This window comes from Microtus pennsylvanicus, chromosome 10 (genome assembly GCF_037038515.1).
Source record: "Microtus pennsylvanicus isolate mMicPen1 chromosome 10, mMicPen1.hap1, whole genome shotgun sequence".
Taxonomy (NCBI): Eukaryota; Metazoa; Chordata; class Mammalia; order Rodentia; family Cricetidae; genus Microtus; species Microtus pennsylvanicus.
Window position 1 is genome coordinate 23360319 of NC_134588.1, and position 133970 is coordinate 23494288.

The 133970-nt window shown below is 45.8% G+C and overlaps 2 protein-coding genes across 2 annotated transcripts; both read right to left on the reverse strand.

Moving 5' to 3' along the window:
- Window positions 1-14668: 14668 nt before the first annotated feature.
- LOC142858502 (lactase/phlorizin hydrolase-like) lies at window positions 14669-55077 on the reverse strand. Its single transcript, XM_075987811.1, has 17 exons — window positions 54429-55077; window positions 50635-50714; window positions 45842-45925; window positions 43786-43888; window positions 42559-42637; window positions 39205-39925; window positions 37217-37862; window positions 33092-34648; window positions 31563-31831; window positions 28840-29130; window positions 27948-28146; window positions 24759-24961; window positions 22727-22836; window positions 19935-20069; window positions 19189-19412; window positions 16375-16608; window positions 14669-15545 (listed from the first exon to the last, which is right to left on the reverse strand). Exons 1-17 carry the CDS (start codon window positions 55075-55077, stop codon window positions 15328-15330), a joined length of 5802 nt encoding a protein of 1933 aa, XP_075843926.1. The 3' UTR covers window positions 14669-15327.
- Window positions 55078-66114: 11037 nt separating this feature from the next.
- LOC142859212 (lactase/phlorizin hydrolase-like) lies at window positions 66115-116501 on the reverse strand. Its single transcript, XM_075989556.1, has 17 exons — window positions 115853-116501; window positions 112356-112435; window positions 101276-101359; window positions 100744-100846; window positions 99530-99608; window positions 96622-97342; window positions 94642-95287; window positions 91178-92734; window positions 89213-89481; window positions 86469-86759; window positions 85562-85760; window positions 83119-83321; window positions 81008-81117; window positions 76859-76993; window positions 76103-76326; window positions 74884-75117; window positions 66115-66386 (listed from the first exon to the last, which is right to left on the reverse strand). The coding sequence occupies exons 1-17, from the start codon at window positions 116499-116501 to the stop codon at window positions 66115-66117; spliced, it is 5856 nt and encodes a 1951-aa protein (XP_075845671.1).
- Window positions 116502-133970: the final 17469 nt, after the last annotated feature.

Consider the following 133970-nt stretch of genomic DNA (forward strand, 5'->3'; position numbering starts at 1 on the left):
CAAACATTTTCTCCTTCCATCATGTAGGTCCATAGAGTAAACTCTGGCAGCAGGCACTTGTACTCACTGACCCGTATCAGCAGCAGACAATTTTATGACGTTCTGGTCTTTTAACTGCACTCTATAATCAGCTTTCCTTACATCAGAATATTGTCTGGGACAGAAGATTGGATTGTGGTTTGGGTTCATCACACTTTTCTTTGATTCAGAGAGAGATTAAGAAGGAAATTGAAAGGAGAAAAACTGGAAAGGAAATGTTGGATTTTAAGAGGAAACAAGAAGAGGAATTATCAAAACGAAAAAAGAAGAAAGAAGCAGAGAAAAGGCAGAAGACAGAGCCGCTCGAGAGCGCATCAAGCAGCAGATAGCACTGGCGAGCTTTGCTGTGTGCTCGTTCATTCATGTTGAGACTGCGCCTTTCTGTGCAGCCGGTAGAATCCCTGAACTCTCTGAACTGAACCAGCTAAGTGCTGGGACCAGAGAAGTGAGCCACTGGTGTCTACCTTTATCTGAAATGCTTGACCTTCTGACGTTTGTAATATTGTTTCTCTATGCTGACTTTTCAGTCCCTACCACACAGTGCACACAATACCACATTTAGTAATGGAAAGAATATCAATATGGGCAGCCTATAGAATGGGAAAATATCTTCACCAACCCCGCATCAGACAGAGGTCTAATCTCCAAAATATACAAAGAACTCAAAACATTGGTCATCAATAGAATAAATAACCCAACCTTCCCCTCCCCCCAAAATGGAGTACAGACCTAAACAGAGAACTCTCAACAGAGGAATCTAAAATGGCTGAAAGACACTTAAGGAAATGCTCAACATTTTTAGTCATCAAAGAAATGCAAATCAAAACAACTCTGAGATTCCATCTTACACCTGTAAGAATGGCCAAGATCGAAAACACTGATGACAACTTATGCTGGAGAGGATGTGGGGGAAAGGGAACACTTCTGCATTGCTGGTGGGAATGCAAGCTGGTACAACCCCTTTGAAAGTCAGTTTGTCAATTTCTCAGAAAATTATAAAACAACCTTCCTCAAAACCCAGCAATACCACTTTTGGGTATATATCCAAAGGATGCTCAATCGTGCCACAAGGACATGTGCTCAACTATGTTCATAGCAGTATTGTTTGTCATAGCCAGAACCTGGAAACAACCTAAATGCCCCTTGACTGAAGAATGGATAAGGAAAATGGATGGATCTAGAAAACATCATATTGAGTGAGGTAACCCAGACCCAGAAAGACAATTATCATATTACTCACTCATAAGTGGTTTTTAAACATTAAGCAAAGAAAACCAGCCCACAAATCACAATCCCAGAGAACCTAGACAACAATGAGGACCCTAAGAGAGACATACATGGATCTAATCTACATGGAAAGAAGAAAAAGACAAGATCTCCTGAGTAAATTGGGAGCATGGGGACTATGGGAGAGGGTAAAAAGAGTGGGGAGCCAAGAAAAATGTATAGTTCAATAAAATAAATTTTAAAAAGTAAAAAAAATATCAATTTGGTCTTTTCTTTTTAAAGGAATTTTTCATTGAACTGAAATAATTAAGAAAAATTAATACTTAATTAGTTTAATTTTTAATATTTTTTTCTCCCCCCCCACATGTCTAGTCCTCAAAAATTTTTTAAAATCAGTTATTTTCCATGTATGAGTGTTATGCCTGCATGAATGTATGTCTAATGCCCTCAGGAACCAAAAGAGGATCCTCTGGGATGGTTGCCAAGTCCCCATATTGGTGCTGGGAATTGAACCTGTACAAGAGTCCTATACAAGACTGACAAGTGCTCTCAATCGCTGAGTCAGCTCTGCCCCCAACCCCATCATTAGCGTGCCTGTGTGTCATGACATATTTGGATGTCAGAGGACAACGATGTGGAGTCAATTCTCACCTTCAACCTTTTCATGGGTTGTGGGGCTCAATTTCAGGTCATCAGGCTCACACTTTTACCCTGAATCCATTGTAGGCCATGATAGGGATGTTTTTTGTGGGGAGGTTTGCTGTTCTTTGTTTATTTGTTTGTTTCTGATGTGTTTGTGTTTCATTATATGTAGGTGTGTGTATGTGATGTGGACATGTACATGAGAGTGTAGATATTCTCAGAGACCAGAGGTGTCAAATCCCCTGGACCTGGAGCTACAGATGGTTGTGAGCTCCCTTACATGAGTGTTAGGAGCTGAACTCGGGCCCTTTGGAAGAGCAGCAAGTGCTCTTAATGACTGAGCCATCTCTCTGGCCACTCAAAAACCATTTTAAAGTTATTTTCTTCATGTTACTTTATTCTTTGAGACAGAATCTCACATTATAACCCTGGCTGCCCTGGAACATGATGTGTAGACCAGGCTGGCCTCAAACTCACAGAGATCTGCCAAGTGCGGAGGTTAAAGGCATGTGCCACCTCCCATAGTTATTTAGGGTTTTTTTTTTTTAAAGAAAACACAGCTTTAGGGGGCTGGAAAGATGGCTCAGTAGTTAAGAGTACTGACTGCTCTTCCAGAGAACCTGGGTTCAATTCCCAGCACCCACATGGCAGCTAACAACTCTAACTGCAAGATCTAACACCTTCACACAGACTGATACACATAAAATAAAATAAAAAAATTAAAAAAAAAGAAAATACAGCTTTTAAAGATTCTCTAGCTGGGCATGGTGATGCAAGCCTTTAACCCAGGCACACAGGAGACATGGAGATGGAGCTCTGTGAATGCAAGGCCAGCCTGGTCTATGAAGAGAGTCACAGGCCAGTCATGGCCAAACACTGAAACCCTGTCCAAAAAATATCCCAAGGAAACAGAATTTGTTACATTGTTATTTGTATAAGGGATCAATTTTGAGAGAGAGACTCTCAAAAGATTTAGGTACAACTCATGGTCACCCAGACCCGAATAATCACACAGAAAGTATATTAATCACAACAGTGTTTCGTCAATAGCTTAGGTGTATTCATAGATAGCTCTTTTATCTTTAATCAATTCATTTCTATTAATCAGTGCATCACCACAAGGCTGTGGCCTACAGGTAAAGTTCTGGAGCCCTTCTTTGGCAGCACATGGAATCTTCCTGACTCCGCCTACTTTCTCTATATGTCTCTGTTCAGATTTCCTACTTAGCTTTACTCTTTTTAAAAAAGGAAATGAAAAAAATCAATCTGGGCTTCTATTTTACAGGAATTCTGTATTGAATTGAAATAGTTAAGAAAAATTAAGGCAGATGCGTGGCTGAGACCCGGTGGTGTGCACAGATGCGTGGTGGAGACGCGAAGGTCCAAGCATGAAACAGTGAAGCCCACTCTGGGAGTAGATCTTCACACTACAATTAAATCAAGTAGGGTCTTTGGTGGCTGGCCTGCAGAGTGGTAGGCCTTTTGTTGGCGAGGTCCCTGGCGAACGGGGTGCCTGGTCCTGTCCCTGAAGACCTGCCTGAGTGGTGAGAGTGTTCTTGGCCCACAGCAGGAGCCAGGAAACGAAGCGGGGGCATTCCATGACCCCCTTGTCTCCCTGGTCATTCTGTGGGGGCTGCCCCCCTTTGCTGGGGCTGCTCCTCCTCTACTGCGACTGCTCTTTCTCTGGCCTGTCCCAGCTTGTGCCCAGGGGCTTCCTTCCTTCTCCCTCCCTTCTGCGGGGCCACGTGATCACCCAGTTCAGCCTGTTTGGGTGCTGGGTTGGGAACTCGGGCCGAGGGCAGTGGGAGTTTCTCTGTTTTGGTGGCAGGCCTGCAGAGTGGTAGGCCTATTGTTGGTGAGGTCCCTGGCAAACGGGGAGCCTGGTCCTGTTCCTGAAGACCCTTTTGAGTGGTGAGAGGGATCTTGGCCCACAGCGTGAGCCAGGAAATGGAGCGGGGGCATTTTGTAAGCAGGGCCCCTGGCCAGCAGGGAAACCTGATCCTGTTTTAGAAGACTCATTAGATAGCATCGGTAGGAAGAGATGGGCAGGCACCAAGGCAAGAATTCACCCAACAATCTGAAAAACAACATGAAAACACCAGAGCCCAATGATCTTACAACAGAAGGACTTGAACACCCTAACACAGAAGAAAGGGAAAAATTGACTTTATGAAACCAATAGAGTCCCTTAAACATCATGTAAAAAGTGCCTTTATAGAAATGGATGAGAAGTATAACAAAAAGTTTGAAGAAATGAGTAAATACGTAAACGTTATCCTGGGAAACCAAGAAAAAAAAATGATCAAACAGGTAATGGAAACAGTTCAAGAATTAAAAACTGAAATGGAAGCAAGGAAGAAAACACAAACTGAGGACCAGCTGGATGTGGAAAATCTAGGTCAATGAGCAGAGACTACAGAAACAAGCATAATCAATAGAATACAAGAGATAGAAGAAAGAATCTCAGATTCTGAGGACACCATAGAGAAAATAAATGCACTGATCAAAGAAAACAGCAAAGCCAACAAATTCTCATCACAAAACATTCAGGGAATATGGGACACAATAAAAAGACCAAAACTAAGATTAATAGGGATAGAAGAAGGAGAAGAGTTACAGCTCAAAGGCCAAAAAATATTTTCAACAAAATTATGGAAGAAAACTTTCCCAGCATAAAGAAAGATATTCCTTTGAATATTCAAGAAGCATACAGAACACCAAATAGGCTGGATCAAAGAAAAACATCACCTCACCATATAATAATCAAAACACAAAACATACAGATTAAAGAAAGAATATTAAGAGCTGCAAAGGAAAAAGGTCAAGTAACTTATAAAAGTAAACCGATCAGCCTTACACCTGACTTCTCTATGGAAACCATGAAAGCCAGAAGGTCCTGGATAGAGGTACTGCAGAAACTTAGAGACCATGGATGCAAGCCCAAACTACTATACCCAGCCAAGCTATCATTCACTATCAATGGAGAAAACAAAACATTCCAGGATAAGAACACATTTAAACAATACGTAGCCACAAATCCAGCCTTACAGAAAGTAACAGAAGGAAAATCACAACCCAAGGAATCCAACATTGCCAACACTGCCCACAGTAACTCAGGCATCTAGCGACCCTTCACCAGCACAACTCAAAGAAGGGAGACACACAAACTCTACTACCAAAATCAATAAGAATAACCGGAGTAAACAACTACTGGTCATTAATATCACTTGATATTAATGGACTCAATTCACCTATAAAAAGGCACAGGCTAAGTATGAGATTGGATACGAAAACAGGATCCAACATTCTGCTGCTTACAAGAAACACATCTCAACCACAAAGACAAGCATCTGCTCAGAGTAAAGGGTTGGGAAAAGGTTTTTCATGCAAATGGGCCTAAGAAACAAGCAGGCGTGGCCATACTAATTTCTAACAAAACTGACTTCAAACTAAATTCAATCAGAAGAGATCGAGAAGGAAATTTTATACTCATAACAGGAACAATTCATCAGGATGAAGTCTCAATCCTGAATATCTATGCCCTAATGTAAAAGCACCCACTTATGTAAAAGAAATATTACTAAAACTCAAGGCAGACATCAAACCACACATACTAGTAGTAGGAGACTTCAACACACCTCTCTCACCAACGGACAGGTCAATCAGACAGAAACCTAATAGAGAACTAAGAGAATTATTGGAGGTAATGAAGCAAATGGACTTAACAGATATCTATAGAACATTCCACCCAAATAGGAAAGAATATACCTTCTTCTCTGCAGCTCATGGAACCTTCTCGAAAATTGACCACATACTCGGTAACAGAGGAAACCTCTACAGATGTGAAAAAATATCAGTGTCCACCTGTGTCTTATCAGATCACCACGGATTAAAATTAGAAGGCAACAACAACGCTACCCCCAGAGAGCCGACAAACTCATGGAAACTGAACAGTCAACTACTGAACCACACCTGGGTCAAGGAAGAAATTAAGAAAGAAATTAAAGTCTTCCTTGAATTTAATGAAAATAAAGAGACATCATACTCAAACCTATGGGATGCAATGAAAGCAGTGCTAAGAGGAAAGTTCGTAGCACTAAGTGCCCACTTAAAGAAAATGGAGAAAGCATACATTGGAGACTTAACAGCACACCTGAAAGCTCTAGAAAAAAAGAAGCAGACACGCCCAGGAGGAGCAGAAGACTGGAAATAATCAAACTCAGGGATGAAATCAACAAAATAGAAACACAGAAAACAATCCAAAGAATCAATGAAGCAAAAAGTTGGTTCTTGGAGAAAATCAACAAGACCGACAAACCCCTATCCAAACTAATTAAACGACAGAGAGAGAACACGCAAATAAATAAGATCAGAAATAAAAAGGGGGACATAACCACAGACACAGAGGAAATTCAGAGAATCATTAGATCTTACTACAAAAGCCTGTATGCCACAAAACTGGAAAATGCAAAAGAAATGGACATTTTTTTAAGATAAGTACCATATACCAAAGTTAAAGCAAGACCAGGTGAACAATCTAAATAGACCTGTTAGTCACGAAGAATTAGAAGAGGTTATCAAAAACCTCCCTACCAAAAAAAGCCCAGGACCAGATGGTTTCAATGCAGAATTCTACGAGAACTTCCAAGAAGAGATAATACCTATACTCCTTAATGTATTTCACAATATAGAAACAGAAGAGTCATTGCCAAATTCCTTTTATGAAGCTACAGTCACCCTGATACCACAACCTCATAAAGACTTAACCAAGAAAGAGAATTACAGGCCAATCTCACTCATGAACATCGATGCAAAAATTCTCAATAAAATACTGGCAAACCGAATACAAGAACACATTAGAAAAATTATCCATTATGATCAAGTAGGCTTCATCCCAGAGATGCAGGGCTGGTTCAACATATGCAAATCTATCAATGTAATCCAACATATAAATAAACTGAAAGAAAAAAGCCATATGATCATTTCATTAGATGCTGAAAAAGCATTTGACAAAATTCAACACCCCTTTATAATAAAGGTCTTGGAGAGACTAGGGACACAAAGGTCATACCTAAATATAATAAAAGCTATTTACATCAAGCTGACAGCCAACATTAAATTAAATGGAGAAAAACTCAAAGCCATCCCACTAAAATCAGGAACACGACAAGGATGTCCATTCTCTCCATATCTCTTCAAAATAGTGCTTGAAGTTCTAGCAATAGCAATAAGACAGCATAAGGGGATCAAGGGAATTCATATTGGAAAGGAAGAAGTGAAACTTTTGTTATTTGCAGATGATATGATAGTATACATAAACGACCCCAAAAACTCTACCAAAGAACTCCTACAGCTGATAAACACCTTTAGTAATGTGGCAGGATACAAGATCAACTCCAAGAAATCAGTTGCCTTCCTAAACACTAAGGATAAGGAAGCAGAGAGGGAAATCAGAGAAGCTTACCTTTCACGATAGCCACGAATAGCATAAAATATCTTGGGGTAACTCTGACCAAGGAAGTGAAAGATCTTTTTGACAAGAACTTTAAGTCTTTGAAGAAAGAAATTGAAGAGGACACCAGAAAATGGGAGGATCTCCCTTGCTCTTGGATTGGGAGGATCAACATAGTAAAAATGGCAATTCTACCAAAAGCAATCTATAGATTCAGTGCAATCTCCATCAAAATCCCATCAAAATTCTTCACAGACCTGGAGAAGACAATAATCAACTTTATATGGAAAAACAAAAAACCCAGGATAGCCAAAACAATCTTATACAATAAAGAATAGTCTGGAGGCATTACTATCCCTGACTTCAAACTCTATTACAGAGCTACAGTATTGAAAACAGCTTGGTATTGGCATAAAAACAGAGAAGTTGACAAATGGAATCGAATAGAAGACCCCGACTTTAACCCACAAACCTATGAACACCTGATTTTAGATAAAGGAGCTAAAAAAAAGTATACAATGGAAAAAAGAGAGCATCAACAAATTGTGCTGGCAAAACTGGATGTCAATCTGTAGAAGAATGAAAAAAGATCCATATATATCACCATGCACAAAACTCAAGTCCAAATGGATTAAAGACCTCAATATCAGTCCGAACACACTGAACCTGATAGAAGAGAAAGTGGGGAGTACTCTACAACACATGGGTACAGGAGACCACTTCCTACGTATAACCCCAGCAGCACATACATTAAGGGCATTATAGAATAAATAGGACTTCCTGAGACTGAGAAGCTTCTGTAAAGCAAAGGACACTGTCACTAAGACAAAAAGGCAACCCACTGACTGGGAGAAGATCTTCACCAACCCCGCAACTGACAAAGGTCTGATCTCCAAAATATATAAAGAACTCAAGAAACTAAACTGTAAAAGGCTAATCAAACCAATTATAAAATGGGGCACTGAGCTGAACAGAGAATTCTCAACAGAAGAACTTCAAATGGCCAAAAGACACTTAAGGTCATGCTCAACTTCCTTAGCAATCAGGGAAATGAAAATCAAAACAACTTTGAGATATCATCTTACACCTGTCAGAATGGCTAAAGTCAAAAACACCAAGGATAGCCTTTGCTGGAGAGGTTGTGGAGAAAGGGGTACACTCATCCATTGCTGGTGGGAATGCAAACTTATGCAACCACTTTGGAAAGCAGTGTGGCGGTTTCTCAGAAAATTCGGGATCAACCTACCCCTGGACCCAGCCATACCACTCTTGGGAATATACTCAAGAGATGCCCTATCATACAACAAAAGTATATGCTCAACTATGTTCATAGCAGCATTGTTTGTAATAGCCAGAACCTGGAAACAACCTAGATGCCCTTCAATGGAAGAATGGATGAAGAAAGTATGGAATATATACATATTAGAGTACTACTCAGCAATAAAAAACAAGGACTTCTTGAATTTTGCATGCAGATGGACGGAAATAGAAAACACTATCCTGAGTGAGGTAAGCCAGACCCAAAAAGAGGAACATGGGATGTCCTCACTCATATTTGGTTTCTAGTCATAAATAAAGGACATTGAGCCTATAATTTGTGATCCTAGAGAAGCTAAATAAGAAGGTGAACCCAAAGAAAAACATATAGGCATCCTCCTGGATATTAACCTTCATCAGGCGATGAAGGGAAACAGAGACCAGAGACCCACATTGGAGCACCGGACTGAAATCCCAAGGTCCAAATGAGGAACACAAGGAGAGAGAGCACGAGCAAGGAACTCAGGACCGCGAGGGGTGCACCCACACACTGAGACAATGGGGATGTTCTATCGGGAACCCACCAAGGCCAGCTGGCCTGGGTCTGAAAAGCATGGGATAAAACCGGACTTGCTGAACATAGCAGACAATGAGGACTGCTGAGAAGTCAAGATCAATGGCAATGGGTTTTGATCCTACTGCACGGACTGGCTTTGTGGGAGCCTAGGCAGTTTGGATGTTCACCTTACTAGACCTGGAAGGAGTTGGGAGGTCTTTGGACTCCCCACAGGGCAGGGAACCCGGTCTGTTCTTCGGGCTGATGAGAGAGGGGGAGTTGATTGGGGGAGAGGGAGGGAAAGGGGAGGCAGTGGCGGGGAAGAGACAGAAATCTTTAATAAATAATAATAATAAAGTAAAAAATAAAATTAAATTAAAAAAGAAAAATTAATATAGAGTTAGTTTAATTTTCAATATTCTTTAGCTGGTATTTATTTATTTATTTTGTTTTTGCTAAGAATGGTTAACAATTACTGCCTGCCACAGTACACTATTTTTTTTATATTTATTGAGCTCTGCATTTTTCTCTTCTCCCTTGTATCCCTGCTATCTCCATGACCTTTATCATGAACGGATGTTGTATTTTGTCAAAAGCTTTTTTGGCATCTAATGAGATGATCATGTAGTTTTTATTTTTCAGCTTGTTTATATGGTGAATTAAGTTGACAGATTTTCATATGTTGAACCATCCCTGTATCTCTGGGATGAAGCCAACTTGATCATGGTGGATGATGATTCTGACATGTTCTTAGATTCAATTTGTCAATATTTTATTTAGTATTTATTATTTAGTATATTTAGTATGTTCATAGTAAGATTGGTCTGTAATTCTCTTTCTTAGTATTGTCTTTCTGTGGTTAGGGTATCAGGGTAATTGTATTCTCATAAAAAGAGTTTGGCAATGCTCCTTTTGTTTCTATTGTGTAAAATAATTTGAGGAGCATTGGTATTAGTTTTTCTTTGAAAGTCTTGTAGAATTCTGAGCTGAAACCATCTGGTCCTGGGCTTTTTTGTTGTTGCTGTTGTTGGGAGACTTTTGATGACTGTTTCTATTTCTTCAGCATTATAAGTCTGTTTAATTTGCTTATCTGGTCTTGATTTAATTTTGGTAAATGATATTTATCCAGAAAGTTGTCCATTTCCTTTTAGGTTTCCAATTTTGTGGAGTACAGGTTTTCAAAATATGACCTCATGATCCTCTGTATTTCCTTCATGTCTGTTGTTATGTTCCCCTTTTCATTTCTGATTTTGTTAATTTGGATATTCTCTATCTTTTGGTTAGTTTGGATAAAGGTTTGTCTATTTTGTTGATTTTCTTAAAGAAACAACTCTTTGTCTCATTGATTCTTTGTATTGTTTTCTTTGTTTCTATTTTGCTGATTTCAGCTCTCCATTTGATTATTTTCTGCCATCTAGTTCTCTTAGGTGAGTTTGCTTCTTTTTGTTCTAAAGTTTTCAAATGTTCAATTCACTAGTGTGGGATTTTCCCAGCTTCTTTATGTAGGTGTTTAGTGCTATGAACTTTCTTCTTAAGACTGCTTTCATTGTGTCCCATCAATTTGGGTATGTTGTGTGGTTATTTTCATTGAATTATAGGAAGTCTTTAATTTATCCCTTTATTTCTTCCTTGACCCATTGATGATTGAGGTGAGCATTGTTTAATTTCCATGTGTTTGTGGGTTTTCTGGAACTAGTATTGCTGTTGACTTCTAGTTTTAAACCATGGTGATCTGATAAGGTACATTGGGTTATTTCAATTTTTTTTGTATGTGTTAAGGTTTGTTTTGTTACCGAGTATGTGATCAATTTTTGAGAAGGTTCCATGAGGTGCTGAGAAGAAAGTATATTCTTTTCTGTTTGGATGGACTATTCTATAGATGTCTGTTAAGTCCATTTGAGTCATAACATCTGTTAGTTCTCTTATTTCTCTGTTCAATTTCTGTCTGACTGACCCGTCCAGTGGTGAGAGGGGAGTATTGAAGTCTCCCACTATTAGTGTGTGGGTTTTAATATATGATTTAAGCTTTAGAAGTGTTTCTTTGACATATGAGGGTGCCCTTGTATTTGGGGCATAGATGTTCAGTATTGAGATTTCCTCTTGATGGATTTTTCCTATGACTTATATGAAATGACCTTCTTTGTCTCTTTTGACTGATTTTAGCTTGAAGTCTATTTTGTTAGATATTAGGATAGCTACACCTGCTTGTTTCTTAGGTCCATTTGATTGGTATATTTTTTCTCAACCTTTTACTCTGAGATGATGTCTGTGTTTGAGGTTGAGATGCATTTCTTGTATGCAGAAGAAGGATGGATTCTGTTTTTGTATCCAATCTGTTAGTCTGTACTTTTTTATAGATGAGTTGTGCCCATTTACATTAAGGGATATTAATGACCAGTGGTTGCTATCTCCTGTTAATTTAGTTTTCATCATTGGTGATGTTAATTTGTGCATTTTTTTTCTTCTTCGGAATTTGCTGTAATGAGATCATCAATTGTCTGTGTTTTTGTTGGTGTAGCCATCTTCCTTGGGTTGGAGTTTTCTTTCTAGTATTTTGTGTAGAGCTGGGTTGTGGCTAGGTATTGGTGAAATCTAGATTTGCATGGGATATCTTGTTTTGTCCTTCAATGGTGATTGACAGTTTTGCTGGGTATAGTAGTCTGGGCTGGCATTCGTGGTCTCTTAATGTCTGAATAATGTTTGACCATGATCTTCTGGCTTTCATTGTCTCGAATGAGAAGTCAGGTATAATTCTGATAGGTCTACATTTATGTGTTACTTGGCCTTTTTCCTTTGCAGCTCTTAATATTCTTTCTTTGCTCTGTATGTTTAGTGTTTTGATTATTATGTGGCTGGAGGAGGTTTTTTTTTTATCCAATCTATTTGGTGTTCTGTAAGCTTCTTGTATCTTCACAGGCATATCTTTCTTTAGGTAGGGAAAGTTTTCTTCTATGACTTTGTTAAATATATTTTCTGTGCCTTTGAGTTGAACTTCTTCTTTTTTTACCTATTATTCTAAGATTTGGCCTTTTTATGGTGTCCCATATTTCATTAATATTTTGTGTTAAGCTTTTGATAGATTTAATGTTTTCTTTAACTGATGAGTCTATTTCCTCTATTGTATCTTCAATGCTTGAGATTCTCTCTTCCATTTCTTGTATTCTGTTGTTCATGCTTGCATTTGTGGTTCCTGATCTTTCTCTCACGATTTCTGTTTCTATAATTCCTTTGGCTTGTGTTTTGTTTATTGTTTCTATTTCAGATTTCAAGTCCTGGATAGTTTCTTTTATAAGTTTGATTTCTTTTTCTTGGTTTTCTTTAAGTGATTTGCTGATGTCTTCTAATTTTTTGTTTGTCTTTTCCTCCATTTCTTTAAGGGAATTTCTCATTCCATCTTTAAGAATTCCAAACATTCTCTTGAAGTTATTTTTTAGATCATTTTCTGCTGGTTCATCCATATTTGGTTGTTCAAGTCTTGCAGTTGTAGGGTCTTTAGGGTTTACTGGTATTGTGTTGCTCTTTGTGGTGTAGCATGTGATCTTACCTTTTGTATTCATCTTTTCCTCTAATAGGTGTGGTTGGGGCTGTCTGAGATTCTGTTGAATAGTCTTCTAGATGCCAGTGAATCCATAGCTCAGATGGCTGTTCCTCGTGGTACAGTCAGTGTCACAGTTCTAGTTACTCCATTGGTTATCCCTGTTCCTGGAGGTAGCTCAGTGCTCCTGTGCTTTGGTCTGTTCCCTTGGAGTTTGTTGTCTCAGGCTTACTTTGGTCTAGGCTATTGGCTTTGATCTGTTTCTGTAAATTGTGGTCTGGATCTCCTCCTGCAGAAGTCCCTAGCTTGGAGTTGGGCCTGTTCTGGTGGAGATCACTGACTCTGGATCTGGTTGCTGGTTCAGTCTGGATTGGCTGGAACTGGGTTGGCTCCCAGGACTGGATTTACTCCTGTTTTCTGTTCCAGGTGGAGCTTGTTTCCTCAGGCCCTCTCTATCAAAGGTGTCTCAGTCAGTCCCACTCCTGTGGAATTTGTTGCTCAAGGTGGAGTTCCCTGCCTCAGGGAAACTTTGGCCTAGGTTACTGGCTTTGACCTGTATCTGTAAATCCTGGTCTGGATTCTCCCCTGCAGAAGTCCCTAGGTTGGAGTTGGACCTGGAAAGGTTTCTGGTTTCGGTCTACTGCCTCAGAGGTCCCAGGCTTGGGTACACCTGAACCTGAAGAGGACCTGCTTACTTCCTCAGAGATCCCAGGATGGCACTCAGACCTGCAGGGGTTCCAGGTTCCTGCCTATTCCCTTTGATGTCCCCGACCAATGCCCAAACCTGACTTGGTTTAGGCCTACTCTCTCTGAAGTCCCAGACTTGTGCCTGGGCATGCCGAGATATCTGGTTCCTGCCTTTCCCTCGGAGGACCCAGATTCACTCAGGCCAAGGCTGACAGAGGTCCTGGCTCAGGCCTAGTTCCTGGGAAGTCCTAGACTCTCACCCAGACCCACCGGGTCTACTCCCTTGAAGGTCTCTGATTCACGTCTCTAGCTCTGGCTCACTTGCTCAGCCGTTACTCCCTGTACCTGTTCCGAGATTGTTGACTCTGGATCTGGTCGCTGGCTCAATACTGATCTGCCCATATCCTAGGACTGGGTTTGCTCCTGGCTTTTCTCCTGGTGGAGTCTGTTCTCTCTGTGTCCTAGGTAACTGGTTCAGTCCCACTCAGGATGTGGTGGAGATCACAGACTCTGAGTCAGGTCATTGGCTCAATCCTGGTCTGCCAGTGTCCCAGGACTGGGTTGGCTCCCAGGGACGGATTTGCTCCTGGCTTCTGCTCCCGGTGGAGCTTGTTTCCTCTGGCCCTCTCTGTCCTAGGAGTCTCAGAACTGTGTTTTAAAGTAACATGAAGTATCTTTTCAATGAGGGTAAAATGACACTAGACTTTTTTGTTTGTTTGTTTTCCTAAACAGGGTTTCTCTGTGGCTTTGGAGCCTGTCCTGGAACTAGCTCTTGTAGACCAGGCTGGCCGGTCTTTTCATACTAACAGAAAAAGAATGCATTCACCAAAGAATTCCTGACTGCCAAGCTAGTCATGGAACCTTTGAATAGGATTTTTAAGATAATAATATATGTGGATAATGCTTTCCTGAATGTATGTTTGTGTACCATATGCATGCAGTAACCACAGAAACCGAAAGAGATTATTGAATCTGCAGGACTCGAGTTCAGACAGTTGTCAGCTGCTGTATGGATGCTGAGACTCAACACCCATGTCCTCTGGAAGAGCAGGCAGAGCTCTTAACTCCTGAGCCATGTCTTCAACTCTCTGGATAGAAATACACTTTATATCTATGGACATACTTTAGGTTACGAATGCTTGTAAGAAACACAACTACAGAGATAATTACTCTTACTTTTAAATTTTTATTGTTTTATGTGTACTCTGCCAGCATGTATAACTGTGCATCACATGAGTGCCTGGTTTCCAGGAAGACCAGAAGAGGGCATTGGATCCCCCAGACCTAGAGTTTCCAACAGTTATGAGCTACCATGTGGACATTTGGAATCAAACTCAGGTCCTCTAAAATAACAGTCGGTGCTCTCTCTAACCATATAACAATCTTTTAAAGTTAGTCCAACACTGGTGGTGAGAGGCTAGGCCAGATCTATTTGATAGGCAAGTATTTTTCCATCATACCATCTGTGTCCCTGACCTCTACTGCCCCCTGTCCCTGCTCCCTCTCACTCCAAATCAGGATTTCACTATGTGATTGTGGCTGGCCTCAAACTGGAGCACCTCCTGCCTCTGCCTCCTGAGTGCTAGGATTATAGGCAGACATGTAGTATTGCGGCTAGACCTGCTTTTCACTTGTACTTATCTAGTTTGGAGTCTGCCATCAGACACCGAAATGAACACATAGAACCGCTACACAGTTAAGTCTCTGCATTTCCACAGGGTACCTGGCAAAGCTTCTTGGAGTCCCCAGGAAAATTGCAAGTACTGAAGAAGATGCTTTTTCATTTCAACTGAGAATTTAGAAAGCTTCAAGATAGAAACCATCTTCCACAGTGCAGGAAGCCTTGATGAAGAGATCTTTTGTGGTCAGGAGTCTGTGCTAGCAGGCACAGGGCACAGGGCTTCTCTGCACAACAGAGGAGCTGGCGACTCCTCAGAAGGAAGACACTGGACTCAGCTCACTTTGGCTTGGCTGTGTTTCCCGTTGCTTGGAGCGCTTGCAGTATTTGTACAATAGAAACACCAAGCTACAGACTCCAAGAAGCAGAAGAGCGAAGAGCACATACAACGCCGTCTGTGCTTCTGTGATGCCCAGCATCAGCCCCAGGAAGGGCACTTCTGCCTTCACAGGGCTGGCAGTGGGTTCAGCATCTAGGAAAGGACAATGGGGACTCAGGCTCTGGCATTCTGGAAAGGTCCCGCTGATCCTGGAGTCAAGAGACTGCTTAGTACCCTCCTCCCAAACATACACAACAAAAGAAAGCTCACCGCTGTGGTGTCGGCATGGATCACCTTCATGGTGGTGTTTTTGTATGTGCATCCCATGATGCTCACGTATGGACAGAGCATAATTTTCAGGAGGTCTCTATTTTCACTTTGGGCTCCTAGTATTAAACTCACGCCATAACGCTTTTCCCTACAAAACCATGAGCCATCTCAGTATGCCACCCCACGGCCACATCCTTTATTTACCTGAGACTGGTCTCATGTAGCCCAGAGAGACCTCAGTTATGCCAGGTAGTCATGGATGACCTTGAACTTCAAATTCTACTGCCTCTACTTGCTAGGTACTCAGATGCAGGGCTGGGCAACTGTATCCTCTTTGTGTAGCACTGAGTATTGTCATAACCATTTCTGTTTTATACTCACACAATAAGTACTAGCTTTAGTATTTATACAATCCTTAAACTTGACCTAGAAACTGCCTAGAAGTGTCTGTCCTTTTCAAGGAAGGTGCTGCAGTGAGTGAGAGGTAGGACTGGAGGAATCTACCTCTGCTCATTCCCACAGCAGGGCCCAGACTCTAGGGTAAGACAGGCTGGAGAGACCTGCAGCAGCCAAAAGGTGCCTGGAGCGCATGCTAATGAATGGAGGGGACAGAAGGGCAGGAGAAGGCCAGGAACTAGAGGAAGGCAGGTGCAAAGAGCAGCTCTCCCTCACCCTTGACCACACAGTGTTGGTCCCTCCCAGTGCCACCTACCCTCTGGTTGCTGGAGACAAGGGTGAGGTCCTTGTGCAGGGTCAGGAAAGCCATTGCAGCGCACTATAGAGGCATAGATCTTGGCCGACGCCTTTGGGATCCTTGGCAGAGAAGGGTCTGAGCGGTTCACAAAGTGCACACCAAACATCTCTGTAAAGCCTGTGGCCCATTCAAAGTTGTCCATCACACTCCATACCGTGTATCCTCGAAGGTCCACCTTATCCTGCACAGCGGCTAAAAAAGATGCCGAGTGTGAACACTCACGTGAAGACCCTATGTGCCAGTCCTCCTGAAGCCGGCCTCATAGTTGTCCCCACTCTTGTGCTTTGTAGGGTGTGAGTTCCAACTCTGAACCCTTCCTGTGTGCTAGCAGGTTCTCTACAGTGGACATGCGGGACCACTGGTATCTTTCTACAAAGGCTCAGTTCTGAATGGAACTAGGATAGCCTGAGCTAACCCCACAGCTTTCTTCAGTAGCTGGGGGGATTGGTCTGAGTCAGAACCTTGAAATACCCATGGAGAGTTTTGTGAACTAGCTGCTCTCGCTCCCCCTGACTGACAGGGGAACTTCTTTGTGGCCTGTAATTGACAAGAAAGTTTGTGTTCTTTCTGGCCGGTGGTTTTCCACAGAAGCAGTAGAGGTATAAAAGGTTTCTGGGCAAAATAAAGATTGCTGTTCTTCCACCTAAAAGGAAGCCTCTGTGTCTCAATCCCGGCACCCCCTGCCAGTTTCGGCAAGTCCAGGCCGTGCAGGCATGGCAAAGTGGAGGTCCCACTGATATCTGGAAGGTGGGGATTCATAAACGGGGTCAATCTGTCTGAGGAACGTATTGGGAAAGGTGATATGGTTTTATTTTTCTTCCCCAGAGATACTCTGAGGGATACCCTCCAAAAGATTAGTATAAAGAAGAGGCAGGAGGGTAAATTGAAAGGCCTCAAAAAGTAACTGAAACTCTTAAAGCAACAAGGCACAGAAGTAACAAGGAAGACAGCCGAAGATTTTGTATACAAGGGGGTTTAAATGTTCCAGACTGGGAACAAGCCAAGTCAGATTAAAAGGAGTATGTGTGTCTTCATCCCCAGAGATTCTCTGAGAGATGCCCTCTAGAAGACTGGCCAGTAGGGAAGTAATAAATAAAAGGCAGGAGTGTAACGGTGTAAATGAATGTAGACAGATTGTAAAAATATATACAGCTTTAATGGGGAAATAGACTTACAGAACCACTGTTCCTGCTGAGACAAGGAAAGCAGAAGGGGCGGCTGCACACGCCCGGCAGATTTATAGGTAACATTAGCCCGAGGTGGACACGCCCCCTGAGGCTGGGGTCTCCAAAAGATAGAATGTGTACAGATGTATGTTATTGTGTTGTCTTTTGTGTTCTGGACTGGAGAAAGACATTTGATTCTGGGAACTGCTTTGAAAGGTATTTGACTTTAAAATATGGGCCTAAGGATTTGATGCTTTGGAAAAGAGGTTCTGCTTTTGTCTCTACAGAGGATGAGAACCTGTGGATTCATTGCAAATTATGTGGTTTGAATCACCGAGAACCCCTGAAATGTTGATGTAAAATACCCCCAAGAATGCAGCACCCCAAGGAAGATAGGATTACAGCTTTGTCTGACAGATTGAGATGGCATGGTGTATTCTTGGTTATCAACATACTCATGTAGTGTGGGGTTTTAGATGGTGAATAATCACAATGTGGGGGCAAGCATGGTGCATACTGTGTAACCTCAGTTACCTGATGTGTGTACACTTGCAGCACCCAGAGGGGCACAGCAAGCTGAGCTGCATGTGACTGGGTGACTGTTCTTGGCTTCTTGTGTTTTGTTTCCTGTAATGCACATGCTACAAAATAAATAAAAGCTTCTTTTTAAAGTTAAAAAAAAAAGAATGCAGCACCCCTGCCAGTCTTGGCTATTCAGGCCGTGCAGGCATGGCGGAGAGGCAGGAGCGATTAGAAGCAAAATATCTGAGCCGTAGTTAAGACGTCCCTTCTGTTTGCTTGGATGTAGAGGAGGCCGGGGTTTACATACATATCTCACAAATAGTTTGTAGCTATGTGTCCATATAAGTGCTATGTGTGGGTGCATGTAGAGGAGCCTGGGGTTTACACACACACACATTAATATTTGAACATATAGCTATAAACTATTTGTTATATATATGTACATATATGCACATATATATATATATATATATATATATATATATATATATATATATATATGCTCATGTGAGTGCTACGTTTGGGTGCATGTAGGGCCAGAAGTGGGCCTCAGGTTCTGTCCACCTTGTTCTTCTAGAGAAGTAGTATAGGCTGCCAGCCAAGGAGCCCCAAGGATCCTTATTTTCTCCCTCCCCAGTGCCGGGATTACAAGCACCTACCACATGCCCAGCTTTCCTCACAGTATCTGGGATCGAACCCAGGGCTCAGGGTTGTACAGTGAACACTTTTCCACCTGAGCTACCACCCCAGTCCTTCTACCTTGCAATCAAAAGGCCCTAGAGCCACCAGACAACTCTTGCCTGCTCACAGAGGAAAGCAATGTGCAGAGATGCCAAACAGCAAGAAAGACTAAGGGTTGCAGAGGACTCAGGTCAGGAACTAACTCAGGCCAGTTCAGGAAACTGGGTTTACTTGCTGTGTGTAGGTGAGTCTAGGAAGGAAAAGACCTCTGATTCTAGCCTCAACAAATGCTCAATCTCCTCTGAGCAATGGGCCTTGTCATTAGTGTCCCCATCCTGCAGACACCTATGCTCTAGCAAAGAAGGGGCTCACTGGGGCCAGGCAGTGAGGCAGAAGCTCTTACCTTTGAGGGCTTCATTGATGTAGCTGCGGAGGTAGTAGATCCTGTCGGTATCATTGAGTTCTGGGTCCCCTCGTCTGGACACCCCATTCTCTGTGACATAAATTGGAGGGTTGTTGTATTCTTCCTTCAGCCAGTTCAAGATCCTCCGGAAGCCAAAAGGGGTCATCTTCAGCCAGGAGGAGCCAGAGACTGGCCAAGAGCTGTCTACAGTGGTGGCCACGCCCCTGCAAGTTCACAAGGTAAAGACGATATCTTGTTTATAAACCCAGAGGAGGCCTCAGTGGTGACATCTAACCTTCTGTCACATAGGGCACCTCACAGTAACATGAACAGCTCCACATGTCACCTGCTGAAAGTAAATGCTACCGTCAGAGAGTAGGTCCGCATGTAGTTGCTGTGATCTGAACCCAGGACCTCTGGAAGAGTAGCCAGTGTTCTTAAGCACGAAACCCTCTCCCAGTCTCACGCAAGGATATCTTATTCTGGTTTCTCAGTGTTTCCTCCATGCATTTTTACTATTTATATAGCACAGATATACTAGTTTGACCTTTGTATTGAAAAAGAAGCCAAGGACATGTGTTATGGAAAGCAGCTGGGAGATGCAATGTCACATGGCTGCCACGTGCTGTAGCCATCAAGCAAACCCTGGTATCCAGACAACCAGGTATGTTCTTAGGACAGACAGACCTGAGTCCACACGGGGCAGAGGGCACTTCCTGCCTCGGTTATCCTGTTGTTTGTCTTACCTGTCTGCGTAAAAGGAAGAGATGTCAGCAGGATAGTTGAGGTTGTAGGCCAGGACAGTGGTGTAGTGGTTGAACCCGAAAAAGTCAAAGGTGCCGTTGATCCTCTTCTTCTCACTCTCTGTAAATTCAGGGAGCCTGGGAAGAGGGAACCATTAGGGGAAGAATCAGGAGGAATCACACTTTGAGGAGAGACTGTGGGTAGGGGCACTCAGAACTCCAGACACGTGGTCATGACTAGAGCAGCTCCACAAAGGGAAGCTCTTCAGGTGATGCTCCTGCCTACTGCTCCATCCCTTCTCCTCCCCAAAGAGCCACCTGCACACTGGTCTCACTGTCCTGGGTACACTCCCTGCGGGCTGTCCCCCACCCCTGCCCCATTACCTTCAGACATTCTGAGTTTTATTATGTAAGATAGGTTTGACAACCAAGCCTGCATCTGAGGTAATTTCTTTTAACTATTCCTTTATGTGTTTAATTTAGTCTTTGCCATTCGTGTCCTCCCAGCTCACACTTTGCTCCTCTCTTTTCCTGGGCTTGCTTCATTCAGGTGTCCTCTGCTGTCTGTCCTTACTAACGGGGAAGCTCTGAGAACTGAATGGTGGATTGTGGACTTTCGTGTCTGATTATTTCAATGACCTGTGTTCTCAACCCTTGCTTCTCTCTCTGGAGTCTGTAATGGCTCTTCAGCTGTGACCTCAAGGCCATGTCCCTGTCCAGCTTCCATGTGGCCCTGCCCTGCAGCAGGCTCCTTTCAACTCTGCTGTATGTATTCTGCTTAGTCTTCCTCCGTCTGTCTCATAGCCCTGAGACAACTTCTTGTTCTGAGGCCCAGCCCTCCAATACCCCTGCCTTGGCTCTGATATCCCCAGGTCAACCAACCTCCTGGTCTTTGGACTTTTCTTTGTACTGAGGAAACTGAGGACTAGAATCCCATGCCAGTTCATCTTCCCTGCTGGCCACCACCATCTGGAGGAGCCAGACTCTGCCTATGGACCCTACTACTTAGTTCTGACCCAGGTGTGCAGTAGCTGCTGACACAGCTGTGTGTAGGGTCCAGAATGCCCACTAGCAGACTGCTACATCAGACACAGTGGCACAGCCTTGCACATCAGGACCGCCCTACATAGGCCAGGTGCGTGCTACAAGGTAAGAACTACAATTTTGTGATAGAAGGAAGATTTGGGAGACAGACTCAAAGGCTATTAGGAATGGATGTCTGCTGAATTCCTATCATCCTCTGCCAGACACTTGAGCTAGAGTTGGGCTTTTGAGTCTCTCCCTGAAAGGCCAGGAGCCATCTTTTTGAGCCTTTTGTGGAAAGGTTTTGTGGATGTTGGTTTTGAATATAGGCAGCCTTGTTCTGAACATCACTTTGGTGGTGGAGCACTCTGGCCCTGACCTTTATTACTCTCAAAACCATAACTTCCAGATGCTGCTCCCAGGAAGACAGCAGAACAGGTAAACATGGATGCCCTGTTGTAAACCACTGCCATCTGCTGGCCAAATTGTAGAAGTAGGCGTGACGGGCCACTTCCTGCCACCCGGCTAGCTTTACCCAGAATAATTACACGGAAACTGTATTCTTTTAAACACTGCCTGCGCCATTAGTTCTAGCCTCTTATTGGCTAATTCTCACATCTTGATTAACCCATTTCTAATAATGTGTGTAGCACCACGAGGTGGTAGCTTACTGGGAAAGATCTTAACCTGCGTCCATCTTGGAGAGGAGAGCTATATCGTCTGCCTCACTGCCTTCTTCCTCCCAGCATTCTGTTCTGTCTTCCCCGCCTACCTATGTTCTGACCTATCAGGCCAAGCAGTTTTCTTTATTAATTAACCAATGAAACAACAGATAGACAGATGACCCTCCACCATCACCAAAAGACAAAAAGCTTGTGCCAGACAGTCCCCAAGCAATAGCTTTCTCTCAAGGTGATAAACAGAGCAAGTAAGCAAACTGGGGAACTAGTTCTTGAGCAAGGCAGTGGAGTTGCTTAGGACCGGGTACTCTTGGACAGTTTCTGCGGCTATCCTGGAGAACAATAACAATAGCGACTGTCTCACCAGGCATATTCCCGTGCCAGGATTGAGCTCAGTTTTCTTTTGTTTTAATTAAAAACTTCTTTCTTGGGCTGGAGAGAAGGGTTAGAGGTCAAGACCACTGTCTTCTCTTCCTAAGGTCCAGAGTTCAATTCTGACAAACCACCTGGTGGCTCACAACCATCTAGAATGAGCTCTGATACCCTCTTCTAGTGTGTAGGCATGCACGCAAACAGAACACTGAATATATAATAAATAAATTTTTTTATAAAAAGAAAATATTTTTGTCCTACAAAATGTTTTGAATATGTTTTCCCCTCCTCCAGCTCTACCCTCCCAACCTCTCTTGCTCACCCAATTTTGTTTCTTCTATTTCAAAAACAAAAATCAAAACAAAAAGCCCCATCCATATATCAGTGGCTCACTCAGTCTCATCAGAAAACACTCTTCCTGCACTAGATGGGAATTAACAGAGAGCCACAACTGGACAAGGTGCAGAGTGGGGGACTTTGGAGCACTCTCATAATTGGGTGTCTTCCTAGAACCCGCCCTACCCTTGAGAACTATGTGCAGAAGAGGAGATGCAGAAGATTGTAAGAGTCAGAGGCAATGGGTGACCCTAAGTGTCTTCCTGAGTTTTACAGAAGCTATCACATGCCATCTTCATAGCAAGGACTCCAGTTCTAGGCACGGTGCCCTTCCTGGCACTGACACTCACACCGCTCACTCACCGCTGAGGATACAGCACTGACCTCGACTTGGTGAGGTTCTCCGCCAGGCTCCTTTCAAGGATCCATGTCTTCATCACCTCCGGGTAATCTCCGTTTTTGAAGATGGGGTGTGCAAACCAGCCTGCCATGAACTGTGTGGGGGTAAATCACTGTTGAAACTGATACCTCCCAGATACCAACAGGCTATGGGAGGTTGTACCATGGGGGTCACTCTCTCCCTCCTGTCATGGGTCTTCACTGAACATGACTGTTTCCTGCTGGCATCTGCTTACTTGAGTATAGACTTCCAGAGGCTGTATAAGCACACCCTTCTTCTGAGTATTAGAAAATAGGGGCTCTAGAGTTACTAAGAAATTAAGGAACTCTTGGCACCCAGAGGTCATGGCTACAGCTACTGTAGGCAAAGCAGGAGGTTTAGTGGAGGAAATTAGCATCAAGTCAGTGCTGCATCCAGTGAGGACCACATATGACAAGGTTGCACTGTAGCACAAGCATGCCTCAAACTTGCTATGTAGCCAAGGATGCCCGTGAACTCCCAATCCTCCTGCTTCAGTCTCCAAAGTGCTAGGCTCACAGGCAAGCATCACCACAACCAGGCTCATGCAGAGCTGAGAACAGAACCTCAGGCTCCATGCATGCTAACCAATCATTCAACTAATGAGTTTCCTTGTTAAATTATCATCATCATTAGTGGTGGAGGTGGAGGTGGTAGCAGCAGCTGTGGTGTGCGCATCTCTGTGTATGAGGTAGAGTGAAGGTGGGTGCCATGGTGGAGGTCAGAAGACAACTCTGTAAAGTCTCTTCTCTCCAGCCTTCCTTATTTTTAAGTTCATTTATTTGTATTTTATGTACATTGGTGTTACCTGCATGTACACCTCTGTGAGTTACAGACCCTGTGAGCTGCCTTGTGAGTGCTGAGATTGATCCCAGATCCTCTGGAAGAGCAGACAATGTTCTTAACTGAGGAGCCATCTCTTCAGTCCTAGAGAACTGATTTCTTTCCCGTATTTGTTAAAATGTGTATGAGTGCTCTATCTGGTGTATTCCTTTCTGTGAGAAGAGGGCATCAGGTCACACTACAGAAGCTGGAGAACCACCACGTGACTCTTGGGAATTGAACTTACAGCCTCTAAAAAAGCAGCCTAGTGCTCCTACCTGATGAGCCCTTTCTACAGCTGCCTCTCCTCCCTTATTTTTTCAGCCCAAGAAAGGGATTCTCTGTAGCTTTGGTGACTTTTCAAGACCCAGCTAGCAGCAAACTCACAGAGATCTGTCTGCCTCTGCTTCTTAGGTGCTGGGTTGAAGGCGTGTGCCACCACTGCCAGGCCTCTTTCCTTCTTTACATGGGTTCTGAGAATAGAATTTAAGTCACCAAACTTGGATTGGCAAGCACCTTTACCCAGTGAACTATCTTGCCAACCCACAGACAATTTTTTTTTAAGGCTAAAAACACAGTCGCTGGCTGGAGAGAAGGTTCAATAGTCAAGGAAACTTGCCGCTCTCCAGAGGACCTGAGTTTGGTGCCCCATAGCCTGGCTCACAGATTCCTGGAAATCTGATGCCATTTTCTGACCTCCACAGGCTCCTGCACTCACAGGCACACATGCATACACAGAATTAAAAATAAAATAAATCAGCAGGTGGTGGAACACACCTTTAATTCCAGCACTCTGGGGGAAGAGGCAGGAAGATCTCTGTGAATTCCAGGATGTCCTGGTCTACAAGGGAGTTCCAGGATAGCCCGGACTATACACAGAAACCCTGAATCCAAAAACCAAATTAATAATAAAAAAATCTTTAAAAAAAACCCTCAGTCACATAATTCAAATTATTCATCCCCTCTGTAACAACAACCTCTGAGTAAGAAATATCTAGTTCACAGTTGAAAAACCTGAAGAACAGAACAGTTGATCAATTCCCCTCAGGATCACAAAATCAAATAAGAACAAAACTGTCTTAGATCTAAACCTTTAATTCCTGGTCTCCATCTATTTCTTTCAGAGCACAGTGGGAGAGAAGATGGCCAAGAAGAGATGGTACCCAGAGGACACACCTGGACGTTCCTCCTGGCAGCCTCCACGTCCTCCTGCTTGGAGGGATCCCTGGGCTCAGACCAGTCACTGTTGATGGTGATGGAAATCACGCCTCCCTGGCTGGCACGGTACTTGTCATTGTAGAGATGCCAAGCCTCAGCGTGAGCCTTTATTAGGTTGTGGCCAACAGTGTATGGAGCCGTGCCAGGCCTGGAGGAGATTCCTGGAAACACACACAGGATGTCAGCAGAAAACACCATCCTCCCTGTGTATGGCAGGAGGGATTTGACACCTGGGAGACAGGCACTCTAATCCCACATCTCCTTCCTACTGGATGGCAGACAGTAGCCTCATAGTGCCTTTCCCAGGAGAACAGGCAGCAAAGAGTGCTTGTAAGAAGGGAATGGATTGTGGGCAGCATCCAGCAGCACTCTGGCTGAGAGAAGACATTGATCTATGGTGGCTTATGTCCCCACTTCTGGTGGGACTTCTACTGTGACGTAGGCTCAGTTGACATCCTAGAGGTCTAGGGGACCACTGTGAGGTCAGGACTGGAGGACACACACAATGGTGACAATAACCACATCATGAGAACAAGTGCTCAAATCAAAGTGCCAACTAAGAGCCACAAAAGATGCATCTATCTGTGATTTGAGAAATATCTCCCCATCCATTTCAAATTAGTGTTTATGTGTATGTGTGTGTATGTCTGTGTGTCTGTGTATGCAGGAGAATGTTGTGCAGGAGAATGTTGTGCAGGACCATGTGTGTATGCAGGAGCATGTGTGTGCAGGAGCATGTGTGTGCAGGAGCATGTGTGTGCAGGAGCACGTGTGTGTGCAGGAGCACGTGTGTGTGCAGGAGCACGTGTGTGTGCAGGAGCACGTGTGTGCAGGAGCATGTGTGTGCAGGAGCATGTGTGTGCAGGAGCATGTGTGTATGCAGGAGCATGTATGTGCAGGAGCATGTGTGTGTGCAGGAGCATGTGTGTGCAGGAGCATGTGTGTTTAGGAGCATGTGTGTGTACAGGAGCATGTGTGTGCAGGAGCATGTGTGTGTGCAGGAACATGTGTGTGCAGGAGCATGTGTGTGCAGGAGCATCTGTGTGCAGGAGCATGTGTGTGCAGGAGCATGTGTGTGTAGGAGCATGTGTGTGTACAGGAGCATCTTGTGCAGGAGCATGTGTGTGCAGGAGCATGTGTGTGTAGGAGCATGTGTGTGCAGGAGCATGTGTGTGTAGGAGCATGTGTGTGCAGGAGCATGTGTGTCTGCAGGAGCATTGTGTGCAGGAGCATGTGAGTGCAGGAGCATGTGTGTATGCAGGAGCATGTATGTGCAGGAGCATGTGTGTGCCAGAGCATGTGTGTGCAGGAGCGTGTGAGTGCAGGAGCATGTGTGTGTACAGGAGCATGTGTGTGCAGGAGCATGTGTGTGTGCAGGAACATGTGTGTGCAGGAGCATGTGTGTGCAGGAGCATGTGTGTGCAGGAGCATGTGTGTGTGCAGGAGCATGTGTGTGCAGGAGCATGTGTGTGTGCAGGAACATGTGTGTGCAGGAGCATGTGTGTGCAGGAGCATCTGTGTGCAGGAGCATGTGTGTGCAGGAGCATGTGTGTGTAGGAGCATGTGTGTGCAGGAGCATGTGTGTGTAGGAGCATGTGTGTGCAGGAGCATGTGTGTCTGCAGGAGCATTGTGTGCAGGAGCATGTGAGTGCAGGAGCATGTGTGTATGCAGGAGCATGTATGTGCAGGAGCACGTGTGTATGCAGGAGCATGTGTGTGCAGGAGCATGTGTGTGTAGGAGCATGTGTGTGTGCAGGAGCATGTGTGTGCAGGAGCATGTGTGTGCAGGAGCATGTGTGTGTAGGAGCATGTGTGTGTGCAGGAGCATGTGTGTGCAGGAGCATGTGTGTGCAGGAGGATGTGAGTGCAGGAGCATGTGTGTGCAGGAGCATGTGTGTGCAGGAGCATGTGTGTGTGCAGGAGTGTGTATGTGTGTGTAGGAGCATGTGTGTATGCAGGAGCACGTATGTATGCAGGAGCGTGTGTGTGCAGGAGCATGTGTGTGTGCAGGAGCGTGTGTGTGCAGGAGCATGTGTGTGTGCAGGAGCGTGTGTGTGTAGGAGCATGTGTGTATGCAGGAGCACGTATGTATGCAGGAGCGTGTGTGTGCAGGAGCATGTGTGTGTGCAGGAGTGTGTATGTGTGTGTAGGAGCATGTGTGTGTGCAGGAGCATGTGTGTGCAGGAGTGTGTGTGTGTGCAGGAGTGTGTATGTGTGTGTAGGAGCATGTGTGTGTGCAGGAGCATGTGTGTGTGCAGGAGCATGTGTGTGCAGGAGCATGTGTGTGCAGGAGCATGTGTGTGTGCAGGAGTGTGTATGTGTGTGTAGGAGCATGTGTGTGTGAAGGAGCATGTGTGTGTGCAGGAGCATGTGTGTGCAGGAGTGTGTATGTGTGTGTAGGAGCATGTGTGTGTGCAGGAGCATGTGTGTGCAGGAGCGTGTGTGTGCAGGAGCGTGTGTGTGCAGGAGCGTGTGTGTGCAGGAGCATGTGTGTGCAGGAGCATGTGTGTGCAGGAGCATGTGTGTGTGTGCAGGAGCGTGTGTGTGCAGGATGATGTGTGTGTGCAGGAGCATGTGTGTGTGCAGGAGCATGTGTGTGCAGGAGCATGTGTGTGCAGGAGCATGTGTGTGTGTGCAGGAGCGTGTGTGTGCAGGATGATGTGTGTGTGCAGGAGCATGTGTGTGTGCAGGAGCATGTGTGTGCAGGAGCATGTGCTGACTTGTGTGACTGTAGGTGGAGGCTAGAGGACAGCCTTAGATATAATTCACAGAGAGACCACCTACTTCTCTGTGACAGGTTCACTTGTGGACCTAAACTAGGGTAGACTGAGGGACATGGGAGCCCCAGAGGGTCACCTGACTCTGCCTTTCCAGGGCTAGGGTTACAATGTGTCACTTTACCAGGTGTTTGTATGTTTGTTTGTTTGTTTACTTGTTTTGGGTTTTCATGGGTCCTGGGGAGAGAACCCAGACCCCTAGACCTGCACCGTAAGCACTTTAGAGCTGAGCCGTCTCCCCAGACCTGTGGAGGTAGGGACTGAAATGCACTGCCTGTCAGTGACTTCTTATGAAACTGGATCCCAGGGCTTCACTGTCCTGAGAATGTCATTATCCAAACAGATAACAAGTTGGATCTAGGATATTTACCTGGAGCGTGCTCCCCATTGCCATAGCCTTGGGTAGCAACGACGAAGGGCTCATTCAGTGTGATCCAAAACTTCACCTTGTCCCCCAGCCTCTGGAAGAGCACATCTGCATACTCCTTAAACAGCTGCACAATTGTCTCATTCTCCCAGCCCCCAATGTCTTGCAGTGCCTGGGGCAGGTCCCAGTGGTACATGGTCACCTGCGGGGAAGCCAGAACAATGTTCTATCCACCATCTCTCAGGAAGCCAACAACATGAGACATTCTAGGACAATGACATGGAAAGGTTCAGGGAGTTCTGAACTTTCTCCATGACAGGAAAGAAAACATTTCATTCTCTAACACTGCACCATGTGAATCTATGGACAATTCAAAACTCAAGTTACAAAACCATTTTGTTGCTAAGGTGATGGCCCACAAAGTAAAGGTGCCTGTCACCAAACCTAATGATGTAGGTTCAAACTCCAGAATACACATGGGGGAAGGAAAGTGGTCACTCCTATAAAGATTTTCTCTGACACACACACACACACACACAAATTCTGGAGTTGGCAATAGAGTCTTGCCTAGCATGCAGCAAGCCCTGGGTTCCATCCGTACAGCACGGTGGTGCACACCTGTAAGTCTAGCACTAGGAGGTGTGGGATACAGGACAGAAGTTCAAGAACATCTTCAGATACATAAAGAGTAAGAGCTCTGCTGAGATAATGGAGATTTTTCTCAAATGTAGATAAATAGATAAATATGTAAGACCGTATCTGATAGATAAATAAATAGATATGAGAAGCAGGCAGCACACCTTAAAAATATATAGAGTAAATGAATAAATCCCACCACTTGTTTGTATATTGAATGGAGTCCTCCTGACCCACTACCTCCAGAGACCACCCTCACCTGTGGTGTGATGCCAGCAGCCAGCAGTGCATCTATTAATCGAACATAGTAGTTGAGGCCTGCTTCATTGATGAACCTGGTGGTTCCGTCTGGGAGGACTCGAGGCCAGGAGATGGAGAACCGGTAGTGGGACACACCCAGGTTCTGAAGGGCCACCACGTCCTCATCAATCTTGTGGTAACTGTCGCAGGCCACATCTCCATTGTCGTCATTCTCAATCTTCAAGGGTGTGTGGGAAAATGTGTCCCAAATACTGAGTCCTTTGCCATCAGCTCTCCAGGCACCTTCGATCTTAGATGACAAGAGGTAGTCTAAGCCACTGACCAAATACATTCCCTTCTGCAGCTCCCTGGGGAGCCTTCTCTGCACATCCTGCACCAAATTACTAAAGTTGCCCTGCACACATGGCGGCATCACTCTGCACTCTGCTACCATGCTGGTTTCCCATATCACCATGCAGTGATAGGCATGTGTGTGTGTGTGTGTGTGTGTGTGTGTGTGTGTGTGTGTGTGTGTGAGCATACGTGCCCATACACATGAGAAACAGAGAGCCTAACGTAGCCTAGGCTGACTTTGAACAATCATGTAACAAAGGAACCAAGTACCCTACTGAGTCACATCCCTAGTTCCAAGAATGGGTATCACATTTTCATTTCCCATTTAATGTTGGCAGTGGGGTCTGGCATATGGTGGGTACTCACCAAAGGTGCTGAGTGAACAATTTCACATCTGCTACTACCTTAACTACAGGCAAACCTACTGCAAGGATACTGGTATGGAGAAAGTATTTGTAGTCCAGATGTACATGGCTGTTTCTATGCCTTCCTCCTCCTCTCTAACTCCCTTCCAATAAGACTTTGAAGAATGCCCGTCTGTGGTGGTCAGTGGGTAGATAAGTACCACATCTGTAATTCACTTTCGAACATTTCAACACATATGGTGGGACAGCAAATATGACGTCACAGCTGAGATGGTGTTGGAATTCTAGCTAATAATGCACATCTAGTGCTGGCTGGGAGAGGGCGGAGTGGAGCCAGCAGGAAACCGCCATAGGAACCACGTGTGTGGAGGTGGAAGAGGCCAGGACCAAAGGGACTAGCCTGGAGAAAGGAGATGCAAATATGGAAAATGAAAGGGCTAGCATTTCCCTATAGATTTGAATTGGAAACATGGATATGAACTCACGGCTTTAAATATACAAACTGTAGAGCTGGGGGATATGGCTAAGTTAGATGAGGCATTGATTGCCATGCATGAGGCCCTGGGCTCCATCCCCAGCACTGCATATGCTGAGAGTATTTAGGCACGCTGGTAAGCCTGGGATTACCAGTAGAGGCAGGAGGATCAGAAGTTCAATGTCATCCTTGGATACAGACTGAGTTGGTTTACACAAGACTCCGTCTCCTGTATACTGAATTAAGAAATGCCAAGTGGGGAGGCTGAAGGGTAAAATGACAGAAATGTATGTGTGGGAACATCCACGTGCTGTGCAGTTCCGACTACTGAGAGGACCTACAAGTTGTGACACTCCAGGGGCAGTCAGGACACCAGAGGACAATTGTTGGCTGCTGTGTAAAACAGCTGGGTCTCACCAGAGAAATGGCCTCTAACAGCTGGGGAGGAAGAGTAACAGAGTAGCCCACTGTGCACGAAGGGATAGAAAGTCAGACTGGGGTGAGACTCAACTGGTTGAGGCTTGTCTAGGATGCGTGGACCCCAGGCTATCCCATGCCAGCACTGAGAAACCAGGCCTGGCGCTGCACACCTGTAACCCCAGCATTCGAGGAAATGGAGGCAGAATGGTCAAGAATCCAAGAATATGGGCTGCTCAGCAAATTCAAGGCCAGCCTGAACTGTATGAGACCCTGTCACGAAAAAATATTTGAAATAGTGGAGGAGGAAGAGAAGAAGATGAAGAAGAAGAAAGGCCCATGCCCGCTGAAGAGTGACCATACCTGCACTGTCCTTGCCCTCTCTCATCTTTCCTCTTCCTGAGGAAAGGGAATCACAGACCATATGTTCTGTGTTCACCTCCTTGTAGTGACTTCAGTAGCAGACCCGGGTCAGAGAATCAGAAAATGCCCGGATTGACTTCTGGGCCAGTTAGGTCATCTGCCTGCACAGATGGAGCCTCCAGGGAGATTACGTGTTTGCATGTTCTTCCTGAACCTTCTGTCATGGCTCTACCTGATCCATCTGCTCCTGCAAATGTCCATCTCAGTCCTTGACAAGATCTACAGACACCTAGAAAACAAATGTCTGACCAATCTATAAAGAAGCTTCTAGACTGAATTAACTAAGGAAAGAAAAATCACCATTAATGTGGGCAATTACCGTTCAGTGGCTGGAGTCTACCAAATAAAACCGAGAAAGTGAACTGAGCACCTGAATCCACGTCTCTCTACTTCCTGACTGAAGATGTTATGTGACCAGCTGTCTCACCTGGCTACTGTCAGGAATTTTGCTCAGCCTTAAACTGTGAACCTAAATTAACCCTTCCCTCCATAAGTGGCCTGTGTCAGGTACCTCACCACAGCTACTAGACAAGGAACAAGACAACCTTACCCACAGGGATCTCACTGACTTTGGGGTCTGAGCACCTGGATCCTCACTGGTCTGCGCAGGTTCACTAGCGGCTCTGGCTTGTGTGCCTCCAGTCCTGTGCACACACTTGGCGCCCAGCAGCCAGTAGGAAAGTGAGCTCATGGCTCCACACTCCTCACCTGATAGGCAGCAGAAGCCGCACTCCAGCTGAAGCCCTTGGGGAACTCTCCATACAAAAACTCGTCCTCCTTGGCCAGGGGCATGCCATTGTTGGTAATGACCTCTGTGTAGTAGCTGGCCGAGGCTCTTGCTGTTCGAGGCCTGGTCACATTGTCAAAGTCAACATGATACAGTCCAAACTTGACCGAGTAGCCTGACAGCCACTCGAAGTTGTCCATCAGCGACCAGGCAATATACCCTCGAAGGTCCACACCATCCAGCCTGTAGGCTAGGAAATGCCAAAGAGAGCAGAAGAAAGCTTTAGCCAGTAGGCAGGGCTCTGGAGAAGCCAATCCTTTGCTGGTACTGGACTCCAGGCTATGTCCTATGCTAAACCACACAAGTGTGCAGTCACATGCTTCCTGAGAGAAGGACATGTGACCTCATCATTCATACTTTCTGCTTTTTGTTGATTTGCTTTTGTCTTTATGGTTTTTTTTTTCTTTTTTGAGACAGTGTTTATCTGTGTCACCCTGGCTGTCCTGAACACACTATGCAGACTAGACTGGCCTCGTACTCAGAGTTCAGCCTACCTCTTCATCCCTAGCCACGTGATTAAATACTGCAGCAGCACCACCACCACTTTTCACTCTTACTCTTCCTGGCCTCAGTGACCTTACAGCAAGTGTTGTTTGTTAAGGTAAAGGGATAAGCCTCAAATTCAAGAGCCTCAGCCCACGTAGCTAGTAAGCACACAAGTGTGAATTTCTTGATATCATTTGAAACATTGTGAGACAGGATCCCAGGTAGCACAGGCTGGTCTTGCACTACCAAGAATAAACTTGGATTTTTTTATGCTCCTCCTGCCCCTAGTGTTCCAGTGTGGGATTGCAGGTGTGCACCTTGTCCACTCTAGGGCTGGGAGTGGAGACTGGGGCTGTGTATTCTGGGCAAGCAGTTTACTAACTGAGCCTCATCCCCTGCTCTAGAAGTGGAAACTTTACCTTTTTTTATTTTTTATTTTTTTTTATTGAAAAAAAAATTTCCGCCTCCTCCCAGCCTCCCGCTCCTCTTCTCCTCCCCCCACTCCTCTGGCCCATCCACCACTCCAGGGCAGGAAACTTTACCTTTTTATGTAAATCTCTGTGTGTATGAGTGAGCAAGTGTGTGTGTGGAACTAGAACACAACCTCAGACGTCAAGTCTTGGACTTTACTCTCTTTTACAAGGCCTCTCATTTGATCTGGAGCTCAGCAAGTGGGCTAGGCTTGCCCGCCAGAGAGCCCCAAGAGTGCACCTTTCTGCTTCCTCGGCACAGAGATTACAAATGAACCAAGTCTGCCTTTTCCCTGGAAATTGAACTCTGGTCCCTAGGCTTACAAGACAAACACTTTACTAACTGAGCCCAGGCACAAACCCAAAAGAGAGATATTCAGAGTGCCTGCCAAAGCACGGGAACATGACAGACAGAGGACAGGAAAACTGGACACAAGAGAGGCATAGGACAGGGAGAGTGGAGGTTTAGTGAGAGGGGCTTAAGCCTCATGTACCTTTCAGAGCCTCGTTGATATAGGTTTTGTGGTAGAATATCCTGTCTGTGTCATCCAGAGAGGGGTCGTACAGCCCATGTCCATTCTCCGTGATGTAAATGGGAATGTTGCCATACTCTTCCTTGATCCAGTTCAGCAGCCTCCGCATCCCCCAGGGCACAGCTGGGAGCATTGACGGGGAGGTCAGCGAAGAGTCCATATCGCTGACCGTCAGCTCGCGGTCATCATCATAGTTGGGTGGGTTCAGTCTTGGGGTGCTGTGCTGCACAAACACGGACGAGTACGTGTTGAGACAGAAGACGTCAGCCGTGCCCCTGATGTACGCCTTCTCCTCCTCTGTGAAGCTGGGCAGGCGGGAGCCCGCCAGGTGCTGCAGTTCACTCCTGTTCCCCACATTCCATTTCATGACATCTGGATAGTCCCCGTTTCTAAAAATGGGGTGGGCAAACCAGCCCAGGGAAAACTGCAGCATCCGGTCGGCAGCTTCCACATCTCTTAGGACTCCTGGGTCTTTGGGTTCCACCCAGTGAGTGTTGAGGTTCAGTGAGATGACCCCCTTCTGCTCCTGCCTGTATTTCTCATCATAAGTATGGTAGACTCTAGCATGAGCCTTGATGAGTGTGTGGCTGACCCTGTAAGGTGCCCAGCCGGGGTCCTGCACATTTGGGGGAAACACCCCTGAACCATAGCCAAACAGCGACACATACAAGGGCTCATTAAAGGTCATCCAGAACTTGACTCTGTCACCAAAGGTCTTAAAACAGAAGTCAGCATAGCTGTTGAACAAATCAATCAAGGAAGAGTTCTCCCAACCTCCAATATCCTGGAGGGCCTGGGGCAGGTCCCAGTGAAACAGTGTCACCATGGGGAAGATGTTGCTCTGCAGCAAGCCGTCAATCAGCCTGTTGTAATAATCGACACCTTGCTTGTTGAGGGAACTGATAGTTCCTGTTGGGAAAATCCGAGGCCAGGAGATAGAGAACCTATAGGCCTTGACCTTCAGGGCGCGAAGAATGTTCAGGTCGTCATCCAGTTTGTTATAGCTGTCACAGGCTATGTCTGCGGTGGCATTGTCTTTCACGGTGTTCCCTGGACTGTGGGTGAAGCTGTCCCAGATGCTGGGTCCTTTGCCATCAGCATCCCAACCTCCTTCGATTTGATAGGCCGAGGAGGACACGCCCCACAGGAAGTCATCTCTGAATGTGCCATGATAGAACAAGTCTCTCTCAAACTTGGGCTGGTTGGAGAACTTCTCCCACACGATTTTAGCCTGGGAGGGCACCTCAGATGGGGAGTTGTAGAAGGTTGTGGCTCTGGAGGAAAAGTCTGCTTTCATAGGCACTGGGGTTCTTCTCAGCTCCTTGGCAGGGAAACCATTCTTTTCAATGATGCCAGTGAAGAAGTGGGCAGATCTCCTGGCTGTTCTCGGCCTGCTGCTGTCACTAAAGTTGACATGGTACAGCCCGAACCTCTGGCTGTACCCTGGGGGTCCTTCGAAGCCATCAATGAGGGAACGAGCAATGTATGCACGGACATCCACCAAATCCTCCTTGACAGCTGTAAAGAGAAAACAAAGTCAGCCCTGTGCGAGTGCGTGCATGCGTATGTGTGTGTTTGTGTGTGTGAGAGAAAGAGAGAGAGAGAGAGAGAGAGAGAGAGAGAGAGAGAGAGAGAGAGAGAGAATGCATTGGAAAACCAGAAGACAACCTCATTTGTTGTTCCTTAGGATGCCATCCTTTTTAGTTTTCCTTCCTCTTTTTTTTATTTGAAAATAATTTTTATGTGCATGGGTGTTTTTCCTGCATGTATGTCTGTGCACCACATACGTACAAGGCATGCAGAGGTCATAAGAAAGCATCAGGTTCTGTGGGAATAGAGTTTCAGAGGGGTGTGTGAAATGGATTTGCTGCGGGTCCCGGGCAGCATGCTGTGGAAAGCAGACAGTCCCAGGCAGGGACTGTGCAGAAGACCAAGCAGCAGGAAGGTGGCTGGTCCCTAGCAAGCCTTGTGGGCAGCTGGCTGGGCCTGGGCCGCAGACAGTGAGTCCTGGGATGGAGCAAGCCACCAGCAGTGGGCAGCGGGAGCAGCAGGGACTAGGCTGGGACTGTGCTCGAGGCCATGCTGGCAGGTAGCTGATCCCTGGACAGGCAGGGAAGGCTCAGATCTTTATGTGGCAGTGGGGAGCAGGTAAGAGAGAGAAGGATAGGCACACCATACAGAGTGGAGTCGGACATTTTTTAGGGGTTATGGAAGGGAAGGGAAAAGGGCAGAAAGGGGGAGAGGGAGAGGAAGAGAGACAAAGGGGGGAGGAGAGGAGAGATGGAAGCACCTCTCTGAGAGACAGCCGGAAAAGAGAGAAGAGAGAGAGACAGAAGCGGGGAAGTGGAAAAGTGGGGAGAGAGTTGCCTCTCCAAGAGGAAGATGGAAGAGAAAGAGCTCAGGCCAGAAGCTGAAGATAAGTCAGCCTCAGTGGATGGGAGAGGGAGTGGGCGTGGCTTGTCTCTTAAAGAGACAGAACAATCATTACAGTGTGAGCTGCCATGTTGGTACTGGGACTTGAACTCATGTTCTCCAGAAAAGCAGCCTGTAGAGAGATGTTTTTACTCTTTTGGCTTTGGTGACCACTAGAAAAATCCCTATGTAAATTACACATGAGACTTATACTTAGTTATGAATGCCCAGCCTTGGCTTGTTGGTAGCCAGCTTTTCATAAGTTATCTCAAATACCTTTTCCCTCTGGGCTTTTTCCTGTGCTTATTTCCGTATGTCTTCCTTTCCTCTGTGGCTGGCTGTGCTGCTGGGTCGCTGGAGCCTTGTGCCCTCCTCTCTTTGTTCTATTGCTTCTTGCTCTCATTCCTCCTCATTTCCCCTTCTATTTATTCTCTCTGCCTGCCAGCCCCGCCTATCCTTGCTCCTGCTACCCAATTGGCCATTCAGCTCTTCATAGGACCATCAGGTACTTTAGACAGGCAAAGAATCACAGCTTCACAGAGTTAAACAAATGCAACATACACAAAAGTCCTATGCCTTAAAATAGCATATCCCGACGCAGACAGAGCTCTTAACCACTGAGCCATTTCTCCAGGTGCCACCCCCCACAACAACCCTAGCCTGACTGCATACACATTACAAAAATAATAACAAAGTGGCCCAGGCTGACTTCAAACTCTGTGTAGCTGAGGATAAACACGAACTCCTGATCCCACGGCCTCCACCTCCTGAGCACTGGTGTCACAGGGACACACTCCCTAGTTGACACGGTGCTGGGGATGGAACCCACGACTGTCAGATGCTAGGAAAACACTACCAAATAAGCTACATCCCGGGCCTATTTAATTGTTTTTAAGACAAGTTCTCACTAAGTATTCCAGGATGACTTTGAACTCTCAATCCTCCTGCCTCTGATTCCAGCTGCTGGGGATAAAGGAATGCACCACCATGCCTAGCGACACGTGTCCCTAATAGGAAAGATCACACGAAGATGGAGGCATAGACTGGCGTGAAGCCGACCTCCCCACTCCATACATAGACTGTGGCTGGAGAAGATAAGGAAGACTGGGCTAGGCTATTAACCCCATCTCCTCTGATGGCCGAGTCTCTGCAGAGAGCATCCCTGTCTGTGCTCACTGGCTTCGGTGAGTGACAGCCATCATGAACTGATCTAGGTTAGTGACTGATGTGCGGAAAACCAGGTGCCATCCTTTCCCACTTAATAAGAGGATGCATTGGGTCAGACTGAGCATGTATGCACGGCTCACCTGCAGAACAGGGAGGTGCAATGCAGACTGGATAGCAGCTGAGGGAGATGGGGCTTGAAGGGGCAGTGCTATGAGGGGAGTCAGTGGGCTGGGGTCCTGTCCTAAGTGTCAGTCCACTGTGGACTGAGTCTCCTCAGAAAAGATGACGTTGCTCAACTCCACCTTTACTGTCGTACACAGTTCCAGGCTCCTCGTGCTCTCAATTAACACTGATTACTAAGAGAGTGAGAACACCGGACTGGAGAGGCTGAAATGGCTTAGGAAATAAAGGCTCTTGTTGAACAAGCCTGAAGGCCTGAGTTCAACCTCTGGTCTGTCCTATTACACAACTGTGAAGACTTGGGGATCAGCAGGTTAACATTCTTACCCTTGAGCACCTCGTTGATGTACAGGTTGAAGTAGTTCACTCTCACCGAGTCGTCAAGGAGATCCTCTCCTTCCCCCACCGGCATGCCATTCCCAGCCAAGAAGATTGGAACTCTTCCTTTCGTGTATTCCATGGAAGCAAACCGAAGCAGCCTCCTTATGCCCCAGGGCACCACCCGGATCCAGGGAGATGCAGTCTGGGGCCACGTGGGGTCTATGTGCTGGGAGAAGCCTCCGATGTTATCATAGGTAGGGACGCAGGTCAGCTGCGCAGCGGTGCTGACCAGCCGGGATGTGTAGTGAGACAGACCAAGGAAGTCCGCAGAGCCCTTCAGGAGCTGCTGCTCTGCTGCAGTGAACTCTGGGAGTTGGGCCAGAGGACCCCCACACTGCTGGTTTACCTGCTGGATCTGGGCCCGGAGGGTGGTGGGGTAGTTCCCATCCACAAAGATGGGGTGAGCGAACCAGCCCAGCATGAAGTGCAGGAAGCGCTCAGCAGCAGCAAGGTCCTGGGGACTCTCCCCATCCAGGGGCTCTGCCCAGTCGGAATTGAGCACGATGCCCACGCGTCCCTGCTGCTCTTGGCGATGGTGAAGGTCGTAGTGATGCCAAGTTCTGGCGTGTGCCTTGAGGATCAAGTGGGCCACCTCGGGAGGAACGAAGGAGGAAAATAATGTCAACAGTGGCACCAGCAAGTGAGAAGTGTCAACAAGTTCCTGCTGAAGTCAGCAGAACCAGCAATGGGTCTGAGACGTGGCAGGATTGGTAGACAGCCTCATATTCACAAAACCCGGGTCTCCATATCCTGCACTAATGAACCTGGCATGGTGGTGCAAGTCTGCACTGACAGAGCTAGGGACGTGGAGCAGGAGGATTGCGGGTTCATCCTTGTCTGCATAGCAAGTTCATGGCCTTGCCTTTTCTGCTATGGAGGACTGCAGCTTAGACCCATGAGGCAAAGGGACCCTTCCTTTCCCAAGTGATTTTGGTGGTGATGTTCTTTGCTTGTATTTCAAGAATGGGTTTCTCTGTGTAGCCCTGGCTGTCCTATAAACCATGGTGGCCTTGAACTCAGATCTGCCTGCCTCTGCCTCCTGATTACTGGGATTAAAGTTGCATGCCACCACCACCCAGTCTGTAAGTGCTTTTGACAGGTGTACTGTCCTAGAGGTGAGAAAAGGAACTGCTGCAGATGTGAGGAGAAATGAAGACGTTCTCAGCTTGCATACAATATATATAAAATATCACAGGAGACACTATAAACACTGAGGAACTTCTCAACAATAACAAAAGCTTACCAAAGCCAGCTGTGATGGCTCAGTGTGTACTTTAGAGGCTGAGGCAGGAGGATTTCTGTGTGCTGAAGACTGAAAACTGTGTGTTTCATGTTAGCTTGAGCTACAAACAGAGACCCATCTCAATAAACCAATGGAAATAAATAAACAAGATCGTAAGGGCTCTGACTAAGGCTGAGTAATATGTACACAAGTACGTTCCTGAAATACAGAGCCCTGGGTCTACCCCATGAAACTGGGCATGGGCGGCACACGTCTGTCATCGCAGCACCAAGGAGGTGAGGACCGAACCCAGGCCACGTGTGTGCTAGGAAAGAGCTCTACAGCTGAGGACAATCCTCCCAGCCCGGAACTTGTCTTTGGAGTCCAGGAGTGTTGACCAGGCCTGAGGGTGTGGCTCAGTTGGATGAGTGCTTGCCTATTATAGAAGAGGCCCTAGTTCTAATTCTCATCGCTGTTTAAACTCAGGCATGGTGGGAGATGCCTGTGACCCCAGCTCTTGGGAAAACAAGCAAGAGGTCAGGAGTTCAAGGTCATCATCAGTTATATAAGGAGTTCAGTAGCATCCTGGGTGTAGGAGACAACACTAACATCACCTGCTTATCCTTCTCTCTCTGTTTTTCTCTCCAGGGCTGGAAGACCACAGCCTGCCTTGTTTTCTAATTGACAGGAGTTGAGGGATGGGAGGAAGTACCTTAAAGGAAGCCACTCCCGGGTCAGAGATGCCTGGTGGGTGCTGCCCAGTGCCATAGCCTGCATAGCTTATCACCCATGGCTCGTGGAAGGTCACCCACAGCTTCACACGGTCCCCAAAAGTGGAGAAGCAGAAGGCTGCATAGTCCAGGAAGTCATCCACCACACTCTCGTTCTGCCACCCGCCTTGATCCTGCAGGGCCTGGGGCAGGTCCCAGTGGAACAGCGTAGCCATGGGCTCGATGTGGGAGTCCAGCAGGCTGTCTATCAGTCTGTTGTAGTAGGCGACACCTTGCAGGTTGGGGCTGCTCTTCTGCCCAGTGGGGAACAGCCGGGACCAGGAGATGGAGAATTTGTACACCCCAGCCCTGAGGCCTCGGAGCAGGGCCACATCGGAGGCTGGTTTGTGGTAACTGTCACTGGCCACCTTTGCTGTCGCTTGGCCCTTGGCAGCGTTCAGGTCACTGTAGCGGTCCCAGATGCTCGGCCCTCTGCTGCCTTCTGCCCAGGCTCCTTCCACACTAAAGGCTCCCGTAGACACGCCCCAGAGGAATCCTTCTGGGAACACATCTTGCAGAAAGGCATCCCTTTCTGCCCTAGACTGGCTAGCAAAGGCTGCCCAGACTCTCTGGTAGGCTGAGACGGGAGAAGAGGGCACAGCTGCTGTCTCCTGCTGCTGCTCAGTCTGAAAGGCCAGGCTGTCGGTTAGAGAACAAGATGGGCTGTGGGGTAGAGCGACATCAAGGGACACAATTAATGATTGAGTTACAAACGCCCCACAGGGTGAGGCATGGAGGCTCATGCCCTTATCTCAGCACTCAGGAGGGAGATGCAGAGAGATGTCTGTCAATGTGAGTACAGCCTGGTGTGCAGAGTGAGTTCCAGGCCAGCCAGGGCTGCACGGTGAAACCTTAAGAAGAAGAAAGGAGAAGGACAAAGAGGAGGAAAAGAAGTAGTAGAGAAAGGAAGGAAGGACAAAAGAAAAGAAACAAGCAAGTAAGAAAGGAAGTGTATAATGAGGAGAAGGAGGCCAGGAGGAGGAAAATCAGGAAGAGGAGGGTCAGGAGAGGAGGGTCAAGAGGAAGAGGAAGAGGAGGAGGAGGGTTAGAAGGAGGAGGGCTAAGAGTGGGAGGGTCAGGAGGGGGAGGGCCAGGAGAAGGAGGTGTAGAAGCAGGAGAGTCAGGAGGAACTGGGCAAAGAGGGGACCATCTCTGTCTCAGCGCTTGGGTGACATGCATTCATTCATCACCATTCTTGACTCTTTTTGCTTGTCATAAGCTCAGGCCCCCATGATTTCAGAGAAAGCACTTGACAGACTGAATCTCCAACCCATTTGATCTGAGAACTTTTTAAAATAAGGATCCCTTGGAGCAGGCTCTGCTTTCTGTTGGTGCTGTGCTTCAGAGAAGGTGTTCACATCTCACACTGAAGAACTGTGATGGAGGAAGGTCATTGGTTAAATAAAAAGAAACTGCTTGGCCCTCATTGGTTAGAAGATAGGTGGGAGGAGTAAACAGAACAGAACGCTGGGAGGAAGAGGAAGTAAGCTCAGACTCCACAGCTCTTCTCTCGGGAGCAGACGCCTCAGAGAGACGCCATGCTCCCTGCTCCAGGGAAGATGCACGCGATGAAGCTCGGACCCAGGATGGACTTAGGCTAGAATCTTCCCGGTAAGCGCACCTAGCTGTGCTACATAGATGATTAGAAATGGGCTAGTCCAGGTGTGAGAGTTAGCCGAGAAGAGGCTAGATAGAAATGGGCCAAGCAGTGATTAAAACAATACAGTGTCCGTGCAATTATTTCGGGGCATAAGCTAGCCGAGCAGGCGGCCGGGGTGCTGGGAACGCAGCCCCGCCGCTCTTATTACTACAGAACTGGGCTCAGGAACTTCATGAAGCTTCAGTGGGCTGCCCAGATCTGCACCTACTCTCTCCTTTTTCTTTGCTTCAATAAAATTACTATATTTATTTACCTTTTAAGTTTCATTATTTATTGCTGTGGTTTTTATATATGGAGGACTTCATGAGGTCTGTTCTCTTCCTCTGCACTTACATGGGACCTGGGGATCAAACTCGGGTCACCTGGCTTGCGTGGTGAGCTGCTCAGTTTTTGTCAACCTGACACCAAGCCGGGGTCATCTGAGAAGAGGAAACCTTGACTGAGAAAATGTTTATGTCTGACTGGAATGTACACAGGTCTGTGGGCATCTTCCTGATGTAATGATGGGTGCGAGAGGGCCAAGCCAACTCTAGGTAGAACGACTCCTGGGTAGATGGTCCCGAGTTGTACAAGAAAGCAGACTGGGAGCTGGAGAGATAAGACAGCTCAGAGGTTGAGAGCACTGGTTGTGTTATCAGAGGTTGTGAGTTCAAATCCTAGCATCCACATGTTGACTCAGCAATGTCTATAACTGTAGTTCCAACAATGCAGTTCCTCCTCTGATGTGCATACATGCAGACAAAAGACACAAATTCATAAATTAAGGAATCTTGAAAAATAGAAAGAGGGCTAAGCAAGCCATGGAAAGCCAACAAGAAAGTAGCATTCATTCCCCATAGCCTCAGCTTCAACTCTGCCTCGAGTTCCTGTCCTGATGCCCATCTCGGAGGACTGTACGCTGTAAGATGAAATGGGCTCTTCCCTCCCCAGTTTGCTTAGATCACTGTTTTATCAGGGCAACAGAAAGACAAGAGCCTTTACCCTCTGAGGCACCAGAATCATTCATTCATTCATTCATTCATTCATTCATTCAGAGACTCTGTGTGTGGGGTGTGCACACGACATGTGCAGAGACTTGGGCACAGGTGCCTTTACCCATGAACCATGGAGCTGGCCCCATAACCTGCTTTCTCTGCCACATATGTGCACACTTCCCCAGTATCCTCACCTCAGCTCTGTTAAATATGCAGACCTAGGAGAATCTGACAGTGAGGACGCCGGACTGTGTGGGCCCAGGCACATCTCCACGAGCTACTGCTTCTCCAGCCTCCCTCTGAGCCTCCACCTCTCATCTCTTAAATGACTGTGACCTGTTTGCTGTCCCAGGAGCAAAGTCAGGACTGGTGAGAATGCTCAGCAGTTAAGACAAATCACTGCTGTTGCAGAAGGCCTGGGTTTAGCTCCCAGCATTCACATGGGAATTCTAGTTCCAAGAGATCTGTCCTTCTGGCGTTCTGACCTCTGTGGGCTCACTCAGGCAGGTGGTGCACTACATACTCACTCAGGATCCTGCATGTGCGCACACACACATCAAACAAAACCAAACACAAGGACAATGGTCCCCAGTGATTGCCCATGTACACAACAGAACCCATAGTAACTGTTCCTTCTTGTTAACGGCACAAGCCAGCATTACCTCTCCTCAGAACTGGATGAGCAGCTCAGGAATGCACTGATGTCGAACCCAACAGTCTGTACTTGGTCTTTGTTTATGGCTGTAAGGAAAGCAGTTTGTTAACTGTGTGTGGAGCTGGCGCAGAGACATGTAATCTGTAGTTTAACCTCATTTTAAGACCACTCTAACCAAGCGACGATGCTAAGACTTTCTGAAGATACATTGATGTGTCTGGTCTGCTTAGAACTAGAATGTTGGTCCTCATATTTCAGGGTGAATATCAGTGACCCAAAAACTTCAGAAGATAGCTGGACCCACCCTTGAGTCTTGGTCCTAAGAACGTGTTCCTACCTCCTTTCGGGTTTTTGTTTGTTTGTGCATTTTGAGATAGGATTTCACTATGTAGCTCTTAGAGCTGAATGGCTTTGAACTCAGAGATGCACCTACCTCTGCCTCCTGAGTACTAGGATTAACCGTGTCTGCCACTGCCACCTTCTTGTGAAATTTTTGAAAAAGAAGGGTAGGGAGTTATTGGTAAGGTGCCTTCTGGGTAAACATGAGAAATTAGCTCAACCTCCGGAACCACACAAAAAGCCTGGTGTGGGATAGGAACAGTAACTCTGGATAAGGAGCAAACTGTTCTTCTAGAAGACCCGAGTTCAGATCCCAGCACCCAGTGTAGGAAGCTCACAATTACTTGTGAGTAACTCTGTTTCCAGAGGATCCAAAAGCCTCTTCTGTTCTCCTCATGTAACTGTATCAATATGTACACACACAGACAAACACACACACACACACACACACACACACACACACACACACACACACACACAGACATGCACACATGCATGCACCAAATAGACTGCCCTTGAGTTCAAGGCCTGGCAGGACTACACAGTGATCTCTAGATCACAAGGTCCTACACCAGAGATTTTCAGCATCTTAGATGCTCCCGGGACTGCTCAGAACAGGGGAACCCAAGGCTGTTTCCATGCTGACAGTTCACACCTGAGTCAGGAACATGTTATATTGGGCACCTTTGACATCTATACAGGACCACTCGGTGTCCCCAGACAGGAGGAGCTCTCTGCCAGGGGAGTTATGGGACTTTAGCCTCACCTGGTAGGCTCTTATTTCAGCCATTTCCCTAGGCCCCTCCCTCATGAGAACCCCCAATGTCAGTATTGCTCCCCAACATGCCAGTGTAACAAATGCCACTCGACACCTGCCACATGTCGGTCTACTCACCTTCAAGCAGGCTGAAGAGCAGTGAGGAGGGGCTCTTCCCTGTGGATGGGCAATCCTGAATTTTTAGGGTATAGATGAAAACCTTCATTTTGGGCTCAATGTTCTAGAAAAGATGAAGACCAACAAGTGTGCCGTTAGTAATGGGAACAGGGGAGAAGCTACATGTTCATCTTCTGGAAACAACCTCGAGTCATCCACCTACTGAGGACAGAGACTTGGACTCTGTAGAGCTACCAGCCCTTCCTAAATGAAGTGATAACCATAGCAGCTCATTTTACATGGAGCACTTCATTTGTCAGCCAGATTAGGGTCAAGACCAAGGTTTCTGCTTGTGTAGGAGCCTGCACTTCCTAAAATGTTTAACGAAGAGGCTGCATCACCATGATCATGAGTGTTCATGGTTTCCTGAAAAAATACTCTGCTTTGTGACGTTGAGAATGTACTTTGGCTGGTAGAGTGTTTGTCTAGAATGCGTAAAGACCTGGCCTCCATCCTCACTGCCACATAAACCAGGTATGGTGGGGCAGGTACACAATCTCAGCACTCAAGACAAGGAGGCAGGAGAATCATAAGTGCAAAGTTAGCCATGGACAGCCTGGGTTACATGAAACTCTGACTCAGTATGTATACTTTAGATAGGAGAAGAGAATGGACAGGTAAACAAGTTGGCTACGGCAGAACAAGATAGCCATGTCTTCATAGAAGTTCTTATACTTTCCTTTCTTTTTTGGATTTGTTTCAAATTTCTGTAATAAAAAGTCAAGCAAGCGGCTACAGAGATGACTTGGTGATTAAGAGCACCCACTCAACAATCATGAGTTCAGGTCCTCTGTAAGAAGCAGGCCTCCCAAAAATGGCTGTCACTCCAGCTCTGAGGGCTATGATGCCCTCTTCCAGCCTCTGTGCACCCAGGCAATACCTCTCCCTCCCAGCAGGAGGCACATGCATTTACATAAATATGCACAGTAACACTGAACCATACACACAAACTATTCTCAAAAGTGAGGCGCTGTCACTGTGAGATTTCAGCTCCTGTGGCTGATTTCCCTCTGTTCTTTTGTTTCTGAGAATGTCATTTAATTACCACATTTCTTGCTTCCTTTCTTCCCCCCAAACCCTCCAATATATCCCTCCCTCCTCTTTTTCGAATTCACAAGGTTTTTTTATCCATTCTTATTGCTTGCGTAGGTGTATTTGTAAGTATGTTTATATACATACATTTCTAACCATAACCTGTACAGTCCGTATACCGTTATTTGTATGTGTGTTTTCGGGCTGACCATTTGGCACTGGAAAGCCCACTGTTGTGTTCTTCCCTGGGGAGGAGCCCCTGTCAGGCTCTCAGCGCTACTGTTCCCTGTAGTTCTCTGTGCAGAGCTGAGGCTTCATGGGCTGTCCTCCTTCATGTTAGGGACACTCTATGGCTGCAGCCTCTGATGTTACTGGCAGACACAATCTCACAGCAAACTTGCTGATGCTCTGCCTCTCACGATCTTTCTCTCCCTCCCTTTATTGTTTTCCAGCATCTTCGGTGTAAAGGGAAATTATCTTCAGGCTGGTATGTTTGACTTCACTTTAAAGTAGTTTTATTGGTGGTGGTTTTGGGGCCTCTGCACAGACCCTTTCACATGGCAGCTGTTCTCTCTTCTCCATCCCTCTCTCTCAAACAGGGTCTCAGGTAGCCTAGGTTGGCCTTGACCTCATTGTTCAGTTGACAATGACTCTGTACTCCTGATCCTTCTGCCTCTACCTCCTGAGCTGAGATTACAAGCAAGCTTTACTACACTGTTTTATGCTGTGCTGGGGATGAACTCAGGGCTTTGCTCCCATAAGGCAAGCAGGTTACTAACTGAGCCAAAGAGCACACCCCAGGGACTACCCACAGGGAACCCATATCTAGCTACAGAGAGCTCACAGAAACCCACAGCAAACCCACATCTGTAAGTGGGAATCTCAGGGCTATTATGAAAGGCTCAGTCCACGCCTTAGGCAAATGCTTATCACATTTCTGATAAGCTGTCCACTCGCCATCACGAGGGAAAAGCCCTCACATTACCTGCAGGTCACTCAGCTTCTGTGGTAGAGTCGCCACACTTTGGCATGTGGAAGTCAAATCAAGAGAGAGGAAGTCAACCGAGTCCTAGAAACAGGGAGAAGAAGCATTAGAACACGGCCTCCTCAGAAGTGTGCTGGTTCTCCCCATGACTACCCCATCTTGGGATTCCCAGGAGAAAGCTGAGGATGAGTGTGCATGTGAGTACAGCAGGAGCGGGAGTGTGGTGAACTGGCAAGTGTGAAAATGTGTGTGCTGTGTGTGCAGTGCCAGCAAATGGAGGAGCACCAAGGGAGGGAATCAGTGTCTGGAGCTTCCCCCAGAGATCCCCCTCCCCTGACCTTTGTGACATCTGGGAACCCTCTTGGGGCTGGGGTTTGGTTTTAATTTCAGGCAACAGCTTGAAGCCCCTCCCCAGTCAAGCCTGGCTTGAGCAGTTCTACTAGCAGAAAAACAAGCTACACAGCCCTGATCACCCGCACTCTCTAACCCATAGTCTAGCTAGGGACTCCAGCTCACTGAGCCTGTAGCTCACTAGGAAGAACGCTTGCTGAGCACGTGCAAGGCCCTGTGTCTGTCACCAGCACCGCATTAACAGGCCATGGCTGTGCCCGTCTCTACTCCAGCGTGCTCATCCTTGGCTACCTCATGAGTTCAAGGCCAGCTTGTGCAACGGGAGATCTTGTCTTGTAGAAGAGCAGGAGGAAGAGAACAGTGACAGGGCCTAGCAGTTATAGGTGTCTGCCCTCAACTCTGATGACCTGAGTTTACCCTATCACACATGAGGGTAGAACTGAGACTCCCCAAATTTCCCTCTGCTCTCCACGTAAGTGCCCTAGGATGTGCATGCCTACATACAGACACACACCACACACACATACACACATACAACACACACAACAAATAACATACACATACACCACAACATACACACAGACACAAAATCAAATGTAATGAATTTTTAAAAAATCAAGGACAGTCATGCAGTGGTGGCACACACATTTAATCCCAGCTCCCAGGAGGCAGAAGCAGGCAGATATGTGAGCTTGAGGGCAACCTGTTCTGCACAGCAAGTTTCTTATAACCAAGGCTACACAGAGAAACCCTGTCTGGAAAAAGAAAGGAAGGAAGGGACTGAATTGTTCTGCTCATGCTTTCTGACGCCCAGTACCCCCGAGTATCCAAGAGCACGTCTCATTGGTTTTGTTGTTGTTTGTTTTATTAGCATCCTTTGGCTGACCTAGAATTCACTTGTAGGCTAGGTTGGTTTTGAAATTCTAGATCTGCCTGCAGTTGCTTTCCAAGTAGTGAGACTAAAAACATGTGTTACCATGTTCAGCCGAGAGTATGTCTTTAACCTGAACGCTGGGAGATGGAGACAGGTGTGTCCTGGGGGTTCACTGACCTGTGAGTCCAGTCAAATCAGTGAGCTCCCATTTCAGAGAGACTGAGACCCTGTCTCCAAAAAAGGGGAGGGGTAAAAAGTGACAGAAGAAGACACCTGTACCGTCCGCACTACTACATGTACTACGGTACAACGCCAGTAGTGCGGACCCTGCACTACTACATGTACTACGGTACAACGCCTGTAGTGCGGACCCTGCACTACTACATGTACTACGGTACAACGCCAGTAGTGTGGACCCTGCACTACTACATGTACTACGGTACAACGCCAGTAGTGTGGACCCTGCACTACTACATGTACTACGGTACAACACCTGTAGTGCGGACCCTACACTACACGACCATTCCCAAGCCAGGCAAGGGCCTGGAGATTTAAACACACAAAGACACACAGACAGAGATATGGGTCATTTTTGAAACAAGATTGCCCCCTAAGTGTACCAGAGCCACTTATATATGGTTCTTTAATTGATAGCCACGCCCCAGCCAAACCCACTAGAAACCACTCCCCTTCATCAGAAACTCCTGAGGGTCTCATGCTCAGAGCAGCTGCAAGCATAACTGTTTAAAGGAAATTCAGGGTCTGGGTCACAGCCCCCAACAGACACCCAGTGTCGGCCTCAGGCCTTCACAAGCACCTGGACACTCACAGATGAGCAGGTTAGTGCACCTGCACACACATGTAATGCATTAGTCAGTGCACACATGCACACAGAGGAAAACAATCATAACGGTAAAGACAAGATTCTACCTGGTCTGTGGTTTACATATGTGCTGTAGGAAGGCTTGAAGCTTGTGGTTACCCGCCTACTGGGGCGTGGCCTCTTATACTATATACATGGATGCAGAACCTGCATCCGCCCCCTTTTTTCCTTCCTTCCTTTTTGCCAGCTGCTCATTCGGATTGTTGGATTGTTGGATTCGATCTCTGTCCACCATTCAAGCAGAGAATTCGGATTTGTGAGTTTACCCCTAAATAAATAACTATCTATTTATCATTTCTGAGCTAGTGTGGGATTTCTTTCAAGCGTCCATGCATCACTAGCTCCCCCCATCACACATGCTTAAAGAACTTTAAATTCAGGATCTAAGCATGAGAATACAGCAGTGTAATTCACACATGTGTGCATGCACATAGTCACACAACACATACGTGCGCACGCGCACGCACGCACACACACACACACACACACACCTGCCTACACAATCCTCACTGGCCACTCTATTTTTCTCTTGACCAGAATCTCACAAGCTGATAACTGCCCCTCCCTCCCACAGCTCAGCTGTTTCACAGGTCAGGCACCAACTGGGAGCCACGTATCCTGGTCCAGTGCACTAGCGCCCAACCCTCGCTGGCTCCCCAGTGCCTTCCTATCAAGTGCTTCCCGGTGTCCACCAGATTCCACATCTGCCAGCTCAGGAAATTGAAAACCATATACAATAAGGTTCTAGATAAACAAATCTCTTGCTGACTGGATGCCATCTAAATTAATTTACTGCGTAATAATTGCTATCGAGAGACCAAAGGGCTGATCATAAAAATCTTTGTTCAGCAACAGCCTTTGAGCTGGTATCTCGCCCCCTGCATGAAGCACACAGATCAGGGTTAAACCCAGGACAGTGTCTGGGTTCCTTCTGAGAAGGGCAAACCCTGGGGCCTTCAATGGGCCTGAGCAGTGTGTGCCTCTCTCTGGCTCTGGACTCCCTGCTTTGCCCTGTGTCTATCTAATGCTGGCGCTGGCTTCCTATCCTTACATCATCCCTGCCTTCCCTGTTTCCCTCCTGTCCTGTCTCTCGATATTTCTAGCAAATTCTCCCTACGGTTAACACCCACACAAATGTGTCCTCCAAGGCCAGGGTGATGGGACATGCCTTTAATCCCAGCACTCAGGAGGCAGAGGAAGGTTGATCTCTGAGTTCTGAGTTGGGGGCGAACTGGACTACAGACAGAAGGTACACAGAGAAACCTGTCTCAAAAAAGAAAAAAAAGGTGTCCCCGAATAGGAGGCTATTATCTGGGCTCCCCTCTCTCCTGAGGCTCTCTTTCCCCACTGGCAATTATTAGCTTAGACCAGCAGAGACCCTGGGCTGGGGATGTGGTCCAGGAGGGATGTTTGCCTAGCATGCACAGAGGCCTGGGTTCCACCCTAACGCGATGGAAACCAGGCATGGTGGTTCATGCCTACAACCCAGAACCTGGGGATAGAGGCAGGAGGATCAGGAGTTCAAGGTCATCCTCAGCTATACAGTGACTTAGGCTAGCGAGAGATACATGTGGCCCTTTCTCAAAAACAAAATGAATAAGCAAATAAATAATGAATATATACCAGTTACTAGAGGAAATGTGGAGACACCTGAGTCTTTAGCAGCTGGAGGCTGAGACAAGAGGATTGACCAAATTTGAGGCCAGCTTGGGCTACTTAGTGAGAACATTTCACAACAAAATATGGTAGCTTCGCACACGGTGCTGCATGCCTGTAACCCAGACCTCAGAAACAGGTGGCCAGAAACCAAGAGTTCAAGGTCAGCCTGGGTTACAGAGGGAAGCCCTGTTCGAAATTTTAAAAATCACAGAGAATAGAAGTCAGGGTGGTACTCTAAGAAGTATATTTTGTTTCTAACCTTATTTATTTTCCTTTCTATATAATATGTGCAAGGGCCCAAGGGGGCCAGAAAAGGGCGTTGGTTCCCTAGAACTGGAGGTTACAGAAGGTTGTGAGCCATCAAGTGGGTTCTGAGAACTGAACCTGGATCCTCTGGAAAAGAGCAGCCAGGGTTTTTAAACATTGAGCCATCTGTTTAGCTCCCAGAAGTATATAAATATATATTTTAATGAATTACTATCTCTTAATTTTTTTTTCTCTGTGGATATGTGTAGACCAATTGGGTCCCAGAAGTATATTTGTTTTGTTTTAGTTGACACAGAGTCTCAGTATGTATCTCTCCTAGGCCTGCAACTCACTAGTAGCCCTGGCTGGCCTCAGACTCAGAGATCCCCCTGCTTCTGCCATCCTCTGTGATTAATCATAGCCTAAGGACCAACCCCACCCCTGCCTCACTCAAGAGACTAACAGTTCGAATTTCCCTAAGTCAATGTCATGAAGTCAGGACAAGTAGCATTCCTGTACGTCCTAGATGAACAACAACCCTGGCCAAACCCAGCCTCTGCCCTTTGTCCAACCCTCCTCCCCATCCCTGATAAAAAACCCTAGCCCGTGGGGAAGTTCAGTCTGGTCTTCTCTGGTGACAGCTCTTCTCAGGTTGACTCAAATACACCTGCGCCACTGCTACTGAGCAGCCTCGCACTCTTTTCCTCTTAGACAGGCCTCATCTCAGAATAAATAAATACAATCACATTTCACTCTAGGCATTACTGATGCAGCATCTACCTTGGTGAGTGCAGCCGAGGATGGGGAGAGCAGGAGCTCGGGAATATCTTCAGCCTTCAGGACCACAGAGAGCCTTCCTCCTGGAACCAAACAGGAAAGAGCAGTAGTTGAGGGAGGGTTGTGGCTTCTGAAGAGATAGATCAGGACCATGACTTCTCTTTAGCCAACTGACAGACTCCAGAAAACAAAGTGGCTAAAAATACAATATCTCACTAAGAGATTAGGTTGGTTTTTATTTGGATTTTTTAGACCATGTTTCTATGAGTGATCCTGGATGTCCTGGCCTTGAATACACAGAGGTCTGCCTGCCTCTGCCTCCCAAGTGCTTGGATAAACCTGTGTGGCACCATGCCTGGCTAAGAGACTGTTGTGTATAAATCAAGACCCACATAGAGAGCACTTGGAAAAGTCAGCATAAAAGGAATTATCCTAAGGTGACAAGAGAACCCTTTTCCAAACTCTATTTAAAGACAAGGTGTTCCCGGCTGAGGACAGACGTCAGTTGGCAGAGAGCGTGGACCAAGCCCAAGGATTGATTGATTGACAAGCCCAGGGACTGATAGCCAGCACAGCATAACCAGGCATGGTGGCCCATGCCTGTGATCCCAGCACTTGAGAAGGAGAAGAAAGCAGAATCAGAAGCCTGAGGTCATCTCGGCTATAACCCCAGCTATATCTCTGGACAATCAGGATGAGAGCTGCCACCTAACACAAACAAAACCCAAAGTCAGGGTGCTCTCTGGAACCCGCTGTGTCTTTGTCCTCACTGCAGCTACTGTGCCTTGCTGGGGAAACACAGGAAATACTGATGTGTGCACTCATTTTGTTTAGCTCTCCCACAGCATGGTGATGGCTCCCAAGCTTGTGTGCACCACAACTGTCTGGAGAACAGGGTTAGAAATACAGAGCTGCTGGGTGGGGGTGGTGCATGCCCTTAACCCCAGCACTTGCAAGGCAGAGACAGGGGGATCTCTGAGTTTGAGGCCAGCACAGTCTTCAGGGTGAGTTTACAGGCCAGTCAGGGCTACAGAGAGAAGCCCTATCTTGCAAAACTAAACCAAACCAAACAAAAAAACCAAAAACAAACAAGCAAATATAGGACATTAAATCTATTTAATAAGTACATACAAACACTCAGATGAAAAAACCCAGCCGGGCGGTGGTGGCGCACGCCTTTAATCCCAGCACTCGGGAGGCAGAGGCAGGCGGATCTCTGTAAGTTCGAGACCAGCCTGGTCTACAAGAGCTAGTTCCAGGACAGGCTCCAAAACCACAGAGAAACCCTGACTCGAAAAACCAAAAAAAAAAAAAAAAAAAAAAAAAAGAAAGAAAAAACCCAATTCACATACACAACAAATATAGGAAAAAGTAAAAAGAAAAAGAAGACTAATATCAGGACCCACCAGATTTAGAGTCAAGGGTAAAGATACAGATGTGCCCAGGAACATAACAACCCTTTAAAAAATACACAGTTATTTTATTTATGTGGATATTTCTGTCTATGTGAGCATATGAAATGCATATATAGATGTCAACAGAGGCCAGAAGAAAGTGTGGGATCCCTGGAGCTGGAATTACAGGTGGTTGTGAGCCATTTGATGTGGGTGCTGAGAACTAATCTCTGGTCCTCTGGAAGACAGCAATAATTCTTAGCCAATCAGGAGCCATCTCTCCACCACCTTGACTCCCAATGCCTTTTTGGAGACAGGGTTTCATGTAGTCCAGCCTGGCCTCCAAATTTCCAAGTGGACGAGGATGACCTTGAGTTGATCCTTCTGCCTTCAGCTCCCAAGTTGACCTTGAACTTCTGGTCCTCCTGCTTCCCCCTTTCCAGTGCTTGGCTTACAGACGTGTGTCACTATGCCCAGTTCATGCAATGCAGGAATTGGAACCCAGGGCTTCCTGCATGCATGGCAAGCACTCTGCTATGCAAGCGCTCAACCTTAGTGCTCATTTAAGTTGGCTTTTTTGTATGATCGTTTTTGAGATGGGTTTCTCTGTGCAGCCCTAGCTGTCCTGGAACTGCTTCTATAGACCCTTGAATTCAGATATCCACCTGCCTCTGCTTCCTAAGTACTAGGATTTAAGGTTTACATCACCATAACCTGATGTGGTATTGCCCTCTGTATGCTGTGAATACCAATGGCTAATAAAGAAACTGTCTTAGGCCTGTGATAGGGTAGAGTAGAGCTAGGCAGGGAAAACAAAACTGAATGTTAGAAGAAAGGAGGCAGAGTCAGGAGAAGCCATGTCCCCGCTGGAGACAGATGCTGGAACTTTACCCAGTAAGCCTCAGCCACATGGTGATACACAGATTAATGGAGATGGGCTAAATTTATATGTAAGAGTTAGCCAATAAGAAGCTAGAGCTACTGGGCCAAGCAGTGATTTAATTTCTGGGTGGTTATTTTGGGGCTGAGCAGCTGGGAACTATCTAGTGTCCAGTTACTACAATAACCCACTTAGTTTTTAAACTTTTAACAGAAAAAGTAAGCTTCTTTTTAGTTTTTGTTAGTTAATTTTTGGGTTTTGTTTTGTTTTTCCCCCAAGACAGACTCCCAAAATGTAGACCAGACTCGTCTTGAACTCACAGAGGTCCACCTGCCTCTGCCTGCAAGTACTTGAATTAAAGGCTATGACTAGCTAAGAGTTTATTTCTTATATTCACACCATGTATAACAAAAATTACCTCATTTAAAATTTACAGAATAGGATAGAACATCAACACTGTAGCAATGGTGTAAACAGCATTATGCTTTGAGGTCTTAAAGAATGCCACTATTTTAAAACACTGGCTTCATTTTTTTTCTCTCTTTTCTTATTTGGGGGGATGGGGATGTCACTATGTAACACTGTCTGGTCTTGAACTCACAGAGATCTTCACTCCAGGCTGACTGTGAACCTACAATCCTCACACTCAGTCTTTCAAGTGCTAGATTTAGAGACATGCACCACCACACCTGGCTAATTTCAATTTGAAGGCGGTATCAGAAGGAATGATCAGAAGGTGGCAAGAAATTACACACAGCACTAGTCGCTGCCATGTACTCTGTTCCTAGTAAAAATAAATCAGCACAGTTGTAGATCTAGCACTTGCCTCTCGTGGGCAAGGTTTTAGCTTCAGTCTCCATCGTACATTTACAAATCACAGTCTTCTCATTACGCATTGGTGTGTTATCTTTGCCTCGCTTGATGCACTGTAAGCTCCAACTAAAAGGTACACACTTGATTTCGTAAGAGAAGGGGAATCACAGTCGGGTCTCCTTGTAGAGACTCAGGACAGCACTGTCTCTCCAAGGCAGCTCCAGGTTCAAGGAGCTGTCAGAAGAAAGTGGGAGGAATCCTGACTTTATAAACGTCCCTTCAAGGAAGGGCAGAGAAAGACAGTTGCTCATACTTGACCCTGAGGAAGAATCTAGAAGATAGTTTTCAAGGGCTGGAGAGATGGCTCAGCATTAAGAGCACAGGCTGCTCTTCCAGAGGTCCCTGGTTTGATTCCTGGCACCCACATGGCAACTCAAAACCGTCTGTAACTCCTGTTCCAGAGCATCTGAGGGCACAGGCATGCACATGGTGCTCAGACAAACATGTGGATAAAACACCCACTTATCTAAAATAAAAATAAAATCACACGTACACACACACACACACACACACACGCACAGACACGCACAGACAGACACACAGAACTCCTAGATGCGTACAGGCGGGGGCCTCATCAGTTCCTGCCTAAGAAGCAAGCAGAGGAGGGTGGTGAAGGCTGCTGCCGGGCCACCATGTCCATGTGTACTCACCCTGAGAAGAGAACTCTCTGCGGTAAACTTCAAAGGCTTTCCTGTGGGCATTGCTGAGGGTTTGCAGAGCAGAAGCTTTTGAACCCTGCGGGGCAAGATCCATGATCACTTTCTCCAAGTCGCTGAAGGTGAACCAGATCTCAACAAGGTCCCCAAAGGACTGGAAGGCGAACGTGGCATAGTCGGCAAAGAGGTCAGCAAAGTCCCTGTCTCTCTGGATGGTGCCGTGAGTGGGTGGCGTCTGGTGGCACAGGACCACCATGGGCTGAAGCTGGGCAGCCTTCAGGGACTGCAGGAGTTGTCGGTAGCACTGCACTGCTTCCTGGTCTGGATTCTTGGGGCTTCCCGTTGGGAGAAGCTGTGCCCATGATAGAAGTACTTTGTAATGGGTGACCTGACTGGCACGAAGGCTGCTCAAGTACTGTGGCAAGAAAGAGGGCAATGGCTGCTGGCAGACGTAGAAGTCCTTGCTACCAGGTCCAAAACCAGAGCCCTGGGTTCCCAGTGGATGGCTCAGGTTAATCACTAAGTCATTTGTAAGAGGACCAGTGGCCGAAATAAAATTTCTGTCGGGTTCCAGGTCAATCCCCTGGCATGAAAGACTCAGGAGGACAGTGCTCAGGAAGAGTGCTGTCCAAGGCAGCTCCATGACCAAGGAATGGTTAGAAGCTCTGGTAGGAAACCAGACCTTATAACACAGTTGAAGTTGTAAAAAACAGTGATTATCCCCACAATATTTAACTGTGTTATCTAGGATCGTTAAATGAGAGCTTGGTAACTTCAAACAGTGTAATCTTCATAGAAACAAAACAAAACTTGTCTTGCACTTCTGAATACATGTTCATGAACTTGTGTGTCCTCAAACATGTGGAGGCCAGAGGTAGATCTTGGGCGTATTCCCCGATTGTGAGCCCTAGGGAGCTGCCTGTCCCAGCCTCTTCAGTGCAGAATTACAGTTGTGTCATCAATCTTGGCTTTTTACAAGAGCACTGAGCATCAAAACTAAGGTCCGCGTCGCTGTGCATGAAGCAACTTACCATCGAGCTGTCTACTCCACCCTAGTCTTTACAAACGTACAAACCATGGGATAATGTTATTGGATTTGTTAGGCATAGTGAAATTTTGTTAATATTTTAATAAATAAAGCTTGCCTGATTCAGAAAGGCAAAGGTAAATCACTAGAGCTCAGGCAGTGGTGGCACACACCTTTAATTCCAGGTTTTGAGAGACAGAGATGGATCTCTGTGAGTTAAAGGCCACCCTGGGCTACACAAGATTAATGAAACAATAAATGCAGGTGGTGGTGCCCTACACTTTTAATCCCAGTTCTAGGGAGTCATATGCCCTTAATGCCAGCACTACAGGGAATATAAAATGGGAGGAGAGAGAGGCTTACTCTGCTTAGTCTGTGGTCGCCTCGCCTTGGTAGAGGAAAAACTTCTCTAGTGGCTTGGCTGCTTTGCTTTTCTGGTTGTCAGGTTGAACCCCAGTATTTGTGCTACAGTCAGGGTGTCTGAACCCTGGCAGCCCCAACAGGCTAAGCTCAGTCACTAGCTCCCAAATGCCAGATACATAAAGGTGAAAAAAAAACAGAAAGAATTATTCACTGTGGGCATGGTGGAGAGAATAAAGGGGCATGTTGAACTTCTAATTTCTAGCCCCATCTTCAGGGTTGTGACATGAGTTTTGTTATTTTAAAAGATTTATTGCAAGATGGTGGTGACATGTCCTTAATCCCAGCTCTCAGGAGGCAGAGACAGGCAGATCTCTGTGAGTTCCAGGTCAACCTGGTCTAGTAAGCAGTTCCAGGACAGCCAGGGAAACACAGAGAAATATCACATACACGTCAGGCAGCCTCAGAGGCTAGAAGAGGGTGTCAGATCCCCTGGAACTGCAGTTATACATGGTTTTGAGTCACCATATAGATGCTGGGAATCAAACCGGGTCCTCTGCTGAGCAGCAGTTTTTAACCACTGTGCATCTCTCCGGTCCCTAAGGGTTAAGGTTAAATAAAGGGCACAGCTCAGCAGTTCTGGTCAAGTTGTGGCCCTGCCCCTCACTGACCATTCAGTTTCTTCTGCAGAGCGGTCTGAGAAGTTGACCTGTGTGTCTGTGTGCAGTTCTTTCCCTGAAAACAAGCTCCCTCCCTGACTGGAACTCAGTTTCAGCTTTTGTTCTTGCCCTACCCAAAGGCTGCATGGAATTCCCGGGGAAATCCTAATTCCATGGGCTTCCCTGTTCAAACTGTTCTCTAGACATAGGAACAGGTTTGTCTCTTAAAGAATCTTCATTCTTGCCAATAATGAAGGTTACAACAACAAACTTCACACAAGGACAAGAATTTGAAAATACCTGAACAAATCAGATGAAATCTGACACAAGAAACATGAACCCCTCTCCAATCTGTTCCCCTGTGAACCAAGGGTGATGCCCATCTTTAACTCAGCACTCAGGAGGCTGAGGTGTGTGGATCTCTGAGGTTGAGGGCAGGTGAGCAGACATAGTGAGTTTGAGATCTGCCAGAGCTAGTAAGACTGTCTAGAAAAACCATATCAGAGAATGGAAACGGGGATGGGAGTGGGAAGATGGCTCCGTGATTTAAGGACACCTGTTGCCTCTGCAAACATCTTCTCCTTCCATCATGTGGGTCCATAGAGTAAACTCTGGCGGCAGGCACTTGTACTCACTGACCCGTATCAGCAGCAGACAATTTTATGACGTTCTGGTCTTTTAACTACACTCTACAATCAGCTTTCCTATATCAGAATATTGTCTGGGAGAGAAGATTGGATTGTGGTTTGGGTTCATCACACTTTTCTTTGATTCAGAGAGAGATTAAGAAGGAAATTGAAAGGAGAAAAACTGGACAGGAAATGTTGGATAAGGAAATAAGAGGAAACAAGAGGAGGAATTAGCAAAAAGAATGTTAGAAGAAAGAAGCAGAGAAAAGGCAGAAGACAGAGCGGCTCGAGAGCCATCAAGCAGCAGATAGCACTGGTGAGCTTCGCTGTGTGCTCGTTCATTCATGTTGAGACTGCGCCTTTCTGTGCAGCCAGTAGAATCCCTGAACTCTCTTCACTGAACTAGCTAAGTGCTGGACCAGAGAAGTGAGCCACTGGTGTCTACCTTTATCTGAAATGCTTGATCTTCTGACGTTTGTAATATTGTTTCTCTATGCTGACTTTCAGACCCTACCACACAGTGCACACAATAGCACAATTAGTAACTGAAAGAATATCAATGTGGTCTTCTGTTTTCAAGGAATTCTGTATTGAATTGAAATAGTTAAGAAAAATTGATATGAACATAGTTGAACAAATGCTTTTGTAGTATGATTGGGCATCTCTTGGGTATATTCCCAAGAGTGGTATTGCTGGAACTTGAGGTAGGTTGACTCCCAATTTCCTGAGAAACCACCACACTGATTTCCAAAGTGGTTGTACAAGTTTGCATTTCCACCAGCAATGGATGAGTGTTCCCCTTACTCCACATCCTTTCCAGCATAGGTTATTATTGGTGTTTCTGATTTTAGCCATTCTGATAGGTTTAAGATGGTATCTCAAAGTTGTTTTGATTTGCATGTCCCTGATTGCTAAGGAGGTTGAACATGACCTTAAGTATCTTTTGGCCTTTTGAACTTCTTCTGTTGAGAATTCTGTTTAGTTCAGTACCCCATTTTTAATTGGGTTATTTAGAATTTTAATATCTAGTTTCTTGAGTTCTTTATATATTTTGGAGTTCAGGCCTTTGTCTGATGGTCAAGATCTTCTCCCATTCAGTAGGTTGCCTTTTTGTCTTAATGACAGTGTCCTTTGCTTTACAGAAGCTTCTCAGTTTCAGGAAGTCCAATTTATTCATTGTTGCTCTTATTGTCTGTGTTACTGGGGTATGTTCATAGCAGCATTATTTGTAATAGCCAGAACCTGGAAACAACCTAGATGACCCTCAATGGAAGAATGCCTCAAGAAAGTGTGAAACATATACACATTAGAGTACTACTCAGAAGTAAAAAACAATGACATCTTGAATTGTACATGCAAATGGATGGAAAACACTATCCTGAGTGAGATAACCCAGACCCCAAAAGATGAATATGGTTTGTACTCACTCATTAGTGGACTCTAGTCATAAACAAAGGACATTTAGCCTATAGTTTGCGATCCTAGAGAAGCTAAATAAGAAGGTGAACCCAAAGAAAAACATATATAGATCTTCCAGGAAATTGGAAGCAGACAAGATCTCCTGGCAAAGGTTGGGAGCATGGGGTGGGGGGAAGGAGAGAAGGGGAGAGAGGGAGGAGAAGGGAAGGATTTGGGAGAGCTTGAGGGAGTGGTATGGTTGAGAAGGAGGAAGGGTGAATATAGGAGCAGGAAAGAAGATACCTTAATTAAGGGAGCCATTTTAGGGTTGGCTAGAGACTTGGCTCTAGAGGGAATCCTAGGTGTCCACAGGGATGTCCCCAGCTAGGTCCTTGGGCAATAGAGGAGAGGGTGCCTGAACTGGCCTTGTCCCATAGTCACACTGATGAATATCCTGAATATCACCATAGAATCTTCGTCTGGCGATGGATGGAGATAGAGACAGAGACCCACATGGGAGCACTGGACTGAGCTCCCAAGGTCCAGCTGAAGAGCAGAAAAAGGGAGAAGATGAGCAAGGAAGTCAGGATTGCGAGAGGTTGGTCCACCCACTGAGACAGTGTACCTGATCTAATGAGAGCTCACCAAAGCCAGCTGGACTGGGACTGAACAAGCATGGGGTCAAACCGGACTCTCTGAATGTGACTGACAATGAGGGCTTAGAAGCCAATGATAATGGCACTAGGATTTGTTTCTACTGCATGTACTGGCTTTTTGGGATCCTAGTCCGTTTGGATGCACACCTTCCTAGGTCTGGATGGAGCTGGGAGGGCCTTGGACTTCCCACAGGGCAGGGTACCCTGCCCTCTCTTATGACTGGAGGGGGAGTGGGAGGGAAATGGGAGGAGGGGAGGAAGTGGAAATTTTGAGTGGTATTATTTACAAAGCAATAAAAATTAAAAAAAATACTACATAGTTTAATTTTCAATATTTCCCCCCTCACAACATGACTACTCTTCAAAAAATTTGTTTTCTTGAGATTTCTTTCTTTCTCATGTATGACTGCTATGCCTGCATGAACGTATGTGTGCTAGTTGTGTGCTAGTGACCTCAGAGGCCAGAAGAGGGTGCTGGGTCCTTTGGGATGGTTGCTAAGTCACCATATTGGTGCTGGGAATTGAACCTGTACAAGTGTCCTATACAAGACTGACAAGTGCTCTTAACCGCTGAGTCAGCTCTGCCCCCAACCCCATCATTAGCGTGCCTGTGTGTCATGACACATTTGGACTTCAGAGGACAACGGTGTGGAGTCAATTCTCACCTTCAACCTTTTCATGGGTTCTGGGGCTCAATCTCAGGTCACCAGCCCCACGTGTTTACCCTGAATCCATTGTACTAGGCCATGATAGGGTTGTTTTTTTTTTTGGGGGGGGGGAGTTTGCTGTTCTTTGTTTATTTGTTTGTTTCTGATGTGTTTGTGTTTCATTATATGTAGGTGTGTGTATCTGATGTGGACATGTACATGAGAGTGTAGATATTCTCAGAGACCAGAGGTGACAAATCCCCTGGACCTGGAGCTACAGATGGTTGTGAGCTCCCTTACCTGAGTGTTAGGAGCTGAACTCGGGTCCTTTGGAAGAGCAGCAAGTGCTCTTAACGACTGAGCCATCTCTCTGGCCACCCAAAACCATTTTAAAGTTATTTCTTCATGTTACTTTATTCTTTGAGACAGAGTCTCACATTATAACCCTGGCTGCCCTGGAATATGATGTGTAGACCAGGCTGGCCTCAAACTCACAGAGATCTGCCAAGTGCGGAGGTTAAAGGCATGTGCCACCTCCCATAGTTATTTAGGGTTTTTTTTTTTTTAAAGAAAACACAGCTTTGAGGGGCTGGAAAGATGGCTCAGTAGTTAAGAGTACTGACTGCTCTTCCAGAGAACCTGGGTTCAGTTCCCAGCACCCACATGGCAGTTAACAACTCTAACTGCAAGATCTAACACCTTCACACAGACTGATACACATAAAATAAAATAAAAAATTTGAAAAGAAAAAGAAAAAAGAAAATACAGCTTTTAAAGATTCTCTAGCTGGGCATGGTGATGCAAGCCTTTAACCCTGGCACACAGGAGACATGGAGATAGAGCTCTGTGAATGCAAGGCCAGCCTGGTCTACGAAGAGTCACAGGCCAGTCAGGGCCAAACACTGAAACCCTGTCCAAAAAAATTCAAAGAAAAACAAAGAATTTGTAAATTGCAGTCTGTATAAAAGCATTAATTTTGAGAGAGAGAGAGACTTTCAAAAGTTTTGGTTACAAGTCTAGGAAAATTTTATAGCAGTTGTTTTCTTTTTTAAATTATTTTTATTGTGTATAAGTGTTTTGCATATGTATATGTATGTACACCATATGCATACAGTGCTCATAGGGGCCAGGAGAGGGTGTTGGGTCCCCTGGGACTGGAGTTACAGAGGTTTGTTAGCTGCCATGTGGATGCTGGGACCCTGTGTCCTCTGGAAGAACTGTCAGTGTGCTGAACCACTGGGCCATAACAAGCTCGGCAGCTGCTTTTTTAAGAATTACTTTTATTGAGCTATATGTTTTGATCCACTCCCCCTTTCTTCCTTCCCTCCCCCCTTCTACTCTCTCCTGTAACCCCCATGCTCCCAATTTACTCAGATCTTGTCTTTTTCACCTTTCTATGTAGATCCATGTATGTCTCTCTTAGGGTCCTGTCTGTTATCTAGTTTCTCTGGGGTTGTGGCTAGTAAGCTAGTTTTTCTTTACTTTATGTCTTATGAGTGAATGCGTCTTGTATTTATTTGCCTTTCTGGGTCTAGGTTACTTCACTCAATATGATTTTTTCTAGATCCATTCATTTGCCTGCAAATTTCAAGATATCGTTGTTGTTGTTTTTTTTTACCACTGTGTAGTACTCCATTGTGCCAATGTACCACATTTTCTTTATCCATTCTTCAGTTGTGGTGCATCTAGGATGTTTCCAGGTTCTGGATATTAAAAATGCTGCTATGGGCGGTGATGGCGCACGCCTTTAATATCAGCACTCTGGAGGCAGAGGCAGGTGGATCTCTTTGAGTTCGAGGCCAGCCTGGGCAAGAGCTAGCTCCAGAACAGGCTCCAAAGCTACAGAGAAACCCTGTCTTGGGGAAAAAAAAAACAACAAAAAAATGCTGCTATAAACATTGCTGAGTACATGTCCTTTTAGTATAATTGAGCATCTTTTGGGGACATACCCAACAGCAGTATTGCTGAGTCCTGAGGTAGATATTTCCTAAATTTCTGAGAAATCACCAGACTGATTTCCAGAGCAGCTTACGAGCTTGCATCCCCACCAACAATGGAGGAGCATCCCCTTCCAGCAGCTGCTTTCTAAATTAAGCTCTCGTATGCACATCTGAATATTGTTTATTTGTGTGCTCATTCAACAAACACTGGTTCCTTTGTTTTTGTTTCTTTTTCTTTTGGGACAGGGTTTCTCTGTGTAACTTGGAGACTGTCCTGGAACTTGCTCTGTAGACCAGGATGGCCTTGAACTCACAGAGGTCCACACATTTCTGTTTCCTGGGGACTGGGATCAAAGGTGTGTGCCACCCTCTCTAGACTTTCAACAAACACTCACTGAACACCAGTTTTGTGCCAGACTTTGTCCCCGGCTATGGAGCCAGTCCATCTGTTTTTGTATAACAACTCAGATTCTTGATAGTTCCTAAATGAAGAAAGCGACAAAACAAAAAACTCAAATCTTAAATGTGTAAAGTCTGCATATGAACCTAAGGAATTTTATGTACAGTGTTTATTCCTTGACTTTATAAACGCCACACTATGTGACGTGTGCCTTATGCTGGTGTTTCTCTTATTTATTTTTATTGTTTATTTTGAATAGAATCTCCCTGTGTTGCTCTTGCTAACCTGAAATTGTTTATGTAGACCAGCCTGGCCTTCAACTCACAGAGATCTACCTGCCTCTGCCTCCAAACTGCTGGGTTAAAAGGTATGGACCACCAAGCCTAGCTCCTGATTAGGATTTAGGTGTTTTTTGATATTGGACAATTGCTAACTTTCATAATCAAATATTATGACCTCGTGTGGTGGTGCACTTGGAAGGCAGACAGATCTCTGAGTTTGAGGCTAGCCTGTACTACATAGTGAGTTCCAGGCTGGCCAGGACTACATGGTGAGACCCTGTCTCAAAGATACACTTTTTTAAACTTTTGATTTGTCAGAAGGGTTAGGGAAATGGCTCAGAGGTTGGGTGAGAGCATTTGCTGATCTGGCAGAGAACCTGAGTTCAGTTCCTAGCACCCACATCAAGTAGCTTGAAACCACCTGTAGCAACTCTTGCTCCAGAGGATCTAACACCATCTTCCTGTTTCCAAGAGCACCTATATTACTGGCATACATTCACACAGACACACACTGACACATATACATAAATAAAAACACAACAAATCTCAAAAAATGGTGATAATTAAAATTTATTAGAAATTGCAATAAATTTTTGGCCGGGCGATGCTGGGGCATGCCTTTAATCCCAGCACTCTGGAGGCAGAGGCAGGTGGATCTCTGTGCATTCGAGGCCAGCCTGGTCGACATGAACTAGTTCCAATATAGGCTCCAAAGGTACAGAGAAACCCTGTCTCGAAAAACAAAATAAATAAATGAATGAATAAAAAACAAAAACAATAAAAAGAAAGAAATTGCAATAAATATTTGATAAATTTAATAAAAGTATAACTCTTTTAGAGTAAAAAGTAAAAAAAGATTATTGAAAGAATTAAAACCTAAATGCATAGGCAAATACTCTTTTCCATCCTCAGAAGTCATAGTATTTATATGGTCATGCTTGGAGTTGGAAAGATGGCTCATCAATTAAGAATGCTCACTGCCAGTGGTGGAACATGCCGTAAGCATCCTAGCGCTCAAGAGGCAGAAGCAGGTGGATCTCTGTGAGTTTGAGCCCAGACTGGTCTACAGAGTGAGCTCCAGGACAGCCAGGACTGTTTTGCAGAGAAACCCTGTCTTCAAAAACAAACAAAACAACAAATAAATAAAATAAAACATAAATGAATGCTCACTGTGAGTCATAAGGATCTGAGTTTAGATCCCAGCACTCACGTAACAAGCCCGGAGTCCACCAAATGTCTAACCCAGCTCCAATCATGGAGCAGACAGGAGGATGGCTAACACTGGCTGACTTCCAGGCCAGCTGAGACAGCATAGGCCCCAGGTTCAAAGGACTAGGTGGAGAGTGACAGAAGACACCCTGTGCCGCCTTCTGCCTTCTGTGAAGGTGTGCATGCATACATGTTTGCATATGCTCTCCACAGACACATACAAATTAAACCTCTCCTTTTAATCTCAAAAGCAACTTCCAGTGGGTGAAAGATGATGTTGGTTGGGTGCCTTGAAGCTACAGTCAAGGCAGATCCCAACCCTGGCGGCTGGGAACCAAACTCAGAGAGAGCATTGGATGACTTTTGAAGACACAATGCTATATGAAAGATCACACACGATTCCTTTGGATGAAAGGGTCCAACTGGGCAAACCAGTTAATGGTTGCTAGGGCCCGGGAGAGGAAAGGGAGTGATTGCTAATAGGCTCAGGGGTATTTTAGGAAGTCATGAAATATTCTACGGTTTTCTGTGATAGCTACATGGTTCTGTATTTTATTTCTGTTGTTTTAAAAGAAGTTTAACATTTATTTTGGCCCTGGGATGGGTGTTGTGTGTGTGTTCCATGGAGTCCATGTGAATGTAAACAACTTTCAGGAATTAGTTCTCTCCTTTGTGGAGGAAGGGTCTTAGGGGTTGAATTAAGTCATCTCACCAGGCCCTTGTTTTGTTTTGTTTTTTTTTTGTTTTGTTTTGTTTTTGAGACCAGGTTTCACTGGGCACATAGCCTGGGCTTGCCTCTAACCTGGGATCCTCCTGTGATAGGATTGCAGGTTGACAGGCTTGCATGGCAAATACTTTACCTGCTGAGCCGTCTTGCCCACCGCAAAACATCATTTCTACTCTCAACTGAATTGAAGGAAAAAGAAAGATCAAAAAGAAGCAAAGGAAAGAAGGAAGGAAAGAACGAACTATTTATGGGTGTGGGAGCAGCATGCCATGGTGCATGCATGGAGGTCAGATGTCGGCTTAAGGGTTCTCTCCTTTCACTATGGGAACAAGGTTATATCATCAAGCTATGGAACAAGTGTCCTGGCCTTTCTCAGTGGCCTTTGTCTGGTGGTGAACGACACTACTTGAGAATCTGTAGGTGAAGGTGCTGACTGCAGCTTGACTTTTTTCTTAGCACCATTGCAAGAATTCAGTTCCGGCTGCCTGACGGCTCTTCCTTTACAAGTCAGTTTCCTTCTGATGCTCCGTTAGAAGAAGCAAGGCAGTTCACTGCACAGGTGAGTTCATAAAGACAGATGTGTAGGTTATTAAGATCTTGCAGGAAAGGTTCCAAAGCAGAAGAATGGCAGGAAATAGACTGAGGTGGCTGGAGTTCTGACTTGTATTATATGTGATGACAGTGTGCGGCAGACTCAGGAACGTTCCTTTAGCATGCTTAGTTAACAAGAGCAGTGAAAAGCCAGTGGTCTCCTAGTTGTTGATCTGAGGACTTGACTGTCCTGGAAAGGAAGTGGGTTCTCTTTGTTTTCTGATGGTCGATTAGTGCCTAGCTAATCTAGTTTCTCTGTTTGCCAATACAAAAGATCAGGAATTTACTTTAAAACCGTGGGCTTACTCAAAATCTAAGTGGCACATGAAATTTTATGACATAAGAAGGAAGATAGGAGCAATTTCTAGTACTATTTATTCTCTTAGTTCTGAGTCTAATGGATCCTGGCCTTTAGGAATAAGTTTGTATAGCCAGAACCGGGAAACAACCTAAATGTCTCTCGACCAAAAAATGGATAAGGAAAATGTGGTACACAATTTACACAATGGAGTACTACGTAGCAGAAAAAAATAACGACATCTTGAATATTGCAGGAAAATGGATGGAGCTAGAAAACATCATTTTGAGTGGGGCAATCCAGACCCAGAAAGACAATTATCACATGTACTCACTCATAAGTGTTTTTTTTTAACACAAAGCAAAGAAAACCAGTCTACAAATCACAATCCCAGAGAACCTAGACAACAACGAGGACCCTAAGAGAGACATACATCGATCTAATATACATGGGAAGTAGAAAAAGACAAGATCTCCTGAGTAAATTGGGAGCATGGCGACCTTGGGAGAGGGTAGAAGGGGAGGGGAGAGGCAGGGAGGAGAGTAGAGAAAAATGTAGAGCTCAATAAAAATCAATAAAATTTTAAAAAAGGAATAAGCTTTGTATGTACAGTATGGTTCTCATAACTTCAAGGTTAAAATTAGAAAGTTGGCTGTGTTTTCACGGATGCAGCTAACTTTCCTGGGTTGGAGTTTTCACTCTAGTTCCTTCTCTAGGTCTGGGTCTGTGGAAAATTGCCAGTACTGAAGAAGATGCTTTTTCATTTCAACTGAGAACTTAGAGAGCTTCAAGATAAAAACCATCTCCCACAGTGCAGGAAGCCTTGATGAAGAGATCCATTGTGGTCAGGAGTCTGTGCTAGCAGGCACAGGGCACAGGGCTTCTCTGCACAACAGAGGAGCTGGCGACTCCTTCGAAGGAAGACACTGGACTCAGCTCACTTTGGCTTGGCTGTGTTTCCCGTTGCTTGGAGCGCTTGCAGTATTTGTACAATAGAAACACCAAGCTACAGACTCCAAGAAGCAGAAGAGCGAAGAGCACATACAATGCCGTCTGTGCTTCTGTGATGCCCAGCATCAGCCCCAGGAAGGGCACTTCTGCCTTCACAGGGCTGGCAGTGGGTTCAGCATCTAGGTGAGGACAGCTCAGGCTCTGGCACTGTTAGCTACCAGACTGCCACAGCTCTGGAAAGTCCCACTGATATTGCAGTCCAGAGGTGGTATAGTATCCCCCTCATAACCGTACACAACAAATGCTCACCGCTGTGTTATCAGCGTGGGTTCCCTTCATTATTGTGTTGTTTTTGTGTGTGCATATACCACGATGTTCATGTAGGGGCAAAGGACAACTTTCAGGAAGTCTCTCTTCCCAGTTTGGGTTTCCAATATAAAACGCAGGCTATAGTGGTTTTACCTACTGAGCCATGAGCCATCATACTGTGCATCCCCTCCACATATGCTTTTACCCGAGACCAGTATCATGTAGCCCCGACAGGCCTCAGGCTAGGAAGTTAGCCATAGATGATGTTGCAATTCAAATTCTACGGCCTCTACCTTTTACATGCTCAGAGTACACGGCTATGCTAGTGTACCCCGTTTGTGTAACGATGTGTCTTGACCCGCATCACCATGAGCATGCTAGGTGAGCTCTCCATCAACTGAGACGTATCCCCAACCCTGTCTCAAGCATCACTTTCGGAAACTAAACTACAGCAGGAACTGGATAAAAGTCTTTTATTATCATAGTCATTTATATATTTTAGTCACTCCACCAGTACTACCCGTAGTGTTTATACAATCCTGTTAACTTGACCTAGAAATGACCTGGAAGTTTCTCTCCTTCTCAAGGAAGGTGCTGCAGTGAGTTACAGGTAGGACTGGAGGAATCTAGCTCTGCTCATTCCCACAGCAGGGCCCAGTCTCTAGGGTAAGACAGGCTCTGGAGAGACCTGCAGTAGCCAAAAGGTGCCTGGAGCGCATGCTAATGAATGGAGGGGACAGAAGGGCAGGAGAAGGCCAGGAACTAGAGGAAGGCAGGTGCAAAGAGCAGCTCTCCCTCACCCTTGACCACACAGTGTTGGTCCCTCCAGTGCCACCTACCCTCTGGTTGCTGGAGACAAGGGTGAGGTCCTTGTGCAGGGTCAGGAAAGCCATTGCAGCTCACTACAGAGGCATAGAACTTGGCTGATGCCTTGGGGATCCTTGGCAGAGAAGGGTCTGAGCGGTTCACAAAGTGCACACCAAACCTCTCTGCAAAGCCTGTGAAACATTCGAAGTTGTCCATCACGCTCCATACCGTGTATCCTCGAAGGTCCACCTTATCCTGCACAGTGGCTAAAAAACATGCCGAGTGTGAACACTTCACATCAAGACACCTGTGTGCCAAGCCTCCTGAAGCCGGGCTCATAGTTGTCCCCATTATTCTGCTTTGTAGGGTGTGAGTTCCAACTCTGAACCCTTCCTGTGTGCTAGCAGGTTCTCTACAGTGGACATGCGGGACCACTGGTATCTTTCTAGAAAGGCCCAGTTCTGAATGGAGCTTGGATAGCCTGAGCTAACCCCACAGCTTTCTTCAGTAGCTCGGGGGATTGGTCTGAGTGAGGACCTTGAAATACCCATGGAGAGGCAGGAGTGTTTAGAAGCAAAAGATCTGAGCTGTAGTAAGACCTCCTGTCTGTTCCCTTTACTGTAGGAGAGCCCGAGGTTTACAGATATGTCACACACATAGTTTGTAACTATGTGTTCATATGAGTGCTGTGTGGTGCATGTAGAGGCCAGAGGTGAGCCTCAGGAGCTGTATCCACTTTGTTCTTTGAGACAAGTAGGCTAGGCTGCCAGCCAAAGAGACCCAAGGATCCTCCATTTTCTCCCTCCCCAGTGCCGGGATTACAAGCACCCACCACCATGCCCAGCTTTCCTCAGTGTCTGGGATTGAACCCAGGGCTCAGGGTTGTACAGTGAGCACTTTCCCACCTGAGCTACCACCCCAGTCCTTCTACCTTGCAATCAAAAGGCCCTAGAGCCACCAGACAACTCTTGCCTGCTCACAGAGGAAAGCAATGTGCAGAGATGCCAAACAGCAAGAAAGACTAAGGGTTGCAGAGGACTCAGGTCAGGAACTAACTCAGGTCAGTTCAGGAAACTGGGTTTACTTGCTGTGTGTAGGTGAGTCTAGGAAGGAAAAGACCTCTGATTCTAGCCTCAAACAAATGCTCAAACTCCTCCAAGCAATTGTCATTAGTGTCCCCATCCTGCAGACACTTATGCTCCAGCAAAGAAGGGGCTCACTGGGGCCAGGCAGTGAGGCAGAAGCTCTTACCTTTGAGGGCTTCATTGATGTAGCTGCGGAGGTAGTAGATCCTGTCAGTGTCATTGAGTTCTGGGTCCCCTCGTCTGGACACCCCATTCTCTGTGACATAAATTGGAGGGTTGTTGTATTCTTCCTTCAGCCAGTTCAAGATCCTCCGGAAGCCAAAAGGGGTCACCTTCAGCCAGAAGGAGCCAGAGTCTGGCCAAGAGCTGTCTGCAATGGTGGCCACGCCCCTGCAAGTTCAGGAGGTAAAGAAGATGTCTTGTTTATAACCCCCAGGGGATGATCTTAGTTGTTTCATCCAACCTTCCCTGGGCCCTTGAACTCTTAGAGACCTCCCTGCATCTGCCTCCTGAGCTGTGAGATTAAAAACATGTGTTACCGTGTTCAGCCCGAGAGTATGTGACTAATCCCAATGCTGGGAGACGGAGATAGGTGAGTCCAGTCAGTCTAGCTGAATCGGTGAGTTCCACAATCAGGAGGCTGAGACCCTGGCTTCAAAAAAGGGATAGGGGTAAAGAGTGTAAAAAGTGACAGAAGACACCCAGTGTTGGCCTGGCCTCCAGAAGCATCTGCACACACATGTAATATATTAGCGCATATTTGTTAGTGCACACATGCACACACAGAGGAAAACAATCAAAATAGAAAAAAAGGATTCTGCCTGGTCTGTACCTTACATATGCTTGAAGAACTTTAAATTCAGAATTTAAACATGAGAGCCGGGTGGTGGTGGCACACACCTTTAATCCCAGCACTCGGGAGGCAGAGGCACGCGGATCTCTGTGAGTTCGAGACCAGCCTGGTCTACAAGAGCTAGTTCCAGGACAGGCTCCAAAACCACAGAGAAACCCTGTCTCGAAAAACAAAAACAATGAGAATACAGTAGTGGTAGTCTTACATGCAAGCTTACATACACACACACACACACACACACACACACACACACACACACACTTACCTTCAAATGCCTGGCTGGCCACTCTATTGCTCTCTTGTGTGGAATCTCATGAGCTCATCACTGCCCTTCTCTCAAGCAGGTCAGCTGTTTCACAGGTCAGGCAGCAGTTGGGAGCCAAATATCCAGTCCCTTAATGCTCAACACTCACTGGCTCCCCAATGTCTTCCTAATCAAGTTATCCCCGGTGTCTACAGATCCCACATCTGCTAGCTCAGAAACTTGGAAACCAGCCATGATAAGGTTCTGGATAAACAAATCTCTTGCTGATTAAATGCTATCTAAATTAATTTACTGAGTGATAATTGCTATCTAGAGAACAAAGGGCTGATCACAAAAAAATCCTTGTCCAGCAACATCCCTTTGGACTGGTATTTCGCCCTCTGCAAAGCTCAGAGTTAAACCCAGGACAGTGTCTGGGTTCCTTTTGAGAAGTGCAGACCCCCAGGGCCTTCAATGGGCCTGAGCAGTGTGTGCCTCTCTCTGGCTCTGGACTCCCTCCTTTGCCCTGTGTCTATCTAATGCTGGCGCTGGCTTCCTACCCTTACATCATCCCTGCCTTCCCTGTTTCCCTACTGTTCTGTCTCTCGATATTTCTAGCAAATTTCTCCCTACTGTTAACACCCACACAACAGTGTCCCCCAATGCCGGGCAGTGGTGGCACATGCCTTTAATCTCAGCACTCCAGAGGCAGAGTTCGATGGATCTCTGAGTTCTGAGTTCAAGGTCAGCCTGGTCTACAGACTGAGTTCCAGGTCAGCCAGGGTTACAGAGAGAAACCTGTCTCAAAAAATAAAAAAAGAGTGTCCCCCAATAAGAGGCTCCTATCTGGGCTCCCCTCTCTCCTGAGGGGCTCTTTCCCCACTGGCAACTATTAGCTTAGACCAGTAGAGACACTGGGCTGGGGATGTGGTCCAGGAGGGATGTTTGCCTAGCATGCACAGAGGCCTGGGTTCCACCTTAGCGCGATGGAAACCAGGCATGGTGGTTCATGCCTATAACCCAGAACTTGTGGGGTAGAGGCAGGAAGATCAGGAGTTCAAGGTCATCCTCAGCTATATAGTAACTTAGGATAGCGAGAGATACACGTGGCCCTTTCTCAAAAACAAAATGAATAAGCAAATAAAGGAGTGAGTAAATAAATACCAGTTACTAGAGGAAATGGTGGGGACACCTGAGTCTTAGCACCTTGATATATTTTTCTCTCTATGTGAGTATGTGTAGACTATGTGGGTCCCAGGATTTATATTGTTTTATTTTGTTAGACACAGAATCTCAGTATGTATCTGCTTGGTCTACAACTCACTAGGTAGCCCAGGCTGGCCCCAAAGTAAAAAAGATCCTCCTGCTTCTGCCTCTTAAGTGCTGAGATTGCAGGCGTGTGACACCATGCCTGTCTGAACTCTGGTTTCTCAATGGAGCCAGGCTAAAACATGACAAATCAAGAGCCAGGTGTAGTAATATGAACGGCAGGGCTGCGTCCCCAACACCCCAGCCGCCTGCTCGGCTAGCTTTTGCCCCGAAATAACAACACACAAACTGTATTCATTTAAACACTGCTTGGCTCATTTCTACCTAGCCTCTTCTAGGCTAACTCTCGCACCTGGACTAGCCCATTTCTTATCATCTGTATAGCACCGGTCTTACCGGGAAGATTCTAGCCTATGTCCATCCTGGGTCGGAGCTTCATAGCGTGCATTTTCCCTGGAGCGGGGAGCATGGCGTCTCTCTGAGGCGTCTGCTCCCGAGAGGAGAGCTGTCGAGTCTGACCTCACTTCCTCTTCCTCCCGGCATTCTGTTCTGTTTACTCCACCTACCTATGTCCTAACCAATAAAATGGGCCAAGGCAGTTCCTTTATTAGCCAATGACCTTCCTCCATCAGCCAGGCCTATTTCCTTTGAAGTTAGCTACAAATCTTGGGAACGGGTACTGTTTAGAAGAGTTTATAGAGATGTAAATCAGGGCCGGGTTGGTAGCTTGGTTAGCCAAGTACTTGCCCAGCATCCACAAAGTTCAACGAGAGCACTGCATCACCCAGGTGTGTGTCGCATGCCTGTAATCAGGCTGTAGCACTCAGGAGCTGGAGGCAGGAGGCTCTCAAGTTCAAGATAATCTTCTGCTGAATACTGAGTTCTAGGCTACTCTGAGATACATAGGACCTTATCTCAAAAATTTAAAACTAATAATAAAAGCAAAGAAGCAAACAAAATCTCACTTTTAGTAAATCACAATTTAGCCAGGCATGTTGGTGTGCACTGTTAATCCCAGCACCTTGGGAAGCAGAGGCAGGCATTTCTGTGAGTTCGAGGCTTCTTGACCTACATAGTGAGACTGAGGGAACAAAGAGCATGACCATCCACCTTGGAGACACCCCCATTCTCGTCTGAATAGCACCCCATTCTCTGTGATTAATCATAGCCTAAGGACCAACTCCACCCTGCCCCACTCATGAGACTAACAGTTCCAATTTCCCTAAATCAATGTCATGAAGTCAGCATAAGTAGCATTCCTGTACGTCCTAGATGAACAACAACTCTGGCCAAACCCAGCCTCTGCCCTTTGACCAACCCTCCTCTCCATCCTTGATAAAAACCCTAGCCCGTGGGAGAAGCTCAATCTCTCTGATGACTGAAAGAAGTAAGATAAGAATAATTTCCAGTACTTTTTTCCCCTTAGTCCTGAGTAAATGGATCCTGGTTACAAATCATCCTTTAGGATCTAAGCTTTGTATGTACAGTTTGGTTCTCATAACGTCAAGGTTAAGATTAGAAAGTTGGCTGTGTTTTCATGGATGCAGCTAACTTTCCTGGGTTTGAGTTTTCACTCTAGTTCCTTCTCTATTGCTGGGTCTGTGCATAGGTATTGTTTAAATTTGGTTTTGTCATGGGATATCTTGTTGATAGGCCATGCTTTGTTGGTACCCATGGGAGTCTTACCCTCTTCTGAACAGATGTGGAGGAGGGGTAGATGGAGATGGGGGTCAGAAAAGACAAGAGGAGATGAAAGGGGAAGGGAAAAATGATCAGGATGTAAAATAAATGAAAATTTTTTAAAATATTTATTTATTATGTATACAATATTCAATCTGTGTGTGTTTGCAGACCAGAAGAGGACAGCAGACCTCATTACAGATGGTTGTGAGCCACCATGTGGTTGCCGGGAATTGAACTCATGACCTTTGGATGAGCAGGCAATGCTCTTAACCACTGAGCCATCTCTCCAGCCCAATAAATGAAAATTTTAAATAATGAAAAGAAATATATGAACCCAATGGATGGGTATTTTATAATATATTCTTATATTCATAAGGATAACTTAGCCCTATTATTAAAACAATGAGTGGAAAAAAAGTTGAAATATTGGGTTCAGACCTTTTCACAGACTACTCAAATAATCTTTCCACCATGTTGAGTCACAAGAGGACATGATGCCTCAGCGCGGCAGAATCCAACTCAGGTGGTCGTTCATTGCTGATTTCCCGAGGACCCCAAACGGTTCCTCTGCCATCTTAGTATCCAAATGGTTAAAAAACTTTAGGATAGGAATGCTCATAAGAAACCAAACTTCTGACATAATCACTCACTTATTTTTAAATTTTATTGTTTTTGTGTATGGGTATTTTCCCAGTATGTCTGTCTATACATCACTTGAGTGCCTGGTTTCCAGGGAGGCCAGAAGAGGGTGTTGGATCCCCAAGACCTGGAGTTTCCCACAGTTATGAGCTGCCATGTGGGAACTGGGAATCAAACTCAGGTCCTTTAAAAGAACAGCCGGTGCTCTTAATTGCTGAACCTTCTCTAATCACATAACAGTCTTTAAGTTAGTCAAACACTGGGGGTGAGGGGCTAGGAATTGAACCCAGTTCTTTGAGTCTAATAGGCATGTATTTTTCCATCGTGCTATCAGTGTACCTGACCCCTAATGCCTCACCCCTGTTCGTTCTCACGCCCAAACAGGCCTTCACTGTGTGGTAGTGACTGGCCTCAAACTGGAGCCCCTCCTGCCTCTTGCCTCTGCCTTCTGAGTGCGAGGATTATAAACAGGAATGTAGTATCACAGACCTCCTTTTCACTTCTACTTTATAGTTCAGAGTCTCTGCATGCCCACAGGGGACCTTGCAGGCTTCTCAGAGTACAAAATTCCCATATTGAAGATGCTTTCATATCCCTGAGAACTTAAAAAGTTTCAAGATGGAAACCATCTCCCACAATGCAGGAAGCATTGACAAGGACATGCAGTTGTGGCAGGAGTTGGTGCTAGCAGGCCTGTCTAAAGAACCCAGGCTTCTCTCACAACTGAGGAGCTGGTAACTTGTCAGAAGGAGGACATTGGACTCAGGTCATGTTGACTTGGCTGTGTTTCCCGTTGCTTGGAGCGCTTGCAGTATTTGTACAATAGAAACACCAAGCTACAGACTCCAAGAAGCAGAAGAGCAAAGAGCACATACAACGCCGTCTGTGCTTCTGTGATGCCCAGCATCAGCCCCAGGAAGGGCACTTCTGTCTTCACAGGGCTGGCAGCATCTAGGAGAGGACAGTGGGGATCAGGCTCTGGCACTGTTAGCTACCAGACTCTCACAGCTCCGGAAAGGTCCTTCTGATTCTACAGTCCAGAGGCTGCATAGTACCCTCCTTTCAAACAAACACAGCAAAGCAAGGCTAATAGCTGTGCTGTCGGCATGGACACCTTTCACTATTTTGTTGTTTTTGTACATGTGCACACCATGAGGTTCATGTAGCAGCAGAGGACAGCCTTCAAGAGGACACTTTCCACTTTGTACTCCTAGTATAGAACTCACTCAGAGAGCTTTCTCACTGTGCCCTTCCCCATAGGCACACATCCTTTTTTCCCCTAAGACTGGTGTCATGTAGCCCAGAAAGTCCTCAAACTAGCTAGGTATCCATGGATGACCTTAAACTTCAAATTCTACTGCCTCTACCACTCAGATGCTCAGACTACAGGGCTATGCAACTGTATGCTGTTTGTGTGATACTGGGTAGTATCATAGCCATGTGTAATTTTCAGTTTCCCAGTAAGTACTGGCGGTACTGTTTATACAAGCCTGAAAATCACCTAGAAACTGCCTGAAAGCCTCTGTCCTTCTCAAAAAAGGTGCAACAGCGACTTCAAGGTAGGACTGGAGGAATCTAGCTCTGCTCATTCCCACAGCAGGGCCCAGACTCTAGGGTAAGACAGGCTGGAGAGACCTGCAGCAGCCAAAAGGTGCCTGGAGCGCATGCTAATGAATGGAGGGGACAGAAGGGCAGGAGAAGGCCAGGAACTAGAGGAAGGCAGGTGCAAAGAGCAGCTCCCTCTCACCCTTGACCACACAGTGTTGGTCCCTCCCAGTGCCACCTACCCTCTGGTTGCTGGAGACAAGGGTGAGGTCCTTGTGCAGGGTCAGGAAAGCCATTGCAGCGCACTACAGAGGCATAGAACTTGGCTGATGCCTTGGGGATCCTTGGCAGAGAAGGGTCTGAGCGGTTCACAAAGTTCAAACCAAACCTCTCTGCAAAGCCTATGGCCCATTCGAAGTTGTCCATCACGCTCCATACCGTGTATCCTCGAAGGTCCACCTTATCCTGCACAGTGGCTAAAAAACATGCCGAGTGTGAACACTTCACATCAAGACACCTGTGTGCCAAGCCTCCTGAAGCCGGGCTCATAGTTGTCCCCATTATTCTGCTTTGTAGGGTGTGAGTTCCAACTCTGAACCCTTCCTGTGTGCTAGCAGGTTCTCTACAGTGGACATGCGGGACCACTGGTATCTTTCTAGAAAGGCCCAGTTCTGAATGGAACTTGGATAGCCTGAGCTAACCCCACAGCTTTCTTCAGTAGCTCGGGGGATTGGTCTGAGTGAGGACCTTGAAATACCCATGGAGAGGCAGGAGTGTTTAGAAGCAAAAGATCTGAGCTGTAGTAAGACCTCCTGTCTGTTCCCTTTACTGTAGGAGAGCCCGAGGTTTACAGATATGTCACACACATAGTTTGTAACTATGTGTTCATATGAGTGCTGTGTGGTGCATGTAGAGGCCAGAGGCGAGCCTCAGGAGCTGTATCCACTTTGTTCTTTGAGACAGGTAGGCTAGGCTGCCAGCCAAAGAGACCCAAGGATCCTCCATTTTCTCCCTCCCCAGTGCCGGGATTACAAGCACCCACCACCATGCCCAGCTTTCCTCAGTGTCTGGGATTGAACCCAGGGCTCAGGGTTGTACAGTGAGCACTTTCCCACCTGAGCTACCACCCCAGTCCTTCTACCTTGCAATCAAAAGGCCCTAGAGCCACCAAACAACTCTTGCCTGCTCACAGAGGAAAGCAATGTGCAGAGATGCCAAACAGCAAGAAAGACTAAGGGTTGCAGAGGACTCAGGTCAGGAACTAACTCAGGCCAGTTCAGGAAACTGGGTTTACTTGCTGTGTGTAGGTGAGTCTAGGAAGGAAAAGACCTCTGATTCTAGCCTCAAACAAATGTTCAAACTCCTCCAAGCAATTGTCATTAGTGTCCCCATCCTGCAGACACTTATGCTCCAGCAAAGAAGGGGCTCACTGGGGCCAGGCAGTGAGGCAGAAGCTCTTACCTTTGAGGGCTTCATTGATGTAGCTGCGGAGGTAGTAGATCCTGTCAGTGTCATTGAGTTCTGGGTCCCCTCGTCTGGACACCCCATTCTCTGTGACATAAATTGGAGGGTTGTTGTATTCTTCCTTCAGCCAGTTCAAGATCCTCCGGAAGCCAAAAGGGGTCACCTTCAGCCAGAAGGAGCCAGAGTCTGGCCAAGAGCTGTCTGCAATGGTGGCCACGCCCCTGCAAGTTCACGAGGTAAAGAAGATGTCTTGTTTATAAACCCAGAGGATGGCCTCGGTTGTGACATCTAATCTTCTGTGCGTTCTATTCATATAGGGCACCTCACACTAACATGAACCCAGCTCCTGTCTGCTGTTGAAATGTACATGCTACCGTCAGAGAGTGGGTCTCCATGTAGTTGCTGTGATCTGAACCCAGGACCTCTGGAAGAGCAGCCAGTGTTCTTAACCATTGAGCCATCTCCCAGCTTTATGCAAGGATATCTTATTCTGGTTTCTCAGTGTTTCCTCCATGCATTTATACTATTTATATAGCACAGATATACTAGTTTGGCCTTTGTATTGAAAAAAAGCCAAGGACATGTGTTATGGAAAGCAGCTGGGAGATGCAATGTCACATGGCTGCCACGTGCTGTAGCCATCAAGCAAACCCTGGTATCCAGACAACCAGGTATGTTCTTAGGACAGACAGACCTGAGTCCACACGGGGCAGAGGGCACTTCCTGCCTCGGTTATCCTGTTGTTTGTCTTACTTGTCTCCATCATAGGATGAAAGGAAGGCAGGATAGTTGAGGTTATAGGCCAGGACAGTGGTGTAGTGGTTGAACCCGAAAAAGTCAAAGGTGCCGTTGATCCTCTTCTTCTCGCTCTCTGTAAATTCAGGGAGCCTGGGAAGAGGGAGCCATTAGGGGAAGAATCAGGAGGAATCACACTTTGAGGAGAGAATGTCTGGACAGGGTAGGGGCACTCAGAACTCCAGACACGTGGTCATGACTAGAGCAGCTCCACAAAGGGAAGCTCTTCAGGTGATGCTCCTGCCTGCTGCTCCATCCCTTCTCCTCCCCAAAGAGCCACCTGCACACTGGTCTCACTGTCCTGGGTACACTCCCTGCGGGCTGTCCCCCACCCCCGCCCCATTACCTTCAGACACTCTGAGTTTTATTATGTAAGATAGGTTTGACAACCAAGCCTGCATCTGAGGTAATTTCTTTTAACTATTCCTTTATGTGTTTAATTTAGTCTTTGCCATTCGTGTCCTCCCAGCTCACACTTTGCTCCTCTCTTTTCCTGGGCTTGCTTCATTCAGGTGTCCTCTGCTGTCTGTCCTTACTAATGGGGAAGCTCTGAGAACTGAATGGTGGATTGTGGACTTTCGTGTCTGATCATTTCACTGACCTGTGTTCTCAACCCTTGCTTCTCTCTCTGGAGTCTGTAATGGCTCTTCAGCTGTGACCTCAAGGCCATGTCCCTGTCCAGCTTCCATGTGGCCCTGCCCTGCAGCAGGCTCCTTTCAACTCTGCTGTATGTATTCTGCTTAGTCTTCCTCCGTCTGACTCATAGCCCTGAGACAACTTCTTGTTCTGAGACCCAGCCCTCCAATACCCCTGCCTTGGCTCTGATATCCCCAGGTGGACCATCCTCCTGGTCTTTGGACTTTTCTTTGTACTGAGGAAACTGAGGACTAGAATCCCATGCCAGTTCATCTTCCCTGCTGGCCACTACCATCTGGAGGAGCCAGACTCTGCCTATGGACCCTACCACTTAGTTCTGACCCAGGTGTGCAGTAGCTGCTGACACAGCTGTGTGTAGGGTCCAGAATGCCCACTAGCAGACTGCTACATCAGACACAGTGGCACAGCCTTGCACATCAGGACCGCCCTACATAGGCCAGGTGCGTGCTACAAGGTAAGAACTACAATTTTTAATATCCTCAGATGGGAGAGAAGACAGACCTGGGGAGAAAGACTCAAAGGTTATTAGGAATGTCTGCTGAACTCCTATCATTTTTGCTGGCCACTTGAGCTGAAGTAGGGCTTTTGAGTCTTTCTCATAAAGCCAGGGACCATCTTTTTGTGCCTTTCCACATGCCACACCTCCAATCCCAACTGGGTGTTGGTTTCGAAGGCAGGCAGCCTTGTTCTGAACATCACTTTGGTAGTGCAGCACTCTAGCCCTGACCTTTATTATTCTTTTTAGTATTTTTTTTAGATTTTATTTATTTATTATGTATACAATGTTCTGTCTGCATGATAGAAGAGGGCTCCAGATCTCATAATAGATGGTTGTGAGCCATCATGTGGTTACTGGGAATTGAACTCAGAACTTCTGGAAGAACATCCAGTGTTCTTAACTTCTGAGCCATCTCTCCAGCCCCCTCTCTTTAGTATTAAGAGCACCTTGGAAACCATAACTTCCAGTTACTGCACCCAGGAAGAGAGCAAAGCAGGGAAGCAGGAATGCTCTGTTGTAAACCACTGCCATCTACTGGCCAAATGAAAAAAAGCACATGCCTGACAGTCCCCAAGCAACAGCTTTTTCTCAAGGTGATAAATAGCTCAGGGTGAACTGAGGAAATCGTTCTTGGAGAGATGCAAAGGGGTTGCTTAGGACCGGGTATGCTTGGGACAGTTTCTATGGCTACCCTGGAGAACAATAACAATAATGGCGACTATCTCATTAGGCACATTCCTGTGCCAGGATTGAGCTCAGTTTTCTTTTAATTAAAAAACTTCTTTCTCGGGCTGGAGAGATGGCTTAGGGGTTAAGAGCACTTGCTCTTGCAGAGGACCTGAGTTCAATTCTGAAAAACCACATGGTGGGTCACAACCATCTAGAATGAGATCTGATAGCCTCTTCAGGTATGTAGGCATGCATGCAAACAGAACTCTGAATATATAATAAAACAAATTAAAAAAATTGTTTCTCAACTTTGAGATATCATCTTACACCTGTCAGAATGGCTAAAATCAAAAACACCAATGATAGCCTTTGCTGGAGAGGCTGTGGAGGAAGGGGTACCCTCATCCATTGCTGGTGGGAATGCAATCTTGTGCAACCACTTTGGAAATCAGTGTTTCGGTTTCTCAGGAAATTCGGGATCAACCTACCCCTGGACCCAGCAATACCACTCCTGGGAATATACCCAAGAGATGCCCTATCATGTGACAAGAGCATTTGTTCAACCATGTTCATAGCAGTATTATTTGTAATAGCCAGAACCTGGAAACAACCTAGATGCCCCTCAATGGAAGAATGGATGAAGAAAGTGTGGAATATCTACACATTAGAGTACTACGCTGCGGTAAAAAACAATGACTTCTCGAATTTTGCATGCAAATGGATGGAAATAGAAAACACTATTCTGAGTGAGGTATCCCAGACCCAAAAAGATGAATATGGGATGTACTCACTCATAATTGGTTTCTAGCCATAAATAAGGGTCACGGAGTCTACAATTGGTGATCCTAAAGAAGCTAAGTAAGAAGGTGAACCAAAGGAAAAACATATAGTTACCCTCTTGGCTATGGGAAGTAGACAAAATTGCCGGGGAGAAAATTGGGATCTTGGGGGTGGGGTGGGATGGGGGTAAGGGGAGATGGGGAGAGAAAAGGGAGAAGGGGAGGATGAGGGGAACTTGGGGAAAAAGGAGGATTGGGATAAAGGAAGGTTGGATAGGGGAGCACGGAAGCACAATTCTTAGTTAAGGGAGCCACCTTAGGGTTGGCAAGAGACTTGAACCTAGAGGGGCTCCCAGGAGCCCAAGCCGAGGTCCCCAGTTAGTTCCTTGGGCAGCTGAGGATAGGGAACCTGAAATGACCCTAGCCTATAGCAATACTGATGAATATCTTGCATATCATCATAGAACCTTCATCTGGTGATGGATGTTGATAGAGACAGAGACCCACACTGGAGCACTGGACTGAGCTCCCAAGGTCCCAATGAGGAGCAGAAGGAGGGAGAACATGAGCAAAGAAGTCGGGACCACGAGGGGTGCACCCACCCACTGAGACAGTGGAGCTGATCTACTGGGAGCTCACCAAGGCCAGCTGGACTGTGACTGAAAAAGCATGGGTTAAAACTGGACTCTCTGAACATGGCGAACAATGAGGGCTGATGAGAAGCCAAGGACAATGGCACGGGGTTTTGAGCCTACGAAATGTGCTGGCTTTGTGGGAGCCTAGCCAGTTTGGATGTTCACCTTCCTAGATATGGACAGAGGGGGGAGGACCTAGGACTTACCACAGGGCAGGGAACCCTGACTGCTCTTTGGACTGGAGAGGGAGGGGGAGAGGAGTGGGAGGAGGGGGAAAAGGGTGGGAGGAGGGGGAGGGAAATGGGAGGCTGGGAGGAGGTGGAAACTTGTTTTTTTTCTTTCTTTTCTCAATGAAAAAAATAAATAAAAATAAAAAAAAATTGTTTCTCCTACAAAATGTTTTGAATGTGTTCCCCTCATCCAACTCCACCCAGAATCTTCCCACCTCCCTGCTCAACCAAATTTATGTTTACTTCTCTCTCTTTCAAAGACAAAAAACAAAACAAAACAAAACAAACAAAAACCCCACTCATAGATCAGAGGCCCACTACTCTCATCAGAAAAGTATCTTATGCAGGAGATGGGATTTAATGGAAAGCCACAACTGGAAAAAGCACAGAGTGGGAGACTCTGTGCTAAATGGGTGCTTCCTCAAACCCACCCTCCCTCCCCTTGAGAACTATGTGCAGAAGAGGAGATGCAGAAGATTGTAAGAGTCAGAGGCAATGGGTAACCCTAAGTGTCTTCCTGAGTTTTACAGATGCTATCACATGCCATCTTCATAGCAAGGATGCCAGTTCTAGGCACGGTGCCCTTCCTGGCACTGACACACACACCGCTCACTCACCGCTGAGGATACAGCACTGACCTCGATTTGCTGAGGCCCGCCGCCAGGCTCCTTTCAAGGATCCGTGTCTTCATCACCTCCGGGTAATCTCCGTTTTTGAAGATGGGGTGTGCAAACCAGCCTCCCATGAACTGTGTGGGGTAAATCACTGTTGAAACTGACATGGGAGGGAGGCATCTCACCTCTCCCGGGCACCAGCAGGCTAGGGGAGGCTGTACCACCGGGGTCACTCTCTCCCTCCTGTCAGGGGTCTTCACTGAACATGACTGTTTCCTGCTGGCATCTGCTTACTATACTATAGACTTCCAGGGCTGTATAAGCACATCCTTGTTCTGAGAATTAGAAAACAGGGGCACTCGAGTTCCTCAGAATTTAAGGAACTCTTGGCACCCAGAGGTGATGGCTACAGCTACTGTAGGCAAAGCAGGAGGTTATAGTGGAGGATATTAGCATCAAGTCAGTGCTGCATCCAGTGAGGCCTACATGTGACCAAGGTCTCACTGTAGCACAGGCATGCCTCAAACTTGCTGTGTAGCCAAGGATGCCCGTGCTTCAGTCTCCAAAGTGCTAGGCTCACAGGCACGCGTCACCACCACCAGGCTCATGCAGAGCTGAGGACAGAATCTCAGGCTCCATGCATGCTAAGCAAGCACTCAACCAATGAGTTTCCTCCCCAGCACTGTACAATTTGCCTAAATTATCATCATCATTAGCTGTGGAGGTGGCGTTGGTGAAGGTGGAGGTGGCAGCAGCAGCTGTGGTGTGCACATCTGTGTGTATGAGGTGGAGTGGGGGTGGTGCCATGGGGGACAAATGAAGGTCAGAAGACAACTCTGTGGAGTCTCTTCTCTTCATCTTTCCTTCTTTTTAAATTTATTTGTATTTTATGTCCATTGGTGTTTGCCTGCATGTATGTCTGTGTGATGGTTTCAGATCCCCAAGAACAGGAGTTACAGACACTTGTGAGCTGTCATGTGGTTGCTCGGGATTGATCCCAGGTCCTCTGGAAGAGCAGACAGTGTTCTTAATTGATGAGTCATTTCTCCAGACTACAGAACTTATATTTCTGGGTGGTGGTGGCACACATCTGTAATCCCAGTACTCTGGAGGCAGAGGCAGGTGGATCTCTGTAAGTTTGAGGCCAATCAGGTGTACAGAGTGAGTTCAGGACAGGTCCCAAAGCTATATAGAAAAATCCTTTCTTGAAAAACCAAACAAAAAAAGATCTGATTTTTTTTCCCCCAGACTTTTTTAAATGACTATGAGTGCTCAGTCTGCTGTATTTCTTTGTGTGAGAAGAGGGCAACAGATCCCACTATGGAAGGTTGCAAGGCACCATGCAGTTCCTGGGAATTGGACGTAGGACTTAATGCTCTTAACTGCTAAGCCATCTCTCCAGCCACATCTCCTTCATATTTACATGGGTTCTGAAGATAGAATTTATGTCACCAAATTTGGATTGGCAAGCACTTTCAGCCACCAAGCCATCTGGCTAACACACCGGCAATTTTTTTAAGACGTAAAACTCAGTCACTTGCTGGAGAGAAGGTTCAATTTTCAATGAAAGTTGCTGATCTCCAGAGGACTCAAATTTGGTGCCCAGTAGCCTGGTCATGTGACTCACAACCATTCCCGGAAATCTGATGCCATTTTCTGACCTCCACAGGCTCCTGCACTCACGGGCACACATGCATACACAGAATTAAAAGTAAAATAAATCAGGAGGTGGTGGCACACACCTTTAATTCTGGCACTAGGGAGTAAGAGGCAGGAAGATCTCTGTGAATTCCAGGTTAGCCTGGTCTACAAATTAAGTTCCAGGACAGTCAGGGCCACACACAGAAACCCTGAATCCAAAAACTAAATTGATAATAATAATAATAATAATATCTTTAAAAAACACCCAGTCTCTTGAAACTCATCCCTTTTGTCTGAGAAGGAAATAGCTATTTCTCAGAAGAAAAACTTGAAGAACAGAACAGTTAGTTGATCATTTCCCCTCAGGATCACAAAATCAAGTAAGAACAAAACTGGCTTAGATCTAAACCTTCGATTTCTGGTCTCCATCTATTTCTTTCAGAGCACAGTGGGAGAGAAGATGGCCAAGAAGAGATGGTACCCAGAGGACACACCTGGACATTCCTCCTGGCAGCCTCCACGTCCTCCTGCTTGGAGGGATCCCTGGGCTCAGCCCAGTCACTGCTGATGGTGATGGAAATCACGCCTCCCTGGCTGGCACGGTACTTATCATTGTAGAGATGCCAAGCCTCAGCGTGAGCCTTTATTAGGTTGTGGCCAACAGTGTATGGAGCCGTGCCAGGCCTGAAGGAGATTCCTGGAAACACACACAGGATGTCAGCAGAAAACACCATCCTCCCTGTGTATGGCAGGAGGGATTTGACACCTGGGAGACAGGCACTCTAATCCCACATCTCCTTCCTACTGGATGGCAGACAGTAGTCAGCCTCATAGTGCCTTTCCCAGGAGAACAGGCAGCAAAGAGTGCTTGTAAGAAGGGAATGGATTGTGGGCAGCAGCCAGCAGCACTCTGGCTGAGAGAAGACATTGAACTATGTTGGCTTATGTCCCCACCTCTGGTGGGACTTCTACTGTGACGTATGCTCAGTTGACATCCTAGAGGTCTAGGAAACCACTGTGAGGTCAGGACTGGAGGACACACACAATGGCGACAATAACCACATCATGAGAACAAGTGCTCAAATCAAAGTGCCAACTAAGAGCCACAAAAGATGCATCTATCTGTGATTTGAGAAATACCTCCCCATCCATTTCAGTTTAGTGTGTGTGTGTGTATGTGTGTGCAGGACCATATGTGTGCAGGAGAATGTGTGTGTCTGTGTGTGTGCAGGAGCATGTGTGTGCGTGCAGGAGCATGTGTGCGCAGGAGCATGTGTGTGTGCAGGATGATGTGTGTGTGCAGGAACATGTGTGTGCATGAGCGTGTGTGTGCAGGAGCATGTGTGTGCAGGAGCATGTGTGTGTGGGCAGGAGCGTGTATGTGCAGCAGCGTGTGTATGCAGGAGCACGTGTGTGCAGTAGCATGTGTGTGCAGGAACATGTGTGTGCATGAGCGTGTGTGTGCAGGAGCATGTGTGTGTGTGCAGGAGCGTGTGTGTGCAGCAGCGTGTGTATGCAGGAGCATGTGTGTGTGCAGGAGCGTGTGTGTGCAGGAGCATATATGTGCAGGAGCATGTGTGTGTGTGCAGGAGCGTGTGTGTGCAGCAGCGTGTGTGTGCAGGAGCATGTGTGTGTGCAGGAGCATGTGTGTGTGCAGGAGCATGTGTGTGTGCAGGAGCATGTGTGTGTGCAGGAGCATGTGTGTGCAGGAGCACGTATGTATGCAGGAGCATATATGTGCAGGAGCATGTGTGTGCAGGAGCATGTGTGTGCAGGAGCATGTGTGTGCAGGAGCGTATGTGTGCAGGAGCATGTGTGTGTGCAGGAGCATGTGTGTGCAGGAGCATGTGTGTGCAGGAGCATGTGTGTGCAGGAGCACGTGTGTATGCAGGAGCATGTGTGTGTGCAGGAGCATGTGTGTATGCAGGAGCATGTGTGTGTGCAGGAGCATGTGTGTGCAGGAGCATGTGTGTGCAGGAGCATGTGTGTGCAGGAGCATGTGTATGTGCAGGAGCATGTGTGTGCAGGAGCATGTGTGTGCAGGAGCATGTGTGTGTGCAGGAGTGTGTGTGTGCAGGAGTGTGTGTGTGCAGGAGTGTGTGTGTGCAGGAGCATGTGTGTGTGCAGGAGCACGTATGTATGCAGGAGCGTGTGTGTGCAGGAGCATGTGTGTGTGCAGGAGCACGTATGTATGCAGGAGCGTGTGTGTGTAGGAGCATGTGTGTGCAGGAGCATGTGTGTGCAGGAGCATGTGTGTGTGTAGGAGCATGTGTATGCAGGAGCATGTGTGTGCAGGAGCATGTGTGTGCAGGAGCGTGTGTGTGCAGGAGCGTGTGTGTGCAGGAGCATGTGTGTGCAGGAGCATGTGTGTGCTAGAGTATGTGTGTGTGCAGGAGCATGTGTGTGCAGGAGCGTGTGTGTGCAGGAGCATGTGTGTGCAGGAGCGTGTGTGTGCAGGAGCATGTGTGTGCTAGAGTATGTGTGTGTGCAGGAGCATGTGTGTGCAGGAGCGTGTGTGTGCAGGAGCATGTGCTGACATGTGTGACTGTAGGTGGAGGCCAGAGGACAGCCTCAGGTATCATTCACAGAGAGACCACCTACTTCTCTGTGACAGGTTCACTTGTGGACCTAAACTAGGGTAGACTGAGGGACATGGGAGCCCCAGAGGGTCACCTGACTCTGCCTTCCCAGGGCTAGGGTTACAATGTGTCACTTTACCAGGTGTTTGTATGTTTGTTTGTTTCTTTTGGGTTTTGCATGAGTTCTGGAGAGAGAACTCAGACCCCCAGACCTGCATGGTAAGCACTTTAGAGCTGAGCCTGTGGAGGTAGGGAATACAACACACTGCCTGTCAGTGACTTCTCATGACATCTGGATCCCAGGGCTTCACTGTCCTACAAATGTCATGATCCAAACATTTAGACCTATGGTCTTTACCTGGAGCAGACACCCCACTGCCATAGCCATGGGCAGCAATGACGTAGGGCTCATTCAGTGTGATCCAAAACTTCACCTTGTCCCCCAGCCTCTGGAAGAGCACATCTGCATACTCCTTAAACAGCTGCACAATTGTCTCATTCTCCCAGCCCCCAATGTCTTGCAGTGCTTGGGGCAGGTCCCAGTGGTACATGGTCACCTGCGGGGAAGCCAGAACAATGTTCTATCCACCATCTCTCAGGAAGCCAACAACATGAGACATGCAAGGACAATGACAAGGAGAGGTTTGGGGAGTTCTGAACTTTCTCCACTACAGGGAAGAAAACATTTCATTCTCTAACTCTGTACCATGTGAATCTATGGACAATTCAAAACCCAAGTTACAAAACCATTTAGGTGCCTGGGTGATGGCACACCAGGTGCCTGCCACCAAACCTAATGATGTAGGTTCACCCCGAGGACCCACAAGGGAGAAGGAAAGCGGTCACTCCTATAAAGATTTTCTCTGATACACACACACATCTTTTCTAGGGGTTGGCAATATAACTCAGTTGATAGTGTACTTGCCTCGAAGTCATGAAGCCTTGGACTCCAATCAGCAACACATATGCCGCATAGTGGTGCTTACCTGTAAACCTAGCACTCATGAGGTGAAGTAGACCAAACAGAGTTCAAGAAAATCTTCAGCTATATAAGGAGTAAGAGGTCTGCTGGGATATAGGAGACCTTGTCTCAAACAAAATAAGTAAATAAATAAATAAGACCCTATCTGAAAAATAAATAGATATGAGCATGAAGAAGCACACCTTAAAAATATATAGAGTATATGAGTAAGATAAAATCCCAGCACTTGTTTGTATATTGAATGGAGTCCTCCTGACCCACTACCTCCAGGGACCACCCTCACCTGTGGTGTGATGCCAGCAGCTAGCAGTGCATCTATTAATCGAACATAGTAGTTGAGGCCTGCTTCATTGATGAACCTGGTGGTTCCGTCTGGGAGGACTCGAGGCCAGGAGATGGAGAACCGGTAGTGGGACACACCCAGGTTCTGAAGGGCCACCACGTCCTCATCAATCTTGTGGTAACTGTCGCAGGTCACATCTCCATTGTCATTATTTCCAATCCTCAGTGGTGTGTGGGAAAATGTGTCCCAAATACTGAGTCCTTTGCCATCAGCTCTCCAGGCGCCTTCGATCTTAGATGACAAGAGGTAGTCTAAGCCACTGACCAAATACATTCCCTTCTGCAGCTCCCTGGGGAGCCTTCTCTGCACACCCTGCACCCAGTTACTAAAGTTGCCCTGCACACATGGCGACATCACACTGCACTCTGCTCCCATGCTGGTTTCCCATATCACCATGCAGTATAGGCATGTGTGTGTGTGTGTGTGTGTGCATGCCTGAGTGCATGCGTGTGTGTGCACTCGCATACGCGCCCATGCACATGAACGAGAGACAAAAACAGAGAGCCTCACATAGCCTAGGCTGACTTTGAACTCTCATGTAACAAAGGAACTGAGTACTCTACTGAGTCACATCCCCAGTTCCAAGAATGGGTATCACATTTTAGTTTACCAATTAATGCTGGCAGGGGGGCCTGGCATATGGTGGGTACTCACCAAAGGTGCTGAGTGACCAATATCACATCCGATACTACCTTAACTACAGGCAAGCCTACTGCAAGGATACTGGTGTGGAGAAAGTATTTGTAGTTCAGATGTACATGGCTGTTTCTATGCCTTTCTCCTCCTCCTCCTCTCTAACTCCCTTCCAATAAGACTTTGAAGAATGCCCGTCTGTGGTGGTCAGTGGGTAGATAAGTACCACATCTGTAATTCACTTTCGAACATTTCAACACATATGGTGGGACAGCAAATATGGTGTCACTGCTGAGATGGTGTTGGCATTCTAACGAATAATGCACATCCAGTGCTGGCTGAGAGAGGGCGGAGTGGAGCCAGGAGGAAACCGCCATAGGAACCACGTGTGTGGAGGTGGAAGAGGCCAGGACCAAAGGGACTAGCCTGGAGAAAGGAGATGCAAATATGGAAAATGAAAGGGCTAGCATTTCCCTATAGATTTGAATTGGAAACATGGATATGAACTCACGGCTTTAAATATACAAACTGTAGAGCTGGGGGATATGGCTAAGTTAGATGAGGCATTGATTGCCATGCATGAGGCCCTGGGCTCCATCCCCAGCACTGCATATGCTGAGAGTATTTAGGCACGCTGGTAAACCTGGGATTTTAACAGTAGAGGCAGGAGGATCAGAAGTTCAATATCATCCTTGGCTACAGAGTGAGTTGGTTTACACAAGACTCCGTCTCCTGTATACTGAATTAAGAAATGCCAAGTGGGGAGGCTGAAGGGTAAAATGACAGAAATGTATGTGTGGGAACATCCACGTGCTGTGCAGTTCTGACTACTGAGAGGACCTACAAGTTGTGACACTCCAGGGGCAGTCAGGACACCAGAGGACAATTGTTGGCTGCTGTGTAAAACAGCTGGGTCTCACCAGAGAAATGGCCTCTAACAGCTGGGGAGGAAGAGTAACAGAGTAGCCCACTGTGCACGAAGGGATAGAAAGTCAGACTGGGGTGAGACTCAACTGGTTGAGGCTTGTCTAGGATGCGTGGACCCCAGGCTATCCCATGCCAGCACTGAGAAACCAGGCCTGGCGCTGCACACCTGTAACCCCAGCATTCGAGGAAATGGAGGCAGAATGGTCAAGAATCCAAGAATATGGGCTGCTCAGCAAATTCAAGGCCAGCCTGAACTGTATGAGACCCTGTCACGAAAAAATATTTGAAATAGTGGAGGAGGAAGAGAAGAAGATGAAGAAGAAGAAAGGCCCATGCCCGCTGAAGAGTGACCATACCTGCACTGTCCTTGCCCTCTCTCATCTTTCCTCTTCCTGAGGAAAGGGAATCACAGACCATATGTTCTGTGTTCACCTCCTTGTAGTGACTTCAGTAGCAGACCCGGGTCAGAGCATCAGAAAATGCCCGGATTGACTGCTGGGCCAGTTAGGTCATCTGCCTGCACAGATGGAGCCTCCAGGGAGATTACGTGTTTGCATGTTCTTCCTGAACCTTCTGTCATGGCTCTACCTGATCCATCTGCTCCTGCAAATGTCCATCTCAGTCCTTGACAAGATCTACAGACACCTAGAAAACAAATGTCTGACCAATCTATAAAGAAGCTTCTAGACTGAATTAACTAAGGAAAGAAAAATCACCATTAATGTGGGCAATTACCGTTCAGTGGCTGGAGTCTACCAAATAAAACCGAGAAAGTGAACTGAGCACCTGAATCCACGTCTCTCTACTTCCTGACTGAAGATGTCATGTGACCAGCTGCCTCACCTGGCTACTGTCAGGAATTTTGCTCAGCCTTAAACTGTGAACCTAAATTAACCCTTCCCTCCATAAGTGGCCTGTGTCAGGTACCTCACCACAGCTACTAGACAAGGAACAAGACAACCTTACCCACAGGGATCTCACTGACTTTGGGGTCTGAGCACCTGGATCCTCACTGGTCTGCGCAGGTTCACTAGCGGCTCTGGCTTGTGTGCCTCCAGTCCTGTGCACACGCTTGGCGCCCAGCAGCCAGTAGAAAAGTGAGCTCATGGCTCCACACTCCTCACCTGATAGGCAGCAGAAGCCGCACTCCAGATGAAGCCCTTGGGGAACTCTCCATACAAAAACTCGTCCTCCTTGGCCAGGGGCATGCCATTGTTGGTAATGACCTCTGTGTAGTAGCTGGCCGAGGCTCTTGCTGTTCGAGGCCTGGTCACATTGTCAAAGTCAACATGATACAGCCCAAACTTGACCGAGTAGCCTGACAGCCACTCGAAGTTGTCCATCAGCGACCAGGCAGAATACCCTCGAAGGTCTACACCATCCAGCCTGTAGGCTAGGAAATGCCAAAGAGAGCAGAAGAAAGCTTTAGCCAGTAGGAAGGGCTCTGGAGAAGCCAGTCCTGTGCTGGTACTGGACTCCAGTCTATGTCCCTAAACCATGTAAGTCTTCAGTCACATGGTTCTTGACAGAGGAACATGTCACCTCACCACTCGTACTTTTTGCTTTTTCTTTGTTTTTGTGTTTCTTTGTTTGTTTGAGACAGGGTTTCTCTCTGTAACAGCCCTTGATGTCCTGGAACTTGGTTTGTAAACAGGCTGGCATTAAACTCACAGAGATCCACCTGTCTCTGTCTCCCTACTGCTGGGATTAAAGGCGTGTGCCACCACCACCACTTTTCACTCTTACTCTTCCTGGCCTCAGTGACCTTACAGCAAGTGTTGTTTGTTAAGGTAAAGGGATAAGCCTCAAATTCAAGAGCCTCAGCCAACGTAGCTAGTAAGCACACAAGTGTGATATAATTTGAAATATTGTGAGACTGGATCCCAGGTAGCACAGGCTGGTCTTGCACTACCAAGAATAAACTTGGATTTTTTTATGCTCCTCCTGCCCCTAGTGTTCCAGTGTGGGATTGCAGGCTGCACCTTGTCCATCTAGGGCTGGGAGTGGAGACTGGGGCTGTGTATTCTGGGCAAGCAGTTTACTAACTGAGCCTCATCCCCTGATCTAGAAGTGGAAACTTTACCTTTTTTTATTTTTTATTTTTTTTATTGAAAAAAAATTTCCGCCTCCTCCCAGCCTCCCGCTCCTCTTCTCCTCCCCCCACTCCTCTGGCCCATCCACCACTCCAGGGCAGGAAACTTTACCTTTTAATGTAAATCTCTGTGTGTATGAGTGAGCAAGTGTGTGTGTGGAACTAGAACACAACCTCAGACGTCAAGTCTTGAACTTCACTCTCTTTTACAAAGCCTCTCATTTGATCTGGAGCTCTGCAAGTGGGCTAGGCTTGCCCGCCAGAGAGCCCCAAGAGTGCACCTTTCTGCTTCCTTGGCACAGAGATTAAAAAATGAACCAAGTCTGACGTTTCCCTAAAAATTGAACTCTGGTCCCTAGGCTTGCAAGACAAACACTTTACTAACTGAGCCACATCCCTGGCACTAGACGTGGGAACTTGACCTTTTTATTTATTTATTTTTGTGTCTGCATATGTGTGTATAATGTATGTGTGTGAATGTGTATGTGGACGCATGTATGTGTGTATGTATGTGTGTGAGTGTGTGAATACTGTACATGGTGTTTCTGTGTGAAAGTATGTATGTGCATATGTATATGTATCTGTGTGTATGTATGTGTGTGTGAATGAGAATGTGGAAGGGGAATAACCCAACTTACAATGTCATTTTTGGGACTTCACCACTTTTCTTTTTCAGAGTCTCTCATTTGATATGGAGCTCACCACGTGGGCTAGGCTTGCCCGCCAGAGAGTCCCAAGAATGCACCTTTCTCTTTCCTCAGCACAGAGATTACAAATTAACAAGTCTGATAATTCCCTGGAAATTGAACTCTGGTCCCTAGGCTTGCAAGACAAACACTTTACTAACTGAGCCCTGGCACAAACCCAAAAGAGAGATGTTCAGAGTGCCTGACGAAGCATGGGACATATGACAGATGGAGGACAGGAAAACTGGACACAAAAGAGGCATAGGACAAGAAGAATGGAGGTTTCGTGAGAGGAGCTGGGCCTCATGTACCTTTCAGAGCCTCGTTGATATAGGTTTTGTGGTAGAATATCCTTTGTGTGTCGTCTAGCGTGGGGCTGTTCAGCCCATGTCCATTCTCCGTGATGTAAATGGGAATGTTGCCATACTCTTCCTTGATCCAGTTCAGCAGCCTCCGCATCCCCCAGGGCACGGCTGAGAACATTGACGGGGAGGTCAACGAAGAATCCATATCGCTGACCGTCAGCTCGCGGTCATCATCATAGTTGGGTGGGTTCAGCCTTGGGGTGCTGTGCTGCACAAACACGGACGAGTACGTGTTGAGACAGAAGACGTCAGCCGTGCCCCTGATGTACGCCTTCTCCTCCTCTGTGAAGCTGGGCAGGCGGGAGCCCGCCAGGTGCTGCAGTTCACTCCTGTTCCCCACATTCCATTTCATGACATCTGGATAGTCCCCGTTTCTAAAAATGGGGTGGGCAAACCAGCCCAGGGAAAACTGCAGCATCCGGTCGGCAGCTTCCACATCTCTTAGGACTCCTGGGTCTTTGGGTTCCACCCAGTGAGTGTTGAGGTTCAGTGAGATGACCCCCTTCTGTTCCTGCCTGTATTTCTCATCATAAGTATGGTAGACTCTAGCATGAGCCTTGATGAGTGTGTGGCTGACCCTGTAAGGTGCCCAGCCAGGGTCCTGCACATTTGGGGGAAACACCTCTGAACCATAGCCAAACAGCGACACATACAAGGGCTCATTAAAGGTCATCCAGAACTTGACTCTGTCACCAAAGGTCTTAAAACAGAAGTCAGCATAGCTGTTGAACAAATCAATCAAGGAAGAGTTCTCCCAACCTCCAATATCCTGGAGGGCCTGGGGCAGGTCCCAGTGAAACAGTGTCACCATGGGGAAGATGTTGCTCTGCAGCAAGCCGTCAATCAGCCTGTTGTAATAATCGACACCTTGCTTGTTGACAGAACTGTTAGTTCCTGTTGGGAAAATCCGAGGCCAGGAGATAGAGAACCTATAGGCCTTGACCTTCAGGGCGCGAAGAATGTTCAGGTCGTCATCCAGTTTGTTATAGCTGTCACAGGCTATGTCTGCGGTGGCATTGTCTTTCACGGTGTTCCCTGGACTGTGGGTGAAGCTGTCCCAGATGCTGGGTCCTTTGCCGTCAGCATCCCAACCTCCTTCGATTTGATAGGCCGAGGAGGACACGCCCCACAGGAAGTCATCTCTGAATGTGCCATGATAGAACAAGTCTCTCTCAAACTTGGGCTGGTTGGAGAACTTCTCCCACACGATTTTAGCCTGGGAGGGCACCTCAGATGGGGAGTTGTAGAAGGTTGTGGCTCTGGAGGAAAAGTCTGCTTTCATAGGCACTGGGGTTCTTCTCAGCTCCTTGGCAGGGAAACCATTCTTTTCAATGATGCCAGTGAAGAAGTGGGCAGATCTCCTGGCAGTTCTTGGCCTGCTGCTGTCACTAAAGTTGACATGGTACAGCCCGAACCTCTGGCTGTACCCTGGGGGTCCTTCAAAGCCATCAATGAGGGAACGAGCAATGTATGCACGGACATCCACCAAATCCTCCTTGACAGCTGTAAAGAGAAAACAAAGTCAGCCCTGTGTGAGTGCGTGCATGCGTATGTGTGTGTTTGTGTGTGTGAGAGAAAGAGAGAGAGAGAGAGAGAGAGAGAGAGAGAGAGAGAGAGAGAGAGAGAGAGAGAGAGAATGCATGGGAAAACCAGAAGACAACCTCATTTGTTGTTCCTTAGGATGCCATCCGCCTTAGTTTCCCTGGGGTTTTCCCTGCATTGTACCTGTGTACCACATGGGTGCAGTGTATACAGAGGTCAAAAGAGGGCATTAGGTGTCATGAGACTAGATTTCTAGAGGGGTGTGGACTATATCTGTGCTGGGACTTGATCTCATGTTCCCCGGAAAAGAAGCCTATAGTGTGAAGTTTTTACTCTTTTGTCTTGGGGGGTAGGGGCACTGACAAGCTGAAATGAATCACACATGAGGGTTATACTTAGTTATGAATGCCCAGCCTTGGCTTGTTGGTAGCCAGCTTTTCATAAGTTACCTCAAATACCTTTTTCATCTGGGCGTTTTCCAGTGCTTACTTCCGTATGTCTTCTTTTCCTCTGGAGCTGGCTGTGCTGCTGGGTCGCTGGAGCCTTGTGCCCTCCTCTCTTTGTTCTATGGCTTCTTGCTCTCATTCTTCCTCATTTCCCCTTCTATTTATTCTCTCTGCCTGTCAGCCCCGCCTATCCTTGCTCCTGCTGCCCAGTTGGCCATTCAGCTCTTCATAGGACAATCAGTACTTTAGACAGGCAAAGAATCACAGCTTCACAGAGTTAAACAAATGCAGCATACACAAAAGTCCTATGCCTTAAAATAGCATTTCTGAACATTGCCAGTGCTCTTACCCACTGAGCCATTTCTCCAGCTGCTATCCCCCACCCCAACCCTAGCCTGACTCCATACACATTACAAAAATAATAACAAAGTGGCCCAGGCTGACTTCAAACTCTGTGTAGCTGAGGATAAACACGAACTCCTGATCCCACGGCCTCCACCTCCTGAGCACTGGTGTCACAGGGACACACTCCCTAGTTGACACGGTGCTGGGGATGGAACCCACGACTGTCAGATGCTAGGAAAACACTACCAAATAAGCTACATCCCGGGCCTATTTAATTGTTTTTAAGACAAGTTCTCATGAAGTATTCCAGGATGACTTTGAATTCTTAATCTCCTGTCTTTGATTCCAGCTGCTGGGGATAAAGGAATGCACCACCACGCCTAGCGACACGTGTCCCTAATAGGAAAGATCACACGAAGATGGAGGCATAGACTGGCGTGAAGCCGACCTCCCCACTCCATACATAGACTGTGGCTGGAGAAGATAAGGAAGACTGGGCTAGGCTATTAACCCCATCTCCTCTGATGGCCGAGTCTCTGCAGAGAGCATCCCTGTCCGTGCTCACTGGCTTCTGTGAGTGACAGCCATCATGAACTGATCTAGGTTAGTGACTGATGTGCGGAATGCCACGAGCCATCCTTTCCCACTTAGATAAGAAGATGCATTGGGTCAGACTGAGCATGTATGCATGGCTCTCCTGCAGAACAGGGAGGTGCAATGCAGACTGGATAGCAGCTGAGGGAGATGGGGCTCAAAGGGGTTGGTGCCCTAAGGGCAGTCAGTGGACTGGGGTCCTGTCCTAAGTGTCAGTCCATGCTGTATCCCACTGTGGACTGAGTCTCCTCAGAAAAGATGACGTTGCTCAACTCCACCTTTACTGTCGTACACAGTTCCAGGCTCCTCGTGCTCTCAATTAACACTGATTACTAAGAGAGTGAGAACACCGGACTGGAGAGGCTGAAATGGCTTAGGAAATAAAGGCTCTTGTTGAACAAGCCTGAAGGCCTGAGTTCAATCTCTGGTCTGTCCCATTACACAACTGTGAAGACTTGGGGATCAGCAGGTTAACCTTCTTACCCTTGAGCACCTCGTTGATGTACAGGTTGAAGTAGTTCACTCTCACCGAGTCGTCAAGGAGATCCTCTCCTTCCCCGACCGGCATGCCATTCCCAGCCAAGAAGATTGGAACTCTTCCTTTCGTGTATTCCATGGAAGCAAACCGAAGCAGCCTCCTTATGCCCCAGGGCACCACACGAATCCAGGGAGATGCAGTCTGGGGCCATGTGGGGTCTATGTGCTGGGAGAAGCCTCCGATGTTATCATAGGTGGGGACGCAGGTCAGCTGCGCAGCGGTGCTGACCAGCCGGGATGTGTAGTGAGACAGACCAAGGAAGTCCGCAGTGCCCTTCAGGAGCTGCTGCTCCACTGTAGTGAACTCTGGGAGTTGGGCCAGAGGACCCCCACACTGCTGGTTTACCTGCTGGATCTGGGCCCGGAGGGTGGTGGGGTAGTTCCCATCCACAAAGATGGGGTGAGCAAACCAGCCCAGCATGAAGTGCAGGAAGCGCTCAGCAGCAGCAAGGTCCTGGGGACTCTCCCCATCCAGGGGCTCTGCCCAGTCGGAATTGAGCACGATGCCCACGCGTCCCTGCTGCTCTTGGCGATGGTGAAGGTCATAGTGGTGCCAAGTTCTGGCGTGTGCCTTGAGGATCAAGTGGGCCACCTCGGGAGGAAAGAAGGAGGAAAATGATGTCAACAGTGGCACCAGCAAGTGAGAAGTGTCAACAAGTTCCTGCTGAAGTCAGCAGAACCAGCAATGGGTCTGAGACGTGGCAGGATTGGTAGACAGCCTCATATTCACAAAACCCGGGTCTCCATATCCTGCACTAATGAACCTGGCATGGTGGTGCAAGTCTGCACTGACAGAGCTAGGGACGTGGAGCAGGAGGATTGATCGTTCATCCTTGCCTGCATAGCAAGTTCAAGGCCACGTATTTTCTGCTATGGAGGACTGCAGCTTAGAACTGTGAGGCAAAGGTACCCTTCTTTCCCAAGTGATTTTATGGTGGTGTTCTTTGTTTGTATTTCAAGACTGGGTTTCTCTGTGTAGCTTTGGCTGTCCTATAAACCATGGTGGCCTTGAACTCAGATCTGCCTGCCTCTGCCTCCTGATTACTGGGATAAAGTTGTCTGCCACCACCACCCAGTCTGTAAGTGCTTTTGACAGGTGTACTGTCCTAGAGGTGAGAAAAGGAACTGCTACAGATGTGAGGAGAAACGAAGACGTTCTCAGCCTGTATACAATATATATAAAATATCACAGGAGACACTATAAACACTCAGGAACTTCTCAACAATAACAAAAGCTTACCAAAGCCAGCTGTGATGGCTCAGTGTGTACTTTAGAGGCTGAGGCAGGAGGATTTCTGTGTGCTGAAGACTGAAAACTGTGTGTTTCACGTTAGCTTGAGCTACAAACTGAGACCCATCTCAATAAACCAATGGAAATAAATAAACAAGATCGTAAGGGCTCTGACTAAGGCTGAGTAATATGTACACAAGTACGTTCCTGAAATACAGAGCCCTGGGTCTACCCCATGAAACTGGGCATGGGCGGCACATGTCTGTCATCGCAGCACCAAGGAGGTGGGGACCAAACCCAGGCCACGTGTGTGCTAGGAAAGAGCTCTACAGCTGAGGACAATCCTCCCAGCCCGGAACTTGTCTTTGGAGTCCAGGAGAATTGACCAGGCCTGAGGGTGTGGCTCAGTTGGCTGACTGCTCGCCTATTATAGAAGAGGCCCTAGTTCTAATTCTCATCCCTGTTTAAAACTCAGGCATGGTGGGAGATGCCTGTGATCCCAGCTCTTAGGAAAACAAGCAAGAGGTCAGGAGTTCAAGGTCATCATCAGTTATATAAGGAGTTCAGTAGCAGCCTGGGTGTAGGAGACAACATCACCTGCTTAACCTTCTCTCTCTGTTTTTCTCTCCAGGGCTGAGAGACCACAGCCTGCTGTGTCTTCTAATTGACAGGAGTTGAGGGATGGGAGGAAGTACCTTAAAAGAAGCCACTCCTGGGTCAGAGATGCCTGGTGGGTGCTGCCCAGTGCCATAGCCTGCATAGCTTATCACCCATGGCTCGTGGAAGGTCACCCACAGCTTCACACGGTCCCCAAAAGTGGAGAAGCAGAAGGCTGCATAGTCCAGGAAGTCATCCACCACACTCTCGTTCTGCCACCCGCCTTGATCCTGCAGGGCCTGGGGCAGGTCCCAGTGGAACAGCGTAGCCATGGGCTCGATATGGGAGTCCAGCAGGCTGTCTATCAGTCTGTTGTAGTAGGCGACACCTTGCAGGTTGGGGCTGCTCTTCTGCCCAGTAGGGAACAGCCGGGACCAGGAGATGGAGAATTTGTACACCCCAGCCCTGAGGCCTCGGAGCAGGGCCACATCGGAGGCTGGTTTGTGGTAACTGTCACTGGCCACCTTTGCTGTCGCTTGGCCCTTGGCAGCGTTCAGGTCACTGTAGCGGTCCCAGATGCTCGGCCCTCTGCTGCCTTCTGCCCAGGCTCCTTCCACACTAAAGGCTCCTGTAGACACGCCCCAGAGGAATCCTTCTGGGAACACATCTTGCAGAAAGGCATCCCTTTCTGCCCTAGACTGGTTAGCAAAGGCTGCCCAGACTCTCTGGTAGGCTGAGACGGGGAAAGAGGGCACAGCTGCTGTCTCCTGCTGCTGCTCAGTCTGAAAGGCCAGGCTGTCGGTTAGAGAACAAGATGGGCTGTGGGGTAGAGCGACATCAAGGGACACAATTAATGATTGAGTTACAAACGCCCCACAGGGTGAGGCATGGAGGCTCATGCCCTTATCTCAGCACTCAGGAGGCAGATGCGGACATATGTGAGGCCAGCCTAGTGTACAGAGTGAGTTCCAGGCCAGTCAGGGCTACATAGTGAAACCTTATGGAGAAGATTAGAGAATGACAAAGAGGAGAAAGAGAAGTAGTAGAGAAAGGAAGGATGGACAAAAGAAGCAAGGAAGGAAAGAAGGAAGAAAGAAAGGATGGAAAAGAAAGAAAGTAAAGGAGGAGCAGAATGAGGAGAAGGGTCAGGAAGAGGAGGGCTAGAAAGATGAGGGCCATGAACAGGAGGGTCACGAAGAGGAGGGTCAGGAAGAGGAAGGTCAGGGGGACAAGGTTCAGAAGGAGGAGGGTCAGGAGGAACAGAGCCAAGAGGGGACCATCTCTGTCTCAGTGCTGGGGTGTTAATGCATTCATTCATCACCATTCTTGGCTCTTTTTGCTTGTTCTCTGCTCAGGCCCCCTTTCTTACAGAGAAAGCACTTGACAGACTGAATCACTTCTCCAGCCCAATTTGATCTCAGAACTTCTTAAAATAAGGATCCCTTAGAGCAGGCTCTGCTTCCTGTTGGTGCTGTGCTTCAGAGAAGGTGTTCACATCTACACTGAAGAACTGGGCTCAGGAACTTCATGAAGCTTTAGTGGGCTGCTCAAATCTGCACCTACTCTCTCTTTTTTCTTCGCTTCAATAAAATTACTATATTTATTTACATTTTAACTATCATTATTTATTGCTGTGGTTTTTATATATGGAGGACTTCATGGGGTCTGTTCTCTTCCTCTGCACTTACATGGGACCTGGGGATCAAACTCAGGTCACCTGGCTTGCTGGTGAGCTGCTCAGTTTTTGTCAACCTGACACCAAGCCGGGGTCATCTGAGAAGAGGAAACCTTGACTGAGAAAATGTTTATGTCTGACTGGAATGTACACAGGTCTGTGGGCATCTTCCTGATGTAATGTTGGGTGTGAGAGGGCCAAGCCAACCGTAGGTAGAACAACTCCTGGGTAGATGGTCCCGAGTTGTACAGGAAAGCAGACTGGGAGCTGGAGAGATAAGACAGCTCAGAGGTTGAGAGCACTGGTTGTGTTCTCAGAGGTTGTGAGTTCAAATCCTAGCATCCACGTGTTGACTCAACAATGTCTATAACTGTAGTTCCAACAATGCAGTGCCTCCTCTGATGTGCATACATGCAGACAAAACACACAAATTCATAAATTAAGGAATCTTGAAAAATAGAAAGAGGGCTAAGCAAGCCATGGAAAGCCAACAAGCAAGCAGCATTCATTCCCCCATAGCCTCAGCTTCAACTCTGCCTAGAGTTCCTGTACTGATGCCCATCTCGGAGGACTGTACGCTGTAAGAAGAAATGAGCTCTTCCCTCTCCAGTTTGCTTAGATCACTGTTTTATCAGAGCAACAGAAAGTCAACTAGGACACAGGCAAGGGCCTTTCCCCTCTGAGGCACCAGAATCATTCATTCATTCATTCATTCATTCATTCATTCATTCAGAGACTCTGTGTGTGGGGTGTGCACACGGCATGTGCGGAGACTTGGGCACAGGTGCCTTTACCCATGAACCATGGAGCTGGCCCCATAACCTGCTTTCTCTGCCACATATGTGCACACTTCCCCAGTATCCTCACCTCAGCTCTGCTAAATATTCAGACCTAGGAGAAAATGACAGTGAGGACGCCGGACTGTGTGGGCCCAGGCACATCTCCACGAGCTACTGCTTCTCCAGCCTCCCTGTGAGCCTCCACCTCTCATCTCCTAAATGACTGTGACCTGTTTGATGTCCCAGGAGCAAAGTCAGGACTGGTGAGAATGCTCAGCAGTTAAGACCAATCACTGCTGTTGCAGAAGGCCTGGGTTTAGCTCCCAGCATTCACATGGGAATTCTAGTTCCAAGGGATCTGTCCTTCTGGCGTTCTGACCTCTGTGGGCTCACTCAGGCAGGTGGTGCACTACATACTCAGGATCCTGCATGCGTGCACACACACATCAAACAAAACCAAACACAAGGACAATGGTCTTCAGTGATTGCCCATGTACACAATATAACCCAGAGTAACCATTCCTTCTTGTTAACGGCACAAGCCAGCATTACCTCTCCTCAGAACTGGATGAACAGCTCAGGAATGCACTGATGTCGAACCCAACAGTCTGTACTTGGTCTTTGTTTATGGCTGTAAAAGAAGCAGTTTGTTAACTGTGTGTGGAGCTGGAGCAGAAACATGCAATCTGTAGTTTAACCTCATTTTAAGACCACTCTAACCCAAGGACGATGCTAAGACTTTCTGAAGATAACATAGCTGCATCTGGTCTGCTTAGAACTAGAATGTTGGTCCTCATATTTCAGGGTGAATATCAGTGACCCAAAAACTTCAGAAGATAGCTGGACCCACCCTTGAGTCTTGGTCCTAGGAACATGTTCATACCTCTTTCGGGCTTTTTATTTTATTTATGGATTTATTTTGAGATAGGATTTCACGATGTAGCTCTTAGAGCTGTATGGCTTTGAACTCAGAGCTTTGCCTACCTCTGCCTCCTGAGTACTAGGATTAAAAGTGTCTGCCACTGCCACCTTCTTGTGAAAGTTTTGAAAAAGAAGGGTAGGGAGTTAATAAGTAAGGTGCCTTCTGGGTAAACATGAGGAATTAGCTCAACCCCCAGAACCACACAAAAGCCTGGCATGGGATGAGAGAGATGACTCTGGATAAGGAGCAAACTGTTCTTCTAGAAGACCCGAGTTCAGATCCCAGCACCCAGTGTAGGCAGCTCACAATTACTTGTGAGTAACTCCATTTCCAAAGGATCCAACAGCCTCTTCTGTTCTCCTCATGAAACTGTATCAATATATACACACACTCATACAAACACACACACACACACACACATACACACAGACATGCACACATGCATGCACCAAATAGACTTCCCTTGAGTCCAAGGCCTGGCAGGACTACACAGTTGGCCTCTAGACCACAAGGTCCTACACCAGAGATTTTCAGCATCTTAGATGCCCCAGGAACTGCTCAGAACAGGGGAACACAAGGCTGTTTCCATGCTGACAGTTCACACCTGAGTCAGGAACATTTCATATTGGGCACCCTTGACATCTATACAGGACCACTCTGTGTACCCGGACAGGAGGAGCTCTCTGCTAGGGGAGTTATGGGACTTTAGCCTCACCTGGTAGGCTCTTAGTTCAGCCATTTACCTAGGCACCTCCCTCATGAGAACCCCCGATGTCAGTATTGCTCCCCAACATGCCAGTGTAACAAATGCCACTCGACACCTGCCACATGTCGGTCTACTCACCTTCAAGCAGGCTGAAGAGCAGTGAGGAGGGGCTCTTCCCTGTGGATGGGCAATCCTGAACTTTTAGGGTATAGATGAAAACCTTCATTTTGGGCTCAATGTTCTAGAAAAGATGAAGACCAACAAGTATGCCTTTAGTAATGGGAACAGGGGAGACGCTACATGCTCATCTTCTGGAAACAACCTCGAGTCACCCCACCTACTGAGGGCAGAGACATGGACTCTGGAGAGCGACAGTCAGTGACCATCGGCCACCAGCCCTTCCTAAATGAAGTGATAACCATAGCAGCTCATTTTACATGGAGTACTTCATAGGCCAGCAAGAAGATTAGGGTTGAGACCAAGGTTTCTGCTTGTATAGGAGCCTGCACTTCCCAAAATGTTTAACCAAGAGGCCGCATCACCATGATCATGAGTGTTCGTGATCATGTTATTGATTGCCTTATGTAAGGCTCAGTCCACGCCTTAGGCAAATGTCACATTTCTGATAAGCTGTCCACTCGCCATCACGAGGGAAAAGCCCTCACATTACCTGCAGGTCACTCAGCTTCTGTGGTAGAGTCGCCACACTTTGGCATGTGGAAGTCAAATCAAGAGAGAGGAAGTCAACCGAGTCCTAGAAACAGGGAGAAGAAGCATTAGAACATGGCCTCCTCAGAAGTGTGCTGGTTCTCCCCATGACTACCCCATCTTGGGATTCCCAGGAGAAAGCTGAGGATGAGTGTGCATGTGAGTACAGCAGGAGCGGGAGTGTGGTGAACTGGCAAGTGTGAAAATGTGTGTGCTGTGTGTGCAGTGCCAGCAAATGGAGGAGCACCAAGGGAGGGAATCAGTGTCTGGAGCTTCCCCCAGAGATCCCCCTCCCGTGACCTTTGTGATATCTGGGAACCCTCTTGGGGCTGGGGTTTGGTTTTAATTTCAGGCCACAGCTTGAAGCCCCCCCCCCCCCAGTCAAGCCTGGCTTGAGCAGTTCTACTAGCAGAAAAACAAGCTACACAGCCCTGATCACCAGCACTCTCTAACCCATAGTCTAGCTAGGGACTCCAGCTCACTGAGCCTGTAGCTCAGTAGGAAGAACGCTTGCTGAGCGCGTGCAAGGCCCTGTGTCTGTCACCAGCACCACATCAACAGGGCATGGTGGTGCCCGTCTCTACTCCAGTATACTCATCTTTGGCTACCTTGTGAGATCAAGGCCAGCTTGTGCAACATGAGATCTTGTATTGAAGAAGAGCAGGAGGAAGAGAACTGTGACAGGGCCTAGCAGCTATAGGTGTCTGCCCTCGACTCTGATGACCTGAGTTTACCCCATCACACATGAGGGTAGAACTGAGACTCCCCAAATTTCCCTCTGTCCTCCAAATAAGTGCCCTATGATGTGCACGCCTACATACAGACACACCACACACACACACACACACACACACACACACACACACACACACACACACAACAAATAGCACATGTACACCACATACACAACACACAAAATAAAAATGTAATCAATTTTTAAAAAATCAAGGACAGTCGTGGTGGCACACACTTTTAATGCCAGGTGGATCTATGAGTTTGATGGAGCCTGGTCTACAGAGTTCCAGAACGATCTCCAAGGCTGTACAAAGAGGCCCTGCCTCGAAAAAAAGAAGACAAATCAAAAATAAAAACAAAACAAAACAAAGCAGAAAGCAAAGAGAAGGGAAGGCCAGGCGGCTTAATCCCAGCTCTTAGGAGACAGAAGCAGGCAGATATGTGAGCTTGAGGGCACCTTGGTCTGCACGGCAAGTTTCTTATAACCAGGGCTACACAGAGAAACCCAGTCTTGGAAAAGAAAAAATGAAAGGAAGGAAGGGGCTGGAGAATGGACTCATTCTGTGACTTCTTCCCATGCTTTCTGACACCCAGTACCCCCGAGGATCCACGAGCACGTCTCATTGATTTTGTTGTTGGTGTTTTCTTAGCATCCTTTGGCTGACCTAGAATTAATTTGAGGACTAGGTTGGCCTTGAACTCCTACATCTGCCTGCATCTGCCTTCTAAGTAGTGAGACTAAACCATGTTCAGCCGAGAGTATGTCTTTAACCTGAATGCTGGGAGATGGAGACAGGTGTGTCCTGGGGTTCACTGACCGGTGAGTCCAGTCAAATCAGTGAGCTCCCATTTCAGAGAGACTGAGACCCTGTCTCCAAAAACGGGGAGGGGTAAAAAGTGACTGAAGAAGACACTCAATGTTGGCCTCACAGATGAGCAGGTCAGTGCACCTGCACACACATGTAATACATTAGTCAGTGCACACATGCACACAGAGGAAAACAATCATAACGGAAAAGACAAGATTCTATCTGGTCTGTGGTTTACATATGCTTGAAGAACTTTAAATCAGGATCAAGGCATAAGAATACAACAGTGTGGCTTGGGCACTGGGTCCTAACCCAAAGCGTAGGGCAAAGGGGAGCTCGGGGGCTTCTTTGTCCCCATAGCCCGCCTGCAGCAAGCAGGGTGGGCCCTTTGTCTGCGAGCGAACCAAGCAGCACGGAGTTGCGATCAGGGCACCTAGTGAGACATCATTGTGGTGAGTGAGTGCTGCGGCACCCGGGAACAGCCCGCCTACACTTCCTGATCAACCTACAGGGCTACACTGCCCGGTACCTCCTCTCTCTTCCTATCCCATCCAGCTTACATCTAGATCCCCCCACCCCCTGTTTCTCTACCCCCTCCCTTCCTTGGTGGCAGAGCGCCTCCCTGCTCTGCCTGCTTGGGCGCTGGGTCCTAACCCAAAGCGTAGGGTAAAGGGGAGCTCGGGGGCTTCTTTGTCCCCAGAGCCCGCCTGCAGCAAGCAGGGTGGGCCCTTTGTCTGCAAGCGAACCAAGCAGCAAGGAGTTTCGATCAGGACACCTAGTGAGACAGCATTGTGGTGAGTGAGTGCTGCGGCACCCGGGAACAGCCCGCCTACACTTCCTGATCAACCTACAGGGCTACACTGCCCGGTACCTCCTCTCTCTTCCTATCCCATCCAGCTTACATCCAGATCCCCCTACCCCCTGTCTCCCTCCATCCCTGCCTTCTTGGGACAGAGCGCCTCCCTGCTCAGCCTGCCTGGGCGCTGGGACTGAACCCGAAGGTGAGTGCAAAGGGGAAGGTGGTAGCTCCTTTGTCTCCATAACCCGCCTGCAGCAAGCAGGGTGGGCCCTTTGTTTGCGAGCTAACCAAGCAGCAAGGAGATCCGATCTGGACTCCAGGAGAAACATCACGGGGGAGTGACATCACTGGGAAGGTACATCAGTTGGCAAGAAGACCTGATCCTGTAAAAGAAGATCCATAGGAGAATATTGGGAGGAAGAGAAGGGGAGACGCCAATGCAAGAATTCACCCAACAATCTGAAAAACAACACGAAACCACCAGAAGCCAGCGACCTCACAACAGGAGGACATGAACACCTTAATCAAGAAGAAGGAGAAAAAACTGACTTCATGACAGGGATTGACACCCTTAAACAGCATATAAAAAACGCCCTTATAGAAATGGATGAGAAGTATAACAGAAAGTTCGAGGAATTGAGTAAATCAGTGAATGATACCCTAGGAAAGCAAGGAAAAACAATCAAGCAGATAATGGAAACAGTTCATGATTTGAAAAAATGAAATGGAGGCAAAGAAGAAAACACAAACAGAGGGCCGGCTGGACATGGAAAATCTAGGTAAACGAATAGAGACTACAGAAACAAGCATAACCAGCAGAATACAAGAGATAGAAGAAAGAATCTCAGAGTCTGAGGATAACATAGAGAAAATAAACGCACTGATCAAAGAAAACAGCAAGTCCAACAAACTCTCATCACAAAACATTCAGGAAATATGGGACACAATAAAAAGACCAAACCTAAGAATAATTGGAGTAGAAGAAGGAGAAGAAGTGCAGCTCAACGGTCCAGAAAATATACTTAACAAAATTATAGAAGAAAACTTTCCCAACCTGAAGAAGGATGTACCTATGAAGGTGCAAGAGGCATACAGAACCCCAAATAGGCTGGATCAAAAAAAAACATCCCCTCGCCATATAATAATCAAAACACAAAATATACAGAATAAAGAAAGAATATTAAGAGCCGCAAAGGAAAAAGGCCAACTTACTTATAAAGGTAAACCTATCAGACTTACACCTGACTTCTCTATGGAAACCATGAAAGCCAGAAGGTCCTGGATAGATGTACTGCAAAAACTAAGAGACCATGGATGCAAGCCCAGACTACTATATCCAGCCAAGCTTTCGTTCACCATAAATGGAGAAAACAAAATTTTCCAGGATAAAAACAAATTTAAGCAATACGTAGCCACAAATCCAGCCTTACAGAAAATAATAGAAGGAAAATCACTAACCAAGGAGTCCAACAAAGACCTCAATAACTCAGACATCTAGAGACCATTCACCAGCGCAACTCAAAGAAGGGAAACACACAAACCCTACTACTAAAAAAGTGACCGGAGTTAACAACCACTGGTCATTAATATCACTTAATGTCAATGGGCTCAACTCACCTATAAAAAGGCACAGGCTAAGAGACTGGATATGAAAACAGGATCCAACATTCTGCTGTCTACAAGAAACACACCTCAACCACAAAGACAGGCACCTACTCAGAGTAAAGGGCTGGGAAAAGGCTTATCAAGCAAATGGACCTAAGAAACAAGCAGGCGTGGCCATACTAATTTCTAACAAAGTTGACTTCAAACTTAAATCAATCAGAAGAGATGGAGAGGGACATTTTATACTCATAACAGGAAAAATTAATCAGGAAGAAGTCTCAATCCTGAATATCTATGCCCCTAATATAAAAGCACCCATGTATGTAAAAGAAACATTGCTAAAATTCAAGGCAGCCATCAAACCGCACACACTAATAGTAGGAGACTTCAACACTCCTCTCTCACCAATGGACAGGTCAATCAGACAGAAACCTAACAGAGAAATTAGAGAATTGATGGAGGTAATGAATCAAATGGACTTAACAGACATCTATAGAATATTCCACCCGAAGAGGAAAGAATATACCTTTTTCTCTGCAGCTCATGGAACCTTCTTGAAAATTGACCACATACTCGGTAACAAAGCTAACTTACACAGCTACAAAAAAATATTACTAACCACCTGTGTCTTATCAGACCACCATGGATTAAAGTTAGAATTCAACAACAATGCTACCCCCAGAAAGCCTACAAACTCATGGAAACCGAACAGTCAACTACTGAACCATACCTGGATTAAGGAAGAAATAAAGAAAGAAATTAAAGTCTTCCTTGAATTCAATGAAAATAAGGAAACAACATACTCGAACTTATGGGACACTATGAAAGCAGTCCTAAGAGGAAAGTTCATAGCACTAAGTGCCCACTTAAAGAAAACAGAGAAAGCACATATTAAAGACTTAACAGCCCACCTGAAAGCTCTAGAAAAAAAAGAAGCAGACTCACCTAGGAGGAGTAGAAGACTGGAAATAATCAAACTGAGGGCTGAAATCAACAAAATAGAAACACAGAAAACAATCCAAAGAATCAATGAATCAAGAAGCTGGTTCCTGGAGAAAATCAACAAGATTGACAAACCCCTATCCAAACTAGTCAAACGGCAGAGAGAAAATTTGCAAATTAATAAGATCAGAAATGAAAAGGGGGACATAACCACAAACACAGAGGAAATTCAGAGAGTCATTAGATCTTACTACAAAAGCTTGTATGCCACTAAACTGGAAAATGCAAAAGAAATGGACGCTTTTTTAGATAAATACGATTTACCAAAATTAAATCAGGACCAGGTGAACAATCTAAACAGACCTGTCAGTCGCGAAGAACTAGAAGCTGTTATCAAAAACCTCCCTACCAAAAAAAGCCCAGGGCCAGATGGTTTCAATGCGGAATTCTACCAGAACTTCCAAGAAGACCTAATACCTATACTCCTCAATGTATTCCACAATATAGAAACAGAAGGGTCATTACCAAATTCCTTTTATGAAGCTACAGTTACTCTGATACCAAAACCACACAAAGACTCAACCAGGAAAGAGAATTACAGGCCGATATCACTCATGAATATCGACGCAAAAATCCTCAACAAAATACTGGCAAACCGAATCCAAGAACACATTAGAAAAATTATCCATTATGATCAAGTAGGCTTCATTCCTGAGATGCAGGGCTGGTTCAACATACGAAGATCTATCAATGTAATCCACCATATAAATAAACTGAAAGAAAAAAACCATATGATCATTTCATTAGATGCTGAAAAAGCATTTGACAAAATTCAACATCCATTTATGTTAAAAGTCTTGGAGAGATTAGGGATACAAGGGTCATACCTAAATATAATAAAAGCTATATACAGCAAGCCGACAGCTAACATCAAATTAAACAGAGAGAAACTCAAAGCCATCCCACTTAACTCAGGAACACGACAAGGCTGCCCACTTTCGCCATACCTCTTCAATATAGTGCTGGAAGTTCTAGCAATAGCAATAAGACAGCATAATGGGATCAAGGGGATTCGAATTGGAAAGGAAGAAGTTAAACTTTCGTTATTCGCAGATGATATGATAGTGTACATAAGCGACCCCCAAAATTCCACCAAAGAACTTTTACAGCTGATAAACAGCTTTAGTAATGTGGCAGGATACAAGATCAACTCCAAAAAATCAGTCGCCCTCCTATACTCAAAGGATAGGGAAGCAGAGAGGGAAATCAGAGAAGCTTCTCCATTCACGATAGCCACAAACAGCATAAAATATCTTGGGGTAAATCTAACCAAGGAAGTGAAAGATCTATTTGACAAGAACTTTAAGGCATTGAAGAAAGAAATTGAAGAGGATACCAAAAATTGGATGGACATCCCTTGCTCTTGGATTGGGAGGATCAACATAGTAAAAATGGCAATTCTACCAAAGGCAATTTATAGATTCAATGCAATCCCCATCAAGATCCCATCAAAATTCTTCACAGATCTGGAGAGGACAATAATCAACTTTATATGGAAAAACAAAAAACCCAGGATAGCCAAAACAATCCTATACAATAAAGGATCTTCTGGAGGCATTACCATCCCTGACTTCAAACTCTATTACAGAGCTACAGTAATGAAAACAGGGTGGTACTGGCATAAAAACAGAGAAGTCAACCAATGGATTCGTATAGAAGACCCGGACTTTATCCCACAAACCTATGAACACCTCATTTTCGATAAAGGAGCTAAAAGTATACATTGGAAGAAAGAAAGCATCTTCAACAAATGGTGCTGGCACAACTGGATGTCAACCTGTAGAAGAATGAAAATAGACCCATATCTATCACCGTGCACAAAACTCAAGTCCAAATGGATTAAAGACCTCAATATCAGCCCAAAAACACTGAATCTGATAGAAGAGAAAGTGGGAAATACCCTACAATAGATGGGCACAGGTGATCGCTTCTTAGGTATAACCCCAGAAGCACAGAAATTAAGGGCAACATTGAATAAATGGGACCTACTAAAACTGAGAAGCTTCTGTAAAGCAAAGGACACTGTCACTAAGGCAACCTACTGACTGGGAGAAGATCTTCACCAACCCCGCAACAGACAAAGGTCTGATCTCCAAAATATATAGAGAACTCAAGAAACTAGACTTTAAAAGGCTAATTAACCCAATTAAAAAATGGGGCGCTGAACTGAACAGAGAATTCTCAACAGAAGTAGTTCAAATGGCCAAAAGACACTTAAGGTCATGCTCAACTTCCTTAGCGATCAGGGAAATGCAAATCAAAACAACTTTGAGATATCATCTTACACCTGTCAGAATGGCTAAAGTCAAAAACACCAAGGATAGCCTTTGCTGGAGAGGCTGTGGAGGAAGGGGTACCCTCATCCATTGCTGGTGGGAATGCAATCTTGTGCAACCACTGTGGAAGTCAGTGTTTCGGTTTCTCAGGAAATTCGGGATCAACCTACCCCTGGACCCAGCAATACCACTCTTGGGAATTTACCCAAGAGATGCTCTATCACATGTCAAAAGCATTTGTTCAACTATGTTCATAGCAGTATTATTTGTAATAGCCAGAACCTGGAAACAACCTAGATGCCCTTCAATGGAAGAAAGGATGAAGAAAGTATGGAATATATACACACTAGAGTACTACGCTGCGGTAAAAAACAATGACTTCTCGAATTTTGCATGCAAATGGATGGAAATAGAAAACACTATCCTGAGTGAGGTATCCCAGACCCAAAAAGATGAACATGGGATGTACTCACTCATAATTGGTTTCTAGCCATAAATAGGGCTCACGGAGTCTACAATAGGCGAATCTAAAGAAGCTAAGTAAGAAGGTGAACCCAAGGAAAAACATATAGTTATCCTCTTGAATAAGGGAAGTAGACAAAATTGCCGGGGAGAAAAGTGGGATCTTGGGGGTGGGGTGGGATGGGGGTTAGGGGAGATGGGGAGAGAAAAGGTAGAAGGGAAGGAGGGGGGACTTGGGGAAACAGGAGGATCGGGATAAAGGAAGGTTGGATAGGGGAGCACGGAACCACAATTCTTAGTTAAGGGACCCACTTTAGGGTGGGCAGGAGACTTGACCCTAGAGGGGCTCCCAGGTGCCCAAGCTGAGGTCCCCAGTTAGTTCCCTGGGCAGCTGAGGATAGGGAACCTGAAATGACCCTACCCTAGAGCAATACTGACGAATATATTGCATATCATCCTAGAACTTGCATCTGGCAATGGATGGAGATAGAGACAGAGACCCACACTGGAGCACTGGACTGAGCTCCCAAGGTCCCAATGAGGAGCAGAAGGAGTGAGAACATGAGCAAAGATGTCGGGACCACGAGGAGTGCACCCACCCACTGAGACAGTGGAGATGATCTACTGGGAGCTCACCAAGGCCAGCTGGACTGCTACCAAAAAAAGCATGGGATAAAACTGGACTCTCGGAACATGGCGAACAATGAGGGCTGATGAGACGCCAAGGACAATGGCACGCGGTTTTGATCCTACGCAATGTGCTGGCTTGGTGGGAGCCTAGCCAGTCTGGATGTTCACCTTCCTAGATATGGACGGAGGGGGGAGGACCTAGGACTTACCACAGGACAGGGAACCCTGACTGCTCTTTGGACTGGAAAGGGAGGGGGAGAGGAGTGGGGGGAAGGGGAGAGGGGTGGGAGGAGGGGGAGAAGAGTGGGAGGAGGGGGAGGGAAATGGGAGGCTGGTGGGAGGAGGTGGAAATTTGTTTTTTTTTCTTTTCTTTATTCTCCTTTTATCAATAAAAAATTTAAAAAAAAATAAAATTTTCTATGAATCAAGAAAAAAAAAGAATACAACAGTGTAATTCACATACACTTGCACAGGCACACACACAATCACACACACACACGCACACACCTGCCTCCACAATCCTGACTGGCCACTCTATTTTTCTCTTGACCAGAATCTCACAAGCTGATAACTGCCCTTCCCTCCCACAGCTCAGCTGTTTCACAGGTCAGGCACCAACTGGGAGCCACGTATCCCGGTCCAGTGCCCTAGCGCCCAACCCTCGCTGGCTCCCCAGTGCCTTCCTATCAAGTGATCCCCAGTGTCTACCAGATTCCACATATGCCAGCTCAGGAAATTGAAAACCATATACAATAAGGTTCTAGATAAACAAATCTCTTGCTGACTGGATGCCATCTAAATTAATTTACTGTGTAATAATTGCTATCAAGAGACCAAAGGGCTGATCATAAAAATCTTTGTCCACCAACAGCCTTTGAGCTGGTATCTCGCCCCCTGCATGAAGCACACAGATCAGGGGTAAACCCAGGACAGTGTCTGGATTCTTTCTGAGAAGTGCAAACCCTGGGGCCTTCAATGGGCCTGAGCAGTGTGTGCCTCTCTCTGGCTCTGGACTCCTGCTTTGCCCGGTGTCTATCTAATGCTGGTGCTGGCTTCCTATCCTTACATCATCCCTGCCTTCCCTGTTTCCCTCCTGTCCTGTCTCTCGATATTTCTAGCAAATGTCTCCCTACGGTTAACACCCACACAAATGTGTCCTCCAAGGCCAGGGTGATGGGACATACCTTTAATCCCAGCACTCAGGAGGCAGAGGAAGGTTGATCTGAGTTCTGAGTCGGGGTGACCTGGACTACAGACAGAAGGTACACAGAGAAACCTGTCTCAAAAAAAAGAGTGTCCCCCAATAGGAGGCCCTTATCTGGGCTCCCCTCTCTCCTGAGGCTCTCTTTCCCCACTGGCAACTATTAGCTTAGACCAGCAGAGACCCTAGGCTGGGGATGTGGTCCAGGAGGGATGTTTGCCTAGCATGCACAGAGGCCTGGGTTCCACCTTAGCGCGATGGAAACCAGGCATGGTGGTTCATGCCTATAACCCAGAACTTGGGGATAGAGGCAGGAAGATCAGGAGTTCAAGGTCATCCTCAGCTATACAGTGACTTAGGCTAGCGAGAGATACATGTGGCCCTTTCTCAAAAACAAAATGAATAAGCAAGTAAATAATGAATATATACCAGTTACTAGAGGAAATGTGGAGACACCTGAGTCTTTAGCAGCTGGAGGCTGAGACAAGAGGATTGACCAAATTTGAGGCCAGCTTGGGCTACTTAGTGAGAACATTTCACAACAAAATATGGTAGCTTTGCACACGGTGCTGCATGCCTGTGCCCAGACCTCAGAACCGGTAGACAGAGACCAAGAGTTCAAGGTCAGCCTGGGTTACAGAGAGAAGCCCTGCTCAAAAACAAACAAAACAAAACAAAAAAAATAAGTTATAATTTTAAAAATAACAGAGGATATAAATCAGGGTGGTACTCTAAGAAGTATATTTTGTTTCTAACCTTATTTATTTTCCTTTCTATATAATATGTGCAAGGGCCCAAGGGGGCCAGAAAAGGGCGTTGGTTCCCTAGAACTGGAGGTTACAAAAGGTTGTGAGCCATCAAGTGGGTGCTGGGAACTGAACCTGGATCCTCTGGAAAAGAGCAGCCAGTGCTTTTAACCACTGAGCCATCTCTTCAGCTCCCAGAAGTATATAAATATATCTTTTAATAAATTACTATCTCTTAATTTTTTTTTCTCTGTGGGTATGTGTAGACCAATTGGGTCCCAGAAGTATATTTGTTTTGTTTTAGTTGACACAGAGTCTCAGTATGTATCTCTCCTAGGCCTGCAACTCACTAGTAGCCCAAGCTGGCCTCAGACTCACAGAGATCCCCCTGCTTCTGCCATCCTCTGTGATTAATCATAGCCTATGGACCAACCCCATCCCTGCCTCACTCAAGAGACTAACAGTTCCAATTTCCCTAAGTCAATGTCATGAAGTCAGCACAAGTAGCATTCCTGTACATCCTAGATGAACAACAACCCTGGCCAAACCCACCCTCTGCCCTTTGTCCAACCCTCCTCCCCATCCCTGATAAAAAGCCTAGCCTATGGGGTAGTTCAGTCTGGTCTTCTTTGATGGCGCCCTTCTCAGGTTGACTCAAATACACCTGCGCCACTGCCACTGAGCAGCCTCGCACTCTTTTCCTCTTACACAGGTCTCATCTCAGAATAAATAATTACAATCACATTTCACTCTAGGCATTACAGAAGCAGCATCTACCTTGGTGAGTGCAGCCGAGGATGGGGAGAGCAGGAGCTCGGGAATATCTTCAGCCTTCAGGACCACAGAGAGCCTCCCTCCTGGAAAAGAAAAGACCAGTAGTTGAGGGAGGGTTGGGGCTTCTGAAGAGATTGATCAAGACCATGACTTCTCTTTAGCAACTGACAGACTCTAGAAAACAAAGTGGCTAAAAATACAATATCTCACTAAGAGATTAGGTTGGTTTTTATTTGGATTTTTTAGACCATGTTTCACTGAGTGATCCTGGATGTCCTGGAAGTCAGCTGGCCTTGAATTCACAGAGGTCTGCCTGCCTCTGCCTCCCAAGTGCTTGGATAAACCTGTGTGGCACCATGCCTGGCTAAGAGACTGTTGTGTATAAATCAAGACCCACATAGAGAGCACTTGGAAAAGTCAGCATAAAAGGAATTATCCTAAGGTGACAAGAGAACGCTTTTCCAAACTCTATTTAAAGACAAGGTGTTCCAGGCTGAGGACAGAGTTCAGTTGGCAGAAAACGTGGACCAAGCCCAAGGATTGATTGATTGACAAGCCCAGGGACTGATATAACATAACCACAGCATAACCACGCATGGTGGCCCATGCCTGTGATCCCAGCACTTGAGAAGGAGAAGAAAGCAGGATCAGAAGCCTGAGGTCATCTTGGCTATAACCCCAGCTATATCTCTGGACAATCAGGATGAGAGCTGCCACCTAACACAAACAAAACCCAAAGTCAGGGTGCTCTCTGGAACCCGCTGTGTCTTTGTCCTCATTGCAGCTACTGTGCCTTGCTGGGGAAACACAGAAAATACTGATGTGTGCACTCATTTTGTTTAGCTCTCCCGCAGCATGGTGATGGCTCCCAAGCTTGTGTGCACCACAACTGTCTGGAGAACAGGGTTAGAAATACAGAGCTGATGGGTGGGGGTGGTGCACGCCCTTAACCGCAGCACTTGCAAGGCAGAGACAGGGGGATCTCTGAGTTTGAGGTCAGCACAGTCTTCAGGGTGAGTTTACAGGCCAGTCAGGGCTACAGAGAGAAGCCCTATCTAAAAAACTAAACCAAACCAAACAAAAAAAATCAAAAACAAACTAACAAAAATAGGACATTAAATTTATTTAATAAGTACATACAAACACTCAGATGAAAAAACCTGATTCACATATACAACAAATACATGAAATTTAGGACAAAGTAAAAAGAAGAAGAAAGCTAATGTCAGGACCCACCTTCAGATTTAGAGTCAAGGGTAAAGATACAGATGTGCCCAGGAATATAACAACCCTTTTAAAAATACACAGTTATTTTATTTATGTGAATATTTCTGTCTATGTGAGCATATGAAATGCATATATAGATGTCAACAGAGGCCAGAAGAAAGTGTGGGATCCCTGGAGCTGGAATTACAGGTGGTTGTGAGCCATTTGATGTGGGTGCTGAGAACTAATCTCTGGTCCTCTGGAAGACAGCAATAACTCTTAGCCAATCAGGAGCCATCTCTCCACCACCTTGACTCCCAATGACTTTTTGGAGACGGTCTCAAAACATGTCAGTGCTTGGCTTACAGACGTGTGTCACTATGCCCAGTTCATGCAATGCAGGAATTGGAACCCATGGCTTCCTGCACGCATGGCAAGCACTCTGCTATGCAAGCGCTCAACCTTAGTGCTCATTAAGTTTGGCTTTTTTGTATGATCGTTTTTGAGATGGGTTTCTCTGTGCAGCCCTAGCTGTCCTGGAACTGCTTCTATAGACCCTTGAATTCAGATATCCACCTGCCTCTGCTTCCTAAGTACTAGGATTTAAGGTTACATCACCATAACCTGATGTGGTATTGCCCTCTGTATGCTGTGAATACCAATGGCTAATAAAGAAACTGCCTTAGGCCTGTGATAGGGTAGAGTAGAGCTAGGCAGGGAAAACAAAACTGAATGTTAGAAGAAAGGAGGCAGAGTCAGGAGAAGCCATGTCCCCGCTGGAGACAGATGCTGGAACTTTACCCAGTAAGCCACTGCCATGTGGCAATACACATATTAATGGAGATGAGCTAAATTTATATGTAAGAGTTAGCCAATAAGAAGCTAGAGCTACTGGGCCAAGCAGTGATATAATATCTGTGTGGTTATTTTGGGGCTGAGCAGCTGGGAACTAACTAGTGTCCTCTTACTACAATAACCCACCTAGGCTTTAAATATTTAACAGAAAAAGTAAGCTTCTTTTTAGTTTTTGTTGGTTAATTTTTGGGTTTGGTTTTGTTTTTTCCCCCAGGACAGACACCCAGAATGTGACCAGATTGGCCTTGAACTCTCAGAGGTACACCTGCCTCTGCCTCCAAGTACTTGAATTAAAGGCTTAGGCACTATGACTAGCTAAGAGTTTATTTCTTATATTCACACCATGTATAACAAAAATTACCTCATTTAAAATTGTCAGAATAGGATAGAACATCAACATTGTAGCAATGGTGTAAACAGACTTATGCTTTGAGGTCTTAAAGAATGTCACTATTTTAAAACACTGGCTTCACTGTTATCTCTTTTCTTCTACTCCATTCCTAGGGTCTAGATGGTCTTGAACTCATAGAGATCTGCACACCAGGTTGACTCTGAACTTACAATCCTCACACTCAGTCTTTCAAGTGCTAGATTTAGTGACATGCACCACCACACCTGGCTAATTTCAATTTGAAGGCGGTATCAGAAGGAATGATCAGAAGGTGGCAAGAATTTACACACAGCACTAGTCGCTGCGATGTACTCTGTTCCTAGTAAAAATAAGTCAGTACAGTTGTAGATCTAGCACTTGCCTCTCGTGGGCAAGGTTTTAGCTTCAGTCTCCATCGTACATTTACAAATCACAGTCTTCTCATTACGCATCGGTGTGTTATTTATCTTTGCCTCGCTTGATGCACTGTAAGCTCCAACTAAAAGGTACACTCTTGTTTTCGTAAGAGAAGGGGAATCACAGTCGGGTCTCCTTGTAGAGACTCAGGACAGCACTGTCTCTCCAAGGCAGCTCCAGGTTCAAGGAGCTGTCAGAAGAAAGTGGGAGGAATCCTGACGTTATAAATGTCCCTTCAAGGAAGGGCAGAGAAAGACAGTTGCTCATACTTGACCCTGAGGAAGGGTCTAGAAGATAGTTTTCAAGGGCTGGAGAGATGGCTCAGCATTAAGAGCACAGGCTGCTCTTCCAGAGGTCCCTGGTTTGATTCCTGGCACCCACATGGCAACTCAAAACCGTCCGTAACTCCAGTTCCAGGGCATCTGAGGGCACAGGCATGCACATGATGCTCAGACAAACATGTGGATAAAACACCCACATATCTAAAATAAAAATAAAATCACACGTACACACACACACACACACACGCACAGACAGACACACAGAACTCCTAGATGCGTACAGGCGGGGGCCTCATCAGTTCCTGCCTAAGAAGCAAACAGAGGAGGGTGGTGAAGGCTGCTGCAGGGCCACCATGTCCGTGTGTACTCACCCTGAGAAGAGAACTCTCTATGGTAAACTTCAAAGGCTTTCCTGTGGGCATTGCTGAGGGTTTGCAGAGCAGAAGCTTTTGAACCCTGGGGGGCAAGATCCATGATCACTTTCTCCAAGTCGCTGAAGGTGAACCAGATCTCAACAAGGTCCCCAAAGGACTGGAAGGCGAATGTGGCATAGTCGGCAAAGAGGTCAGCAAAGTCCCTGTCTCTCTGGATGGTGCCGTGGGTGGGTGGCGTCTGGTGGCACAGGACCACCATGGGCTGAAGCTGGGCAGCCTTCAGGGACTGCAGGAGTTGTCGGTAGCACTGCACTGCTTCCTGGTCTGGATTCTTGGGGCTTCCCGTTGGGAGAAGCTGTGCCCATGATAGAAGTACTTTGTAATGGGTTACCTGACTGGCACGAAGGCTGCTCAGGTACTGTGGCAAGAAAGAGGGCAATGGCTGCTGGCAGACGTAGAAGTCCTTGCTACCAGGTCCAAAACCAGAGCCCTGGGTTCCCAGTGGATGGCTCAGGTTAATCACTAAGTCATTTGTAAGAGGACCAGCGGCTGAAATAAAATTTCTGTCGCGTTCCAGGTCAATCCCCTGGCATGAAAGACTCAGGAGGACAGAGCTCAGGAAAAGTGCTGTCCAGGGCAGATCCATGTTCAAGGATCTGTTAGAAGCACTGGTAGGAATCCAGACCTTATAACACTGATGAGGCTATAAAATACAGTGATTATCCACACAATATTTAACTGTGTTATCTAGAATCATTAAATCAGAACTTTGTTTAACCAGCATAATCTTTAGAAAAAAAATTGTTTTGTGCTTCGGTATACAATGAACTTGCGTGTGCACAAACATGGAGGCCAGAGGTAGATCTTGGGCGTATTCCCCGATTGTGAGCCGTAGGGAGCTGCCTGTCCCAGCCTCTTCAGTGCAGAATTACAGTTGTGTCATCAATCTTGACTTTCCAAGAACACTGGGCATCAAAACTCAGGTCCCCATATCTGTACAGCAAGCACCTTACCATCGGCATGTCTACTCCACCCTAGTCTTTACAAATGTACAAACCATAATGTTATTGGATTTGTTGGGTATAATGATATCATAAATAAAGCTTGCCTAAATATCAGAAGAGCAAAGGTAAATCACTAGAGCTCAGGCAGTGGTGGCACACACCTTTAATTCCAGGTTTTGAGAGACAGAGAAGACGGATCTCTGTGAGTTAAAGGCCATCCTGGGCTACACAAGATCAATGCAGAAACATATCCAGGTGGTGGTGGCTCATACCCTTAATCCCAGTTCTAGGGAGTCATATGCCCTTAATGCCAGCACTACAGAGAATATAAAATGGGAGGAGAGAGAGGCTTACTCTGCTTAGTCTGTGGTCGCCCAGCCTTGGTAGAGGAAAAACTTCTCTAGTGGCTTGGCTGCTTTGCTTTTCTGGTTGTCAGGTTGAACCCCAATATTTGTGCTCTAGTTAGGGTGTCTGAACCCTGGCAGCCCCAACAGGCTAAGCTCAGTCACTAGCTCCCAAATGCCAGATACATAACAGTGGAAAAAACAGAAAGAATTATTCACTGTGGGCATAGTGGAGAAAGTAAAGGGGTGTGTTGAACTTCTAACTTCTAGCCCCAACTTCAGTGTTGTGACATGAGTTTTGTTATTTTTAAAGATTTATTGCAAGATGGTGGTGACATGTCCTTAATCCCAGCTCTCAGGAGGCAGAGGCAGGCAGATCTTTGTGAATTCCAGGTCAACCTGGTCTAGTAAGCAGTTCCAGGACAGCCAGGGCAACACAGAGAAACATCACATACACGTCAGGCAGCCTCAGAGGCTAGAAGAGGGTGTCAGATCCCCGGAACTGCAGTTATACATGGTTTTGAGTCACCATATAGATGCTGGGAATCAAACTGGGTCCTCTGCTGAGCAGCAGTTCTTAATCACTGTGCATCTCTCCGGTCCCTGAGGGTTAAGGTTAAATAAAGGGCACAGCTCAGCAGTTCTGGTCAAGTTATGGCCCTGCCCCTCACTGACCATTCAGTTTCTCCTGCAGAGCGGTCTGAGAAGTTGACCTGTGTGTCTGTGTGCAGTTCCTTCCCTGAAGACAAGCTCCCTCCCTGACTGGAACTCAGTTTCAGCTTTTGTTCTTGCCCTACCCCAAGGTTGCATGGAATTCCCGGGGAAATCCTAATTCCATGGGCTTCCCTGTTCAAACTGTTCTCTAGACATAGGAACGTGGTTGTAGGTCTCTTAAAGAATCTTTATTCCTGCCAGGAACGAAGGTTACAACAACAAGCTTCAAACTCCCCACTTTTTTAATTTTAGTGATTTAATTTTATTGATTTTTATTGAGCATTTTTTTCTGCTCTCGTCCCTGCTTCTCCCCTTCCAGATTAACCCTCCCCCAAGGTCCCCAAGCTCCCAATTTTCAGGAGATCTTGTCTTTTTTTACTTTCCATGTAGATTAGATCTATGTAAGTCTCTCTTAGTGTCTGCATTGTTGTCTAAGTTCTCTAGGATTGTGGTTTCTAGGCTGGCTTTCTTTGCTTTATGTTTTAAAACCACTTATGAGTGAGTACATGTGATAATTGTCTTTCTGTGTCTTCGTTACCTCACTCAGAATAATGTTTTCTAGTTCCATCCATTTTCCTGCAAAATTCAAGTGTTATTTTTTTCTGCTCCATTGTGTAAATGTACCACATTTTCCTTATCCATTCTTCAGTCAAGGGGCATTTAGATTGTTTCCAGGTTCTGGCTATGACAAACAAAGCTGATATAAACATTCCCCACTTAATACAAGGACACTTACTTGAAAATACCAAGAGAAAAAAAATCATTTGTGTTCTGACAAACCAAAAGTAATTTGACACAAGAAACATGAACCCCTCTCCAATCTGTTCCCCTGTGAACCAAGGGTGATGCCCATCTTTAACTCAGCACTCAGGAGGCTGAGGTGTGTGGATCTCTGAGGTTGAGGGCAGGTGAGCAGACATAGTGAGTTTGAGATCTGCCAGAGCTAGTAAGACTGTCTAGAAAAACCATATCAGAGAATGGAAACGGGGATGGGAGTGGGAAGATGGCTCCGTGATGTAAGGACACCTGTTGCCTCTGCAAACATTTTCTCCTTCCATCATGTAGGTCCATAGAGTAAACTCTGGCAGCAGGCACTTGTACTCACTGACCCGTATCAGCAGCAGACAATTTTATGACGTTCTGGTCTTTTAACTGCACTCTATAATCAGCTTTCCTTACATCAGAATATTGTCTGGGACAGAAGATTGGATTGTGGTTTGGGTTCATCACACTTTTCTTTGATTCAGAGAGAGATTAAGAAGGAAATTGAAAGGAGAAAAACTGGAAAGGAAATGTTGGATTTTAAGAGGAAACAAGAAGAGGAATTATCAAAACGAAAAAAGAAGAAAGAAGCAGAGAAAAGGCAGAAGACAGAGCCGCTCGAGAGCGCATCAAGCAGCAGATAGCACTGGCGAGCTTTGCTGTGTGCTCGTTCATTCATGTTGAGACTGCGCCTTTCTGTGCAGCCGGTAGAATCCCTGAACTCTCTGAACTGAACCAGCTAAGTGCTGGGACCAGAGAAGTGAGCCACTGGTGTCTACCTTTATCTGAAATGCTTGACCTTCTGACGTTTGTAATATTGTTTCTCTATGCTGACTTTTCAGTCCCTACCACACAGTGCACACAATACCACATTTAGTAATGGAAAGAATATCAATATGGGCAGCCTATAGAATGGGAAAATATCTTCACCAACCCCGCATCAGACAGAGGTCTAATCTCCAAAATATACAAAGAACTCAAAACATTGGTCATCAATAGAATAAATAACCCAACCTTCCCCTCCCCCCAAAATGGAGTACAGACCTAAACAGAGAACTCTCAACAGAGGAATCTAAAATGGCTGAAAGACACTTAAGGAAATGCTCAACATTTTTAGTCATCAAAGAAATGCAAATCAAAACAACTCTGAGATTCCATCTTACACCTGTAAGAATGGCCAAGATCGAAAACACTGATGACAACTTATGCTGGAGAGGATGTGGGGGAAAGGGAACACTTCTGCATTGCTGGTGGGAATGCAAGCTGGTACAACCCCTTTGAAAGTCAGTTTGTCAATTTCTCAGAAAATTATAAAACAACCTTCCTCAAAACCCAGCAATACCACTTTTGGGTATATATCCAAAGGATGCTCAATCGTGCCACAAGGACATGTGCTCAACTATGTTCATAGCAGTATTGTTTGTCATAGCCAGAACCTGGAAACAACCTAAATGCCCCTTGACTGAAGAATGGATAAGGAAAATGGATGGATCTAGAAAACATCATATTGAGTGAGGTAACCCAGACCCAGAAAGACAATTATCATATTACTCACTCATAAGTGGTTTTTAAACATTAAGCAAAGAAAACCAGCCCACAAATCACAATCCCAGAGAACCTAGACAACAATGAGGACCCTAAGAGAGACATACATGGATCTAATCTACATGGAAAGAAGAAAAAGACAAGATCTCCTGAGTAAATTGGGAGCATGGGGACTATAGGAGAGGGTAAAAAGAGTGGGGAGCCAAGAAAAATGTATAGTTCAATAAAATAAATTTTAAAAAGTAAAAAAAATATCAATTTGGTCTTTTCTTTTTAAAGGAATTTTTCATTGAACTGAAATAATTAAGAAAAATTAATACTTAATTAGTTTAATTTTTAATATTTTTTTCTCCCCCCCCACATGTCTAGTCCTCAAAAATTTTTTAAAATCAGTTATTTTCCATGTATGAGTGTTATGCCTGCATGAATGTATGTCTAATGCCCTCAGGAACCAAAAGAGGATCCTCTGGGATGGTTGCCAAGTCCCCATATTGGTGCTGGGAATTGAACCTGTACAAGAGTCCTATACAAGACTGACAAGTGCTCTCAATCGCTGAGTCAGCTCTGCCCCCAACCCCATCATTAGCGTGCCTGTGTGTCATGACATATTTGGATGTCAGAGGACAACGATGTGGAGTCAATTCTCACCTTCAACCTTTTCATGGGTTGTGGGGCTCAATTTCAGGTCATCAGGCTCACACTTTTACCCTGAATCCATTGTAGGCCATGATAGGGATGTTTTTTGTGGGGAGGTTTGCTGTTCTTTGTTTATTTGTTTGTTTCTGATGTGTTTGTGTTTCATTATATGTAGGTGTGTGTATGTGATGTGGACATGTACATGAGAGTGTAGATATTCTCAGAGACCAGAGGTGTCAAATCCCCTGGACCTGGAGCTACAGATGGTTGTGAGCTCCCTTACATGAGTGTTAGGAGCTGAACTCGGGCCCTTTGGAAGAGCAGCAAGTGCTCTTAATGACTGAGCCATCTCTCTGGCCACTCAAAAACCATTTTAAAGTTATTTTCTTCATGTTACTTTATTCTTTGAGACAGAATCTCACATTATAACCCTGGCTGCCCTGGAACATGATGTGTAGACCAGGCTGGCCTCAAACTCACAGAGATCTGCCAAGTGCGGAGGTTAAAGGCATGTGCCACCTCCCATAGTTATTTAGGGTTTTTTTTTTAAAGAAAACACAGCTTTAGGGGGCTGGAAAGATGGCTCAGTAGTTAAGAGTACTGACTGCTCTTCCAGAGAACCTGGGTTCAATTCCCAGCACCCACATGGCAGCTAACAACTCTAACTGCAAGATCTAACACCTTCACACAGACTGATACACATAAAATAAAATAAAAAAATTAAAAAAAAAGAAAATACAGCTTTTAAAGATTCTCTAGCTGGGCATGGTGATGCAAGCCTTTAACCCAGGCACACAGGAGACATGGAGATGGAGCTCTGTGAATGCAAGGCCAGCCTGGTCTATGAAGAGAGTCACAGGCCAGTCATGGCCAAACACTGAAACCCTGTCCAAAAAATATCCCAAGGAAACAGAATTTGTTACATTGTTATTTGTATAAGGGATCAATTTTGAGAGAGAGACTCTCAAAAGATTTAGGTACAACTCATGGTCACCCAGACCCGAATAATCACACAGAAAGTATATTAATCACAACAGTGTTTCGTCAATAGCTTAGGTGTATTCATAGATAGCTCTTTTATCTTTAATCAATTCATTTCTATTAATCAGTGCATCACCACAAGGCTGTGGCCTACAGGTAAAGTTCTGGAGCCCTTCTTTGGCAGCACATGGAATCTTCCTGACTCCGCCTACTTTCTCTATATGTCTCTGTTCAGATTTCCTACTTAGCTTTACTCTTTTTAAAAAAGGAAATGAAAAAAATCAATCTGGGCTTCTATTTTACAGGAATTCTGTATTGAATTGAAATAGTTAAGAAAAATTAAGGCAGATGCGCAGCTGAGACCCGGTGGAGTGCACAGATGCGTGGTGGAGACGCGAAGGTCCAAGCATGAAACAGTGAAGCCCACTCTGGGAGTAGATCTTCACACTACAATTAAATCAAGTAGGGTCTTTGGTGGCTGGCCTGCAGAGTGGTAGGCCTTTTGTTGGCGAGGTCCCTGGCGAACGGGGTGCCTGGTCCTGTCCCTGAAGACCTGCCTGAGTGGTGAGAGTGTTCTTGGCCCACAGCAGGAGCCAGGAAACGAAGCGGGGGCATTCCATGACCCCCTTGTCTCCCTGGTCATTCTGTGGGGGCTGTCCCCCTTTGCTGGGGCTGCTCCTCCTCTACTGCGACTGCTCTTTCTCTGGCCTGTCCCAGCTTGTGCCCAGGGGCTTCCTTCCTTCTCCCTCCCTTCTGCGGGGCCACGTGATCACCCAGTTCAGCCTGTTTGGGTGCTGGGTTGGGAACTCGGGCCGAGGGCAGTGGGAGTTTCTCTGTTTTGGTGGCAGGCCTGCAGAGTGGTAGGCCTATTGTTGGTGAGGTCCCTGGCAAACGGGGAGCCTGGTCCTGTTCCTGAAGACCCTTTTGAGTGGTGAGAGGGATCTTGGCCCACAGCGTGAGCCAGGAAATGGAGCGGGGGCATTTTGTAAGCAGGGCCCCTGGCCAGCAGGGAAACCTGATCCTGTTTTAGAAGACTCATTAGATAGCATCGGTAGGAAGAGATGGGCAGGCACCAAGGCAAGAATTCACCCAACAATCTGAAAAACAACATGAAAACACCAGAGCCCAATGATCTTACAACAGAAGGACTTGAACACCCTAACACAGAAGAAAGGGAAAAATTGACTTTATGAAACCAATAGAGTCCCTTAAACATCATGTAAAAAGTGCCTTTATAGAAATGGATGAGAAGTATAACAAAAAGTTTGAAGAAATGAGTAAATACGTAAACGTTATCCTGGGAAACCAAGAAAAAAAAATGATCAAACAGGTAATGGAAACAGTTCAAGAATTAAAAACTGAAATGGAAGCAAGGAAGAAAACACAAACTGAGGACCAGCTGGATGTGGAAAATCTAGGTCAATGAGCAGAGACTACAGAAACAAGCATAATCAATAGAATACAAGAGATAGAAGAAAGAATCTCAGATTCTGAGGACACCATAGAGAAAATAAATGCACTGATCAAAGAAAACAGCAAAGCCAACAAATTCTCATCACAAAACATTCAGGGAATATGGGACACAATAAAAAGACCAAAACTAAGATTAATAGGGATAGAAGAAGGAGAAGAGTTACAGCTCAAAGGCCAAAAAATATTTTCAACAAAATTATGGAAGAAAACTTTCCCAGCATAAAGAAAGATATTCCTTTGAATATTCAAGAAGCATACAGAACACCAAATAGGCTGGATCAAAGAAAAACATCACCTCACCATATAATAATCAAAACACAAAACATACAGATTAAAGAAAGAATATTAAGAGCTGCAAAGGAAAAAGGTCAAGTAACTTATAAAAGTAAACCGATCAGCCTTACACCTGACTTCTCTATGGAAACCATGAAAGCCAGAAGGTCCTGGATAGAGGTACTGCAGAAACTTAGAGACCATGGATGCAAGCCCAAACTACTATACCCAGCGAAGCTATCATTCACTATCAATGGAGAAAACAAAACATTCCAGGATAAGAACACATTTAAACAATACGTAGCCACAAATCCAGCCTTACAGAAAGTAACAGAAGGAAAATCACAACCCAAGGAATCCAACATTGCCAACACTGCCCACAGTAACTCAGGCATCTAGCGACCCTTCACCAGCACAACTCAAAGAAGGGAGACACACAAACTCTACTACCAAAATCAATAAGAATAACCGGAGTAAACAACTACTGGTCATTAATATCACTTGATATTAATGGACTCAATTCACCTATAAAAAGGCACAGGCTAAGAGATTGGATACGAAAACAGGATCCAACATTCTGCTGCTTACAAGAAACACATCTCAACCACAAAGACAAGCATCTGCTCAGAGTAAAGGGTTGGGAAAAGGTTTTTCATGCAAATGGGCCTAAGAAACAAGCAGGCGTGGCCATACTAATTTCTAACAAAACTGACTTCAAACTAAATTCAATCAGAAGAGATCGAGAAGGAAATTTTATACTCATAACAGGAACAATTCATCAGGATGAAGTCTCAATCCTGAATATCTATGCCCTAATGTAAAAGCACCCACTTATGTAAAAGAAATATTACTAAAACTCAAGGCAGACATCAAACCACACATACTAGTAGTAGGAGACTTCAACACACCTCTCTCACCAACGGACAGGTCAATCAGACAGAAACCTAATAGAGAACTAAGAGAATTATTGGAGGTAATGAAGCAAATGGACTTAACAGATATCTATAGAACATTCCACCCAAATAGGAAAGAATATACCTTCTTCTCTGCAGCTCATGGAACCTTCTCGAAAATTGACCACATACTCGGTAACAGAGGAAACCTCTACAGATGTGAAAAAATATCAGTGTCCACCTGTGTCTTATCAGATCACCACGGATTAAAATTAGAAGGCAACAACAACGCTACCCCCAGAGAGCCGACAAACTCATGGAAACTGAACAGTCAACTACTGAACCACACCTGGGTCAAGGAAGAAATTAAGAAAGAAATTAAAGTCTTCCTTGAATTTAATGAAAATAAAGAGACATCATACTCAAACCTATGGGATGCAATGAAAGCAGTACTAAGAGGAAAGTTCGTAGCACTAAGTGCCCACTTAAAGAAAATGGAGAAAGCATACATTGGAGACTTAACAGCACACCTGAAAGCTCTAGAAAAAAAGAAGCAGACACGCCCAGGAGGAGCAGAAGACTGGAAATAATCAAACTCAGGGATGAAATCAACAAAATAGAAACACAGAAAACAATCCAAAGAATCAATGAAGCAAAAAGTTGGTTCTTGGAGAAAATCAACAAGACCGACAAACCCCTATCCAAACTAATTAAACGACAGAGAGAGAACACGCAAATAAATAAGATCAGAAATAAAAAGGGGGACATAACCACAGACACAGAGGAAATTCAGAGAATCATTAGATCTTACTACAAAAGCCTGTATGCCACAAAACTGGAAAATGCAAAAGAAATGGACATTTTTTTAAGATAAGTACCATATACCAAAGTTAAAGCAAGACCAGGTGAACAATCTAAATAGACCTGTTAGTCACGAAGAATTAGAAGAGGTTATCAAAAACCTCCCTACCAAAAAAAGCCCAGGACCAGATGGTTTCAATGCAGAATTCTACGAGAACTTCCAAGAAGAGATAATACCTATACTCCTTAATGTATTTCACAATATAGAAACAGAAGAGTCATTGCCAAATTCCTTTTATGAAGCTACAGTCACCCTGATACCACAACCTCATAAAGACTTAACCAAGAAAGAGAATTACAGGCCAATCTCACTCATGAACATCGATGCAAAAATTCTCAATAAAATACTGGCAAACCGAATACAAGAACACATTAGAAAAATTATCCATTATGATCAAGTAGGCTTCATCCCAGAGATGCAGGGCTGGTTCAACATATGCAAATCTATCAATGTAATCCAACATATAAATAAACTGAAAGAAAAAAGCCATATGATCATTTCATTAGATGCTGAAAAAGCATTTGACAAAATTCAACACCCCTTTATAATAAAGGTCTTGGAGAGACTAGGGACACAAAGGTCATACCTAAATATAATAAAAGCTATTTACATCAAGCTGACAGCCAACATTAAATTAAATGGAGAAAAACTCAAAGCCATCCCACTAAAATCAGGAACACGACAAGGATGTCCATTCTCTCCATATCTCTTCAAAATAGTGCTTGAAGTTCTAGCAATAGCAATAAGACAGCATAAGGGGATCAAGGGAATTCATATTGGAAAGGAAGAAGTGAAACTTTTGTTATTTGCAGATGATATGATAGTATACATAAACGACCCCAAAAACTCTACCAAAGAACTCCTACAGCTGATAAACACCTTTAGTAATGTGGCAGGATACAAGATCAACTCCAAGAAATCAGTTGCCTTCCTAAACACTAAGGATAAGGAAGCAGAGAGGGAAATCAGAGAAGCTTACCTTTCACGATAGCCACGAATAGCATAAAATATCTTGGGGTAACTCTGACCAAGGAAGTGAAAGATCTTTTTGACAAGAACTTTAAGTCTTTGAAGAAAGAAATTGAAGAGGACACCAGAAAATGGAAGGATCTCCCTTGCTCTTGGATTGGGAGGATCAACATAGTAAAAATGGCAATTCTACCAAAAGCAATCTATAGATTCAGTGCAATCTCCATCAAAATCCCATCAAAATTCTTCACAGACCTGGAGAAGACAATAATCAACTTTATATGGAAAAACAAAAAACCCAGGATAGCCAAAACAATCTTATACAATAAAGAATAGTCTGGAGGCATTACTATCCCTGACTTCAAACTCTATTACAGAGCTACAGTATTGAAAACAGCTTGGTATTGGCATAAAAACAGAGAAGTTGACAAATGGAATCGAATAGAAGACCCCGACTTTAACCCACAAACCTATGAACACCTGATTTTAGATAAAGGAGCTAAAAAAAAGTATACAATGGAAAAAAGAGAGCATCAACAAATTGTGCTGGCAAAACTGGATGTCAATCTGTAGAAGAATGAAAAAAGATCCATATATATCACCATGCACAAAACTCAAGTCCAAATGGATTAAAGACCTCAATATCAGTCCGAACACACTGAACCTGATAGAAGAGAAAGTGGGGAGTACTCTACAACACATGGGTACAGGAGACCACTTCCTACGTATAACCCCAGCAGCACATACATTAAGGGCATTATAGAATAAATAGGACTTCCTGAGACTGAGAAGCTTCTGTAAAGCAAAGGACACTGTCACTAAGACAAAAAGGCAACCCACTGACTGGGAGAAGATCTTCACCAACCCCGCAACTGACAAAGGTCTGATCTCCAAAATATATAAAGAACTCAAGAAACTAAACTGTAAAAGGCTAATCAAACCAATTATAAAATGGGGCACTGAGCTGAACAGAGAATTCTCAACAGAAGAACTTCAAATGGCCAAAAGACACTTAAGGTCATGCTCAACTTCCTTAGCAATCAGGGAAATGAAAATCAAAACAACTTTGAGATATCATCTTACACCTGTCAGAATGGCTAAAGTCAAAAACACCAAGGATAGCCTTTGCTGGAGAGGTTGTGGAGAAAGGGGTACACTCATCCATTGCTGGTGGGAATGCAAACTTATGCAACCACTTTGGAAAGCAGTGTGGCGGTTTCTCAGAAAATTCGGGATCAACCTACCCCTGGACCCAGCCATACCACTCTTGGGAATATACTCAAGAGATGCCCTATCATACAACAAAAGTATATGCTCAACTATGTTCATAGCAGCATTGTTTGTAATAGCCAGAACCTGGAAACAACCTAGATGCCCTTCAATGGAAGAATGGATGAAGAAAGTATGGAATATATACATATTAGAGTACTACTCAGCAGTAAAAAACAAGGACTTCTTGAATTTTGCATGCAGATGGACGGAAATAGAAAACACTATCCTGAGTGAGGTAAGCCAGACCCAAAAAGAGGAACATGGGATGTCCTCACTCATATTTGGTTTCTAGTCATAAATAAAGGACATTGAGCCTATAATTTGTGATCCTAGAGAAGCTAAATAAGAAGGTGAACCCAAAGAAAAACATATAGGCATCCTCCTGGATATTAACCTTCATCAGGCGATGAAGGGAAACAGAGACCAGAGACCCACATTGGAGCACCGGACTGAAATCCCAAGGTCCAAATGAGGAACACAAGGAGAGAGAGCACGAGCAAGGAACTCAGGACCGCGAGGGGTGCACCCACACACTGAGACAATGGGGATGTTCTATCGGGAACCCACCAAGGCCAGCTGGCCTGGGTCTGAAAAGCATGGGATAAAACCGGACTTGCTGAACATAGCAGACAATGAGGACTGCTGAGAAGTCAAGATCAATGGCAATGGGTTTTGATCCTACTGCACGGACTGGCTTTGTGGGAGCCTAGGCAGTTTGGATGTTCACCTTACTAGACCTGGAAGGAGTTGGGAGGTCTTTGGACTCCCCACAGGGCAGGGAACCCAGTCTGTTCTTCGGGCTGATGAGAGAGGGGGAGTTGATTGGGGGAGAGGGAGGGAAAGGGGAGGCAGTGGCGGGGAAGAGACAGAAATCTTTAATAAATAATAATAATAAAGTAAAAAATAAAATTAAATTAAAAAAGAAAAATTAATATAGAGTTAGTTTAATTTTCAATATTCTTTAGCTGGTATTTATTTATTTATTTTGTTTTTGCTAAGAATGGTTAACAATTACTGCCTGCCACAGTACACTATTTTTTTTATATTTATTGAGCTCTGCATTTTTCTCTTCTCCCTTGTATCCCTGCTATCTCCATGACCTTTATCATGAACGGATGTTGTATTTTGTCAAAAGCTTTTTTGGCATCTAATGAGATGATCATGTAGTTTTTATTTTTCAGCTTGTTTATATGGTGAATTAAGTTGACAGATTTTCATATGTTGAACCATCCCTGTATCTCTGGGATGAAGCCAACTTGATCATGGTGGATGATGATTCTGACATGTTCTTAGATTCAATTTGTCAATATTTTATTTAGTATTTATTATTTAGTATATTTAGTATGTTCATAGTAAGATTGGTCTGTAATTCTCTTTCTTAGTATTGTCTTTCTGTGGTTAGGGTATCAGGGTAATTGTATTCTCATAAAAAGAGTTTGGCAATGCTCCTTTTGTTTCTATTGTGTAAAATAATTTGAGGAGCATTGGTATTAGTTTTTCTTTGAAAGTCTTGTAGAATTCTGAGCTGAAACCATCTGGTCCTGGGCTTTTTTGTTGTTGCTGTTGTTGGGAGACTTTTGATGACTGTTTCTATTTCTTCAGCATTATAAGTCTGTTTAATTTGCTTATCTGGTCTTGATTTAATTTTGGTAAATGATATTTATCCAGAAAGTTGTCCATTTCCTTTTAGGTTTCCAATTTTGTGGAGTACAGGTTTTCAAAATATGACCTCATGATCCTCTGTATTTCCTTCATGTCTGTTGTTATGTTCCCCTTTTCATTTCTGATTTTGTTAATTTGGATATTCTCTATCTTTTGGTTAGTTTGGATAAAGGTTTGTCTATTTTGTTGATTTTCTTAAAGAAACAACTCTTTGTCTCATTGATTCTTTGTATTGTTTTCTTTGTTTCTATTTTGCTGATTTCAGCTCTCCATTTGATTATTTTCTGCCATCTAGTTCTCTTAGGTGAGTTTGCTTCTTTTTGTTCTAAAGTTTTCAAATGTTCAATTCACTAGTGTGGGATTTTCCCAGCTTCTTTATGTAGGTGTTTAGTGCTATGAACTTTCTTCTTAAGACTGCTTTCATTGTGTCCCATCAATTTGGGTATGTTGTGTGGTTATTTTCATTGAATTATAGGAAGTCTTTAATTTATCCCTTTATTTCTTCCTTGACCCATTGATGATTGAGGTGAGCATTGTTTAATTTCCATGTGTTTGTGGGTTTTCTGGAACTAGTATTGCTGTTGACTTCTAGTTTTAAACCATGGTGATCTGATAAGGTACATTGGGTTATTTCAATTTTTTTTGTATGTGTTAAGGTTTGTTTTGTTACCGAGTATGTGATCAATTTTTGAGAAGGTTCCATGAGGTGCTGAGAAGAAAGTATATTCTTTTCTGTTTGGATGGACTATTCTATAGATGTCTGTTAAGTCCATTTGAGTCATAACATCTGTTAGTTCTCTTATTTCTCTGTTCAATTTCTGTCTGACTGACCCGTCCAGTGGTGAGAGGGGAGTATTGAAGTCTCCCACTATTAGTGTGTGGGTTTTAATATATGATTTAAGCTTTAGAAGTGTTTCTTTGACATATGAGGGTGCCCTTGTATTTGGGGCATAGATGTTCAGTATTGAGATTTCCTCTTGATGGATTTTTCCTATGACTTATATGAAATGACCTTCTTTGTCTCTTTTGACTGATTTTAGCTTGAAGTCTATTTTGTTAGATATTAGGATAGCTACACCTGCTTGTTTCTTAGGTCCATTTGATTGGTATATTTTTTCTCAACCTTTTACTCTGAGATGATGTCTGTGTTTGAGGTTGAGATGCATTTCTTGTATGCAGAAGAAGGATGGATTCTGTTTTTGTATCCAATCTGTTAGTCTGTACTTTTTTATAGATGAGTTGTGCCCATTTACATTAAGGGATATTAATGACCAGTGGTTGCTATCTCCTGTTAATTTAGTTTTCATCATTGGTGATGTTAATTTGTGCATTTTTTTTCTTCTTCGGAATTTGCTGTAATGAGATCATCAATTGTCTGTGTTTTTGTTGGTGTAGCCATCTTCCTTGGGTTGGAGTTTTCTTTCTAGTATTTTGTGTAGAGCTGGGTTGTGGCTAGGTATTGGTGAAATCTAGATTTGCATGGGATATCTTGTTTTGTCCTTCAATGGTGATTGACAGTTTTGCTGGGTATAGTAGTCTGGGCTGGCATTCGTGGTCTCTTAATGTCTGAATAATGTTTGACCATGATCTTCTGGCTTTCATTGTCTCGAATGAGAAGTCAGGTATAATTCTGATAGGTCTACATTTATGTGTTACTTGGCCTTTTTCCTTTGCAGCTCTTAATATTCTTTCTTTGCTCTGTATGTTTAGTGTTTTGATTATTATGTGGCTGGAGGAGGTTTTTTTTTTATCCAATCTATTTGGTGTTCTGTAAGCTTCTTGTATCTTCACAGGCATATCTTTCTTTAGGTAGGGAAAGTTTTCTTCTATGACTTTGTTAAATATATTTTCTGTGCCTTTGAGTTGAACTTCTTCTTTTTTTACCTATTATTCTAAGATTTGGCCTTTTTATGGTGTCCCATATTTCATTAATATTTTGTGTTAAGCTTTTGGTAGATTTAATGTTTTCTTTAACTGATGAGTCTATTTCCTCTATTGTATCTTCAATGCTTGAGATTCTCTCTTCCATTTCTTGTATTCTGTTGTTCATGCTTGCATTTGTGGTTCCTGATCTTTCTCTCACGATTTCTGTTTCTATAATTCCTTTGGCTTGTGTTTTGTTTATTGTTTCTATTTCAGATTTCAAGTCCTGGATAGTTTCTTTTATAAGTTTGATTTCTTTTTCTTGGTTTTCTTTAAGTGATTTGCTGATGTCTTCTAATTTTTTGTTTGTCTTTTCCTCCATTTCTTTAAGGGAATTTCTCATTCCATCTTTAAGAATTCCAAACATTCTCTTGAAGTTATTTTTTAGATCATTTTCTGCTGGTTCATCCATATTTGGTTGTTCAAGTCTTGCAGTTGTAGGGTCTTTAGGGTTTACTGGTATTGTGTTGCTCTTTGTGGTGTAGCATGTGATCTTACCTTTTGTATTCATCTTTTCCTCTAATAGGTGTGGTTGGGGCTGTCTGAGATTCTGTTGAATAGTCTTCTAGATGCCAGTGAATCCATAGCTCAGATGGCTGTTCCTCGTGGTACAGTCAGTGTCACAGTTCTAGTTACTCCATTGGTTATCCCTGTTCCTGGAGGTAGCTCAGTGCTCCTGTGCTTTGGTCTGTTCCCTTGGAGTTTGTTGTCTCAGGCTTACTTTGGTCTAGGCTATTGGCTTTGATCTGTTTCTGTAAATTGTGGTCTGGATCTCCTCCTGCAGAAGTCCCTAGCTTGGAGTTGGGCCTGTTCTGGTGGAGATCACTGACTCTGGATCTGGTTGCTGGTTCAGTCTGGATTGGCTGGAACTGGGTTGGCTCCCAGGACTAGATTTACTCCTGTTTTCTGTTCCAGGTGGAGCTTGTTTCCTCAGGCCCTCTCTATCAAAGGTGTCTCAGTCAGTCCCACTCCTGTGGAATTTGTTGCTCAAGGTGGAGTTCCCTGCCTCAGGGAAACTTTGGCCTAGGTTACTGGCTTTGACCTGTATCTGTAAATCCTGGTCTGGATTCTCCCCTGCAGAAGTCCCTAGGTTGGAGTTGGACCTGGAAAGGTTTCTGGTTTCGGTCTACTGCCTCAGAGGTCCCAGGCTTGGGTACACCTGAACCTGAAGAGGACCTGCTTACTTCCTCAGAGATCCCAGGATGGCACTCAGACCTGCAGGGGTTCCAGGTTCCTGCCTATTCCCTTTGATGTCCCCGACCAATGCCCAAACCTGACTTGGTTTAGGCCTACTCTCTCTGAAGTCCCAGACTTGTGCCTGGGCATGCCGAGATATCTGGTTCCTGCCTTTCCCTCGGAGGACCCAGATTCACTCAGGCCAAGGCTGACAGAGGTCCTGGCTCAGGCCTAGTTCCTGGGAAGTCCTAGACTCTCACCCAGACCCACCGGGTCTACTCCCTTGAAGGTCTCTGATTCACGTCTCTAGCTCTGGCTCACTTGCTCAGCCGTTACTCCCTGTAGCTGTTCCGAGATTGTTGACTCTGGATCTGGTCGCTGGCTCAATACTGATCTGCCCATATCCTAGGACTGGGTTTGCTCCTGGCTTTTCTCCTGGTGGAGTCTGTTCTCTCTGTGTCCTAGGTAACTGGTTCAGTCCCACTCAGGATGTGGTGGAGATCACAGACTCTGAGTCAGGTCATTGGCTCAATCCTGGTCTGCCAGTGTCCCAGGACTGGGTTGGCTCCCAGGGACGGATTTGCTCCTGGCTTCTGCTCCCGGTGGAGCTTGTTTCCTCTGGCCCTCTCTGTCCTAGGAGTCTCAGAACTGTGTTTTAAAGTAACATGAAGTATCTTTTCAATGAGGGTAAAATGACACTAGACTTTTTTGTTTGTTTGTTTTCCTAAACAGGGTTTCTCTGTGGCTTTGGAGCCTGTCCTGGAACTAGCTCTTGTAGACCAGGCTGGCCGGTCTTTTCATACTAACAGAAAAAGAATGCATTCACCAAAGAATTCCTGACTGCCAAGCTAGTCATGGAACCTTTGAATAGGATTTTTAAGATAATAATATATGTGGATAATGCTTTCCTGAATGTATGTTTGTGTACCATATGCATGCAGTAACCACAGAAACCGAAAGAGATTATTGAATCTGCAGGACTCGAGTTCAGACAGTTGTCAGCTGCTGTATGGATGCTGAGACTCAACACCCATGTCCTCTGGAAGAGCAGGCAGAGCTCTTAACTCCTGAGCCATGTCTTCAACTCTCTGGATAGAAATACACTTTATATCTATGGACATACTTTAGGTTACGAATGCTTGTAAGAAACACAACTACAGAGATAATTACTCTTACTTTTAAATTTTTATTGTTTTATGTGTACTCTGCCAGCATGTATAACTGTGCATCACATGAGTGCCTGGTTTCCAGGGAGACCAGAAGAGGGCATTGGATCCCCCAGACCTAGAGTTTCCAACAGTTATGAGCTACCATGTGGACATTTGGAATCAAACTCAGGTCCTCTAAAATAACAGTCGGTGCTCTCTCTAACCATATAACAATCTTTTAAAGTTAGTCCAACACTGGTGGTGAGAGGCTAGGCCAGATCTATTTGATAGGCAAGTATTTTTCCATCATACCATCTGTGTCCCTGACCTCTACTGCCCCCTGTCCCTGCTCCCTCTCACTCCAAATCAGGATTTCACTATGTGATTGTGGCTGGCCTCAAACTGGAGCACCTCCTGCCTCTGCCTCCTGAGTGCTAGGATTATAGGCAGACATGTAGTATTGCGGCTAGACCTGCTT

Bases quoted from the DNA above. Each gene is read 5' to 3' on its own strand.
- LOC142858502 (XM_075987811.1), bottom strand. From the start codon at position 55,077: ATGGAGCTGCCTTGGACAGCACTCTTCCTGAGCACTGTCCTCCTGAGT. The intron at 34,649-37,216 runs GTAAGAATGTTA...TTCTCTTTACAG, and splicing joins CATCAACGAGGTGCTCAAGG to CTGTCAAGGAGGATTTGGTG. The intron at 19,413-19,934 runs GTAAGACAAACA...GTGAACTTGCAG, and splicing joins TCTTCCTTTTACGCAGACAG to GGGCGTGGCCACCACTGTAG.
- LOC142859212 (XM_075989556.1), bottom strand. From the start codon at position 116,501: ATGGATCTGCCCTGGACAGCACTTTTCCTGAGCTCTGTCCTCCTGAGT. The intron at 92,735-94,641 runs GTAAGAAGGTTA...TTCTCTTTACAG, and splicing joins CATCAACGAGGTGCTCAAGG to CTGTCAAGGAGGATTTGGTG. The intron at 83,322-85,561 runs GTAAAGACCATA...GTGTGTTTCCAG, and splicing joins CAGTGGGGTGTCTGCTCCAG to GAATCTCCTTCAGGCCTGGC.